The sequence below is a fragment of the Ranitomeya variabilis genome, chromosome 4 (genome assembly GCF_051348905.1).
Source record: "Ranitomeya variabilis isolate aRanVar5 chromosome 4, aRanVar5.hap1, whole genome shotgun sequence".
Lineage (NCBI taxonomy): Eukaryota > Metazoa > Chordata > Amphibia > Anura > Dendrobatidae > Ranitomeya > Ranitomeya variabilis.
Window position 1 is genome coordinate 202,310,428 of NC_135235.1, and position 144,179 is coordinate 202,454,606.

Sequence of the window (144,179 nt, forward strand, 5' to 3'; positions counted from 1 at the left end):
GACATTCTGATAAGATCTGTAAAAATCTCTAAAAGTGATGACTAATATGGAAATACAGACAAAACTGGTCCTCTGGTCTTCCTTTAAGGTTCAAACATTTACTTGACTATTGAAGGTTCCTTTAGTTAGGTCACGCTATCATAGGCAGGAGTCTGTAGGAGGAGGATGGAATAGTAAGTGGTTACAATTTAAAATGAGTGGATTAAAATTTATCGTACTGATAATATTAAGCACTTTGACAATTACAAAATCAATCTTACAATAATTAGAATTTTATACAAACAACATGTACACACACATGGCACGAAGAAATACAAAACAAGGGGTAATGGACAGAAAAAAGTAGTAAAAATGTGTATATAACAATATTTTTATATACTTACAGCTCTGGCAAAAATTAAGAGACCACTGCAAAATTTTCAGTTTGTCTGATTTTTCTCTTCATAGGTATATTTTTGAGTATAATGTAAATTGCTCTTTTTTATACACTTCTGACAACATGTCTCCGAAGTTCCAAGCAATACATTTTGTATTTAGTTTCTGAAAATGAGAAATGGTCAAAAAAACAAAAAACTGCATTGCTTCCAGACTTCAACTAATGCAAAAAAAACAAGTTCCTAATCATTTAGAAACAACAATACTAATGTTTTAACTCAGGAAGAGTTCGGAAATCAATATTTTGTGGAATAACCATGATTTTTATTCACAGCTTTCATGCGTCTTGGCATGCTTTCCACCAGTCTTTTTAGTAGAGAAAAGTAGGAGACAAAAAAGTGCAAATAGGGTCTTATCCCCAGGATTATTTCCAATAAATTGTAAGAGAACTGCTCACCTGGTGGTGCAGAGTAAAAGCGTGTAGATGTCAGCTGCTGCAGATCCACAGGTCGGCACTGCGATCTTTCAGAACCGTTATAATAGATGAATGTGGATAAAATCCGCGCTGCTGCGACAAATGATGGATCCAGATATGGTTATAAAATACTCTGGTGGTTTATTCAACGCGTTTCAAAGCTCATGGCTTCTTCTTCAGGAAATTACCACAGAAAGACATCAACACCCCAGCAACACAGCAAACTAGAAGAAAAACTGCTTCCCTGGTGGTGTGAAGCCGCTGAATCACCAGTTTGTGGCCACTCAGAAATCGGCACCAGGCACAACACGCAAGTTGTAAGCAACTTTCTGCCCAACTTCCTAGGTCCATAGTAAAAAACAAAGTCCCCGATAACCCCTTTAAGACCAATAACTTTTCTGACAGAAATAATCATTTAGAAATAGCTCTCTTATTTTTTTTAAAAATGAATCATAAAAGTGTCAATATCCTCCTAAATAGATTCTAGGCAACCTTTGTATTTTATTGCTAAAATTTAATTTTTTTAAGTTTAAAGTTTCAGGACTGAAAATAGGAACAAATCCATAGCATGCGGGTGTTCATAAGACTTGGAGACTATATTGGAATTTTAGACAATATTATCAACCATTGCTTTTCAGTTTATTCCCCCTCATTCCATTCTAATTCTGCCATTCCCACTATCCCATATTTCAACCCCACAGATAAAAAAAAATCCAGGACAATAGCCCTTTATTTCTCTTTTGACTTTTAAAAACAGAAAGAGTGACACTGTACTAATAATTCTAATCATTTTCTACATTTATATATAGAAGGTGCTGTCTGAGTTGAAACTATCTGCAAATGTTAAAAAATTTATTTTATGCCAATTCTTCATCTTAAGAGTTATTTTCTTCTATGATTTACTGCAATCTACAGTGGGGGAAATAAGCATTTGATCCCTTGCTGATTATATAAGTTTTCCCACTGACAAAGACATGAACATTCTATAATTTTAAGGGATAGGTTAATTTTAACATTGAGAGATAGAATATCAAAAATAAAATCCAGAAAATCACATTGGATAAATTATGTAAATTTATTTGCATTTTGCAGTGAGAAATAAGTATTTGATCCCCTACCAACCATTAAGAGTTCTGGCTCCTACAGACCAGTTAGATGCTCCAAATCAACACGTTAACTGCATTATAGACAGCTGTCTTACATAGTCACCTTTATAAAAGACTCCTGTACCGCTGCGGCCACACACAGCATTGGACTTTTGGCCATTGGTGGTGATGGAAGAGAGTAGCCCCCCTCACCATTATTGTTTTTGGGTTATTATACCTTTTTGGGTGTGCATACTGCATTTTGGGTGGTTCTTGTTTGACTCTGGCACCTTTTTTAATATTGATTACTTTCTCCGTTTTTTATGTTCGCATGACATCCGTGTCACATCTGTACGTGATCCATTTTGATCCATTATTATACAAGTACAGTAAAACATGTATATGATCACACACAGTTCTCTAGGTATATAATAGAAATCTTTTTCTTGCACCCATAGACTTAAATGGGTGAGCTTATCCGAGATTCAAACGAAAGTAGGGCATGCTCTGATTTTTAATTAAGAGCATCCAATAGATGATGTGCGCTTTGCAACAAACAGGGGCGTAAGGACAGTGGTTGCGACCACGACCGGGCCCATGTGGATGAGAGACCCGCCAACATCAACGCAAACCTCAACTGGATGTGCGTCTTTAGCCGGGATGAGGGATATATATACCAGGATGGAGGACATATATTCAGTATATATATATACCAGGATGAGTAGAGGTCAAATCTTTCACCGGGGCCATTGGCCACAAAGTAAGATTTCTGGCATAAGGAATTCCGCAACTCATCATGGCTTAGACGAGCTGTGGCGTAAAGCACCCATCCCATCTCTGGTCCATCCACCTCAAGTTGTGCAAAGCTTTTGAAACTTATCAAAGTGTTTTATGCCAGATTTCTAGTAAAAAGCACTTTGATGAATCAGAGTTATGCCTATATAGTGATATACTTTTTTTCTAGAATTAAGCAAAACTCAAACATGATGGGAACAAGTGCTACTTTGACCATCACTGCTCTAGCAGCCATGACCAAGTCTCATTCATAGCTCATTATACAGTACAAGTGCTACAGTCAAATAATGAAGATTGATTTGGATGTTGCTCCTGTTCTTGGTATTAGAAAAACAGCTTGACTTGGTTTGGTATCTCAGGGCGCTCCCAGCTTGCTCTAAAATGCAGTCAGACAACATCTGGATTAAGGGATCTAAGATAATATGCAAACAATCCATTGAACTTTTTTATTATCTCTTACATGCCAAAGGCAATGAATATTCTTGTCAATTATATTAACCCTCCGTCAGGGGCAATATGTTTCATAACGAGTTTAGGGGCATTGCGCCTGTCCGGCACAGGCTAGAAAATTGGCTATACAACTGTGTTCCAAATTATTATGCAAATTGGATTTCAGTGTCGTAAAGATTTAATTGTTTTGTTTTTCAAATAAACTCGTGGATGGTATTGTGTCTCAGGGCTCAATGGATCACTGAAATCAATCTGAAACACATGTGATAATTAGTTTTCCAGGTGATTCTAATTAAAGGAAAACTACTTAAAAATCATGTTCCACATTATTAAGCAGGTCACAGGTTTCAAGCAATATCGGAAATAAAAAGGATCTCTCTCTTCCTGAAAAGCATCAAATAGTGCAATGCCTTGGTCAAGGGATGAAAACAATAGATATTTCCCGAAAACTTAACCGTGATCATCATACTGTGAAGAGATTTGTGGCTGAATCTGAGCACAGACGTGTTCGTGCTGATAAAGGCAGAATGAGGAAGGTTTTTGCCAGTCAAGTTAATCAGATTAAGAGAGCAGCTGTTAAAAAGCCATTACAAACCAGCAAACAGATATTTGAAGCTGCTGGTGCCTCTGGAGTCCCTCGAACTTCAAGGTGTAGGATCCTTCAAAGGCTTGCTGTGGTGCATAAACCTACTATTCGGCCACCGCTAAACAGTTTTCACAAGCAGAAACGGTTGTAGTGGGACCAGACATACATGAAGACTAATTTTCCAACAGTCTTGTTTACTGATGAGTGTCGATCAACTGTGGATGGTCCAGATGGATGGAGTAGTGGATGGCCACCATGTCCCAACAAGGCTGTGACGTCAGCAAGGAGTGGAGGAGTCATGTTTTGGGCCGGAATCATGGGGAAACAGCTGGTAGGGCCCTTTAAGGTTCCTAAAGGTGTGAAATTGACCTCTGCAAAGTACATAAAGTTTCTGACTGACAACTTTCTTCCATGGTATAAAAAGGAGAAACATGCCTTCAGGAGCAAAATCTTCTTCATGCATGACAACGCACCATCTGAAGCTGCAAAGAAAACCTCTGAGTCATTGGCTGCTATGGGCATAAAAGGAGATAAACTCATGGTGTGGCCACCATCTTCCCCTGACCTGAACCCTATAGAGAACCTTTGGAGTATCATCAAGCAAAAGATCTATGAGGGTGGGAGGCAGTTCACACCAAAACAGCAGCTCTGGGAGGCAATTCTGACTTCATGCAAAGAAATACAAGCGGAAACTCTCCAAAAATTCACAAGTTTAATAGATCCAAGAATTGTGAAGGTGATATCAAAGAAGGGTTCCTATGTTAACATGTAACTTGGCCTGTTAGGATGTTTTGGAGTTAAATAGCTTTTTTGTTCAGTGAATGTGACCGCCTAATGCTGCAAATTCCACAATTGAGCATTTTTAGTTCTTTAAAACATATCAAATGTTTAGAAATTCTACTGTGCATAATAATTTTTAACAGTGCATTTTGAGTTTTTATTCATTTTGGAGATTATACTGTTATCATTGGGAGGTTTCTCAATAAAATTCAATGTATAATCTAACGGGTGATGACTTTTATTAGACTGACTGTCATTTGCCCCGACCTTTTAGGAAAATCTGAGAAAAATGTAATTTGCATAATAATTTGGAACATAGTGTATTTTCCTTTTTTAAAAATTTCAATGCTCTAAAAGTGATCAGTTACCTTAATAGGAATGTAATAAATGAGAATACATATAATCAGGTGTAAAAAAAAATGTTTAATAACCAGAAAAGTAATATGTTTCTATGTCTTGAGCATCCTCCTCACTCTCTCCATCTTGACCTGTATCAGACACATCTGGACATTCTTCCACATCATTTTCTGAAGCAATGTCACTTTCTTCCCCTAAATCTTCTAGCTGTAAGGGGTCTGTCTCATCATCAATCAGTATATTTTGCACTTGCTCAACATGAAGGGCATTGGACAAGTCAAATATTCTCCTCGCCATTTCAGAAGAAAAGCTGAAGCAAGAGAGAGAATATGTGTTAGGGCGCAATGTGCCTGAGAAGCACACTCTTATTTCTAACAAAACCTTTTATGACAAATCCACAAATTTAGCACTAGCTATTCATAAAACAAGCTAAAAAAACAATTGGGATGAATAAAAACAGCAAATTCTAATCGTCAAATGTGTGACGCGTTCAGGGGCAATGAGCCGGAGAAGCCAAAACACTGATATCTGATCTCCTGCAGCTCTGCAGCACAAGAGGCTTCTCAGGTTTCACACAGCCTTTAAAGTTAGGAAGGTACTGGGAGGAGGGTGTTTCCCAGACAAACCACTGAAAATAGAGAAATGAAACTAAGTGAGCTGCGCCTGTCAGATCAGTTGCCCCTGACGCAGGGTTAACATTCTGAGAAAAGGTAAAAAATAAAATGTCAATATAGTTTTCTTGATCCACAAGTCAGGGGCATACCTAGGGGCGTGGGCAAGACATTTGCCACAGGCGTAACCAACAAGGTGCACCATTGGGTTGCCTAATGTGGTGATTAAAGGTCTCTTTCAGGGGCGATATATCACAGTGCCTCCATAAGTCTGATGCAGATGTTTTCCAAGCTATATGTCAAACTAAGAGCCAGCTCAGAGAACATGTTAAAGGCCGATTCCCTACACTCAATTGCACTCATACCTTTTAGTGATGAGTACAATTGAAGCTCTAGCTTCTAGCACTTCCAAAACAAGGCAACTTCATTAGCGTGATCAGGTCAGCTGATGACACTGTTGACAACACTCCTGCTGCAACTAGGAGGAGGTATTGCTGTAATGTTGGTGGTTTGGGTGATGTATTCATGTACTGAGGGTCATTCTGGTGATGTATTCATGTACTGATTGGAGTCCTGGTGATGTATTCATGCAGTGTTGGTGGATCTAGTTATATATTAATGTGCTGATGAAGGTTTTGGTGATGGATGCCTGTACTGAAGTTGGTTTTGATGCTGTGTTTTTGTAATGTTAATGATTTTGGTGCTATATTCCTGTACTCATCTGGGTTCTGATGATGTATTTCTGTACTAATGATGGGTTTTATATTGTATTTCTGTTCTGTTAGTAATTCTGGTGCATCTTTCTGTACTGTTAGTGGTTCTGGTGATGTATTCATGTACTGTTGGTGGTTTTGGCACTGTATTCCTACACGGTTCTTGGCTCTGATCCTATACACATGTAGCAATCTACTGTATAACTTGTCAGATATCTTAATATGTGGCTTTGTTAGTAAAGTATTGTGACTTCTGAAAAGTTAAGGATTATTAAATCTGAGATAATGCACGGATGAGTCATGTTCAAATTAAGCACTGTAGCATGCCAAATCCTAACAGAGTGTAATATACTCATTGTCAGGATTCATTTCTGCTTGCAGGTTCCAGCAATCATGACATGACCATTTATAGGCATTTTTCAGACTTACAGTCATGTGCCAACTAGCTTCTTTTCCTGCTTCTCCCAATTAATCAGGGGTTTTAGTTTTTTCACTGAGCATTGAGAGAATTAGGAAAAACAGCTAGCTTGTATGTGACTAAGTATGCAAATCACATATGAGTGGTCTCATTACCACTATTCAAACCCCATAAGATGTGTATAGAAGGGGGCACCAAACAGAAATTTTGCCACAGCTGCAAGAAAACCTAGATTCACTTCTGCTCAAGAACATCTCTTAATACATCCAACCCAGTTTGTCACTGATTACATCTAAATAAACATGTATTCTATCTCTAGGTCCAAATTGCACCCACTTAGGGACTCTGAATTCATGAAGAATATCCACCATTGGCAATGTTATATTGTTTTTCCCAGGGCTGTGGAGTCAGAGTCATGGAGTTAGTGTCCATTTTGGTGTAGTCAGAGTTGGTATAAAATGGACCATCTCCGGCTCCTAAAATATATAATAAATTGGGTACAGTATTTAAATACTGTATGTGCTGAGTATTTTTTCGGAATAATTTGGGAAAGCTATGAAACATTCTATAAATGTCTGTTCTATTCCTGATCTAAGGATCTTGGCTTTTAGTTGAGATGAATCTATGCTGCACTTCATGTACATGCTCAGTAGTAAAGCTCCTCCTCTACTGATCAGAGCAAAGAGGCACTGATAAGGAATGCCTGCAACCCTGCACTCATCCATAAACAGGAAAACAGGATTAAGGCAAGTACTTCCTAACCCCTTCCCGACCTTTGACGCCACGTAGGCGTCATGAAAGTCGGTGCCAATCCGACCTGTGACGCCTATGTGGTGTCATGGAATGATCGTGTCCCTGCAGATCGGGTGAAAGGGTTAACTCCAATTTCACCCGATCTGCAGGGACAGGGGGAGTGGTACTTCAGCCCAGGGGGGGTGGCTTCACCCCCCGTGGCTACGATCGCTCTGATTGGCTGTTGAAAGTGAAACAGCCAATCAGAGCGATTTGTAATATTTCACCTATGAAAATGGTGAAATATTACAATCCAGCCAAGGCCGATGCTGCAATATCATCGGCCATGGCTGGAAAACCTAATCTGTCCCCCCTCACCTCCACCGATCGCCTCCCCAGTCCTCTTTTCTGCCCCATACTGTGGTTCGCTCCCCTCCGTCCTCCTGTCCGCTCCCCCATCCTCCTGACTGCTCCCCCTGTGCTTCGATCCACCCCCCCGTGCTCCGATCCCTCCCGTGCTCCGATCTCCCCCCCTCATACTTAACGAGCCTCGCGGTGTCCATCCGTCTTCTTCATGGGCGCCGCCATCTTCCAAAATGGCGGACGCATGCACAGTGCGCCCGCCGAATCTGCCGGCTGGCAGATTCATTCCAGGTACATTTTGATCACTGTGATAAAACCTATCACAGTGATCAAAATAAAAAAATAGTAAATGAACCCTCCCTTTATCACCCCCATAGGTAGGGACAATAATAAAAATAAAGAAAATATATATTTTTTTTCTTCCCGCACTAGGGTTAGGGTTAGGGCTAGGGTTAGGGTTAGGGTTAGAATTAGGGTTAGAACTAGAGTTAGGGGTAGATTAGACTATGTGCACACATCGTGCGGATTTGGCTGTGGATCCGCAGCGGACTGGCCGCTGCGGATTCGTAGCAGTTTTCCATCAGGTTTACAGTACCATGTAAACCTACTGAAAACCAAATCCGCTGTGCCCATGGTGCGGAAAATACCACGCGGAAACGCTGTGTTGTATTTTTCGCAGCATGTCAATTCTTTGTGCGGATTCCGTTTTACACCTGCTCCTCAATAGGAATCCGCAGGTGAAATCCGCACAAAAAACACTGGAAATCCGCGGTAAATGCACAGGTAAAACGCAGTGCCTTTTACCTGCGGATTTTTCAAAAATGGTTCGGAAAAATCTCACACGAATCCGCAATGTGGGCACATAGCCTTAGGGTTAGGGTTGGAATTAGAGTTAGGGTTGGAATTAGGGCTTGGGTTGGAAATAGGGTTAAGATTAGGCTTGTGGTTAGAGTTAGGGGTGTGTTGGGGTTAGAATTGTGGTTAGGGTTGGGATTAGGGTTAGGGTTGGGATTAAGGTTAGGGGTGTGTTGGGTTAGGGTTGTGGTTAGGGGTGTGTTGGGGTTAGGGTTATATCTAGAGTTGGGATTAGGGTTTGGGGTGTGTTGGGGTTAGTGTTGGAGTTAGAATTGAGGGCTTTCCACTGTTTAGGCACATCAGGGGTCTCCAAACGCAACATGGCGCCACCATTGATTCCAGGGAAATCTTGCGTTCAAAAAGTCAAATGGTGCTCCCTCCCGAGCCCCGCCGTGCACACAAACAGTGGTTTACCCCCACATATGGGGTACCAGCATACTTAGGACAAACTGGGCAACAATTATTGGGGTCCAATTTCTCCTGTTACCCTTGCAAAAATAAAAAATTGCTTGCTAAAACATAATTTTAGAGGAATGAAAAATTATTTTTTATTTTCACGGCTCTGCGTTATAAACTTCTGTGAAGCACTTGGGGGTTCAAAGTGCTCACCACACATCTAGATAAGTTCCTTGGGGGGGGTCTAGTTTCCAAAATGGGGTCACTTGTGGGGGGTTTCCACTCTTTAGGCACATCAGGGGCTCTGCAAATGCAACGTGACACCCGCAGACCATTCCATCAAAATCTGCATTTCAAAACGTCACTGCTTCCCTTCCGAGCCCCGACGTGTGCCAAACAGTGGTTTAACCCCACATATGGGATACCAGTGTACTCAGGACAAACTGGACAACATTATTGGGGGCTAATTTCTCCTGTGACTCTTGTGAAAATAAAAAATTGCTTGCTAAAACATAATTTTTGAGGAATGAAAAATTATTTTTTATTTTCACGGCTCTGCGTTGTAAACTTCTATGAAGCACTTGGGGGTTTTAAGTGCTCACCACACATCTAGATAAGTTCATTGGGGGGTCTAGTTTCCAAAATGGGGTCACTTGTGGGGGGTTTCTACTGTTTAGGCACATCAGGGGCTCTGCAAACGTAACATGATGCCCGCAGACCATTCCATCAAAGTCTGCATTCCAAAACGTCACTACTTCCCTTCCGAGCCCCGGCATGTGCCCAAACAGTGGTTTACCCCCACATACAGGGTATCTGTGTACTCAGGAGAAAATGGACAACAACGCTTGGGGTCAAATTTCTCCTGTTACCCTTGGGAAAATTAAAAAATTCTGGGCTAAAAAAATATTTTTGAGGAAAGAAAACACATTTATTATTTTCACAGCTCTGCATTATAAACTTCTGTGAAGCACTTGGGGGTTCAAAGTGCCCACCACACATCTAGATAAGTTCCCATGGGGGTCTAGTTTCCAAAATGGGGTCACTTATTGGGAGTTTCTACTGTTTATGCACATCAGGGGCTCTGCAAACGCAACGTGATGCCCGCAGAGCATTCCATCAAAGTCTGCATTTCAAAACGTCACTACTTCCCTTACGAACCCCGACGTGTGCCCAAACAGTAGTTTACCCCCACAAATGGGGTATCAGCGTACTCAGGAGAAAATGTACAACAACTTTTGGGGTTCAATTTCTCCTGTTACTCTTGGGAAAATAAAAAATTGTGGGCTAAAAAATCATTTTTGAGAAAAGAAAAATTATTTTTTATTTTCATGGCTCTGCGTTATAAACTTCTGTGAAGCACTTGGGGGTTCAAAGTGCTCACCACACATCTAGATTAGTTCCTTGGGAGGTCTAGTTTCCAAAATGGGGTCACTTGTGGGGGAGCTCCAATGTTTAGGCACACAGGGGCTCTCCAAACGCGACATGGTGTCCGCTAATGATTGGAGCTAATTTTCCATTCAAAAAGCCAAATGGCGTGCCTTCCCTTCCGAGCCCTGCCGTGCGCCCAAACAGTGGTTTACCCCCACATATGGGGTATCATCATACTCAGGACAAACTGGACAACAACATTTGGGGTCCAATTTCTCCTCTTACCCTTGGGAAAATAAAAAATTCCGGGCTAAAAATCATTTTTGAGGAAAGAAAAATTATTTTTTATTTTCACGGCTCTGCGTTATAAACTTCTGTGAAGCACCTGGGGGTTTAAAGTGCTCACTATGCATCTAGATAAGTTCCTTGGGGGGTCTAGTTTCCAAAATGAGGTCAATTGTAGGGGAGCTCCAATGTTTAGGCACACAGAAGCTTTCCAAACGCGACATGGTGTCCGCTAACGATTGGAGCTAATTTTCCATTCAAAAAGTCAAATGGCGCGCCTTCCCTTCCGAGCCTTGCCGTGCACCCAAACAGTGGTTTACACCCACATATGAGGTATCTGCGTATTCAGGAGAAATTGCCCAACAATGTTTAGGATCCATTTCATCCTGTTGCCCATGTGAAAATGAAAAAATTGAGGCTAAAAGAAATTTTGTGTGAAAAAAAAAGTACTTTTTCATTTTTACGGATCAATTTGTGAAGCACCTGAGGGTTTAAAGTGCTCACTATGCTTTTAGATAAGTTCCTTGGGGGGTCTAGTTTCCAAAATGTGGTCACTTGTTGGGGAGCTCCAATGTTTACGCACACAGGGGCTTTCCAAACGCGATATGGTGTCCGCTAACGATGGAGATAATTTTTCATTGAAAAAGTCAAATGGCGCTCCTTCCCTTCCGAGCCTTACCATGTGCCCAAACAGTGGTTTACCCCCACATGTAAGGTATCGGTGTACTTAGGAAAAATTGCCCAACAAATTTTAGGATCCATTTTATCCTGTTGCCCATGTGAAAATGAAAAAATTGAGGCTAAAATAATTTTTTTGTGAAAAAAAAGTACTTTTTCATTTTTACGGATCAATTTGTGAAGCACCTGGGGCTTTAAAGTGCTCACTATGCTTCTAGATAAGTTCCTTGGGGGGTCTAGTTTCCAAAATGGGGTCACTTGTGGGGGAGCTCCAATGTTTAGGCACAAGGGGGCTCTCCAAACACAACATGGTGTCCGCTAAAGATTGGAGCCAATTTTTCATTCAAAAAGTCAAATGGCACTCCTTCCCTTCCGAGCTCTGCCCTGCGCCCAAACAGTGGTTTACCCCCACATATGAGGTATCAGTGTACTCAGGACAAATTGGACAACAACGTTCGTGGTCCAGTTTCTCCTTTTACCCTTGGGAAAATAAAAAAATTGTTGCAAAAAGATCATTTTTGTGACTAAAAAGTTAAATGTTCATTTTTCCTTCCATGTTGCTTCTGCTGCTGTGAAACACCTGAAGGGTTAATAAACTTCTTGAATGTTGTTTTGAGCACCTTGAGGGGTGCAGTTTTTAGAATGGTGTCACTTTTGGGTATTTTCAGCCATATAGAACCCTCAAACTGACTTCAAATGTGAGGTGGTCCCTAAAAAAAATGGTTTTGTAAATTTTGTTGCAAAAATGAGAAATCACTGGTCAAATTTTAACCCTTATAACTTCCTAGCAAAAAAAAAATGTTGTTTCCAAAATTGTGCTGATGTAAAGTAGACATGTGGGAAATGTTATTTATTAACTATTTTGTGTCACATAACTCTGGTTTAACAGAATAAAAATTCAAAATGTGAAAATTGCAAAATTTTCGCCAAATTTCCGTTTTTTTCACAAATAAACTCAGAAATTATCGACCTAAATTTACCACTAACATGAAGCCCAATATGTCACGAAAAAACATTCTCAGAACCGCTAGGATCCGTTGAAGCGTTCCTGAGTTATTACCTCATAAAGGGACACTGGTCAGAATTGCAAAAAATGGCCAGGTCATTAAGGTCAAAATAGGCTGGGTCATGAAGGGGTTAAAGCATATCTACACTTTCAATAAACTGTGCGTAAGTCAATAGTCCAGTGTATGTTTTTTTGTATGCTTCATGTTTTCATTTGCTTTTCTCTAAGCTCATGTTTGGAGAGGTTACCGTATGTTTCAGACCATAAGACGCCCAAGACCATAAGACGCCCCTAGGTTTTAGAGGAGAAAATTAGAAAAAAATTGTAAGCAAAAAAAATGTGGTCGATTCTGTACTAATATCCCCCTATCCTTGTATGCATGGCCCCCTCATCCCTATCCTGGTATGAATTCCCCCCTCATCCCTATCCTGGTGTGCATGGCCCCCTCAACCCTATCCTGGTGTGCATGGCCCCCTTATCCCTATCCTGGTATGCGTGGCCCCCTCATCCCTATCCTGGTATGCATGGCCCCCTCATCCCTATCCTGGTATGCATGGCCCCCTCAATCCTATCCTGGTTTGCATGGCTTCCTCATCCCTATCCTGGCATACATGGCCCCCTCATCCCTATCCTGTTATGTAAGGCCCCCTCATCCCTATTCTGTTATGCAAGGCCCCCATCTCCGTCCTGATATGCATGGCCCTTATCAGAAAAACATTTAAAAAAATAAACCATTATACTTACCTTCCTGCGCTCCCTCACATCATCTTGTTCCGATGCCCGCAGCTGATTTATGCTTTTAAGCAGCACATGCCAGGGACGTCATGCGCTGCTTCCAGGCAGAGGAGAGCTTCCAGAATATTCACTGCTCTCCAAGTCGGGACAGTTATGATTATGACGATAGCCTTGAGTTTTTTAGTTCATTCCTGGAGTGGATAGTGCAACATGAGACTGGCTATATCTCCATTATAAACTAACCAGGACAAATGTCTATTTGTTGCTCCTCTGTGTTCTGTTTTGGTAAGCACTCACTAGGCAATTACCATTTTTTTAATGCAGTTTTGGACATCACATATGTTAGGAATAAACTACTGGCTGGTGCAACACTATAATTCCTGGGGTTTTAAATTGACACTAAGGCCAAAGGTTTTTTTTTGTCTTCGGGGAGAATATAAGTTAATTTTCTACTCGCAGCCGTGCTTTCAATAACGAGACCGGTTAGCATTGTAAAGGTAGTTACCTGTATACTAATACTATACCTGCAGGTATATAATATTTCCTGAGATGACAGATTCATTTTAAACAATTTTAGTAATATCATATGGCGTGTCAAAGGGATCAAATTTAATCAACGAAAGTGAGTAGAATATCATCAGGTAAATATAATGCTAGAAGGGTTGGTCACCCTCTCTCAACAGCAAAGACCCCTCTACCACTAAACGAACAGCAATCCTTACCACAAAATTACTGCCAATGGAAGAGCTCGCGACCAGACAAGCTCACCAGCCCCCTCTCCCCTGACTACAAAACACCTCACATAGGAAAGCTGCCTTCCCATTGGGAAGGTTGAGGGGCTGGCCCAACCACAACCTCCACCATCAGCAGCCACCCCAAGGACAAAAATGCCAGAAAGCCCAACATGAATGCTGCATCAACTAGAGCCAATCGGACAACCTTCTATCACAGAATTTAGCTGCTTGAGTCGCCATCTGTGTTTTCCATTGTCTGTTGACGGCACTGATGCCAAGACATCATCTTTAGCTAGTTTTGTAGAGAGGTCCCCTCAGACTGGATTTGACTATGTCCAGTAGATCCCTCCAGGGAGTCAGCTGTCAGAAGTGTGTCACTTGTAGTGGTCTGTTTAGTGTCATCTGTAAACACTTCAAGTTGTGCTTTTGAAATATTGTTCAAAGCCATGAAAGCCAAGGGATCAAAGAGGAGCGGAGATGGACGTCAGTGTATTCCAGCACCTACAACATCAAGGTCATCACTGAACTTGAGAGGCAAGTTTACAGTGTTCTGTAACTCATCTATGTTTAAGTATAGCTCCACAGGAACCACGTCCATTGGGTCTGGCACAGGAAGCACTAGTGCAGACTTGTACATTGGTCATAGTAAATTTTAGTGAAGATGGCAGCAGGTCTAGTCAGATAATTTCACTGGGAGAGGTTTATGGGAAGGAACTTCTTCAACATCTTGAAAATAACTTGGTTACTGGAGTGTTGATACTGGTGCTAAAGCTGAGCCACATGGGAAGGCAGAAAGAGTGAAAGAATCTAGTCTGTAGACAAAGATTAGCTCTGTGCAGTCAGTGGGTAAATATACAGCTGAAATTTTTTTGTGGAGGCTGAAAAAATTTAATATATTTTGATCCATTGAGTATTACATGCTTTGAGGTCCTTTATTGTGTTATATAATACACCCAAAAATCGTTGAAACATTTTCCTGGGATACATTTCTCAGCCATACACTATTCAATAGTGTGGAGTAAATTTCTCTGGTATCTAAAACTGAGGAAAAAAAACTTTTTGTAGGCTTATATTTCTCAGCCATTACATTGTTACCTGGACTGTGAACATTTTGGTGATCTCTAAAAGTGAATAAAAGCCTTTCACAATTTTATAGGCTTCCATTTCTCAGACATACAGTGTTACATGGTTTGTGAACATTTCTGTAATCTCTAACAGTGAGACACAAAAGAGCATAGTAAAACCAAAAACACTCAGTTTCAAAAAAATCACAGTAATCTGCAAGTGCTAGTAAAAAGATGTAAAACAAACAGGGTATTTGGTTGATACATTTTTTGCAAAAAATGTATACTAAGCTGCTCCACCAAACGTCAAGGTATACCCATATAGAGCAGTCCTAACTGATGTATGCAATCCCTATCTGATATATTTAAAAACCTGATCATCTGTATATTACCTGTATGAACAGGGTTCAGAGAGGAAATGTCCATGTGGACACACTGAGTGGAACAGCTTTTGTGCAGATAGCCCACAAGGAGTGGTGGGTAACTCCCCAGTCTTTTTTTACATCTTTTTACTAGCACTTGCAGATTACTGTGATTTTTTTTTTAAACTGAGTGTTTTTGGTTTTACTATGCTCTTTTGTGTCTCAAGTTTCTTGGTGGTGTGTGAACATGTTCCTACAGACTTGTTCACTGTGCAAGTAGCCCATGTGTTCCTGTTTCCATAATTGTTCTCTTGTGTCTACAAGACTAGGGAGTTACCCACCACTCCTTGTTGGCCATTTGCACAAAAGCTGTTCCACTCAGCGTGTCCACATGGACATTTGCTCTCTGAACCCTGTTCACACAGGTAATATACAGATAATCAGGTTTTAAATACATCAGATAGGGATTGCATACATCAGTTAGAGCTCTATATGGGTATATCTTGACGTTTGGTGGAGCAGCTTAGTATACATTTTTTGCAAAAAATGAATCAACCAAATACCCTGTTTTTTACATCTTTTTTACTAGCACTTGCAGATTACTGTGATTTTTTTGAAACTGAGTGTTTTTGGTTTTACTATGCTCTTTTGTGTCTCAAGTTTCTTGGTGGTGTGTGAACATGATGTTCCTACAGACTTGTTCACTGTGCAAGTAACCCATGTGTTCCTGTTTCCACAATCTCTAAGGCCGGCGTCACACTAGTGAATTTTATGGACGTATGAGCACAGAATATACGTCCAGAAAATACACATTGCACACGGCCCAATGATTCTCTATGGGGCAGCTCCTATCTGCCGTATATTACGCATCCGTAATATACGACATGTTACGGGCGTAGAAAATCACAGCATGCTGCGTTTGTCAGTGTATTGCGCAAAAAATCCGCCAATGAAAGTCTATGGGGGCGAGAAAATTACGGATTACACATGGACCATGCGTGTGACTTGCGAGAAATACGCAGCGGTGTTCTATAGAAAATCCGGCAATTCAGTGCGGTGTACAGTAAAATCACACTGACAGAATAGAATAGGTAGAATAAATGTGTACACATAAAATAGGTATATATATACATATATATGTCAGTGAGACACATATATATATATATATTTATATTTAATTCAGCGCTGGATAGCAGAAAAGCCGGTAATTCAATTGCCGGCTTTTGCTATCTCCTTCACAAACCCGACATGATATGAGACATGGTTTACATACAGTAAACCATCTCATATCCCTTCTTTTATTACATATTCCTCTTTACTAATGTAAGAAGTGTCTGTGGGTCAAATTTGGGGTCTCTAGCTACTAAATTAAAGGGTTAAATCCCAGAAAAAATTGGCATGGGCTCCCGCGCAATTTTCTCAACCAGAGTGGGAAAGCTAGTGACTGAGGGCAGATATTAATAGCCTAGAGAGGGACCATGGCTGTAGGACCCCCCCCCCCCCCCGGCTAAAAACATCTGCCCCCAGCCACCCCAGAAAAGGCACATCTGTAAGATGCGCCTATTCTGGCACTTAGCCTCTCTCTTCCCACTCCCCTGTAGCGGTGGGATAAGGGTTAATGTCACCTTGCTATTGTAAGGTGACATTAAGCTAGGTTAATAATGGAGAGGCGTCAATTATGACACCTATCCATTATTAATCCAATAGTACGAAATGGTTAATAAAACACACACACATTATTAAAAAGTATTTTAATGAAATAAAGACACATGGTGTTTTAATATTTTATTATACTCTCAATCCACCTGAAGACCCTTGTCACCTGAAATAAAGTTTAAAAACAAACAACAATATTCCATACCTTCCGTCATTCAGTCTTGTCCCACACTGTAAATCCATCTGAAGGGGTTAAATCATTTTACACCCGGGAGCTCTACTAATGCTGCTGTGCTCTTGCCTGTAAAACTTGGTGAATGAATGGAATGCAGGGGAATGTATTTTAGTTACCTCGAGTTGCGGTGATGCACCCCCTGCTGGATGAACTCATATGAACTCGAGCCTGGGAACTTTTCAGAATATTTTCATTGGCAAGAGAGAGGCTAAGTGCCAGAATAGGCGCATCTTCTAGATGTGCCTTTTCTGGGGTGGCTGGGGGCAGATGTTTTTAGCCAGGGGGAGTCCTATAACCATGGACCCTCTCTAGGCTATTAATATCTGCCCTCAGTCACTGGCTTTACCACTCTGGCAGAGAAAATTGCGCGGGAGACCACGTCAATTTTTTCTGGGATTTAACCCTTTAATTTAATAGCTAGAGACCCCAAATTTGACACACAGACACTTCTTACAATAGTAAAGAGGAATATGTAATAAAAGAAGGGATATGAGATGGTTTACTGTATGTAAACCATGTCTCATATCATGTCGGGTTTGTGAAGGAGATAGCAAAAGCCGGCTATTGAATTACCGGCTTTTCTGCTATCTAGTGCTGAATTAAATATAAATATATATATATATGTGTCTCACTGACATATATATATATATATATATACTGTATATATATAGACTGTATATATGTTTTTAAGAATATTTGAGCCGATGGATCCATGATATGTCCATTTTGCAAGCCTGCGCAAAAAAATCGCTGTACGGAAGCCATACGGATGCCATACGGATAACACACGGATAAATCCTCGCATTGAATACGGAACAGTGTTTTGGGGCAATTACTGCGTATTACGGCCGTAAAAAACGGACCGTATTTTCATACGCCTAGTGTGACGCCGGTCTAAAAATGAACAAAATCTTCTAAACATTTTGTAGGCTTCCATTTCTCAGACATACATTGTTATATGGTCTCAACTTGGTAGGGAAGACGTCCAGCAACAGATCCGGAGATGCAAGTGTTAAAACCAGCTATTTATTTAAAAAAATAATATATATATATTTTTCTCCTTTAAAAAATGTTTTGTCTCATGTTAGTAAAGCTGGTAATGCACCAGACTGACGTGTTTTGAACTACTTGATCTTAATCATGGTATGTTGTGCGTCCTAGACCTAGGGTGTTTTATAAGTGTTTAAACAGGAAATTACATTGACACATCTCCATATTATATATCAGTGTTTTATACCAGTTTTTTTATTTTATTTATTTGGTGATATTGCATTTGTATTTAATAAATATACATAAGATCCGTTCTGATATTCATGCCATTTGGTACTCTTGTATTTAATTTAAAAATAGTCGATGCGTCTTTATATTTTACAAGTCCTAACCTGTAACGAGGAACCCTTTTAACTGCAGTAACCTTAAGGGTACTACCATCACCCTTGTGGCAACTTAAAAAAATATTGAGAAGCACCTTACAAACTGCAGGTGGTTTTGTTTTGCACATTGCAAATGTGTTCAGATAAGCGATTTCTCAATGTCCTTGTGGTCCAGCCAACATATTGCATTTTACATGTTTCATATGTTATAAAATATAAACCACATATGTCCTTTTACAAGTTGTGAAGGCCTTTATAATGTACTAGATGGTGGCCTAATTCTAACGCATCGGGTATTCTAGAATATGTATGTATGTATGTACGTCGCGCTGTGAGTGGGGGTTAAATTCCGCACCAATATCCCTGATTGGTCGCGCCCGGCTGGCCTATCAGCGAAGCGTGGCTCAAATCTGGCACCAATTCGTAGCTGGACTACGCCTGTCGCTGATTGGTCACGGCCGGCCGGGCACGACTAATGACCGAAGCAGTGTTTAAATCCGGCGCCAATATCGCTGATTGGTCACGGCCGGCATTTTTTTTGTATTATACATATGTGGACATAAGCCACATAATTTTTGTCCACATTTGTATTCGTAGTCTGAACATCGTAACATAGTGTTTGACAAGTGTGACCAACTTTTTACTATTGATGCTGCCTATGCAGCATCAATAGTAAAAAAAAGATCTAATGTTAAAAATAATTAAAAAATAATAAATCGTGATATTCTCACCTTACCGCGTCCCCGGCAGCGTTCCCGCTCCTCGCAATGCTGCCGTTCCCAATAATGCCTAGCGGCAATGACCTCAGAAGATGTAGCGTCTCGCGAGACCGCTACGTTATCACAGGTCATTGCCGCAAAGCATCACTGGGAACGGGAGCATCGTGAGGAGCGGAAAGACTGCCGGGGACGCCGGAATGTGAGAATATCACGATTTATTATTTTAATTATTTTTTTTTTTTACAATTATATGGTTCCCAGGGCCTGGAGGAGAATCTCCTCTCCTCCACCCTGTGTACCAACCGCACATGATCTGCTTACTTCCCGCTTTGTGGGCATAGCCTCATGCGGGAAGTAAGCGGATCAATGCATTCCTATGTGTGCAGAATCCCCGCGATTCCGCACAAAGAATGAACATGTTGCGTTTTTTTTCCGCGGTGGAATTGCATTCCGGAAAAAAACATGTGCACAAAAATTGCGGATTGCATTATAATAATAGGATGCTTAATGTATGTGTTTTTTTGCGTTTTTTCCGCAGTTTTATAGTGAAAAAAACAAAAAAAATCCTGAAAGTATGCACACAGCCTAAATTTCTCAGAAATACAGTGTTACATCGTCTGTGGACATTTCTGTGATCTCTAAAACAGCTAAAAAGATTTTTAAACTTTTTTCTGGATTGAATTTGATTGTCATCCATACACTTTTTGTTCTTTCCTTTTCATTAGGGTAGAGAAAACTCACAAAAATCACCTTAATTGCTGCAGGTGGCTATTTTTTTCTTTTCTTAAAAAAAAAACTTGATTTCAAGAACCCTAGCAATTACAAAATTAGTAAGGTGTGCGTTAAGGCAGGGGTCCCCAACCACCCGTCCACGGACCAGGCCTGGGCCGTTGGGGTTATTTTGCTGGTTCGTCGTGCCACTGCAGACCAGCACTGAACCCAGAGTGTGCTCTGCTGCGGCCTCCGGCCCCTTTAATTTTCCAGGTGCCTACCGTGGTGGTTCATTATCACCGGGGCGGGGCGCACGTATGCACGCAGCGTTCATCATCTGAACACTGCAACGCACATATTGCTGCAGCTGGGAACACGCTGATGCTGTTGAGTCAGCGCTGTCTGTGGGCAGAGAGCATGCACGCTGCTCTCCCACCCATGGCCCTAGTAATGCAGCAGCTGCAGCCAGACTGGAGCAGCAGGGAATGAAGAGAGGAAGAGAGGTAAGTATTTATTTATTTTCGTTATATATACACTGTGTTCCAAATTATTATGCAAATAATATTTCCTCCTATTTTCTCTAAATTACCTATCTGAATTGCAGTCATTGTTATTTTCCAGTCATCTACTATTCTAGTATAATTGCAATGTTTTGGAAAAAACTGCCTATGAAAACAGTATCTTTTTAAAAAAAAAAAAATAAACACTCAAAATGCATGTTCCAAATTATTATGCACAGCAGAGTTTTCAACCTTTTTTTTTTATTTTGAACAAAAAAATGGTCAATTGTGAAGTTATAAGCATTATCAGCTTATTACAAAATGAAATCAAACAGTTTTCAAGTGAAAACTTTATTCTAGGTGATGTTACATTTGCACATAGGACCCCTTGTTCGAAAGAAGCTTCTGAACTCTCTCGTCCATTGAATTTGTCAGTTTTTGGATGGTTTCTGCTTCAATTGTTTTGCATGTGGACAGAATACCCTCCCAGAGCTGTTGCTTAGATGTGAACTGCCTCCCGCCATCATAGACACTCCTTTTGATGATGCTCCAGAGGTTCTCAGTGGGGTTGAGGTCAGGGGAAGATGGTGGCCACACCATAAGTTTGTCCTCTTTTATGCCCATAGCAGCCAGAGATGCAGATGTGTTTTTTGCAGCATGAGACGGTGCATTATCATGCATGAAAATGATCTTGCTGCGGAAAGCATGGTTCTTCCTCTTGAACCATGGCAGGAAGTGTTGTTTTAGAAACTCCACATAGATTATGGAGTTCAACTTATCAATCAGTACTTTATGGGGCCATCATACTATATATGGGGGATTACAGGTGTGGGGCCATCATACTATGTAAGGAGCATTACAGTTGGAACCGTATTGTTGCAGGAAAACAAGCCCAGTGCTCCCACTCATTCTGAACCTATGGTGAGTTGAGTCACATTCACATTATAAATGTCATAATTAAATGATAAGTATGCACTAAACTCCAACCCTCTCCACAACCCTGACCCCATATAACCAAAGCCCCACCCCTGCCAGGCCATGGAAAAATGGTCTTGCTTGAAGCCAGTCCCTGGTGCAAAAAAGATTTTGGATCACTGCGTTAAGGGACGGGGAAGTGAAAGTGCTGATTATGGTGCACGCAGATGCCAAGGACATGGAGCAGGTGTGACTGAAGCACAACAAACACACCCATTCATAACACATAGGTTTCTGTCCCACTTTGCAAGGAGGGATGGTACACCACTTCTGAAGCCAGAGCAGTGTGAACAGGTGGTCAGTTGGATAGCAGGCTTGGCAGCACCACACAGTCTTCCACATGGTTCAGTCTCACCAGCCTATTGTCTGGATCACAAAGAAGTTGTCCACTACTATAACTTTTTTTTTTTTCATAAATCTTGCTATTATGTGCCACTGAAAACATCTACTGTGTTTATTTTAGCAATGTTACCTTTTATCATGCTGTAGCAACACATCTTTAGTGCTGGATCCAGCTCTCATGGGGTTAATTGACAACTTCCTTTCTCCTGACTTATTGTGCTCTAATACTACAAGTTCCATGATGCATTGCACTCGCCTGTAACTCTGCACCTGGCACACCCACTCCAAAAAACACCCCAACCCCTCCCTCCTCTCCCCCCTCTATCTTCAAAAAGATTTGTGATGTCATTTCTGTCCAACCTCCTCTTTTACATTTCTCCAACCACACTCCATTACACATAGATAGATGGATAGATAGATAGATAGATAGATATGGGATGGATAGATAGATACATACAGATATATCTATATATCTATGTCTATTTCTATATATATGTCCATATCCATGTTTCTAAACCCCTTCACCCCTGGAGCTTTTTTGTTTTCATTTATCGCTCCCCTTCTTTCCAGAGCCATAATTTTTCCGTCAATATGGCCATGTGAGGGCTTATTTTTTGCGGGACAAGTTCTACTTTTGAACGACACCATTGGTTTTACCATGTCGTGTAACAGAAAATGTGAAAAAAATTCAAAGTGAGATGAAATTGCAAAAAAAGTGCAATCCCACACTTGTTTTTTGCTTGGCTTTTTTGCTAGGTTCACTAAATGCTAAGGCTGTGTGCACACGTTGCGGATTTGATTGCAGATCCGCAGGGTTTTTTGCCGCACAGAATTGCATCAAATCTGCAGTGCAGTACACAACCAATGTAAGTCTATGGGAGCCGCAGACTTGTTGTGCACATGCTGGGGAAAAGGCCGCACCGAAAGGCAGCTTTTTTTTCTCACAGCGTGTCACTTCTTTTGTGCGGAACTGTAGCGTTTCTGCACCCATAGACTTGCATTGAGTCGGGCACATCCGCAGCAAAACTGCAGATGTAGGAAAGATCTGCAGTTTTGCTACGGATGTGGGTCCGAGAAACGCTGCAGTTCGGGAGGAGGGAAGTGTGTGGGCGGAATGTGGGCGGTGACTGTGTGCTTGTATGTGTGTGCTGGGTCTGCGGGCTGTTCGGATGTGTGCGGGACTGTTCGGGTGTGTGCGGGACTGTTCTTGTGTATGCGGGACTGTTCGGGTGTGTGCGGGGCTTTTCGGGTGGGTACCTGGCTGTTCGAGTGTGTGCGGGGCTGTGAGGGGGGTCTTTTGGGGTGTGTGTGCAGGCATCATCCGATGGGACTACAAGTACGCAGCATCCAATCTGCAGGTCATTCGGATGTAATCTGGACAGTGGACACACACCCTATGCTATCCATACACCTATCAATAGATATATCTATCCAGATATATCTATAGATAGATATAGGAATAGATAGATGTATGCATCTATAGATCTATCTATATGTAGATCTGTCTATCAATTGCATCTATCATCTATCTGTCTATCTGTGTGTGTAATGGAGTGTGGGTTGGACAAATATAAAAGAGGAGGTTGGACAATAATGACATCACAAATCCTTTTTTTTGTTCAATAATACATCTTTATTTACCTTTCAAAAACGCACCAAAACGCATAAAAACCGCGCAAAAACCGCACCAAAAGTGAATAAAAAAATTCATCAAAACTGTGCAAAAAACTGCATAAAAAAAGCATCAAAACTGCACCAAAAACTGCATCAAAACCGCACCAAAAACTGCATCAAAACCGCACTAAAATTGCATCAACACTGCACCAAAACTGCACCAAAAACTGCATCAAAACCGCGCAAAAACCACACCAAAAACTGCATCAAAAACGCATCAAAACTGCACCAAAAACGGCATCAAAACCGCTCCAAAAACTGCATCAAAACCGCACCAAAATTGCATCAACACTGCACCAAAACCGCACCAAAAACTGCATCAAAACTGCACCAAAAACTGCATCAAAACCACGCAAAAACCACACCAAAAACTGCATCAAAAACGCATCAAAACTGCACCAAAAAGGCATCAAAACCGCACCAAAAACTGCATCAAAACCGCACCAAAACTGCAAAACTGCGCTAGGTTTTGATGCAGTTTTTGGTGCAGTTTTGATAAAAAATTTTGGTGGTTTTGATGCTGTTTTTGGTGCGGTTTTTGCATGGTTTTGATGCAGTTTTGGGAAATAAATAAACGGAAAATGTGCATGATTTGAATGGAAACATGCATGAAAAAACGGATTCAGAGGCCGGATTCATTATTTCACATCTCAGTTTCATACGTTTTTTGCCGGATCCGTCGCTGTGCGTTTTTTTGCCGGACAGAAAAAAACGTTCCTCTGTATGTGTTTTCCGTCCGGCGGAAACAGCTTTTTTGACTGATCCGGCAAAAAACGGATGAAACGTGTGGCCATCAGGCGCAAACCGGCGCTAATACAACTCTATGAGAAAAAAACGGATCCAGCAGAAAAAAATGGATCAGTTTTTTACAAAACTCGCCGGATTGTGCCTGACGGCAAAAACCTGACGAGTGAAAGCAGCCAGATATATGGATAGATACATCTATGTATCTATAGATATATCTATCTATAAATATATCTATAGATAGATGTATCCATAGATATATAATAGAAAGGCCGATGTTTCTAAGGCTACTTTCACACTTGCGTTTTTAGCAATCCGTCGCAATCCGTCTTTTTGGGAAAAAAACCGATCCTGTAAATGTGCTCGCAGGATGCGTTTTTTACCCATAGACTTGTACTAGCGACAGATCGCGAAGGATGGCCACACGTCGCGTCCGTCGTGCAACGGATCCGTCGTGTTTTGGCTGACCGTTGGCACGAAAAAACGTTCAAGTGAACATTTTTTTGTCTGTCGCGTTCGCCATTTTCTACCGCGCATGCGCGGCAAAAACTCCGCCCTCTCCTCCTCGGACTTCAGAATGGGTAGCGGATGCGTTGAAAAACTGCATCCGCTGCCCATGTCGTGCACAAATTTCACAATGTGCGTCGGTACGTCGGCCCGATGCATAGCGACGGACCCGTACCGACGCAAGTATGAAAGAGGCCTTAATGAGCGTTGAATTTAATGCAAAAATGGAAAAAAACGGCGTGGGCTCCCGCGCAATTTTCTGTGCCAGAGGGGGAAAGCCGACGGCCGGGGGCCAATATTTGTAGCCTGCTATGAATATCAGCCCGCAGGTGTCTGCGTAGCCTTTACTGGCTATTAGAATAGTGTCCCCCTATATTTTATAGCCAGAAAGGCTACGCAGACAGCTGTAGGCTGATATTCATAACCTAGGGAGGGGCCATGGATATTGGTCCCCCCCGGCTACAAATACCAGTCCCAGAAATGGTGCATCTATAAGATGCGCCAAATCCAGCACTTAGCCCCTCTCTTCCCACTCCCGTGTAGCGGTGGGATATGGGGTAATAAGGGGTTAATGTCACCTTGCTATTGTAAGGTGACATTAAGCTGGGTTAATAACGGAGAGGCGTCAATGAGACGCCTATCCATTATTAATCCAATACTAATAAAGGGTTAATAAAACACACACACATTAGGAAAAAAGTATTTTAATATTCTTCATTTAACCATACTTACCATACTTCAGCGCCTGCAAAAAATGCAAAATAATAAACTGTATACTACCTGTCCATCGTAGTCCAATTAATAACGAGTGTCCCACGACGATCTCCCCTATAGAACAGTGAAATCAGGTGATGTCACTGCTCTATAGGACCCTCAGTGACACACTGACAGGAGACAATGGCTCCTGCAGTGCATCACTGAGAGGTTACCTTAGGACAAAGTCTCACTTTATGGCAATTCATGCCTGGGAAAATTTCTCAAACAGCAATGCCATAAAGTGAGACTAGAGACTATTTTCTCACAGGGGCGTAGGAATACATTGTGAGGAATACATTGTGGAAGGATACCTTCCATCATTGTATTCCTGGAGCCCCTGGAGAGCGGTCGCATCAGCTGATGCTCCTGCTCTCCACGGGAGATCGTCGAGGGACACTTGTTTTAATTGGATTTCTGCGGATCAGGAAGTATAGTGTTTGTTTATTATTTTAATATTTTTTACAGATGATACTGGCTTCGGGGATCAAAGGGATAAGTGATGGTGAGTAGGTACTCTATGTTATATGTACTGTATGTCTGTATGTATGTTGTATGTATGTACGTACTGTGTGTGACATGTTGCATGTCACATGTTGCATGTCGTTGCATGTTGCATGTCGCATGTCATTGCATGTCGCATGCTGCATGCCATCGCATGTTGCATGTCATTGAATGTTGCATGTTGCCGCATGTCGCATGTCACATGTTGCATGTCATCGCATGTCATTGCATGCTGCATGTCGCATGTCATTGCATGTTATATGTTGCATGTCGTCGCATGGTGCATGTCATCGCATGGTCATGTCATCGCATGGTCATGTCATCGCATGGTGTATGTTGCATGTCGTCGCATGGTGCATGTCGTCGCATGGTGCATGGTGCATGTCGTCGCATGGTGCATGTTGTCACATGTTGCATGTCATCGCATGGTGCATGTCGCATGGTGCATGTTGCATGTCGTTGCATGTCATCGCATGTCATTGCATGCTGCATGTCATCGCATGTTGCATGTCATATGTTGCATGTCCTCGCATGGTGCATGTCGCATGGGGCATGTCATTGCATGGTGCATGTCGTCACATGGTGCATGTTGCATGTCGTCGCATGGTGCATGTCGTCACATGGTGCATGTCACCGCATGTCATTGCATGGTGCATGGTGCATGTCGTCGCATGGTGCACGTCATCGCATGGTGCATGTTGTCACATGTCGCATGTCATCGCATGGTGCATATCATCGCATGTTGTCACATGTCGCATGTCATTGCATGTCGTATGTTGTCGCATGTTGTCACATGTTACATGTCACATGGTGTGTGTTGTATGTATGCATGTAGTGTATATGTGTGTATGTGTTTTGGTTTTTTTTACATTCAACACATTAGCCGGATGATGGGACTACTACTGTCCCATCATTGGCTAATTTATCTCTTGCTGTCACTGTAGCAGGCAGAGCCCGATGGGACTTGTAGTCCCATAAGACGAAGCCTGCACACAGAAACACCCCCGCCGCCACCACCACCGCACCGCCCCGCAGCAGACCCCAGCACGGCCAGCAGACCCCAGCACCGCCCGCACATACCGGTGCCGGCCCGCACATACCGACGCCGGCCCGCACACCCCCGCACATACCGGCGCCGGCCCGCACAATCATCCCTGCCTAGCCCCACCCGCACATCCCTGCCTAGCCCCGCCCGCCCCCCAGCACAGCCCCGCAGGCAGCCCTCGGCACCGCCCACAGCCCAGTCACTCTTGATGAGTGACTGCTGACTGTGAGCCTGGGGTCACACCTCCTCTCGACGTCACATCAATTTCCAGAGTCTGGAAATTAACGTGACGTCGGCAGAAATAAGCGGTGGCTGCAGCCTGGGGGTCACGTGACCCGGTCTCAGCCGCCAGCATAGCGCCGCTCACAGGTGTGCAACGGAAGGTATTTACACAATTCATCAGGGGCCCCGGGGGGATACATTGGGGGGGTTAACTGAAAGTAGTGGACAACCCCTTTAATCCTCACACTGATCCTCCTTTCTCCCACCATGTTGAGTCCCAGGAGACTAGTGATCCCACACTAGGACACTCCGAGGAGTTTCTTACAACATGATTTCTTTATTGTGGACTCTCATCCTGCATGATCCAAGATGAACAGGAGGACATGCTGTTTAGTGATGCACAAACCTTAGAGCAGCCAGGACTACAAGATCATGATGGTGGAGAACAGCAAATTTGCGATAAGGATGAACATGATGATGAGATACAATTGTTGACAAGTCTTGTTGTTGCTAAATCACAAAGTCAGGAGGACAAGGGTGCGGCAGTGGAAGATGAGGTGATGAACAAAGTCATCAACCCAACCTGGGAAGCTGGTATGCAGAGCGAGGCCAGCAGTTCTGAGGAGGGGTGATTGGCACTGCCGAAAAAGACAGGAAAAAGGCAGTGGGGTGACCAAAGGGAAAAGGTGGGCAACTGTTCTTTAGAGCACTGACACTACTGAATCTCTCAGACAAAGAGTCCCATTCTGGGGCTTTTTTAAAGAGAGTTCTGAGACAAACAAAATGGCCATTTACAATCTGTACCATGCAGCAAGCAGCAGGGGCCTGACCACTAAGAATCTAACCACCGTCGGCAGGATCAGGCATTACTTAAAGGAATAACAGAATAGACAGATCTGTGGTTTTTGCCACAACCTCCAATCAGGTATGGTCATGTGTGATAATGTGCATAATCTGGTGGTGGCTGTGAAGCTTGGCAAGCTCACACAAGTACCATGTTTGGCACATGTGCTCAACTTGGCAGTTCAGCGGTTTCTTAAAACATACCCAGATTTGCCAGAACTTCTGGTCAAGGTACACCCTTTTCCACAAGTCATTTACAGCTGCAGCTGCCACCACTCTAGCCGTGCAGCAGCAGCATACGCAATTGCCAGCTCACTGATTGGTGTGGGATATCACCAAATGCTGGAACTCCACACTGCACATGCAGGCAAGGTTTTGTAAGCAGTGTAACAGGTTGGGTGGTGGAACCACTGTGCCAAAGCCCAAGGAAGACCTGGAGGGGAATGACTAGGAGCCTCACCCAATCTGACTATGGACATGCAGCAGCTAATGACACCGCAGTCCATGGAGAGACAAGGGAGGTGATCCAAGTGCTACTCCAGGACTGACCGTGCATAGATGGCAGCTGACCCCTAGGAACGGGTAGCTGGGATAACCCGGGGAAATGTCCAACAGATGCAGGCAGAGAAGATGACAGGAACCGCAGGTGCAGACAGAGCGGTCTGATGGAGAGGTGAGCACTTGCGGGTGCAGCTGGCTCAGCTGCCTTTGAGGTGAGCACTGGCGGGTGCAGCTGGCTTGGCTGCCATTGAGGAAAGCACTGGCGGCTGCAGCTGGCTCGGCTGCCATTGAAGGAAGCATTGGCAGCTGCAACAGACTTGGCTGCTGTTGAAGGAAGCACTGGCGGGTGCAGCAGGCTGAGATGCAAGTACTGGGACCTGAGAACTGACAAGCAGGTTAGGAACAAACTCACAGCATTGCACAGGCACCTCCATGTTGGAGGAGGCGCTTTAAATCGTAAGAGATCTCCAGCTATTGACTGGGCACACTTTAGTGGAACACGCGTGGTCCCTTTAAGAAAGAGGAAGTGTGTGCATGCGTGCGCTAAAAAACAGTGCCTGGAGACCTTCTAGGAGTGCACACACCCCGGGCAGCAGCAGACCTGGAAGGAACAGGACGGGAGCCTTGGCAGTGAGTATGCTGGTGTCTCTGCAGGGAGAGAGTGACTGCAGGCAGAGATGCGGGCGCTACAAGCAGAAGAGGCCAGTTGTAGAGCTCCAGCTCCAACACACCCATCGGTATTCTGGTCAGCCTCCGTACATAACTGAAGAGTGGACATGGATGTCTGACATTTGTTTGGTTCTCCAAGACTTCGAAAACTTCACAAAGATGGTGAGTGGCAATGATACCATAATCAGTGCAACTATCCCGCTTCTGTGCCTACTTAAATAGTCACTGTTCACAATTGAAAATGAAGCTTGGCATGCAGACCAGGTGGGGATGGAGGAATACACAACAGAGAGATTATAGCCAGACCAACCTCTTCTCTTCTGCTAAGCATGGATTGGATAGCAATGAGGAGGTAGACACTGAGGAGGAGGAAGAAGAGGAACAAACAGGTAGTGGTGGCTAGCGCAACATAGGCTACTAGCCACACAAGCTTCATCCCATCTCTCCTACGTGGATGCGCTGAGGATAGGAATGAGGAGGAAGAAAGGGAGGAAGAGGAGAAGGAGATGGAGAGTCATCATGGTGGAGACAGGAAAGTGTTGGCTGTATGGAGCTTGGCACATGAGGCCGACTTTATGTACCGCTGACATTCCTGTGACCCTCACGTTACCGTCATCTTGTACTAAAAAAAAAAAAGAGTACTGTTTGTTCACTCTGCTATACCCACTCTACAAGGAGAACTTTGCATCTCTGGTTCCTGAGGTGGACAGGTGTTCTAAAGTGGTACTATACCAGAAGGCCATCTTCAAAAATATGTCGAAAAAATTCCCATCAGAAAAAACTACCATCAGGGGCCAAGCTTCCTTGCCCAACCAAGGAGGAGAGGCAAGGGAGGTACACAGCAGAGGCATACTGGTATACTGTCAAAGGCATTTGCCAATGTCATGACACCAGCCCAGTGCCCAGGACCTGATGACCGGGTATTTTTGACAAGGAGGGAAAAGTTTTTAAGCATGGTCAAGCAATACCTGGCAGACCAAACAAGCGTACTCTCTAATTCCACTGCGACTTTCAACTATTGGGTCTTAAAGCTGGACACCTGGCATGAACTGTCCGTCTATGTCTTGGAGGTGTTTTGCTGTCCTGCCTAGCATCATTTCTGAGAGGGATTTTAGTGCCGACGTGGGGGTCATAAATAATAGACAATCGCTTTCGCCTGTTAACAGAGAATACAGGCAGGCTCACTCTCATAAAAATGAACATAGCCTGGATTAGCCCACACTTTTCCACACCACTAGATGACAGCAGCACATAAAGTGTTTGTGAAATTCAATATTTTAATTAAGCCCAACAGTTGCTGCCTTTCAAGGGTCTATGGGTGACCCTAATTATAATTTCTGTCTGGCTTTGCAGACAGTATATTTGACTGTATAAGTACATCAACTACACTTTCAAAATATTTTCATTAAAAAAAATGTTATGGATTCAAAAGCTCATCCATAAAGTTTGTGAAGGAACAGATGATTGGCCTCGGGGAGACCAAAACATCCAACACCGTGGAGACACCATCACGTGTTTCTCAACGCAGTGATCCAGAACACTGCCCCCATCCCTTATGGGAAATATGCAAATGCATGTAGGATAGCTGCGGAGACACCATCACATGTTTCTCGACGCAAGCAGTGAATAGCCAGACCTTTCCCCGGGAGGGAACAACCACGGGAAGGGCAGCATCCAATAAAGGAAAACATCCAATACAGGAAAACCACCTATGCCAAGCATGGTATCCATCCACAGACAGCTGTTTCGGGGTGTTTGCCCCTCATCAGTGTGGAGTAGGAATCTGGCTATTAGGAGCAGTGCCTAGTAAAAGGCTGTGAAGGAACAGATGATTGGCCTCGGGGAGACCAAAACATCCAACACCGCGGAGACACCATCACGTGTTTCTCAACGCAGTGATCCAGAACACTGCCCCCATCCCTTATGGAAGATATGCAAATGCATGTAGGATAGCTGCGGAGACACCATCACGTGTTTCTCGACGCAAGCAGTGAATAGCCAGACCTTTCCCCGGGAGGGAACAACCACGGAAAGGGCAGCATCCAATAAAGGAAAACATCCAATACAGGAAAACCACCTATGCCAAGCATGGTATCCATCCACAGACAGCTGTTTCGGGGTGTTACTGCTTGCTGTTCCTTCACAGCCTTTTACTAGGCACTGCTCCTAATAGCCAGATTCCTACTCCACACTGATGAGGGGCAAACACCCCGAAACAGCTGTCTGTGGATGGATACCATGCTTGGCATAGGTGGTTTTCCTGTATTGGATGTTTTCCTTTATTGGATGCTGCCCTTCCCGTGGTTGTTCCCTCCCGGGGAAAGGTCTGGCTATTCACTGCTTGCGTCGAGAAACACGTGATGGTGTCTCCGCAGCTATCCTACATGCATCCATAAAGTTTAACACTGTTATTGTTGCATTACAGGGGTATGTAAACCTTACAAAAAGGGTAGAAAAATAGTTCAGGATTAGATTACTTATCCATACAGTATTACATGCTTTGTCACATTTTGGTAGTATTAACAGTAGAAAAAAAGTGTTTGAAAATTTTGCTTGCTTCTTCACATTTGTTACTTATACACTATTTCATGTTCTGGGGTATAATTTAGTGATATATAACACTAAAAAAAAACATTTCTGCTGGGTTACATTTCTCAGCCATACAGTATTACATGTTCTTAGGTACATGTCCTTGGTATATAACCCTCAAAAAACTTGTTCCAAATTTAGTCATTATTATACTGACCACCCATAGACTATTCTGTGGTCTAGAGTACATTTCCTTGATATATAACCCTCAAAAAACTTCAAAATTTATTGGTATTATATTGCTCATCCATAGGGTATTACATCTTGTTGTTTAAGTTTTGTTGGTGTTTAAGCCTCCAAAAACTTGTTCCAAATATATCAGTAACATATTGCTCACCCATAGGGTATTACATCTTCTTGGGTACATTTCATTGCTATATAAGGCTCAAAAAACTTGTTTAAAATTTATCAGTATTATAATGCTCACATATAGACTTTTCCGTGGTCTGGAGTACATTTCGTTGCTATATAAGCCTCTCAGAAACTTGTTCCAAATTTATCGGTATCATATTTCTCACCCATAGGGTATTACATATTCTTGGGTACATTTGGTTGGTATATGACCTTCAAAAACTTGTTAAAAATGTAAATGTAGTCGTCTGTGTGCACACATTGCAGATTTGGTGTGTTTTTGTAGCGTTTTTCCTGCCAAGAGATACAGAAATTTGATTCCACGAGTGCACATACCCTTATCGGCATTATATTTCTCACCAATAGACTATTCCGTGGTCTGGAGGACATTTCCTTGGCCACTATGGGTCTCAGAGACCAATACATGACAATGTGAACAGAATCAGTATGAGGCCCTCCTTTACTGTATGTCTCATACAGGGTGGATCTGAGTCCCTTATTTGTGGCAGTTCTTGCTTCCTTCATAAATGAAACTAAAATTTCCAATTTTTATTAGAAAAAAATTATTACTTAAATTATATATTTTTTAAATATACCGTAAGTCATTATACAGGAAAAAATCTTTCTTAACATTTTTTTTCCTGTAAAATGCAATTTCTCGTTTGTTTGGAATGTTTTATTGTCAGTCCTTAAAGTGGAGTAATGGCTCATACTCATCTTTGAGAAAAACGGATGACTGCAATCAGATAAAAAATTGGACTGCCCTCGGACCAGTGTTAATCTGTGAGTTCCTATTCATCTGTGATTTTTTTCTCAGCTGAAATCGGACTGAAAAAACAATTCTAGCATGCTGTGATTGCCCTTGTATATCGGATGAGACTCACCAATGCAAGTCAATAGGTACCATTGTTCTCAGCAGTAATCTGGGAGTCAGTGATGCTTCGAGGAGTCTACCCCATGCTGTTCTCCTTCCAATCAGCACTTGTCCCCTCCATTTGAACATTTTCACTGCTCCCCAGACCTTTTTGTAGGGTCTTCTGAAAAAAAGCTCGGCTTTCCCATTGACTCCAATTATGCTCATTACGCGAAACGAGCATGTGAGTATTAAGAATTGCTTGGTGAGAGCAACGAACACTCAATAATTTCAGCGCTCGATCATTCTAGCCTTTACCTGTGCTGTTCACCAACTTTCTTGTTTGGTTAAGGGCTGTCCCACACGTCCAGATAATTCCGGTACCGGAAACAATTGGTACCGGAATTATCCATGTCCGTGTGCCCATACGTTTCTTGTGTACATCAGTGTGGCACACGTGTGCCGCCCGTGTGCCCACTGGGTACCACACGCACCGTGCTGGGTACCACACGTACCAGCATCTGGTGCTGAAGCTGCGATTCATATCTTCTCTCCAGCAGCGTTTGCTGCAGAGAAGATATGAATAATAGTGTTTAAAATAAAGATCTATGTGTCCGCCGCCCTCCCACCCCCTGTGCGCCCCTCCGCTGGTCAGAAAATACTTACCCGCCTCCCTCGCTGCTTCCTGGTCTGGCCGCGGCTTCTAGTGTATGCGGTCACGTGGGGCCGCTCATTTACACTCATGAATAGGCGGCTCCACCCCTATTGGAGGTGGAGCCACATATTCATGAGTGTAATCGGCGGCCCCACGTGACCGCATACAGTAGAGAAGCCGCGGCCAGACCAGGAAGAAGCTACAGCCAACGAGGGAGCGGGTGAGTATTTTCAGGACAGCGGGGGGGCGCACAGGGGGTGGGGGGCGGCAGACACATAGATCTGTCTATTAAACACTATTATTCATATCTTCTCTGCAGCAAACGCTGCTGGAGAGAAGATATGAATTGCGGCTTCAGCACCATGTGGGGGGGACAGCGCTTACTGTAGCGCTGTCTCCTGCACGCAAACGGACTGCAGACGGAGAACGTCCGTGTGCGGTCCGTGTTTTACACGGACCCATTGACTTTAATGGGTCCGTGTAATACGTGCGCTCCCACGAACACTGACATGTCTCCGTGTTTGGCACACGGAGACACGGTCCGCAAAAAATCAATGATATCTGCACAGATGCATTGATTTTAATGGGTCTACGTGTGTCAGTGTCTCCGGTACGTGAGGAAACTGTCACCTCACGTACTGGAGACACTGACGTGTGAAACCGGCCTAAGGTGGTAAAGTAAATGTGTAAAACTTTTGCATTTTTGTCTTTAGGTATTTCTTTTTTTTTCATGACTGCTTTTCTGAGTCAAAGTAAATGATCCATTTTACGTTTTATAATAGTTTTGTATGATCATCCTTTCGGCGGAAAAAAAAAGCCAGTTGGCCAGGTTTTTCATGTTTCCCTTAGATGAGATAAAAGTATTATTGACAAAGGGAGTTTTCTTCTGGTCTCTGGGTCTACAAGTGTCGCACCGTTCCTTTCAAGACACCCCAGTTTTATTTTTTTTTAAAAAACATTATTGCCTTTTAAAAGAAAATAAAGTAAATATGTGGCTATGATAAAGGCTATAAATACTTTGGCAATTAATGACTTTGGGTTGCTAAGGACAGCAACAATTCACGTTACAGAATGATCAGATACTTGGATAAAAGATCATGCAAAAAAAAAGAAATGCATACAGTAGTATACAATACTAACAGAAATGATATATTTTGCATTATTTTAGGAAATGGTGATAGCAAGATAAATTCTTGAATTAGTGCATGAGAAAGGGTTTACAACATTATCGGTGGATACGTTGAATAATTTAGTTGGATACTCTACTTTAACCCCTTAATGACAGGAGCTTTTTTCAGCTTTGAGTCTTCGTTTTTTTTCTCCCCTCCTTCCCAGAGCCATAACTTTTTTATTTTTGCATCAATATGGCCACATGAGGGCTTATTTTTTGGCGGGATGCATTGTACTTTTGACCGACATCATTGGTTTTATCATGTCGTGTACTAGAAAATGGGAAACAAAATCCAAGTGGGGAGAAATTGCAAAAAAAACGTGCAAACCCACACTGGTTTTTTGTTTGGCATTTTTGCTAGGTTCACTAAATGCTAAAACTGACCTGCTACTATTCTCCAGGTCATTACGAGTTCATAGACACCAAACATGTCTAGGTTATTTTTTGTGTATGTGGTGAAAAAAAATTACAAACTTTTCTAAAAAAAAAAAAAAAACAATTGCGCCATTTTCCGATACCCCCCCCCCCCCCCCCGTAGTGTCTCCATTTTTTGTGATCTCAGGTCGGGTGAGGGCTTATTTTTTGTGTGCTGAGCTGGTGTTTTTCATGATACCATTTTGGTGCAGATACGTTCTTTTGATCACCCGTTATTGCATTTTAATGCAATGTCGCATCGAACAAAAAATTTAATTCTGGCATTTGGAATTTTTTCTCGCTATGCTGTTTAGCGATCAGGTTAATTTTTTTATTGATAGAGCGGGCAATTCTGAATGCGGCAATACCAAATATGTGTAGGTTTGATTTTTTTATTGTTTTATTTTGAATGGTGCGAAAGGGGGGCGATTTGAACTTTTATATTTTTTTATATTTTTTAAAACTTTTTTTTACTTTTGCCATGCTTCAAAAGCCTCCATAGCCTGATCGGCTCTGCTACATAGGAGCGATGCTCAGATCGCTCCTATGCAGCTGAATTACAGCATTGCTATGAGTGCCGGCCACAGGGTGGCACTCACAGCAATCTGGCATCAAAAAGTTCCCATGTTCGAGTTCATATGAGGACATCCAGCAGAGGGCGCATCACTGCGACTCAAGGTAACTACAGGACATTCCCCTGCATTACATTCATTCACAACATTTTACAGACAGGAGCGACTGCATTAGCAGAGCTCCTGGCTGTAAAATGATTTAACCCCTTCAGATGGATTTACATCGTGGGACTGACTGAACGACGGAAGGTATGGGATATTGTTGATTTTTTATTTTACCTTTTTTACAGGACGAGGGTCTTCAGGTGGATTACCAGTATAATAAAATATTAAAACACCCTGTGTTTTTATTTCATTAAAATACTTTTTAATAATGTGTGTGTGTTTTATTAACCATTTCGTACTATTGGATTAATAATGGATAGGTGTCATAATTGACGCCTCTCCATTATTAATCTGGCTTAATGTCACCTTACAATAGCAAGGTGACATTAACCCTTCGTTACCCCATATCCCACCGCTACAGGGAGTGGGAAGAGAGTGGCCAAGTGCCAGAATAGGCGCATCTTCCAGATGTGCCTTTTCTGGGGTGGCTGGGGGCATGTTTTTAGCTGGGGGGGGGCAATAACCATGGACCCTCTCTAGGCTATTAATATCTGCCCTCAGTTACTGGCTTTACCACTCTGGCGGAGAAAATTGCGCGGGAGCCCACGCCAATTTTTTACGCGATTTAACCCTTTATTTTACAAGCTACAGCGCCCAAATTTTGCACATACACACTACTAACATTAGTAGTGTGGAATATGCAAAAAAAAAAAAGGGATATGAGATGGTTTACTGTATGTAAACCATGTCTCATATCCTGTCGGGTTTGTGAAGGAGAAATGAAAAGCCGGCAATTGAATTACCGGCTTTTCTGCAATCTAGCGCTGAATTAAATATAAATACAGTATATATATATATATATAATATATAATATATATATATGTGTGTCTCAATGACATATATATATACTGTATATATATATACTTTATATATGTTTTAACGAACATTTGAGCCCATAAATCCATTAGATGTCGGTTTTGCAAGCCTGCGAGAAAATATCGCAGTACGGATGCCATACGGATTACATACGGAGGATGCCATGCGCAAAATACGCTGCCACACCCTGCCTACGGATGACATACGGATCACTATTGTGGGAACATTTCTGCATTTTACGGGCGTAAAAAATGGACCGTATTTTCAGTCGCTGAGTGTGACGCCGGCCTTAGACACAAGGAGCAGTTTGTTCTTAAGGTATTGACCAACATAGCTGTGGACAGGTGCAGAAGTCTCATTGAGAGTTACAGAAATAATTTGTTTGCAGTGGTTGCATCAAAAGGCTGTGAAACAAAATATTAAGTTAAGGGTACCAGGCAATTTTCATTAGTTTTTTTTTTGTTGTTTTTTTACATTTTTCTTTTCAACCACAATTCAAAAAAGCAAAAATAGTTTCAAGTTCTTTCAGTGACCTTTGTGGGTTTTTCTAAGGCTACTCTCACATTAGCATCATGCACTGCACGTCGCAATGCGACGTTGCGGTGCACCGACGCATACTGTGGAAGCGCCGCACAACGGGGGCAGCGGATGCTGTTTTTCAACGCATCCGCTGCCCCATTGTGAGGTGCGGGGAGGAGGGGGCGGAGTTCCGGCCGCGCATGCGCTGTCGGAAATGCTGGACACGACGCACCAAAAAACGTTACATGCAACGTTTTTTGGTGGCGACGGTCCGACGTAATACGACGCAACCGTCGCACGACGGTTGCGACGTGTGGCAATGCGTCGCACTGCGTCGCTAATGCAAGTCAATGGAGAAAAAACGCATCCTGCAAGCACTTTTGCAGGATGCGTTTTTTCTACAAAAAGACGCATAGCGACGTGCAGTGCACGACGCTAGTGTGAAAGTAGCCTTATTAAACAGAAGGACATCGACAATTTTGCAAATTTTTCTGGTGATTCTGATTATAATTTATTATCAGTTCTTGGGTAAAAGCTTAAAACAGACCTTGCGTTTTTTAATAGTTATAGTTTTTTTTAAGTCTTCTCCTGTTTTGAGTTGTGGCTTTGAAACTACTGGAAAGGGACAGGTTGGACACCACTTATCTGAAGAAAACATAACAAGAGAATTTCGAGTTTTCCGGTCATAGTTTGGTGCTTGGATATTTGATCACATAATTTAAAGACTTCTTAGAGCTGATTTATATCCATACACAGCATACTTGACTTCAAAAAGATTACTCAAATGATACTGAGGGGTTGTAGAAAAGGTTATTGGGAGGAGATGAGTCCCCACCTGAAAAGAACACACCGAGCTTTCACTGATAAACTGGGGTCTGGACAAATCTTCTGATGGCATTACAAAATGGGGAAAAAATGGTTCATGCTGCTATGGTCAATAAAAAAAAGCCTAAGACAAAATACAATAAAATACCCTGGAAAGACCTTAAAAGATAATAGCTCTGTTATACTAACACACTGTGAAATTGGACGTAAATCTGTTATCTGCACATTGACTCAGTGACCTGGGACTGTGTAGGCGAAATTCTCAGCAATTGTTTCCTTCAAAGAGTCACATTTATATTGTTTATTCAAGAAGTTCTCCACCTATCCAGTATCTATATTTAGCAAAACCTGATTAATAACGCAAAGTAAGATGAGAATATGGCTGCTGCCGAGCAGATTTTCTTTTCTTCTTCCTTCTTATACCCTATGGGAATAAACATACTAGAAATAGGAGGAAACCAATATGGCTAAATAGAGCTGTAAGGGGCGCAATAAGTGACACAAAGAAAGCATTTAGAGAATTAAAGGAAGTAGGTAGTGAGGAGGCATTAAATAAATACAGACATTTAAATAAATTCTGTAAAAAGCAAATCAAGCTAGCAAAGATTGAGACAGAGAGACTCACTACCAGAGAGAGTAAAAATAATCCCAAAATATTCTTTAACTACGTAAATAGTAAGAAACTAAATAATGATGGTGTTGGCCCCCTTAAAAATAGTCTGGGTGAAATGGTGGATGAGGATGAGGAAAAAGCCAATATGCTAAATGACTTTTTTTCATTAGTATTTACACAAGAAAATCCCATGGCAGACAATATGATCAGTGATAACAAAAATTCCCCATTAAATGTCACCTGCTTAACCCAGCAGGAAGTACGGCGGCGTCTAAAAATCACTAAAATTGACAAATCTCCGGGCCCAGATGGGATACACCCCCGAGTACTGCACGAATTAAGTACAGTCATTGATAGACCATTATTTTTAATCTTTAAAGACTCCATAATAACAGGGTCTGTACCACAGGACTGGCGTATAGCAGATGTGGTGCCAATATTCAAAAAGGGGACAAAAACTGAACTCGGTAATTATAGGCCAGTAAGCTTAACCTCTACTGTGGGTAAAATCCTGGAGGGCATTCTAAGGGATGCTATACTGGAGTATCTGAGGAGGAATAACCTCATGACCCAGTATCAGCACGGGTTTACTAGGGACCGTTCATGTCTGACTAATCTCATAAGCTTCTAAGAGGTGAGTTCCGGACTGGACCAAGGGAACCCAGTAGATGTACTGTATATGGACTTTTCAAAAGCTTTTGATATGGTGCCACACAAAAGGTTGATACATAAAATGAGAATAATGGGGATAGGGGAAAATATGTGTAAGTGGGTTAAGAGCTGGCTCAGGGATAGGAAACAAAGGGTGGTTATTAATGGAGCACACTCGGACTGGGTCACGGTTAGCAGTGGGGTACCACAGGGGTCAGTATTGGGCCCTCTTCTTTTTAACATATTTATTAATGACCTTGTAGGGGGCATACAGAGCAGAATTTCAATATGTGCAGATGACACTAAACTCTGCAGGGTAATCAATACAGAGGAGGACAATTTTATATTACAGGATGACTTATGTAAACTAGAAGCTTGGGCTGACAAATGGCAATGAGCTTTAATGGGGATAAATGTAAGGTCATGCACTTGGGTAGAAGTAATAAGATGTATAACTATTTGGTTAATTGTAAAACACTGGGCAAAGCCGTCAATGAAAAAGACCTGGGAGTATGGGTGGATGACAAACTCACATTTAGTGGCCAGTGTCAGGCAGCTACTACAAAGGCAAGTAAAATAATGGGATGCATTAAAAGAGGCATAGATGCTCATGAGGAGAACATAATTTTACCTCTATACAAGTCACTAGTGCGACCACACTTAGAATACTGTGCACAGTTCTGGTCTCCGGTGTATAAGAAAGACATAGCTGAACTAGAGCGGGTGCAGAGAAGAGCGACCAAGGTCATTAGAGGATTGGGGGGGTCTGCAATACCAAGATAGGTTATTACACTTGGGGCTATTTAGTTTGGAAAAACGAAGGCTAAGGGGTGATCTTATTTTAATGTATAAATATATGAGGGGACAGTACAAAGACCTTTCTGATAATCTTTTTACTAAGACCTGAGACTGGGACACGGGGGCATCCTCTACGTCTGGAGGAAAGAAGGTGTTAGCATAATAACAGACGCGGATTCTTTACTGTAAGAGCAGTGAGACTATGGAACTCTCTGCTGTATGATGTTGTAATGAGTGATTCATTACTAAAATTTAAGAGGAGACTGGATGCTTTTCTTGAAAAGTACAATGTTACACGTTATACATATTAGACTCCCTGATATGGCGTTGATCCAGGGAACTAGTCTGATTACCGTATGTGGAGTCGGGAAGGATTTTTTTTCCCCAATGTGGAGCTTACTCTTTGCCACATGGGTTTTTTTTTTCCTTCCTCTGGATCAACATGTTAGGGCATGTTAGGTTAGGCTATGGGTTGAACTAGATGGACTTAAAGTCTTCCTTCAACCTTAAGAACTATGTTACTATGTTCTTTGTTGTTTAAGCTGAAAATTGGGTTAAGTAGACCCTGCACAATGGAATATGCCCATACGTTATCTAAGGTGGATTCAGCCTAGAACTGAAAAAGGGCTATAAAAATGTGAAAAATATTGAACATATGCACAGCAATGTCAAAACGACTTGCTGTGCCAATGTTCCTTCTTTTGTCACTTCTTTGAACGGATTCAGGATTCAAAAGCTTCTAAAAGAAGTAACTGGTCCATTCTTCTGGTGGATTCCAATCTTCCATTATATATAATGGAAAAAAATGCCAGAAGGAAAGTCACTGCGAAGGACATCCAAAAATATGTCAGAAAGGATGCTTCACAGAATAGAGTGGTGGCACTTTCCTGAAGAGTCTTCTTCAAAAATGATGTGGGTACACCAGCGTCTAGGGCTGTAGTTAAATAAAATATAACTTTTAATTTAATCTATTAAAACGAGCCATATTGTCTCATAAAATCCATATTAACCAAAAACACACAACAGACAACATACAAATACTCACAGGCGCTTCAATCATGCGCCATTAGACTTCAGCATAATACACCTTTTTCATGGGATAACATACCACAAAAAGTGTTTCTCAAGTGGCCTATATATCAAACTATTCAAAATGTGCCACTTATATTAGCCGCTAGAATGCAGGAACAATCTCACCCAATTACAGGTCCCTTGCTTCGCAGCTTAAGACAAGATGAGTTGTGATGCTTTTACACATGAGGGGGCTCTCCACGTGCCCTTTCAAGACCTCATTGCTCTGAATTTCATCCAACCATCATTACGTCCTCCTTCATAATAGGTTCTCCCAACGCGTTTCTTGTTTCCCAATCATCAGGGGAGAGGCCGCTTAGTACAGTCAAATGTGTGCCATTAACCATGCACACTTAGGAGAGTGGGTCACCGCGCGTGTGATACCTTCATTATATATAGAAATGCTAATCTCTCTGCGTGTGTGACTCGCCGGAGCTCTGTTTCCGGTTCTCGAGCGGTCACATGACCTATAACTCAGAACGCCCCATAAGGAAGTACATCCTCGTGAGGCGAATGGTGACACGCAAGCGTCTCCATGTATTTTCTGTGACTCATAAAGTGCACAGTGACACGCAAACGTCACTACCGGTCGTGGCGAAAACACTTCATTAGGGAGGATAAACGTACAAGCATGGAGATGAATGTTCCAGACACGCTATTACCAGATATAAGACTTCTTTATGGGTTGTCAGATCCTCTACCGGAACACACTGGGGAGGGCCCATTTACTGATTGTAAATTAAAAAGCTGTAAAATGCCCCCAACTTAGGTGACCAGTCTACATTGGATGTGTTTCTGGAATTAGTAAGTAGGGATCTGGAGAGTCTGGCCACGAAAAGAAATAGGGGGACCAATTTTAATTTGTCCAAGCAAGAAATGGAGGCATTGTTGAATCTAGAGCAGGATAGGAGTATAGTATGCAAGCCCTCGGACAAGGGTGGGAATACAGTAGTAATGGACTTCATGAAGTACCAACTTATGTGTGAGAATATATTGAATAGTCGTGAGTCCTATGAACAGCTATCAAGTAACCCTACTCCCACCTTTGTCAGAACTCTAAAAGAAATCTTGGATAGAGGTTTTACTAAATCACTCATTGATAAAAATGAGTATAATTTTTTATACCCAAAACATCCAACAATGCCAACATTCTATTGCCTCCCGAAGGTGCATAAGGGTCTATCGCCCTTAAAGGGAAGACCAATAGTGTCTGGAATTGAGAGCATCAGCCATCATGCTGGGATATATCTTGACAAGATCTTAAAGCCTTTTGCTTTAGCTCTCAATTCCTACACTAGAGACTCAACAGATCTCTTGAGAAAACTGGATGGTTTGATCTTGGATCCACAATCCATACTATGTAGTATAGACGTTGAGGCCCTATATTCATCCATTAATCACGTTGACGGAATAAGGGCAGTTGAATATTTTCTTAAAGGGAGAGGTCAACAATGTCAAGATCATAACAGGTTTACTCTTGAACTACTTGAATTTTGTTTGACAAAGAATATCTTTACATTCAATGGCAAAATCTTCCACCAGCTCAGGGGCACTGCGATGGGCATTTCTTGTGCACCGTCGTATGCAAATTTGCTCCTGGGCTGGTGGGAGGAGACAATTGTCTTTGGGGACCAATACAGTGATGAATGTTCAAAAGATATTGTTATCTGGACGATGTCCTATTAGTCTGGAATGGGGAAGTATCGGAATTGGTGGATTTTGTTTCCAAGCTAAATGTGAACCCTTTGGGTCTGAGATTTGAGTATCATAGAGACAAACTTCCTTTTTTGGACATCTGTATTCAAAAGACATCTGAAGGACAGGTCCATACAAAAACATACCGCAAACCTACCTCTACAAATGCCCTTTTAAGGTGGGAGAGTCATCACCCCTCCCCCTTGAAAAAGGGCATCCCTAAAGGGCAATACATGAGGATTCGCCATAACTGCTCCTCAGAAGTTGATTACAGGGAGCAGGCAACGGAACTACGTCAGCGTTTCCAAAAAAGAGGATACCCGGACGGGATCCTCCGGAAGGCCTATAGGGAAACGAAAAATATGAATAGAACTGGACTGTTGAATCCATCAAGTCGAGAAGAGGGAGACTTGAAGAGTCGATTTATTACGACTTATAGTTCAGGAGCGGATCAAGTGAGATCGATCCTTATGAAACATTGGTCGATTCTGAGGATGGATGACGACATTGGAGACCTAGTGGGTCCCTATCCCCTGATCACCTACAAGAAAGGGAGATCAATAGGTGATAGGATTGTACAGAGTCATTTTTCCCCCCAAAAAAAGTGAAATGTGGTTGACTAATAAAATGAGAGGATGCTACCGATGTAGTGGCTGTGTAGGTTGTCCTGTAATGAAGACGGGTCAATATTTTAACAGTAATGTCACCAATCAGGAATACAAAATCCGCCACTTTATAAACTGTCGGTCTAGAGGAGTTGTGTGCAAGGCGTACAAGTACAAGTAGCGTCCCCTGCGCCCTGTCTTGTGCGTCTATATGACGCATGCGTCGTAAAACGCAGTACAACGCATACCGGCGCATGTCCATGCGCCCCCCATGTTAAAGATAGGGGCACATGACGCATGCGTCGACGACGCTGCGCCCAACAACGCAAATGTGAACGTAGCCTTAGCAGCTCAGGCAATCAAGTAGGGCAGAGCTGCTGAGCTAACTGATTGCTCTTGATGGGACAATTGTCACTTTTCTCCGGGTTCTTTGCAATATTTGTTACATTGATGTGTTTGTAGTCTGGGAGATAAATTCTAAATAAAATTGAGAAAAATAATACTATTTAATTAAATTGATTAATCAAAAACACAATCCCTAATATCTTCAAAATCCTTTGAACCTTAAACTCAAGGTGAAGAACGAACCTCGACAGAATGTACTGGTGACAGATAGACTTTCAGAGATTTATGAAAAATTAGAACCGTGTATTAGGGGTCGACATCCCACCTCTGCACAGGGGGAATCTCGAGTCATCTCCGCTGCGGTCTCCCATTCTTCTCCAGCCGCAGTGGAGCCTGCTCGGCAGAGACATCGGTCCCAGCGTCTTGCTCAGTCTGACTCTGTCCAAAGGGTTACTGCTGCTTTTCCAGCTTCTGCCATTAAAGCCAGTACTGGGCAGCGGCGAGCAGACGCTTCTGGGACTAAGTCCTGCTTTTCTCGTTCTGAACATGCCCAGAGTAAGATCTCTCAGTGGAGATCGAGGGTCACATGTTCAGATACTGCAGCTAAATCCATTGGTCCTCCAGGAAGGTCCTAAAGGTGCTCAGGCTCTGTAGCAGCCTCTCATTGGTCCTTCTAGGAAGGTCCTGTTCTTGCTGCAGCTATTTAAGGTTCTCATGACCGCACGGCCATGCGCTAGTATTGAATCAGTTTTGTGCATGCGCCTGTGTGGTCACATTTATGTGTGTGTTCAGGGACTCGGCTGAAATAAGCCCCTAGAATGCCGGCACCTCCGGCGAGGAGATTGTGTGTGAGGATCTAGGGCCCCGGCTGAAATAAGCCCCTAGAATACCGGCTTCTCCAGTGAGGAGATTGTATGTGTGCGTGACCACAGACTGCCTTCAGCTCGGCAGTTAGCTGTGTACTCCTGTGGGGTTACAGGGCACAGCGTCTTGTTTCCGTGTGACTCTGTGAAGTAACAGAGTTCGCTTAAACCGCCATATAGTGCCATCATTTGCTAGCAGCAGGTTCCTCCTGCACGGTGGACCCCGGACTGCAAACGCACCAATAATAACATCTATATTTACTCGGTGCATTCCGCTAGCCCTAACACAATACTAGCGCCAGGGTCTGGCTAGCAATGGCGGAAAAACAGCAATCTTTGCGGTACATCCAGCAGCTGGAGGGTAGGTTGGCGGCTCTCGAGCGCACAACCTCAGCTGTGGATGTTACCGCAGTAGCTGATCAGGCTGCTAGCGTGGCTGCAGCAACTTTGTCCACTGCCACTCCTGTTCCGACCCTATCTCGCCTCCCGCTGCCAGAAAAATTCTCTGGTGATGGCAAATCTTGTAGGGGTTTCGTGAGTCAGTGCTCAATACACCTCGAGCTTCTGGCTGCACGTTTCCCTACAGAGCGGGCAAAGGTGGGATTCATTATGTCCCTCCTGTCGGACAGGGCGTTGGAGTGGGCTACGCCACTGTGGGAGCTTGGCGATCATGTGGTGCAGAGTGCTCCGCTGTTTCTGAGCACTCTGAAACAGGTCTTTTTAGGACCTCGAGTCACCCATGATACGGCTCTCCAACTGTTGGCATTGACTCAGGGCTCGTCCTTGGTCAGCCATTTTGCCGTCCACTTCCGTACCATGGCATCGGAGCTGGAGTGGACGGATAAAGCCCTCATCCCTATATTTTGGAGGGGGCTGGCTGACCATGTTAAGGACTCTCTGGCCACTAGGGAGATTCCCGCCACACTGGAGGAGTTAATATCTGTATCTACTCGTATTGACCTCCGTTTTCACGAGCGGAGGTTAGAGCAAGCCCAGTGTAGGCAGAGGTTTCGGCTGGCTCCCACCTTCGCCAAACCTTTGGAATCTCCGGTTCAGACAACCGAGTCACATGAGGCCATGGAGTTGCCACGAGCGGGACCTAAGTCCCGGACCGCTCGTGCACTTAGGGTCTGTCATGTTTGCCGGCAGTCAGGACATTTTGCCACCAGATGTCCTCAGCGGTCGGGGAAACGTCAGCGTCTAGTGGTAGTGGGTGGAGGTTCACTAGACACGGCGACGTTTGCCTCCAAATTGTCCTTTAAGGGGACAATTACCATTGGCCCATCCACTCATTCGGTAGAACTTTGTGTGGACTCCGGGGCGGAGGGCAATTTTATGTCTTCTGCTTTCGCCCAACGACACGCAATACCTCTGGTGATGCTCGCCCAACCTGTGACCGTACGAGTGGTGAATGGGTCGACACTGCCCTCACAGATTACACACCAGACCATCCCATTTACGCTATCCATGTCGCCATCTCATCAGGAGATAATATCTCTGCTCGTCATTCCAGAGGGAATTGATGAGGTCCTGTTAGGGATACTGTCATGGTTCCCAATGGCAAGGGAACGTCAGAGAACTTAAGTAACAGACTAGCTCTTGGGTGATGGAATCTCGAGCTGACCGTGAGCTAAACCTATCACACAACTAACAGTGGCCGGGTGACGTACCTACGTTTTATCCCTAGACGCCCAGCGCCAGCCGGAGAACTAACTAACCCTATTAGAGGAAAAAACAGACCTGGCTTACCTCTAGGGAAATTCCCCCAAAAAGGAGACAGAAGCCCCCCACATATATTGACGGTGAGTTCAGAGGAAAAGACATACGCAGTATGAAGGTAGGTTCAGCAAAGCGAGGTCCGCTTACTAGATAGTAAGAAGATACAATAGGGAACTTCACGGTCAGCTGAAAACCCTATTAAAATACCATCCAGGAATTACTTTAAGACTCATGTGTCAACTCATGACACCGGAGTGGTAATTTCGGCCCACAAGAGCTTCCAGCTACAGAAACATAACATAACTGTGAACTGGAACAAAAATGCAAACAAACTTAGGACTAAGAGTCCAACTTAGCTGATAGTAGTCTAGAAGCAGGAACATGCAACAGAAAGGCTCTGGTTACATTGATGGCCGGCACTAGAATAACTGAGCAGCAAGGCTAAATAGGATACTCCCATATCCTGATGGAAACAGGTGAACAGAGAAAGTGAAGCACACAAGTCCAGTACCACCAGTGACCACCGGGGGAGCCCAAAAACCAAATTCACAACAGTACCCCCCCCCTCAAGGAGGGGGCACCGAACCCTCACAAGAACCACCAGGGCGATCAGGATGAGCCCTATGAAAGGCACGGACCAAATCAGAGGCATGAACATCAGAGGCTGTCACCCAAGAATTATCCTCCTGACCGTAGCCCTTCCACTTGACCAGATACTGAAGTTTCCGTCTGGAAACACGGGAGTCCAAGATCTTCTCCACAACGTACTCCAATTCACCCTCAACCAACACCGGAGCGGGAGGCTCAACGGAAGGCACAACCGGTACCTCATACCTGCGCAATAATGACCGATGGAAGACATTATGGATAGAAAAAGATGCCGGGAGGTCCAGTCGAAAGGACACAGGGTTAAGAATCTCCAAAATCTTATACGGGCCGATGAACCGAGGCTTAAACTTAGGAGAAGAAACCCTCATAGGGACAAAACGAGAAGACAACCACACCAAGTCCCCAACACGAAGACGAGGACCAACGCGACGACGGCGGTTAGCAAAATGCCGAGTCTTCTCCTGGGACAACTCCAAATTGTCCACCACCTGTCCCCAAATCCGATGCAACCTATCCACCACGGTATCCACTCCAGGACAATCCGAAGACTCCACCTGACCAGAAGAAAAGCGAGGATGAAACCCCGAATTGCAAAGGAAAGGAGAAACCAAAGTGGCAGAACTAGCCCGATTATTGAGGGCAAACTCCGCCAACGGCAAAAAGGCAACCCAGTCATCCTGATCCGCAGACACAAAACACCTCAAATAAGTCTCCAAGGTCTGATTAGTTCGCTCAGTCTGGCCATTAGTCTGAGGATGGAACGCAGACGAAAAAGACAAATCAATGCCCATCCTAGCACAGAACGCCCGCCAAAATCTAGACACGAACTGGGTCCCCCTGTTAGAAACGATATTCTCCGGAATACCATGCAAGTGAACCACATTTTGAAAAAACAGAGGAACCAACTCGGAAGAGGACGGCAACTTAGGCAAGGGCACCAAATGAACCATCTTTGAAAAACGGTCACACACCACCCAGATGACAGACATTTTCTGAGAAACAGGGAGATCAGAAATAAAATCCATAGAGATGTGAGTCCAAGGCCTCTTTGGGATAGGCAAAGATAACAACAATCCGCTAGCCCGAGAACAACAAGGTTTGGCCCGAGCACAAACATCACAAGACTGCACAAAAACTCGTACATCTCGAGACAGAGAAGGCCACCAGAAGGACCTAGCCACCAAATCCCTGGTACCAAAGATCCCGGCATGACCTGCCAACGCAGAAGAATGAACCTCCGAGATGACTCTACTGCTCCAATCATCAGGAACAAACATTCTACCAGGCGGGCAACGATCAGGTCTATCCGCCTGAAACTCCTGCAAAGCCCGTCGCAGGTCTGGGGAAACAGCAGATAATATCACCCCATCCTTAAGGATACCTGTAGGTTCAGAATCACCAGGGAAATCAGGCTCAAAACTCCTAGAAAGGGCATCCGCCTTCACATTTTTAGAACCTGGTAAGTATGAGACCACAAAATTAAACCGAGAGAAAAACAACGACCAGCGCGCCTGTCTAGGATTCAGGCGCCTGGCAGACTCAAGATAAATCAAATTCTTGTGATCGGTCAATACCACCACCTGATGTCTAGCCCCCTCAAGCCAATGACGCGACTCCTCAAAAGCCCACTTCATAGCCAAAAGCTCCCGATTACCAATATCATAATTTCGCTCGGCGGGCGAAAATTTTCGAGAAAAGAACGCACAAGGTCTCATCACGGAGCAATCGGAACTTTTCTGCGACAAGACCGCCCCAGCTCCGATCTCGGAAGCATCGACCTCAACCTGAAAAGGAAGAGTAACATCAGGCTGACGCAACACAGGGGTGGAAGAAAAGCGGCGCTTAAGCTCCCGAAAGGCCTCCACAGCAGCAGGGGACCAATCAGCAACATCAGCACCCTTTTTGGTCAAATCAGTCAAAGGTTTAGCAACATCAGAAAAACCAGTTATAAATCGACGATAAAAATTAGCAAAGCCCAAAAATTTCTGAAGGCTCTTAAGCGAAGAAGGTTGCGTCCAATCACAAATAGCCCGAACCTTGACAGGATCCATCTCAATGGAAGAGGGGGAAAAAATGTACCCCAAAAAAGAAATCTTTTGAACCCCAAAAATACACTTAGAACCCTTCACACACAAGGAATTAGCCCGCAAAACCTGAAAAACCCTCCTGACCTGTTGGACATGAGAATCCCAGTCATCCGAAAAAATCAAAATATCATCCAGATACACGATCATGAATTTATCCAAATATTCCCGGAAAATGTCATGCATAAAGGACTGAAAGACTGAAGGGGCATTTGAAAGACCAAAAGGCATTACTAAATACTCAAAATGGCCCTCGGGCGTATTAAATGCGGTTTTCCACTTATCCCCCTGCTTAATTCGCACCAAATTATACGCCCCACGGAGATCAATCTTAGAGAACCACTTAGCCCCCTTTATTCGAGCAAACAAATCAGTCAGCAGTGGCAAAGGATACTGATATCTGACTGTAATTTTATTCAAGAGTCGATAATCAATACACGGCCTCAAAGAGCCATCTTTTTTAGATTCAAAGAAAAAACCGGCTCCTAAGGGAGATGAAGAAGGATGAATATGTCCCTTTTCCAGGGACTCCTTAATATATTCTCGCATAGCAGCATGTTCAGGTACAGATAGATTAAATAAACGACCCTTTGGAAATTTACTGCCCGGAATCAGATCTATGGTACAATCGCAATCTCTGTGAGGAGGTAGTGAACCAAGCTTAGGCTCCTCAAAAACATCACGATAATCAGATAAAAATTCCGGAATCTCAGAGGGAATAGATGACGAAATGGAAACCAAAGGTACGTCCCCATGAGCCCCCTGACATCCCCAGCTTAACACAGACATTGCTTTCCAGTCAAGAACTGGATTATGAGATTGTAACCATGGCAATCCGAGCACCAAAACATCATGTAGATTGTACAACACAAGGAAGCGAATCGTCTCCTGATGGTCTGGATTCATACGCATAGTCACTTGTGTCCAGTATTGTGGTTTATTACTAGCCAATGGTGTAGAGTCAATACCCTTCAGAGGTATAGGAACTTCCAGAGGCTCTAGATCAAACCCACAGCGCCTGGCAAAGGACCAATCCATGAGACTCAAAGCGGCGCCAGAGTCGACATAGGCATCCGCGGTAATTGACGATAATGAACAAATCAAGGTCACAGACAAAATAAACTTAGACTGTAAAGTGCCAATTGAAATAGACTTATCAACCTTTTTTGTACGTTTAGAGCATGCTGATATAACATGAGTTGAATCACCACAATAGAAGCACAACCCATTTTTTCGCCTAAAATTCTGCCGTTCTCTTCTGGACAGAATTCTATCACATTGCATATTTTCTGGAGCCTTCTCAGAAGACACCGCCAAATGGTGCACAGGTTTGCGCTCCCGCAAACGCCGATCAATCTGAATAGCCATTGTCATGGACTCATTCAGACCTGTAGGTGTAGGGAACCCCACCATAACATCTTTAATGGCATCAGAGAGACCCTCTCTGAAATTCGCCGCCAGGGCGCACTCATTCCACTGAGTAAGCACAGACCATTTACGAAATTTTTGGCAGTATATTTCAGCTTCATCTTGCCCTTGAGATAGGGCCATCAAGGCTTTTTCAGCCTGAATCTCTAAGTTAGGTTCCTCATAAAGCAACCCCAAAGCCAGAAAAAACGCATCCACATTGAGCAACGCAGGATCCCCGGGTGCCAATGCAAATGCCCAGTCTTGAGGGTCACCCCGCAGCAAGGAAATTACTATCCTAACCTGCTGTGCGGGATCTCCAGCGGAGCGAGATCTCAGGGAAAGAAATAATTTACAATTATTTTTGAAATTCAGGAAACGAGATCTATCCTCGGAGAAAAATTCTGGTATAGGAATTCTAGGTTCAGATATAGGAGCATGAATAACAAAATCCTGTAAATTTTGAACCTTCGTAGCAAGATTATTCAAACCTATAGCCGAACTCTGAGGATCCATTTTACTCAGGTGAGATCAGAGCCATTCAAGGATTAGAAGGAGAGAGAGAGGCAAAGGCTGCAATTAGAGCAGAAATGCAACTGAGTAAACTATAGAGCAAGCTCAGAAGAAAAAAAAAATCAAAAAAAAAAATCTGCAGACTTCTTTTTCTCTCCTTTCTTCTGCCAACGGTTTTAACCCTTGGCCGGCCATACTGTCATGGTTCCCAATGGCAAGGGAACGTCAGAGAACTTAAGTAACAGACTAGCTCTTGGGTGATGGAATCTCGAGCTGACCGTGAGCTAAACCTATCACACAACTAACAGTGGCCGGGTGACGTACCTACGTTTTATCCCTAGACGCCCAGCGCCAGCCGGAGAACTAACTAACCCTATTAGAGGAAAAAACAGACCTGGCTTACCTCTAGGGAAATTCCCCCAAAAAGGAGACAGAAGCCCCCCACATATATTGACGGTGAGTTCAGAGGAAAAGACATACGCAGTATGAAGGTAGGTTCAGCAAAGCGAGGTCCGCTTACTAGATAGTAAGAAGATACAATAGGGAACTTCACGGTCAGCTGAAAACCCTATTAAAATACCATCCAGGAATTACTTTAAGACTCATGTGTCAACTCATGACACCGGAGTGGTAATTTCGGCCCACAAGAGCTTCCAGCTACAGAAACATAACATAACTGTGAACTGGAACAAAAATGCAAACAAACTTAGGACTAAGAGTCCAACTTAGCTGATAGTAGTCTAGAAGCAGGAACATGCAACAGAAAGGCTCTGGTTACATTGATGGCCGGCACTAGAATAACTGAGCAGCAAGGCTAAATAGGATACTCCCATATCCTGATGGAAACAGGTGAACAGAGAAAGTGAAGCACACAAGTCCAGTACCACCAGTGACCACCGGGGGAGCCCAAAAACCAAATTCACAACAGGATACCTTGGCTACGGTACCACTCTCCTCATATTCAGTGGTCCACTGGCAGGATTTTGGGATGGAGTAAATCTTGTGGGGGTAGATGTGAGAGGGAATGCGTTCAGGTTGCTACAACTGAGGTACCCGCAGATCTCTCCTCTCTCCCCAAGCAATATTGGCCCTATGCGGACGTGTTCTCCAAAAGGGCTGCGGAGACTCTTCCGCCTCACCGGCCATATGACTGTCCTATTGACCTCTTGCCTGTTGCGGAGCCTCCCCGGGGTCGAGTCTACCCATTGTCTCTCCCAGAGACGGAGGCTATGTCTCAGTACAACCAGGAGAATTTGGCAAGGGGATTCATTAGGAAGTCTGTGTCACCTGCAGGGGCTGGGTTCTTCTTTGTGCAGAAGAAGAACGGAGAATTACATCCATGCATTGATTACAGGGGTCTTAACTCCATCACCGTTAAGAACAAGTACCCTCTGCCCCTGATATCTGAGCTTTTTGACAGGCTTCGGGGAGCAAGAGTGTTTACTAAACTAGATCTGTGGGGTGCTTACAACCTGATTCGCATCCATGAGGGGGACGAATGGAAGACGGCTTTTAACACCAGGGTTGGCCACTATGAGTATCTGGTGATGCCCTTTGGGCTCTGTAATGCCCCAGCCATTTTCCAAGACTTTGTAAACGATATCTTCCAGGATATGCTCTCCACCTCGGTGGTAGTCTACCTGGATGATATTCTCATCTACTCTCCAGATATAGACTCCCACCGGAGAGATGTGTGCAAAGTCTTCAACCTCCTACAGGCAAATTCCCTCTATGCCAAGTTGGAGAAGTGTGTGTTTGAGCAGGAGTCTTTGCCTTTCCTGGGCTATATCATCTCGGCCCAAGGATTGGCTATGGATCCTGCCAAGCTACAGGCTGTGATGGACTGGCAGGAACCCCATTCTCTCAAAGCGGTGCAGCGCTTTATGGGGTTCATTAATTACTATCGCCAGTTCATTCCTCACTTCTCAACTTTGGTAGCTCCTTTGGTTGCCCTCACCAAAAAGGGAGCAAATCCCAAATTGTGGTCAGAAGAGGTCTCCAAGGCCTTCCTCTCTATTAAGTCCCACTTTGCTAGCGCTCCCATTCTACATCGCCCCGATGTAGATAAACCTTTCATAATGGAGGTGGATGCCTCATCTGTCGGTGCAGGTGCAGTCCTATTCCAAAAGGATGCTCAAGGTCGGAAGCATCCCTGCTTCTTTTTCTCTAAGACCTTCACACCGGCAGAGAGGAATTATTCCATCGGTGACAGGGAGTTGCTAGCTATGAAGTTGGCCTTCTCGGAGTGGAGACATCTCTTGGAGGGGGCTCGTTTTCCCTTCCAAGTTTTCACCGACCACAAGAATTTGGTCTATATTCAGACTGCCCAGCGGCTAAATTCCACCCAGGCCAGATGGTCCCTGTTCTTCTCCCGGTTCCATTTCACCCTCCATTTTCTCTCTGGGGAGAAGAACATTCATGCCGATGCTCTCTCCCGCTCCGTAGTGTCATCAGCGGAGGAGGAGGAGGAAGAACCTCGGCTTATTGTCCCTTCTGAGAGTCTGAGGACCGTGGCTCCAGTTTCGCTTGAGTCTGTGCCCCCGGGTAGGACTTTCGTGCCAGCAAATTTGCGACCGGAGGTTCTCGCTTGGGCTCATTCGTCCAGAGTGCGTGGGCACTTTGGGACTAAAAGGACATCTGAGCTGCTGGCGAGAACGTACTGGTGGCCACATATGGTCCGTGACGTCGGAGACTATATTCGGGCGTGTGTCTCCTGCGCCAAAATAAGTCTTCTCGACAACGGCCAGCTGGGTTATTATATCCCCTGCCGGTGGCAGACAGGCCCTGGGAGATGGTCAGGATGGACTTTGTGGTGGTTTGCCCAAGTCTCGTGGCTGTACCATCATTTGGGTTGTCACCAATCATTTTCCTAAGATGGTGCACTTGGTGCCGCTTCCCCGGCTACCTTCTGCACAGGCCTTGGCAGCGTTGTTTATTAAACACATCTTCCATCTACACGGTATGCCGGACAAAATTGTCAGTGACCGGGGTCCCCAGTTTGCTTCTCGGTTCTGGAGAGAGCTTTTTCATCTTCTCAGCATTGAGTTGAATCTCTCTTCTGCCCATCATCCCGAGACGAATGGGTTGCTAGAGAGGGCCTACCAGACCTTGGTCACATATCTGCGACATTTTGTCTCAGCCAGGCAGGATGACTGGGCATCTTTGCTATAGTGGGTAGAGTTTGCACTGAACAACGCTGTAGCTGACTCCACTGGACAGACTCCATTCCTCCTTAATTATGGTCAGCACCCGCGGGTACCTGTGCCCATGCCCGTGTCTTCCTCCGACTCCAGGGTGGCAGACTGGGCTGTGGAGGCACGGGACATTTGGGACTGCACTCAGGATGCCATTCGGGCCTCCAAGGAGAGAATGAGGTCCTCCGCCGATACACATTGGCGCCCCGCTCCAACCTTTGCTCCTGGCGATTTAGTGTGGCTCTCCGCCCGTAACATCAGGCTGCGAGTTGAGTCCACTAAGTTTGCACCTCGCTACTTGGGTCCTTTCAAGGTCCTCAAACAGGTTAACCCTGTGGTTTACCATTTAGCCCTTCCGCCACGCCTGGGTATCACCGATACCTTTCATGTGTCCCTCTTGAAGCCCGTATTCATGTCCCGGTTTTCCGAGTCATCTGCCGGGACATCGGGTTCATCTTCGGATGATTACGAGGTGAACACTATCTTGGGGAGCAAGGTGGTACGTGGCAAAAAAATTTATTTGGTGGATTGGAGGGGTTATGGCCCAGAGGACAGGTCCTGGGAGCCTGCTGAGCATATTCGAGCTCCGCAGCTCATTGCTGCCTTCGAACGTAGCGAGGTCCAAGGAGGGGTGTAATGTTAGGGGTCGAGATCCCGCCACTGCACAGGGGGAATCTCGAGCCATCTCCGCTGTGGTCTCCCATCCTTCTCCTGCCGCAGTGGAGCCTGCTCGGCAGAGACGTCGGTCCCAGCATCTTGCTCAGTCTGACTCTGTCCAAAGGGTTACTGCTGCTTTTCCAGCTTCTGCCATTAAAGCCAGTACTGGGCAGTGGCAAGCAGACGCTTCTGGGACTAAGTCCTGCTTTTCTCGTTCTGAGCATGCCCAGAGTAAGATCTCTCAGTGGAGATCGAGGGTCACATGTTCAGATACTGCAGCTAAATCCATTGGTCCTCCAGGAAGGTCCTAAAGGTGCTCAGGCTCTGTAGCAGCCTCTCATTGGTCCTTCTAGGAAGGTCCTGTTCTTGCTGCAGCTATTTAAGGTTCTCATGACCGCACGGCCATGCGCTAGTATTGAATCAGTTTTGTGCATGCGCCTGTGTGGTCACATTTATGTGTGTGTTCAGGGACTCGGCTGAAATAAGCCCCTAGAATGCCGGCACCTCCGGCGAGGAGCTTGTGTGTGAGGATCTAGGGCCCCAACTGAAATAAGCCCCTAGAATACCGGCTTCTCCGGTGAGGAGATTGTATGTGTGCGTGACCACAGACTGCCTTCAGCTCGGCAGTTAGTTGTGTACTCCTGTGGGGTTAACAGGGCACAGCATCTTGTTTCCGTGTGACTCTGTGAAGTAACAGAGTTCACTTAAACCGCCATATAGTGCTGTCATTTGCTAGCAGCAGGTTCCTCCTGCACGGTGGACCCCGGGCTGCGAACGCACCAATAATAACATCTATATTTACTTGGTGCGTTCCGCTAGCCCTAACACCATGAGAATAGTATAAAGCTGTAAGTCTAAAGCTTTTATTACTTCAACTATTTCATAAGAGCCAATCAACCTGTGGCCTATTTTAGGCAATGGCGCTTTAGGTTTTATGTGTTTGATTAAAAGCCACACCTTTTAACTCACTTAGAAAGAGGTTTAAGCAAATTGTCTCTTGTCCACAGAAGTTTCTTTATGCCCTGAAATTGAGATGAGATTCTGACGAATTTGAGACTAAAAGATATTTCATTTGTAAGTAAAGTTCTCAGTTTCAAATGGTTTACTTGGGCGAAAAGGCCAAATCAAGAATATAAAACATAATTAGAGAACAACAGAGATGTTTTAAGAGATTATTGCTACGTAGCTGTCTTGCTTCTCGGTGGGCTCCTCTTCCGTCGCCTATTACCCTATGATTGTAGCCCTTTGTAGTGCATCATGTTAGGGTTCACAAGTTTCCCAATGACAGCATCACCCGAGACCTTGTAAAGGTCAACTTTAGACACAGTTCTGTGTATGAATATTCAGTAAGTAATGTGATCAGTTTCTGTTTGCTTTGAATTTTGCCACAAGCAAAGGAAGAATGGGGCCAGGTTTACAAATTTCCACCTGAATCAGAACTGAAATATCAAGAATTTTAAACCAAAATGTCAACGATGCCTTTTGATATGATAATTTTTGGACACTGGCTAAAAATAATACATTAAAACTAGAGAAAAACAAGGTCCACCTAGTCTAGACTGTTTAATATTGAATCTAAGAGAAAAAAATATCAGTAACGGCAGCAAAAGGCAACTTAAGAAAAAATTGTCAATCTTCAAGATCCCACCAAGCTATGGACTACTCTCCAATGCAATGACTGGTTTTCTCAGTGGGAGAGAATTCACTAGAGAAATAAATGCAGTGCAAAACTGAACCAAAGGCCACATTCGTACGTTCAGTATTTGGACAGTATTTTACATCAGTATGTGTAAGCCAAAACCAGTAGTTGAACAATCAGAGGAAAAGTATAATAGAAACATGTGCACCACTTCTGCATTTTTCACCTACTCCTGGTTTTGGATTATAAATGCCAATGTAAATACTGATCAAATACTGAACATGCAAATGTGGTCAAAGAGTAATAGTTGGCAAAGCTAAGAAATTGTTCCATATGCTAAAGTCTATTGTCACTATACACTATACTACACTGCATAACTGCTCCAATGACCGAATAGCTACAATGGTTAGGGAGTGACGTCTAGGTATAGTTGTGGGATTATTATCTAATATGGAGAAGTACTCCCATATAGGTACGTCATTGCTGGGGTGCCCATGTGTGGGGGATTTCAGATGCTCAGGTCTGTCCACATGCGGTACATGTCATCTACATTGCATAGCCGGCATGTGTGTCTAACAGCAGTGGTCAGAGCTAATGTTTGATTGCTGCTGTTACCCATTTAGATGCTACTATTAATCTCTAACTGAGGCATATAAATGGTGTGGTTGGCATGCCAGCTCCAATTGGATCAAGGGCGCTGATGGCTTACCATGGCAGCCAGGGACTACTGAAGGCCTGTCCCAAGCTGAGTTCCAGAGAAGACCTCCATTCATAATACACTGCTCAAAAAAATAAAGGGAACACTAAATACCACATCCTAGATATCTCTAAATGAAATATTCCAGTTGTAAATCTTTATTCATTGCATAGTGGAATGTGTTCAGAACAAAAAAATTAATAAAAATAAAATATAACAATTATCAATGTAAATCAAAATGAATATCCCATGGAGGTCTGCATTTGGAATGATGCTCAAAATCAAAGTGGAAAATCAAATTACAGGCTGATCCAACTTCAGTGGAAATGCCTTATGACATGGATAAGATGATCAGTATTGTGTGGCCTCCACATGTCTGTATGACCTCCATACTGTACAATGCCTGGGCATGCTTCTGATAATGGCGGCGGATGGTCTCCTGAGGGATCTCCTCCCAGACCTGGACTAAAGCATCCACCAACTCCTGGACAGGCTGTGGTGCAAAGTGACGTTGGTGGATGGAGTGAGACATGATGTCCCAGATGTGCTCAATTGGATTCAGGTCTGGGGAATGGGCGGGCCAGTCCATAGCTTCAATGCCTTCATCTTGCAGGAACTGCTGACACACTCCAGCCACATGAGGTCTGGCATTGTCCTGCATTAGGAGGAACCCAGGTCCAACTGCACCAGCATATGGTCTCACAAGGGGTCTGAGGATCTCATCTCGGTACCTAATGGCAGTCAGGCTACCTCTGATGGGCTGTGTAGCCCTCCAAAGAAATGCCACTCCACACCATTACTGACCCACTGCCAAACAGGTCATGTTGAAAGATGTTGCAGGCAGCAGATCGCTCTCCACGGCGTCTCCAGACTCTGTCATGTTTCTCACATGTGCTCAGTGTGAACCTGTTTTCATCTGTGAAGAGCACATGGCACCAGTGGCGAATTTGTCAATTCTGGTGTTCTGCGGCAAATGCCAAGCGTCCTGCACAGTGATGGGCTGTGAGCACAACCCCCATCTTTGGATATCGGGCACTCAGACCATCCTCATGGAGTCGGTTTCTAACCGTTTGTGCAGACACATACAATTTGTGGCCTGCTGGAGGTCATTTTGCAGGGCTCTGGCAGTGCTCCTCCTGTTCCTCCTTGCACAAAGGCAGAGGTAGCGGTCCTGCTGCTGGGTTGTTGCCCTCCTATGGCACCCTCCACGTCTCTTGGTGTAATGGCCTGTCTCCTCGTAGCACCTCCAGCCTCTGGACACTACGCTGACAGACACAGCAAACCTTTTTGCCACAGCTCGCATTGATGTGCCATCCTGGCTGAGCTGCACTACCTGAGCCACTTGTGTGGGTTGTAGAGTCCGTGTCATGCTACCATGAGTGTGAAAGCTCAACCAACATTCAAAAGTGACCAAAACATCACCAGAAAGCATTGGTACTGAGATGTGGTCTGTTGTCCCCACCTGCAGAACCACTCCTTTATTGAGTGTGTCTTGATAATTGCCAATAATTTCCATCTGTTGTCAATTCCATTTGCACAACAGCATGTGAAACTGATTGTCAATCAGTGTTGCTTCCTAAGTGGACAGTTTGATTTCACAGAAGTTCGATTTACATAGAGTTATATTCCAGTACCGTGGAATTGCAGCACATAGTATAAGCAGTTGAAATATTGCAGGTTTAAGTCGTTAAGAGGACAAATAAAGCAAAAAAAATATAAAGTTTTTATAAATGTACACCATAAAAACAAAACTTAAAAATCAAATACCAAAATTTGCCTTTAACTTCCTTGTTGTTTTTTTACATAGTATATTAAGGAATAGCGTAAAAATAATACTTCTGCACTATGACTTCACCCTGCAAACAAAAGCATGAAGAAATATACAATCTACAAGGAAATACCTCACCTGGAGACCATGCAATTCTATAAAAGCCTTGTATAACTTATTTAAATCATTGGGGAAGTAATTTTTTCTTAAAGTGTAACTATTATTTCAGGTGAGTGTTCAGAATAATCTGTCATGGGTATGTGCATGAGGAGTAAAATGATTTCTGGCTTTTACTTGCCTTGTATCCTGCGTTAGTCAATGGGTTATATTTCTAATTTTCTATTCTCGCTAAGCTAGTGGGTTAAGACTAGTTACTAGTGATGATCGAATAGTGAAATATTCGGATTCGGGAAAATGGGCACGAACAGATTCTAATATCGGTATTCGTACCGAATAACGAGTCCAATGCAAATCAATGGGAAAGCCGAATACTTTTCTGATGGACCCAACAAACAGATCTGGGAGCCTGAGAAAAAAGCTGAAATTGATGGGAAAGAGCTAAAACTAAATGGAAACAGCATGGAGAAGATGCCTGCATGCCTTTCTGACTCACATATGGTATCTGATAATAATGTTATCAGACTATTGTGCTAGTTTTACGGATTTTTAAAAAGACCTTCCAAACCAAAAACATTTTTTAAGGGGAAAAATGCTAAGAAACATTATTTCCTTCATAATTACTTGTACAGTGGGTATGGAAAGTATTCAGACCCCTTTAAATGTTTCACTCTTTGTTTCATTGCAGCCATTTGGTAAACTAAAAAAAGTTCATTTTTTTTCTCACTAATGTACACTCTGCACACCATCTTGACTGAAAAAAACAAAAATGTATCAATTTTTGCAAATTTATTAAAAGACAAAAACTGAAATATCACATGGTCATAAGTATTCAGACTAGAGTTGAGCGACTTTTACTTTATTAGGATCGAGTCGGGTTTCGCGAAACCCGACTTTGTCAAAAGTCGGCTCGGGTGAAATCGGCCGATTATTGCGAAAAGTCGGGGGCTGACCGAAACACGAAACCCAATGCAAGTCAATGGGGAATCAAAGTCGGCAGTAGGTGGAGGACAGGAAAACACCTACAGTGCCCATTTTAATGCCAAAAACATCAATTCTTGTTACTTAAGCTTGTCAATCTTAATTTACCTTATAATAATAGTTAGGCATTGAAAATTGGGGGTCATTTGGCTAAAGTTGTGGGGGGGTAGGGCTGGCTCAAGTTTTTCGGGGGCCCAGGAAACGCGGACTATGTCACGGCGGTTGAGCAGGGAGAGGTAAGTATTTAAACTTTGCAAGTGCTGTGATCCTGAGCAAGCAGGGGGGGCCCACTCATTCACATTGGCACTGGGCCCCTCAAAGTACGGCGGTGTGTTTGACGGCGGTGGTGCCTCCCACCAGCAGAGACACTTTTGCATACTATGAGGGGCCCTGTGCCAGTGACGTCGCCAACGAGTATGCCCCCCACCTGATGAAGGAACCTGCACTTTCATCTGCACCTTCCTCTTTGTCCCCGTGTAAGGTGATATAGTATGTGGGAAGGGGAACCTGACTTTCAGCAGGGTCAGATTCTGGCTGTGTAGAGTGCAAGGGGAATGTAGTGGTCTGGGTCAATGTACCAGCAGACTCATCTAGCAGTGGCTGGGCAATGGGCAGGATGAGGAGGAAATACAGATATAGGCCCAAATAATAAAGTAGGCTAAATACAGTTCAAAATTGGTAACAGGACTAAACAGGCGGCATTGCTTTGTTCAGCTAAGGAAAACTGTAATGAGTGGCAGACACAGTTAGTAGGCCCAAGTAATAAAGTGGGCCAAATGCAATTCAAAATTGGTAACAGGAGTAAACAGGCGGCACTGCTTTGTTCAGCTAAGGAAAACTGTAATGAGTGGCAGACACAGTTAGTAGGCCCAAGTAATAAAGTGGGCCAAATGCAATTCAAAATTGGTAACAGGAGTAAACAGGCGGCACTGCTTTGTTCAGTGGAGGAGAACAGCAAGGAGCGGCAGACACCGTTAGTAGGCCCAACCAAACAAGTAGGCCAAATGCAGTTTAATATTCGAAACAGGAGTAAACTGGCAGCTCAGCTTTGTTCAGTGGAGGAGAAAAGCAAGGAGCGGCAGACACCGTTAGTAGGCCCAACCAAACAGGTAGGCCAAATGCAGTTTAATATTCGAAACAGGAGTAAACTGGCGGCTCAGCTTTGTTCAGTGGAGGAGAAAAGCAAGGAGCGGCAGACACCATTAGTAGGCCGAACCAAACAAGTAGGCCAAATGCAGTTTAATATTCGAAACAGGAGTAAACTGGTGGCTCAGCTTTGTTCAGTGGAGGAGAAAAGCAAGGAGCGGCAGACACCATTAGTAGGCCCAACCAAACAAGTAGGCCAAATGCAGTTTAATATTCGAAACAGGAGTAAAGTGGTGGCTCAGCTTTGTTCAGTGGAGGAGAAAAGCAAGGAGCGGCAGACACCATTAGTAGGCCGAACCAAACAAGTAGGCCAAATGCAGTTTAATATTCGAAACAGGAGTAAACTGGTGGCTCAGCTTTGTTCAGTGGAGGAGAACAACAATCAGCGGCAAATACCGTTAATAGGCCCAACCAAACAAGTAGGCCAAATGCAGTTTAATATTCGAAACAGGAGTAAAGTGGCGGCTCAGCTTTGTTCAGTGGAGGAGAAAAGCTAGGAGCGGCAGACACCGTTAGTAGGCCCAACCAAACAAGTAGGCCAAATGCAGTTTAATATTCGAAACAGGAGTAAACTGGTGGCATAGCTTTGTTCAGTGAAGGAGAAAAGCAAGGAGCAGCAGACACCGTTAGTAGGCCCAACCAAACAAGTAGGCCAAATGTAGTTTAATATTCGAAACAGGAGTAAACTGGCGGCTCAGCTTTGTTCAGTGGAGGAGAAAAGCAAGGAGCGGCAGACACCGTTAGTAGGCCGAACCAAACAAGTAGGCCAAATGCAGTTTAATATTCGAAACAGGAGTAAACTGGCGGCATAGCTTTGTTCAGCGGAGGACAACTGTAATGGGAGGCAGACACAGTTAGTAGGCCTAAATAAGTAGGCTTAATGCAGTTCAAAATTGGTAACAGGAGTAATCAGGCGGCATAGCTTTGTGCAGCAAAGGACAATTGTTGGGAGTAGCAGACTAAGTTAGTAGGCCCAAATAATAAAGTGGGCTACATGTCAGCCAAAAAATTGGTCATAAGTAAACAGGTGGCATACCTAGGTACAGGGGTGGGCTCCTCTGCTGAGTAGCAGACAGTGGTAGTAGGCGCAAAGTATTAAATGGTCTAAATGGAGGCCAGGGCCCCTGTATATTTTAACTATCATCTATCTTTTCAACAAATTTGTATTGGCAGTGCCATTGAAGGATTTATCAGCACAGACTACACTGTGGTGGAGTAGGGAGAGGTAAGTATTGCAAGTGGTAGAGCACTGTTCGACCAGGGGCGGACACTCTCTCGTGGGCGGCGGTACTGGCACAGGACCCTCATATTACGATGGTGTGTCTGACGTTGGTTGTGCACCACCACCGTCAGAGACACTTCATTGTACTATGAGGGACCCTGTGCCAGTGCCGTCGCCCAAGAGTGGGCACACCCATCTGTCCAGGCAAACGGCACTTGCATGGGTGCTTGCGCCATTGGTGACCACGGCCCTGTGGGGGGAGTCAGCCCAATTAGGGAGGTATAAAAATGGCCTATGGTGGACATTCAGCAGCTGCAAATGGAGGAATTAGGCAGTCAGTAAGAGGAGGCCAAAAGCAAGAAATTTTTCAGGCAAGCTACGTGTCAGCAGGGGAATGTGGGGCCAAATAATTGGAAATCCATGATTGGTTAATTTTAATGAAGGTTAGATCATCGACATTTCGGGTAGCCAGACGTGTCCTTTTTTCGGTCAGTATTGAACCAGCCGCACTGAAGACTCTTTCGGATAGCACACTACCAGCAGGGCAAGCGATCTCCTGTAATGCATATTCTGCCAATTCAGGCCAGGTGTCTATTTTAGATGCCCAGTAATCAAAGGGGAATGACCTGTGAGGGACAACATCGATAAGGGCGGAACAGTAGTTTGTAACCATACTGGACAAATGCTGTCTCCTGTCACTTTGAATCGATGCAGCAGTACCTGTCGTGTCAGCGGTCATTGCGAAATCACTCCACAACCTGGTCATAAAACCCCTCTGTCTAATGCCACTTCGGATTTGTGCACCTCTAACACCTTTGCCATGTTGCCCACTACGCCTCATGTTAGAACCATCTCCGCCGCTTTATGCTGGGAATGCCTAAACCAAACGGTCTACAAGAGTTGCTTGTTTGGTAGCCAATATTTGCTCAAGGTTCTCATGTGGCATGATATTTTGTAATTTCCCTTTATAGCGTGGATCCAGGAGGCAGGCCAACCAGTAATCGTCATCGGTCATCATTTTGATAATGCGGGGGTCCCTTTTTAGGATACGCAAGGCATACTCAGCCATGTGGGCCAATGTTCCAGGTGTCAATTCACTGCTTGTGCTGGGTTGAGGAGCACTTTCTTGCAAATCAACATCACTTGTGTCCCGCAAAAACCCTGTACCTGACCTTGCAACGCCACCAGTTTCTATTGCCCCCTGAGAAGCATCCTCCTCCCATAAATATTCATCCCCATCATCCTCCTCCTCCTCCTCTTCATCCGCCAACTCGTCCAGGAGAGTTCCCTGAGCAGACAATGGCTGACTGTCATCAAGGCCTGCTCCTTAATGTGCGTCAAACTTTGCATCAGCAGACGCATTAGTGGGATGCTCATGCTTATGATGGCGTCATCTGCACTTACCAGCCGTGTGCATTCCTCAAAACACTGAAGGACTTGACAGAGGTCTTGTAGCTTCGACCACTGCACACCAGACAACTCCATGTCTGCCATCCAAGTGCCTGTCCGTGTATGTGTATCCTCCCACAAATAGATTACAGCACACCTCTGTTCGCACAGCCTCTGAAGCATGTGCAGTGTGGAGTTCCACCTTTTTGCAACATTGATTATTAGGCGGTGCTGGGGAAGATTCAGCGATCTTTGATTGTTCAGCATACGGCTGGAGTGTACGGGCGATTGGTGGATGTGCGAGCAAAGTCTTCGCACCTTGAGGAGCAGGGCTGGTAACCCCGGATAATTTTTCAGGAAGCACTGCACCACCAGGTTCAAGGTGTGAGCCAGGCAAGGTATGTGTTTCAGTTCTGAAAGGGCTATGGCAGCCATAAAATTCCTTCCGTTATCACTGACTACCTTGCCCGCCTCAAGATGTACACTGCCCAGCCATGACTGAGTTTCTTGCTGCAAGTACTAGGCCAGTACTTCCGTGGTGTGTCTTGCCCAAACACTTCATTTGCAACACAGCCTGCTGCCACTTACCACTAGCTGTTCAATAATGGGATACCTCGTGTGCAACACTGGCAGCTGCGGATGGAGTGGTCATGCGACTGCGCTCTGTGGACGAGCTTTGGCTTCGGGAGGTGGAGAGGGAGGAGGAGGAGGTGTGGCGAACACCTACAGCTAACTGTTTCCTAGACCGTGGGCTAGGCAGAACTGTCACACTATGGCTGTCCCCTGTGGACCCTGCATCCACCACATTAACCCAGTGCGCCGTGATGGACACGTAATGTCCCTGGCCATGCCTACTGGTCCATGCATCTGTTGTGGGGTACACCTTTCCACTGACTGATTGCCTCAGTGCATGGACAATGCGGTCTTTGACATGCTGGTGGAGGGCTGGGATGGCTGTTCTCGCAAAGAAGTGCTGACTGGGTAGGTTATAGTGTGGTACTGCGCAGGCCATCAGGTCTTTGAAAGCTTCGTTTTCAACCAACCGGTAGGGCATCATCTCTAACGAGATTAGTCTAGCAATGTGGGCGTTCAAACCCTGTGTACGCGGATGAGAGGATGAGTACTTTCTTGTCCTAATGAGAGTCTCTTGTAGGGTGAGCTGGACTGGAGAGCTGCATATGGTGGAACAAACGGTGGTAGTGGTGGTGGACATGGCGGATTGAGAGAGGGTTGGTGATGGTATTCTTGATGTTGACCTACATACAGTGTTTCCTACCAAAAACCTTGTGATTCCCTGACTGCTTTGGCCTTGCAACGATACCTCCACATTTGCTGCTGGTGGTGTCCTAACCGGTGGGCTTACAGTGAGGGAAGCAATGTAGCGTTGCTGACTACCTTCATTCTGAGCAGGTGCACCAACGGTACGGGACGTTTGGTAGTTAATCCAGGCTTGCAAGTGCATGCTGGTTAAATGTCTACGCATGCACGTTGTATTTAAAGTTTTGACATTCTGCCCTCTGCTAAAGGTCTTTGAGCATTTCTTACAGATAACTTTGCACTAGTGTTGAGCGATACCGTCCGATACTTGAAAGTATCGGTATCGGAAAGTATCGGCCGATACCGGCAAAGTATCGGATCTAATCCGATACCGATACCCGATACCAATACAAGTCAATGGGACTCAAGTATCGGACGGTATCTCTGATGGTTCCCAGGGTCTGAAGGAGAGGAAACTCTCCTTCAGGCCCTGGGAACCATATTAATGTGTAAAATAAAGAATTAAAATAAAAAATATTGATATACTCACCTCTCCGACGCAGCCTGGACTTTACCGCCGTAACCGGGAGCCTTCTTTGCTTAAAATGCGCGCGTTTAATGGTTTCCGTGACGTCACGGCTTCTGATTGGTCGCGTGCCGCCCATGTGACCGCGACGCGACCAATCACAACAAGCCGTGACGTAATTTTCAGGTCCTGAATGCCTAGAATTAGGCATCAGGACCTGAAAATTACGTCACGGCTTGTGATTGGTCGCGTCGCGGTCACATGGGCGACGTGACCAATCACAAGCCATGACGTCACGGGAGGCAGTAAACGCGCGCATTTTAAAATTACGTCACGGCTTCTGATTGGTTGCGTGCCGCCAATGTGACCGCGACGCGACCAATCACAAGCCGTGACGTAATTTTCAAATCCTGAATGCCTAGAATTAGGCATCAGGACCTGAAAATTACGTCACGGCTTGTTGTGATTGGTCGCGTCGCGGTCACATGGGCGGCACGCGACCAATCAGAAGCCGCGACGTCACGGAAACCATTAAACGCGCGCATTTTAAGCAAAGAAGGCTCCCGGTTACGGCGGTAAAGTCCAGGGGCCTCCGGACAGGTGAGTATATCAATATTTTTTATTTTAATTCTTTATTTTACACATTTATATGGATCCCAGGGCCTGAAGGAGAGTCTCCTCTTCCGATTCCCGATACCACGAAAGTATCGGATCTCGGTATCGGAATTCCGATACCCGCAAGTATCGGCCGATACCCGATACTTGCGGTATCGGAATGCTCAACACTACTTTGCACTGATCATTCGGATCTTGGTTAAAAAATTGCCACACTCCACTATTCCTACTATAGAATACCTTTTCAGGCATTGCACGCTGTGCTACTTTCACCGGATGGCCACGCTGTCCTAAAACTGTTTTTTTTGTTGACAAACGTTTTTGGCCTGAGACGGGCCTGCCAGATGAAAGCTGTTGCGATGTAGATAGCTGCTGCGGATCATCCTCCTCCGCTTCTGAGCTACTGTCAGCGGCACCCTCTTCCCCCTATTGGCTGCCAATCTGGGTCAACAACTGGGTCATCTATCACCTCCTCTTCAATGTCATGTGCACCTTTCTCTGTGTCACTGTGTAAGGTGCTATAGCGTTCGGGACGGGACACCATAGTCTCATCAGGGTAAGTTTCTGGCTCAGTACACTGCGAGGGCAATGTTGTGATCTGAGTCAATGGAACAGCATAATAATCTAGCTGTGGCTGTGCATCAGTGCACTCCATGTCCGATTCATCTTGTAATGGGTTGTTAACAATTTCCCTTTCTAACCCAGGCACAGTATGTGTAAAGAGCTCCATGGAGTAACCTGTTGTGTCGCCTGACGCATCCTTCACTGTTGGTTTGTGTGAAGGACACAAGGAAGTGACTTGTTCCTGACCAGGAGCATCCACTGACGACTCGCTGCTTTTAAATTTGGAACTTTCTGAAGAGGAGGCGAAAGAGCTAGAGGCTGAGTCAGCAAGGAAAGACAAAACTTTTTCCTGCTGCTCCGGCTTTAAAAGCGGTTTTCCTACTCCCAGATAAGGGAGCCTTCGAGGCCTTGTGTTGCCAGACGATGATGCTGGCTTAACACCTCCAGCCTTAGCTGCTATTTTGCTTTTCCCACTACCACCAGATGCTCCACCACCACCACCACCATTAGTACCAGCTGGCAACGACCGCCCATGGCTTCTTCCACCAGACTTCCTCATTTTTGGGAAAATCTAACCAAAATAACAACTGTTATATGGTACTGTAAAAACAAGGTAGAAGGTGTATAGAAACTTCTTGAGAATTTTATTCTCCATTTTTTGGGGGGGAGACTGCACCACAACTCAGGCCCAGTGTATAACACAACACAATGTAAGTGGCAGCAAGTGGCTGGCTGATACACCACAAACTAAGAGGACTGAGGTATATCCACTTTGTGAGAATTTCAATCTCACTTTTTTTTTTTGGACACAGAACCCAAACTCAGGCCAAGTGTATTTTACAACGCAATGTAAGTGGCAGAACGTGGCTGGCTGATATACGACAAACTAACAGAACTGACGTATATCCACTTTGTGACAATTTGAATCTCCCTTTTTTTTTTGGGGGGGAGACAACACCACAACTCAGGCCCAGTGTGTAACAACGCAATGTGAGTGGCAGCAAGTGGCTGGCTGATACACCACAAACTAAGAGGACTGAGGAATATCCACTTTGTGGGAATTTCAATCTCACTTTTTTTGGGGGGACACAGAACCCAAACTCAGGCCAAGTGTATTTTACAATTCAATGTGAGTGGCAGCAAGTGGCTGGCTGATACACCACAAACTAAGAGGACTGAGGTATATCCACTTTGTGAGAATTTGAATCTCACTTTTTTTTTTTGGACACAGAACCCAAGCTCAGGCCCAGTGTATTTTACAACGCAATGTAAGTGGCAGAATGTGGCTGGCTGATATACGACAAACTAACAGAACTGACGTATATCCACTTTGTGACAATTTGAATCTCCCTTTTTTGGGGGGAGACCGCACCACAACTCAGGCCCGGTGTGTAACACAACGCAGTGAGTGTTAGGGCTAGTGGAATGCACCAAATAATTAGAGAAAAGGAATAAGGTGCATTCGCAGCCCGGGGACCACCGTGGTCCACCGTGCAGAGATGGAACCTGCTGCTAAGCAATGACTGACTATATGGCGGAACAATGAGGATACACACGAGTTAGCTTCACCCTGTGTGAAATAGGCGAACCCTGTTGCATCACAGGGCCGCAGTACCGCATGTTATGGAAATAATAAAGTAGCACAAGAGTGCATGTGGTGCCGCACTGACGGACGCCACTAACCACCCAGACTTGGGTTTGGAAAGCACGGTGATAGGAAACGCACTGGCGGTCACAGCAATAGACACTGTTTGTGTACCAGTGTTGGATACAAGTCGGGCGCTAGATTACAATCATCCTCCTTACGCGAGCATTCAAACACAAGGGAGCGGATGATTAATGAGCGACTTTCACTCACAACACACACATAAACAAGAGTATACTAGCGCATGGCCGTGCGGCCATGCAAACCTTTTATAGCTGCAGCATGTACAGGACCTTCCCAGAAGGACCAATGGGAGGCTGCCACAGAAGTTGAGCACCTTCAGGACCTTCCTGGAGGACCAATGGGATCTGCTGCAGTATCTGAGCATGTGACCCTCGATCTCCAATGGGAGTTCTTTCCCTGGGCATGCTCAGAAGGGGAAAAGCAGGACTTAGTCCCAAAAGCATCTGCTCGCCGCTGCCCAGCACTGGCTTCAATGGCAGAAGCAGCAGTAACCCTTTGCACAGAGTGAGACTGAGCAAGACGCTGGGACCGACGTCTCCGCTGAGCAGGCTCCACTGCAGCTGATGCAGAATGAGAGACCGCAGCAGACATGGCTCGAGATTCCCCCTGTGCAGCAGCAGGAACTCGACTCCTAACATGGCCCTCCCCCCCCTTGACCCCACTACGCCCAAAGGCTGCAATGAGCAGCGGAGCCCGAATGTGCTCTACAGGTTCCCAGGTTCTGTCCTCAGGGCCATGGCCCTTCCAGTCCACCAGATAGTATTTTTTGCCACGTACTACCTTGCACCCCACGATAGCATTCACCTCGTACTCATCCGTGGACGAACCCGATGTCCCGGCAGATGACTCAGAAAACCGGGACATATAGACGGGCTTTAAGAGGGAAACGTGGAAGGTGTCGGTGATACCAAGGCGCGGAGGAATAGCCAAATGGTAGACCACAGGGTTAACCTGTTCCAGAACCTTGAAAGGACCAATGTAGCGAGGCGCAAACTTAGTGGACTCAACTCGCAGCCTGATGTTACGGGCGGAGAGATAAGTCGCCAGGAGCGAAGGTCGGAGCGGGGCACCGGTGAGCATCGGCAGAAACCCTCGTTCTCTCCTTGGAAGCCCGAATGGCATCCTTTGTGTGGTCCCAAGTATCACGTGCCTCCACTGCCCAGTCTGCCACCCTGGAATCAGTGGATGACACGGGCATGGGCACAGGGACATGCGGATGCTGGCCGTAATTAAGGAGAAAAGTAGTCTGCCCAGTGGAATCGGCTACGGCGTTGTTCAGAGCAAATTCTGCCCAAGGTAGCAAAGATGCCCAGTCATCCTGCCTAGCAGAGACAAAATGTCGCAAATATGTCACCAGAGTCTGGTTGACCCTCTCTACCAACCCATTCGTCTCGGGATGATATGCAGAGGAGAGATTTAGTTCTATGCTGAGTAAACGACAGAGCTCTCTCCAAAATCGAGACGTGAACTGGGGACCCCGGTCACTGACAATTTTATCAGGCATGCCATGTAAACAGAAAATATGTTAAATGAACAACGCCGCCAAGGCCCGTGCAGAAGGTAACCGTTGAAGCGGCACCAAGTGCACTATCTTAGAGAAATGATTGGTGACAACCCAGATAATGGTGCAGTTACGAGACTTGGGTAAGACCACTATGAAGTCCATACCGACCATCTCACAGGGCCTGTCTGCCACCGGCAGGGGGTAAAGTTGCCCAGCAGGCCGTTGCCGAGGAGACCGATTCTTGGTGCAGGAGACACACGCCCAAATATAGTCCCCGACGTCACGGGCCATATGCGGCCACCAGTACGTCCTCGCCAAAAGCTCAGATGTCCTCTTGGACCCAAAATGTCCACCCACCCTGGATGAGTGAGCCCAAGAGAGAACCTCCGGTCGCACAGACTCTAGCGAAGCCGGAGCCACAGTTCTCAAGCTCTCAGAAGGGACAATAAGCCGAGGCTCCTCCTCCTCAGATGACACTACGGAGCGAGAGAGAGCATCGGCACGAATGTTCTTCTCCCCGGAGAGAAAATGGAGAGTAAAATGGAACCGGGAGAAGAACAGGGACCATCTAGCCTGGCGAGAATTCAGCCGCTGGGCCATCTGTAAGTACACCAAGTTCTTGTGGTCTGTGAACACTTGGAAGGGAAAGCGAGCTCCCTCCAAGAGGTGTCTCCACTCTGAGAAAGCCAACTTCATGGCTAGCAACTCCCTGTCCCCGATGGACTAACACCAATGGATGAGGCATCCACCTCCATAATAAATGGCTTATCTACATCGGGGCGATGTAGGATGGGAGCGCTAGCGAAGTTTGACTTAATCAAGAGAAAGGCCTTGGAGACCTCCTCCGACCACAACTTGGGATTTGCTCCCTTCTTGGTGAGGGCAACCAAGGGAGCTACCAAAGTTGAGAAGTGTGGGATGAACTGGCGATAGTAATTAATGAACCCCATAAAGCGCTGCACCTCTTTAAGAGAATGGGGTTCTTGCCAGTCCATCACAGCCTGTAGCTTGGCAGGATCCATAGCCAATCCCTGGGCAGAGATGATATAGCCAAGGAAAGGCAAGGACTCCTGCTCAAACACACACTTCTCCAACTTGGCGTAGAGGGAGTTTTCCCGTAAGAGGTCAAAAACTTTGCGAACATCTCTCCGATGGGAGTCAATATCTGGAGAGTAGATGAGAATATCATCCAGATAGACTACGACCGAGGTGGTGAGCATCTCCCGGAAGATGTCGTTCACAAAGTCTTGGAAAACGGCTGGGGCATTACAGAGCCCGAAGGGCATCACCAGATATTCATAGTGCCCATCCCTGGTGTTAAAAGCAGTCTTCCATTCGTCCCCCTCACGGATGCGAATCAGGTTGTAAGCACCCCGCAGATCTAGTTTAGTAAACACTCTTGCTCCCCGAAGCCTGTCAAAAAGCTCAGATATCAGGGGTAGTGGGTATTTATTCTTAATGGTGATGGCGTTAAGACCCCTGTAGTCTATGCATGGACGTATTTCTCCATTCTTCTTCTGCACGAAGAACCAAGCCCCTGCAGGTGACACTGACTTCCTAATGAATCCTCTTGCCTGCTCCTAGGCACCATAATATCCTTAATGGCCTCAGAAAGACCATCTCTGAAGTTTGCAGCCAGGGCGCACTCATTCCACTGAGTAAGCACCGACCATTTCCGAAATTTTTGACAATATACTTCCGCTTCATCATGCCCCTGAGAGAGGGCTAATAAAGCCTTTTCAGCCTGAATCTCCAGGTTAGGTTCCTCATAGAGCAATCCCAGTGCCAGAAAAAACGCATCCACACTGAGCAATGCAGGATCCCCTGGTGCCAATGCAAATGCCCAATTCTGAGGGTCGCCCCGCAGGAAAGATATTACAATCTTGACCTGCTGAGCAGGGTCTCCAGAGGAGCGAGATTTCAAAGAAAGAAACAATTTGCAATTGTTCCTGAAATTCAGGAAGGTAGATCTATCTCCAGAAAAAAACTCTGGAATAGGAATTCTAGGTTCAGACATAGGAGTGTGAACAACAAAATCCTGTATGTTTTGAACTTTTGCAGCAAGATTATTCAGGCTGGAAGCCAAACTCTGGACATCCATGTTAAACAGCTAAGGTCAGAGCCATTCAAGGGTTAAGAGGAGGTAAGAAGCAGCTAGACAGCAATTAAGGGCTAGGCAGCAAAACTCTGAGGGAAAAAAAAAAAAAATTTCCCTTCAACACTTCTTTTTCTCCTACTTCAGCCCAAACAATTAACACTTTGTGGGCCGGCTATACTGTCATGTTCCCAATGGCAGGGAATTAAACACATAACACAGGCAAAAACAGGACGAGCTCTAGGGTGATGGAACCTGAGCTGACCGCGATCCTGAACCTCAACACTCAACTAACAGCAGCCGGGGAACGTTCCTGGGGGGACTCTAGACGTCTCGCGCCAGCCGGAGATCTAGCTACCCCTATCAGAAGAATCACAGACCTATCTTGCCTCCAGAGAAATATTCCCACAGAAATAGCAGCCCCCCACATATAATGACGGTGAAATGAGAGGAAGGCACAAACGTAGTTATGAAAACAGATTCAGCAAAATGAGGCCCGCTTAAGCTAGATAGCAGAGGATACAAAAGGTGAACTGCGCGGTCAGCTTAAAACCCTTCAAAATACCATCCTGAAATTACTTGAACTCATGTGCCAACTCATGGTACATGAGTGGTAATTTCAGCCCACTAGAGCAACCAGCAGCAGAGAATTACATATCTGCAAGCTGGACTAAAAACATGAAAGCAAACATGAAACAGGGAAATCCAGACTTAGCTTGTCTTGAAGGCCTAGGAGCAGGTAGCAAAGGTAACAGAGACACACTGATACATTGATAGCCGGCAAGGGAATGACAGGAAAGCCAGGTTAAATAGGAAACACCCAGGCCTCTGATGGACAGGTGGAAACCAGAGACCGCAACCCACCAAAGTCACCCAGTACCAGTTGTAACCACCAGAGGGAGCCCAAAAACAGAATCCACAACAAACATCTACCCTCACATGATTTACTCCATCCCCAAATTTTCCCTGAGGACCACTCTATATGAGGAGAATGATAGCGAAGCCATGGTATCCCCAACAGGACCTCATGAATTCCCTCAGGAATGACTAATAGGGAGATAATCTCCTGATGTGATGGAGATGTATAAAGAGTGAATGGAATAGTCTGAAATGTAATCTGTGAGGGTAGTGTCGACCCATTTACCACTCGAACGGTCACAGGTTTGGCGAGCATCACCAGGGGTATTGCGTGAAGCTGGGCAAAAGCAGATGACATGAAATTGCCTTCCGCCCCAGAGTCCAGGCAAAGCTCTACCGTAAGAGTGGATGGGCCTATGGTTATTGTCCCCTTGAAGGACAATTTAGAGGGAAAAGTTTCCGTGTCTAGTGTACCTCCTCCAACTAACACTAGACGCCGACATTCCCCCGACCGCTGAGAACACTTGGAGGCAAGATGTCCTGACTGCCGGCAAACATGACAGACCACAGGTGCACGAGCGGACCGGGACTTAGATCCCGCACGCAATGCCTCTATGGCCTCATGTGACTCGGATGCCTGGACCGGAGATTCCTGAGGTTTGGGGAATGTGGGAGCCAGCCGAAACCTCTGCCTACACTGGGCTCGCTCCAACCTTCGCTCGTGAAAACGAAGGTCGATGCGGATTGATATAGTTATGAGCTCCTCCAGTGTGTCGGGAATCTCCCTAGTGGCCAAAGCGTCCTTCACACGGTCAGCCAGCCCTCTCCAAAATACCGGGATAAGGGCCTTATCTGACCATTCCAGCTCAGATGCTAATGTCCGGAAGTGGACGGCAAAATGGCTGACCATGGACGAACCCTGAGTCAATGCCAGCAGCTGGAGCGCCGTATCATGGGTGACTTGGGGTCCTAAAAAGACCTGTTTCAGAGTGCTCAAAAATCGAGGAGCACTCTGCACCACATGATCGTCGCGCTCCCACAGCGGCGTAGCCCACTCCAATGCCCTGTCCAACAGCAGAGAAATTATGAATCCCTCCTTTGCCCGCTCTGTGGGAAAACGTGCAGCCAGGAGCTCGAGGTGTATACCGCATTGGCTCACGAAACCCCTTACAGGATTTACTGTCACCAGAGTATTTCTCTGGCAGCGGGAGGTGAGATAAGGTCGGAACAGAGATGGCAGTGGGTAAAGCTGCCGCAGCCACGCTAGCAGCCTGAACAGCTATTGCGGTAACATCCACCGCTGAGGTTGCACGCTCGAGAGCCGCCAACCTGCCCTCCAGCAGCTGGATGTACCCCTGCAATAGCTGTTCGTCCGTCTTTACTTAGCCAGACCCTGGCGCTAGTATAATGCTAGGGCTAGCGGAATGCACCAAATAATTAGAGAAAAGGAATAAGGTGCATTCGCAGCCCGGGATCCACAGTGCAGAGATGGAACCTGCTGCTAAGCAATGACGGACTATATGGCGGTACAATGAGGATACACACGAGTTAGCTTCACCCTGTGTGAAATAGTTACATAGTTACATAGTTATTAAGGTTGAAGGAAGACTTTAAGTCCATCTAGTTCAACCCATAGACTAGCATGCCCTAACATGTTGATCCAGGGGAAGGCAAAAGAAATATGGCGAACCCTGTTGCGTCATAGGGTCGCAGTACCGCATGTTATGGAAATAATAAAGTAGCATGAGAGTGCATGTGGTGCCGCACTGATGAACGCCACTAACCACCCAGACTTGGGTTTGGAAAGCGCGGTGATAGCGCACGGCGCCGCACTGGCGGTCACAGCAATAGACACTGTTTGTGTACCAGTGTTGGTTACAAGTCGAGCGCTAGATTACAATCATCCTCCTTACGCGAGCATTCAAACACAAGGGAGGGGATGATTAATGAGCGACTTTCACTCACAACACACACACATAAACAAGAGTATACTAGCGCATGGCCGTGCGGCCATGCAAACCTTTTATAGCAGCATGTACAGGACCTTCCCAGAAGAACCAATGGGAGGCTGCCACAGAAGTTGAACACCTTCAGGACCTTCCTGGAGGACCAATGGGATCTGCTGCAGTATCTGAGCATGTGACTCTCAATCTCCAATGGGAGATCTTGCCCTGGGCATGCTCAGAAGGGGAAAAGCAGGACTTAGTCCCAAAAGCATCTGCTCGCCGCTGCCCAGCACTGGCTTCAATGGCAGAAGCTGGAAAAGCAGCAGTAACCCTTTGCAGAGAGTGAGACTGAGCAAGACGCTGGGACTGATGTCTCCGCTGAGCCTGCTCCACTGCAGCTGATGCCGAATGAGAGACCGCAGCAGACATGGCTCGAGATTCCCCCTGTGCAGCAGTGGGAATTCGACTCCTAACAGTGAGTGGCAGCAAGTGGCTGGCTGATACACCACAAACTAAGAGGACTGAGGTATATCCACTTTGTGAGAATTTCAATCTCACTTTTTTTTTTTTGGACACAGAACCCAAACTCAGGCTCAGTGTATTTTACAACGCAATGTAAGTGGCAGAATGTGGCTGGCTGATATACGACAAACTAACAGAACTGACGTATATCCACTTTGTGACAATTTGAATCTCCCTTTTTTGGGGGGGAGACAGCACCACAACTCAGGTCCAGTGTGTAACACAATGCAATGTAAGTGCCAGCATGTGGCTGGAAGATATCTGAAAAAATCCAAGGACTGTAGTACAATTTCAATCTCCCTACAATGATCTCAGGACAAGTATGGCAGCAATAAAAAGGACTGCTGCACACAAAAGTGTGGACAAATAAACAAGATAACTGTGCAGAAAGGAGCAACAGGATTTTTGCTTTTAAAAAAGCAGTTGGTTTGCACAGCACCGTGCAAACAGCAATGCAGCTATCAGGGAGCCTTATAAGGCAGAAAAAAAGCAAGATTCTATATATCGACTGTAAATCACATAGAAAAAAACACTATATAAATGATATCTAACAAAGCAAAAGTGGAAATATAAAACGTAACTTTTATTATAACTAAAGCCACACAAAAAAACCAAACACCCAAGTGAATAAAAAAGGGGAAAAAATCTCAACCTAATGGTATGGTAACCACAGAGACTGATTAACCCCTAACAGGATTATATGATTCCACCTATATATTAGTGAAATCAAAAGACTAGGTTATGACCAGTAGACAGACAGTTATCACATAAATAAAACATGAAATGAGTCACAACTAATGGTACTACTACAATGGGGTGCAACAAAGAAACATGCACTTCTTAAAGCCGGCCTGCCACAAGGTCAAAACTGGTTAGAGTTTGCTCTTATTTTATTCCCACTCTGCTGAATGTCTTTTTTTAATTTCTGCAATACTGTTCTAGAGATAAGGATCTTTTTAACCCCTTCCCGACATGTGACGGTATAGTACGTCACATGTCGGGACCCCCGCTTTGATGTGCGCTCCGGTGGTGAGCGCACATCAAAGTCGCGACATGTCAGCTGTTTTTTACAGCTGACATGTGCGCGCAATAGCGGCGGGTGAAATCGCGATCACCCGCCGCTATTAACTAGTTAAATGCCGCTGTCAAACTCAGACAGCGGCATTTAACTACCGCATCCGGCCGTGCGGCCGGATATGAGCGCATCGCCGACCCCCGTCACATGATCGGGGGTCGGCGATGTGTCAGGAAGGTAACCATAGAGGTCCTTGAGACCTCTATGGTTACTGATTGCCGGTGGCTGTGAGCGCCCCCCTGTGGTCGGCGCTCACAGCACACCTGCAAATCTGCTGTGTAGCAGCGATCTTATGATCACTGCTGCATAGCAGAGCCGATCGGGTTGTGCCTGCTTCTAGCCTCCCATGGAGGCTATAGAAGCATGGCAAAAGTAAAAAAAAAAAGTTTTTAAAAATGTGAAAAAAATAAAAAAAATATAAAAGTTTAAATCACCCCCCTTTCGCCCCAATCAAAATAAATCAATAAAAAAAAAACCCAACCTACACATATTTGGTATCGCCGCGTTCAGAATCGCCCGATCTATCAATAAAAAAAAGCATTAACCTGATCGCTAAATGGCGTAATGAGAAAAAAATTCGAAACGCCAGATTTACGTTTTTTTGGTCGCCACGACATTGCATTAAAATGCAATAACGGGCGATCAAAAGAACGTATCTACACCAAAATGCTATCATTAAAAACTCCAGCTCGGCACGCAAAAAATAAGCCCTCACCTGACCCCAGATCACGAAAAATGGAGACGCTACGAGTATCGGAAAATGGCGCAATTTTGTTTTGTTTTGTTTTTTGCAAAGTTTGGAATTTTTTTTCACCACTTAGGTGAAAAATAACCTAGTCATGTTAGGTGTCTATAAACTCGTAGTGACCTGGAGAATCATAATGGCAGGTCAGTTTTAGCATTTAGTGAACCTAGCAAAATAGGCAAGCAAAAAACAAGTGTGGGATTGCACTTTTTTTGCAATTTCACTGCACTTGGAATTTTTTTCCCGTTTTCTAGTACACGACATGCTAAAACCAATGATGTCGTTCAAAAGTACAACTCGTCCCGCAAAAAATAAGCCCTCACATGGCCAAATTGACGGAAAAATAAAAAAGTTATGGCTCTGGGAAGGAGGGTAGCGAAAAACGAAAATGGAAAAACGGAAAAAGCTCCGGGGGTGAAGGGGTTAATGCTACTTTTGATGGTCTTCATCAAAGAGGTGTGTAACGCTATCGCCGGCGCCCCCTGCATGGTTCTCCTTCCTCCTCCATACAGGGACGCCAGCATACTCACCACCCCGGCTGCGTGGTGTGGTCCCATTTAACACATACCACTATACATGATGTACAGATAAGAAATATAGGTATAGTGCAATGCCAAAGATTTAACTTACTTCTTAAATTACATGAGTGATATCTATTGTAAGTTCTACAATAGCTCAGAAATCGGTGAACACATCATATATGGAGTGATTGCAGACTTATCATTTTAGACCGGATAATATAGTCTTCCAAGCAGAATTATGGGCACTACATAGTCCTCCATACAGTATTACGGGCCCCATATACTGCTCCATACAACATAACGGGCCTTATATATTGATCCATACAGTAAAATGGGCCCCATATATTGTTCCATTGTTCTATGCCGATCTGAGCATAGGGAGAGGTTGCTGCAGCTTCATCAGAAGAAGGGATATAGTTAGGGAGGGAAGATTAACCCACAAACCGCTTGTGCGGTTTCCACTGTCCAACACCACCTTTTTTTGCAGGGACAGTGGAGGCTATTTTTTTGTGCATCAGCTCTGTAGCTTATTAGGCTGCCTTATAAGGCTAAAGCCACACAAAAAAACCAAACACCCAAGTGAATAAAAAAGGGGAAAAAATCTCAACCTAATGGTATGGTAACCACAGAGACTGATTAACCCCTAACAGGATTATATGATTCCACCTATATATTAGTGAAATCAAAAGACTAGGTTATGACCAGTAGACAGGCTGAAATGGAAAAACATACAGCACCATATACCTAGTTACATGTAAAAACAACAATTAACCAGCAGTGGAAGCATATCATATGGTCAATACCACTGGTGGCTACATACATAGTAAAAAAGGAACAATCTCACCAGTTCCAATGTATGGGCACAAGGAGCACCGGATGTCCTCTGGTCAGGGGATGATCCGGAAAAAGAGGGACGACAAACCCTATGTCAGTCCCTATGGGGCTATCAATCAGCTATCCCCAAAGCTCCTGCCCTTACAAGGGCAGTCCACAGCTACCCCTATGTACACATGCCCTGCACTCTCCCTATATTGTTCGTCCCGACGCGTTTCATCCAAGCCGATTCTTCAGGGGACTTGCTTATGCATGGAGATAAAGTGCCTATGTGCTAGTAAGGAGGGACACAAGGTGTCCTGCCACCCTCTATGCTGTCCTGCAGAGAGTGGCAACAGAGTAGGGCTTGTATTTAAATAATAGAGCAGGAAGTAGAAAAAAGTGCTTAATTAACCGCTTCCCATTGGGTACTAATGTGGCAGCTGAAGGTAACCATGACAATGTATAAGACACAATAAACAAAACCATGTGAGAGACCTACTGATTCATGGCGTCCTGCTACACCGAAAATCCACATGGCTATGATGTGCCCAGTAAACTGGCGATATCGGTGACGTCACACGCCGAGGGCCAGAAGGACTAGCCAACCCCCAGCTGAGAAATAGGAGGCACTTCCTGTCTTGCGTGCAAGTACCAGCACTGGACACACGCTAGTGATAGAGATGCCGCGCTGTGAATTCATGGCGCCCCTGATACTTCCTGTAAGGTGCGCTCGCACCGGAAGTGAGTGTTGCCAAGCAACGCTGGATAACATAACTGTCCTACGCACATGTGCCGACACTGAGCGTTACCAAATGATTGAAACGCCGCGCTAAAAGCTAATAGCGCTACCAATACTGCCTGTTAAGTGCAATCGCACCGGAAGTAAATGTAGCTAAATAGCAAAAGACGCTAGGTAGTATGCCCAGAGTGTAACCCTGGATAGACAGAGGCGCCGCAAATGACAAACCTAATATTAACTATTAAGTGCACTCGCAATAAAAGTGAGTGACGCCAGGCAGAGGTATCCATAACTGAACGAAGACCCCACCAAGGGCTAAATAAAGAACTACAGGACGCGTGCAATGTTGCAATTAAAGACAGCAGGAACACGTATGGCTAAGAGGTCACATGTATATAATGGTTACCAAGGCTAGAAAAATAAAATCAATTAGCCCATAAATGAAGCCACATAATGAAAAAGAAAACCCAAACCAAATAAATCTATGGTATAAAAAAGAATGAATTGTTAATCATGAGAATCCCATAGCATAATTGGGTGGAGAAAATAAGGATTTAGGCATGATGAGATAACACTGGCTGTGTCACACCAAAAGAAGGACTGAACTCGTAGGCAAAGAGGGGCACTCAGATAAAGCAGCTATAATTGATTAATTGATTTGATCATTAAGGCCTTGTGGGCTCACTGTGTTCAAATAAAAAGTCCACTTGGCCTCACGTTGTAACAGCATTTGATCCCAGTCACCTCCCCGTGCCGGTTTATTTACCTTTTCAATGGCCATAAAATTAAGATGTCTAACCTGGCCATTATGCATGGTATTAACATGCCGAGAGACAGAAGTATCTCTACCATGCTCCACGTCACCAATGTGCTCCAGAACTCTTCTTTTAAACTCCCTGATGGTCTTACCAACATATTCAATGCCACAGGCACAGGATATCTTGTAAACCACCCCCTTGGTGCTACAGTTCATAAACTGATTGATTTTATAGCTTTTGCCCGTGACATTGCTGACAAATTGCTTGCCCGTACCGATATATTGACAGGCCGTACAGTGACCACATTTGTAACAGCCTTTTACATCGCTTCTGAGCCAAGTCTCATTAACAGGACTAACAAAATGACTACGAACAAGTCTATCATTAAGTGAGCGGGCCTTTCTATAAGTAATAGCGGGGGTGTCACTGAGATAATTGGAGATGTCCGAGTCCATTTGTAAAATGGACCAATGTTTTTTAATAATCTCCCTTACATACGTAGCCCCATTGTCAAAGGTAGTGATAAAGCGTATTGCTTCATTATCCTGTGTCTTAGTAGTAGGGTTCAAAAGTGCTGTTCTATCTCTAGTCCTCGCTTCATGATAAGCTTTCTTTAGAATTGTGGATGGATACCCTCTTTCTTGAAAATTGTTCCTCAATTCCTTTGCATGGACCTCGAAGGTTGCAACATCCGAGCAGTTCCTCCAGACCCTGAGGTACTGCCCCTTAGGGATCCCTCTTTTTAAATGATCTGGATGATGACTATTCCAGTGAAGTAGGGCATTTGTAGCTGTAGGCTTTTTGTAATTAGATGTATCTAAACTACCATCGGCCCCCTTAGTGATTAGGATGTCCAGAAAGGGTAATGAAGAGGACTCAATCACTGACGTAAAAAACAAACCAATATCATTGTGGTTAAGTCTGTCTACAAAGCTCTCAAAATCACTAATAGAGCTCGTCCAAATCAAAAAAACGTCATCTATGTATCGTGTCCAAATATCCGGGACACGACACATAGAAGAGTCACCCCCCAGATCATCACTCCAGACTACCGTCTCCTCCCACCAGCCGAGGAAGAGGTTGGCGTAGGCCGGGGCACAGGGACTGCCCATAGCCGTCCCCTTCAGCTGGTGGAAGATCTTGCGGTCAAAAGTGAAGACATTGTGTGTCAAACAAAACCTAAAAAGTTTTAAAATAAAATGGTTGTGGTCCCGAAACTGGCGTCCTGTAGTTCTTTATTTAGCCCTTGGTGGGGTCTTCATTCAGTTATGGATACCTCTGCCTGGCGTCACTCACTTTTATTGCAAGTGCACTTAATAGTTAATATTAGGTTTGTCATTTGCGGCGCCTCTGTCTATCCAGGGTTACACTCTGGGCATACTACCTAGCGTCTTTTGCTATTTAGCTACATTTACTTCCGGTGCGATTGCACTTAACAGACAGTATTGGTAGCGCTATTAGCTTTTAGCGCGGCGTTTCAATCATTTGGTAACGCTCAGTGTCGGCACATGTGCGTAGGACAGTTATGTTATCCAGCGTTGCTTGGCAACACTCACTTCCGGTGCGAGCGCACCTTACAGGAAGTATCAGGGGCGCCATGAATTCACAGCGCGGCGTCTCTATCACTAGCGTGTGTCCAGTGCTGGTACTTGCATGCAAGACAGGAAGTGCCTTCTATTTCTCAGCTGGGGGTTGGCTAGTCCTTCTGGCCCTCGGCGTGTGACGTCACCGATATCGCCAGTTTACTGGGCACATCATAGCCATGTGGATTTTCGGTGTAGCAGGACGCCATGAATCAGTAGGTCTCTCACATGGTTTTGTTTATTGTGTCTTATACATTGTCATGGTTACCTTCAGCTGCCACATTAGTACCCAATGGGAAGCGGTTAATTAAGCACTTTTTTCTACTTCCTGCTCTATTATTTAAATACAAGCCCTACTCTGTTGCCACTCTCTGCAGGACAGCATAGAGGGTGGCAGGACACCTTGTGTCCCTCCTTACTAGCACATAGGCACTTTATCTCCATGCATAAGCAAGTCCCCTGAAGAATCGGCTTGGATGAAACACGTCGGGACGAACAATATAGGGAGAGTGCAGGGCATGTGTACATAGGGGTAGATGTGGACTGCCCTTGTAAGGGCAGGAGCTTTGGGGATAGCTGATTGATAGCCCCATAGGGACTGACATAGGGTTTGTCGTCCCTCTTTTTCCGGATCATCCCCTGACCAGAGGACATCCGGTGCTCCTTGTGCCCATACATTGGAACTGGTGAGATTGTTCCTTTTTTACTATGTATGTAGCCACCAGTGGTATTGACCATATGATATGCTTCCACTGCTGGTTAATTGTTGTTTTTACATGTAACTAGGTATATGGTGCTGTATGTTTTTCCATTTCAGCCTGTCTACTGGTCATAACCTAGTCTTTTGATTTCACTAATATATATGTGGAATCATATAATCCTGTTAGGGGTTAATCAGTCTCTGTGGTTACCATACCATTAGGTTGAGATTTTTTCCCCTTTTTTATTCACTTGGGTGTTTGGTTTTTTTGTGTGGCTTTAGCCTTATAAGGCAGCCTAATAAGCTACAGAGCTGATGCACAAAAAAATAGCCTCCACTGTCCCTGCAAAAAAAGGTGGTGTTGGACAGTGGAAATCGCTACAGCACAAGCGGTTTGTGGGTTAATCTTCCCTCCCTAACTATATCCCTTCTTCTGATGAAGCTGCAGCAACCTCTCCCTATGCTCAGATCGGCATAGAACAATGGAACAATATATGGGGCCCATTTTACTGTATGGATCAATATATAAGGCCCGTTATGTTGTATGGAGCAGTATATGGGGCCCGTAATACTGTATGGAGGACTATGTGGTGCCCATAATTCTGCTTGGAAGACTATATTATCCGGTCTAAAATGATAAGTCTGCAATCACTCCATATATGATGCGTTCACCGATTTCTGAGCTATTGTAGAACTTACAATAGATATCACTCATGTAATTTAAGAAGTAAGTTAAATCTTTGGCATTGCACTATACCTATATTTCTTATCTGTACATCATGTATAGTGGTATGTGTTAAATGGGACCACACCACGCAGCCGGGGTGGTGAGTATGCTGGCGTCCCTGTATGGAGGAGGAAGGAGAACCATGCAGGGGGCGCCGGCGATAGCGTTACACACCTCTTTGATGAAGACCATCAAAAGTAGCATTAAAAAGATCCTTATCTCTAGAACAGTATTGCAGAAATTAAAAAAAGACATTCAGCAGAGTGGGAATAAAATAAGAGCAAAGTCTCACCAGTTTTGACCTTGTGGCAGGCCGGCTTTAAGAAGTGCATGTTTCTTTGTTGCACCCCATTGTAGTAGTACCATTAGTTGTGACTCATTTCATGTTTTATTTATGTGATAACTGTTTGTCAGGCAAGATCAATTAACCATTCCTAACCAACGTGGCTCTTGAGAGCACCAGATCCTGTTGCCCTGATTGGTAGTAAACTACCCAATGATCGGTCGGTGGTAACTGAAAGGGCTCCTCACATGGAGCAATGGAGAGGGTTTATGATTACATAAGGTTGACCTTCCCTGCCAAAAGGGGAGTTAGACTGGTTAGTATACTAGGAATGAGTTGCCACTCTCAAATTGAAAAGGAGCGGTGTTTTGTGAAAAATGAGGAACTGTAAAATTGGCCACCACAAATAACCCTGCATTAGAAGAGGCAAAGTCAAGCCTAAGTAAATTGTTCAGACTGTTTGATATAGAGATTGCATTTGCACCTTTTTTGCAACCACACCATACAATTGTGGTGCTTTATACACCACATATGTAGTTACCCTACATGGCTGTAGAGGAGCCATACAGAAAAATACACACCCTACTGTCTATTAGACCGTGTATAGGGGACAACACTAATGATTCCCATCTATTCATAACAAAATCAAGGTTAGCAATTTAGGGAAACTTTAGTTTAGCCTCCAATCCCAACCCAATCCCATCTAGAAATGCCCATTTGAGGGTGGTGTTTATGCAAACTGAGCCCTTTTTGGCTCTTCACAGCGCAATTTTTCTGAGACTTTTTCTAAAAAATCAAGACACTCCCAGTAATTTCAGGACAGTTGGCATTGATGTTCAATGTGTAAGGAGGTGGACAAAAAGAAAGATTCCCACAGTTTGAGACCTAGTGGGGCATCTGCCAGCAAGCACTGCCATCTTCTAGTTAAATATTGAAGAACGAGAGAAACTAGCGAGAGCAGCATCAGCAGGAACTTTAAGACAACATACATACGGTAGTTCCTGAGAGGAAAAGGTGGAAGGAGACACTAGGTCAGATGGTCGCTGTGACGCAGTTAATAATTATAAAAGGATATGGAGGGCAGTGTAGAGGTGGAGTCAACACCAGGATAGACATGTCAGTCTGCAAAGTTGGCTTATAGCCACCATTACTAGAGACCAGTCCAGAGTGAAGGAACCGAGAGACCATATCCGAGTGAAGGAATGAAGAGACCAGATCCAAGTGTAGAAACTGAGACATCAGACCCTGGTGACCAGGCCCAGAGATGAGAGATCAAAGATGGGAGACCCAAATCGAGTGAGCAGCGCCAGGGCAGAAAGTTAGTCCACCAGGTAATACATGTGAGCTGTAACCTCCAAAGACGTATGATACAAAAACAAGGGACTGGAGCCTTGGTTCAGGGGACTTAGACGGCCAGTCTGAGGCGTGCAAAGTGACTTTTGATCAGGGACTTACAGCCTAAGGGCAGAGTATCGTAGACTCCCATTAGGACCTATATCACGTTTCATATTGCCTAGAGAGTGACGATGGCCACGGGCCCAATAGAGTTGGTGACGCACTTTGGGTTAAGACAGCAGGACTAAGATGCCTTTGCCGATACTAGTGTTTAGTTGTAATAATAGGTACTGCTGGAGAAAATAGCGCAAATAGGGTCTTATCCAAGACACAAATGGTTCGATATGATTAAATTGTACTCACCAAATGGAGCTATGATTGAGCGTATATGAATATTAGCTGCAGCAGGTCCACCATGTGGCCAGCCGTAGGAAAAAATGGGATAAACAAATGTGGTATTTCCTGATGAAGAAGTCTCAGTACTTTGAAACGCGTTGAATAAAACCACAGTTCATTTTCACACGCTCAGATTTTCAGTTATTCAGCAGCGCAGAATAAATCCACATTTATTCCATTTTTTTTCCTAGTTGTAATAATAGGAATAGGAGTGTGCGGTTAGAATTGTTTAAATATTCTGCATAGTCAAATTTACTGTAGTTTCATTGAATTTTTAAATGAATTGATATTGTTCCATAGGCACCCTTTTAATTGTGTTATTCAAATAAGTGTTGGTTAAATTGCCACTGTCTTTTCATTCTCTGCGCTGTTGCATCCATGCTCCTTCTTACAGATAGGTCACAATTATTGGCGGGACCGGTTAGGTATCTTTTGAAGAATCACAAAATTTCATCTGAATAACGCCAAGCAAAAAAAAAAAAGTATTGGTCCAGCAGCACTTTTTCTCCTTCTATTGTATAACTCACGGTCATTTAAGTGTTCGAATCTTGAAACCGCTAAGGCGGGTAATTTACAAGCTTCACTCCGGTGCCTGTATTTATACCCTCTGGTAACATAAATTGTACATTAATTGTGTCTGCTTATGTTTAATCCTCTAATTAATATATATGACTGTACTAATGTGCACTTGCCATGGCGTTAGTCATACTCTCTTCGAGCAAGGCATCTATATCTGATCAACAGGTTGGGCGGGTCACTTTCCCTGAGTCATTGCATTGTTATGTGTCGCTTACATTTAATCCCCTGTAACATTAGGAAAACAAAAGTTAAGATTGAGTAAGGGGCAGCAAAGAAAAAATAACAAATTCTTTGTCTCAAACTGGGAGCGTCCTGTCTTCTGTACCTGTTTCAGAGGATCATTTCTAAGCCACATAAGATCCTACAAGGGTGACCTTGACAAAGCTGTAATTTATGGCCTGGAAACGTCAAAGATCATTCGTCCAAAATTAAAGCAATATTTGGAAGTGTCATGTGCCACCTTTCTTGACCCACTTGACCAAGTTCTCAGAAATGTTCCGTATCACCCCATAGACAAGGGCGAAAGAAATTCTAGGAGCCCGGTGACAAATGAGCTTAAACATTTGCAAAACTATATCGACATGTCAAAAATTGCTTATGTATTTAGACCCCCACTGATTGCAGAAATTATTGGGTAGAAGCACTCAGGTGTTCACCAAGCTCCTTTGGCTCTGATCATGTTTTCACAACATTCCTTGGAAAGAAAGTCCAACAGAGAAGCTTCAAAATCTATGAGCCAGTATACTGCTAACCAGTCGAGAAGAGATGATCACAATTGAAGGCTCACAGTGCTCTGCTGGGTACTTCTGCCCTTTTATTTCATTAATTGGTAGGGGTACCATACAATAAACTACTTAAATACTACTATATATTAATATGTACTCAACCCAGGCCAGTCAAGTCTTGTCTATTGTACAACCAGGCCACAGCTTAAGCCTACAGGGCAGCCAGATCTCAATACAGCTATATGGCATCCCACAGGGATTCTCCTCAAACCCCAACAGGATGAAACTCCACTCTCCTGGGTCTGAATGCGCCAACCAAATCGATCATTGGTTCTCTAACTGGGCGAACAACTACCATCAACCTACAAGACTCCCCAGAGCTAGTCACTTATCGGAGACATTATACAAGGCAGGGGTCCATGAAGGAGGACATGGAAGGGACAGGAAGGGGCTCAGGATGGGTGACATTGTGATAGGATGGGGAACCTTATTACAGCAAAAGGCCCAGGATTGGGAAAATTAATTCAGGAAGGGGCATTACTACTGGAAGGAGCCTAGATAGGGGACATTATTACATGAAGGGGTGAATATGCATGGCCCATTCGACTCTAGTTACGTTACTGTGTGTATAGAAAATTGTTGTCACAAGAGACAGTATTGGAAACAGAGAAGAGGAAGAAATTGAGACTGCACTCCAACCCGGTAAATAAAATATTAAAAGTTTTATTTAAGGCATGTCAGCCAGGATTCAAAAACATGAAAAACAGCTGACGCGTTTCAGGTGCGTTAACTGCGCGCTTATTCATAGGATATGGCAGTCTATGACTAAGGGCGCAGTTAACGTGCCTGAAACGTGTCAGATGTTTTTCATGTTTTTAATCATGGCTGACATGCCTTGAATAAAACTTTTGATATTTTATTTACTGGGTTGGAGTGCAGACTCCATTCCTTCCTTTTCTCTGTGCGGCTGTGCTCACCAGCGGAATTGGCACCCACCTGTGTTTGTCGATTGGACTCAGCCTCATTTGGTCAAAATTTGTGGAACATGCCAACAGCTCCCACACCTCCCTCTTCTGCACCTCGCAGTATTGAAAACACCCAAGTGGCACTGATAAATGTAGCAATTTCATGATAAATTTTAAAGTCTGGTGTCTAGAAATATCATCTACAAGTAGTGTGGTTTTCTAAACGGAATATAGGGTGAAGACGAAGAGTAAAACTTCTAAACTATGTGGCCTTTGTTAAACCCTTCCAGTTCTTTTATTTGCGTCAAATGTGGAAACAAAACCTGTCTATCCTGCTTGATTTGCCCTTTGGTAGAGCTGTCCACATATGATAGAAAACATTAAGATAAATGACAACCTAAGGCACAAAATGAATGTATCTTCTACGCGAAGGTGAGATGTTCCAATTCCTCCCCATGCCATCAATCTATTTTTCTTTAACATAACCTAAAGAGGCCCCTATGGCTCTTTGAGAACAAGCAAGCTACTGTTCAGACTTGACCACTTGACATGCTCCACAGGAGCCACAAGGGAGAAGGGCATGTGATAACTATGCTTCTGTGAGCACCGCAGCATGCAGTATCGAGATGGGCTAGGTCCAGGGTCTGAATGCTACTAAGGTGAAATCTGCATGAACTTAATGTGCACTCTCTGGGGATTCCATCACTTTTCTATTAAACTGACCTCAGTGTGCTTTTATGAAATAGGGTAAAAATATTTTTGAGTTCCATCATATTTTTCCAGTATCAAGTCAAATTAGATTAAGAAAAAGCCCATACTTCATTGTAGAGATACTGTAAGGCAGGTTAAAAAGAACTTTCCCACCAAGAAGCGAGCAAATTTCAGTGCTACACTATGTAATGGAAGAGGGTGCAAAATGTCGATGGGCAACTGGGCTCTCCTATACCACTCCTGTGAATTTCCTTACTTTTTCAGCTCTACTACTTTGACAAATCTACTGTCACATAGTGACTAGGGACAGTGGACAACTACCTGATCCCTCAAACTAGGGAGCACCCTAGTCTATCCGTTTCCCAGACTACCCCAGAAGGTGGAGATGCCAGAGTCACATACATTGCTATGCTCCTATCTTAAATCTTATCTGTTCCCTCCCCCACCCAGGGAGGTGTGAGGCTGAAGGGTATAGGATTATAATAACCAGACAGGCAAGGATAGACAGACAGGGATGAAAGGGAAATACAATTGTACAACTATACTCACAAAACAGAGTGGAACAAAGGGGAGGGATAGGAAGGAGAAACCAAATAGGAGAGGATGAGGAAAAGCATGCAAGCCAACTCCAAGCAGAAATCTCCTGAACAACTCTCCATCTGCTTACTTCAAACTCTGAATTTCTCCAACACTTAATCAGAAAGTAAAACTATTACTTGCAATTCCCAAGTGCCATTGATAAGCATATACAAGAGGGAAGTGGCCAACACAGAACAGCTGTCGCAATTCAGGATGGAGAGCTCCATGAGATCAACTGAATGGATTAACCCTTGCCATGACACAGCAAGGGAAATTCCTGCATTGTTTAACAGGATGGTGAAGCAGTTCTAATCAGTGCAAAATTTTGTGTGACCAGACTTTTTGATCTTCTGGCCCCTTTCTGTCACGATATCCCTGTTACATCTACTTTACTGTGTCATAATCTTACCTCTGTTTCATCTGCCTCCTTTTGCTATGCCTTTGGCTTCATGGTGGTCTACTACTCTACTTCTCCAGTTGCCATTCAGGCATTACTGACACCTTGCTCCTTCAAGTCCTTTTCGCTGCACCAATGCCTTCTATACGTGCTACACAACTTTTTATCAGGACTGAGTCTTTGAGAATTTACTTCAGGAAGTGAGACATAGCAATCATGATGTATGAACATAGTCTAATAGGAGCTGAAAAGTGGGAAATGTGGAAATGTACACATGGATAATACATTCTGTTTTCTTTTTGTAGGTTATAGGCTTTTTAGTAGTAGTGGGTTTTCAGATTGCCTGTGTAGGTTTCATAGGTGGGGGAGAATGTGACTGGCTGGGAAAGCAAGTTTCAGATACAGTATCTTGGAGATAGTTTTGTGAGAAGCAGACAAGACTAGAGGAAAGAGTGAGGTCTTGTGAGGTTCGAAGAATAAGCATGGGCAAGTAGTAAGAGATTATTAGAGAGTAGTAGCCCAAACAATTTGATTATGAAATGTGGACTGGTGCCTGCACCAGAGAATTAGCCCAAACAATTGGATTATGGAGTGTGGACTGGTGCCTGAACCAGAGTATTAGCCCAAATGATTTTGATTATGAAATGTGGCCTGGTGCCTTCACCAGAGTATTAGCCCAGACAATGTTGATTATGAAATGTGGCCTGGTGCATGAGCAACAATATTACCACAAACAATTTTGTTTAGGAAATGTGGTCTCTTGTTTGCACCACACTATTAGCACTAACGAGTTAAATGTTGGAAGGTCGATTTTACACAGGATCCTATCCAGCTGAACTAACTGACAATAAACTACTTAACTATCTGAGTACTTGTAGCAGCAAGAGCAGCCTCTCTGCACTTACACTGACAAAATGGCACAAAAACAACATGTCTGCTTTTAATATGGAGAGTGACATATGACTTCGGCAGCCAATGACAGAAGCCCTTGTGTCTGGACGTAGTGGATGGTTTCTGAAACCTGATTGGCTACCGTAATCTCCACAAATTAAGTTAATTAGAAAAAAAGGAATAACAGTCCGTCGTACCTTTGACCTCTCCCCATCACCTCCTCTCAAAAACATGTCCCCCTCACTCATCATACAGCACCACTATCCTAGCCAAAGTCCTAACAATAGAATAAATGGAAATGTGATCATTTACCGAATTGTAACCAAATTTTGCTGACTTTGAGGGAAAATGCTTGAGAATCCGAACACGAATCCAAATGAGCTAAGTTTGTGCCGAACTTGTAGTTGGTGAACTTTTTCCGAACAAGTTGTCTCATCTCCAGTGTTGACCTTCACCACTTTGCTCCAGGGATTAACTGCGGCCATCACTTTAAAAGTGTGCCTTCTCTGAAATGCCACAAATGTCCATGGGTGGGCAGCATGAATCAGCTGACAAGTTACATTTAAAGTTGCAAACTGTCCAGGGTTCATGGAACTATGGTGAAAAACATCTAGGAAACAACCACGGCTTAATAACAATATCACTGACCGTAGACGTAGACATCCTAACAATAAGACGTTAACTTGAACATCTGCTGGGGAATTGTCTCTGTTTTATTTCCATACAGAATCTGTCATTTACTTGGAATGTAAATTGAAATACTTCCAGTTATTTTATTTGCGTCAAATGTGGAAACAAAAGCTGTCTATCCTGCTTCATTTGCCCTTTGGTGGAGCTGTCCACATATGATAGAAAACATTAAGATAAATGACAACCTGAAGCACAAAATGAATGTATCTTCTATACGAAGGTGAGATGTTCCAATTCCTCCCCATGCCATCAATCTATTTTTCTTTAACATAACCTAAAGAGGCCCCTATGGCTCTTTGAAGAACAAGCAAGCTACTGTTCAGACTTGACCACTTGACATGCTCCACAGGAGCCACAAGGGAGAAGGGTATGTGATAACTATGCTTCTGTGAGCACCGCAGCATGCAGTATTGAGATGGGCTAGGTCCAGGGTCTGAATGCTACTAAGGTGAAATCTGCATGAACTTAATGTGCACTCTCTGGGAATTCCATCACTTTTCTATTAAACTGACCTTAGTGTGCTTTTATGAAATAGGGTAAAAATGTTTTTGAGTTCCATCATATTTTTCCAGTATCAAGTCAAAATAGATTAAGAAAAAGCCCATACTTCATTGTAGAGTTGCTGTAAGGCAGGTTAAAAAGAACTTTCCCACCAAGAAGCGAGCAAATTTCAGTGCTACACTATGTAATGGAAGAGGGTGCAAAATGTCGATGGGCAACCATTTACATGGAACAATAATATAGTAATGGTAATATAATTGCACTCAGAAGAGAATGTTGTAGGCATTTATCTTCTTTTCCGTAGCTACATTGTTGGGCATTGCTACATTGTTACCTTCAGCTACCTGACATACCTAGTCCTGCTATATCACTGGGCTCTCCTATACCACTCCTGTGAATTTCCTTGCTTTTTCAGCTCTACTACTTTGACAAATCTACTGTCACATAGTGACTAGGGACAGTGGGCAACTACCTGATCCCTCAAACTAGGGAGCACCCTAGTCTATCCGTTTCCCAGACTACCCCAGACGGTGGAGATGCCAGAGTCACATACATTGCTATGCTCCTATCTTAAATCTTATCTGTTCCCTCCCCCACCCAGGGAGGTGTGAGGCTGAAGGGTATAGGATTATAATAACCAGACAGGCAAGGATAGACAGACAGGGATGAAAGGGAAATACAATTGTACAACTATACTCACAAAACAGAGTGGAACAAAGGGGAGGGATAGGAAGGAGAAACCAAATAGGAGAGGATGAGGAAAAGCATGCAAGCCAACTCCAAGCAGAAATCTCCTGAACAACTCTCCATCTGCTTACTTCAAACTCTGAATTTCTCCAACACTTAACCAGAAAGTAAAACTATTACTTGCAATTCCCAAGTGCCATTGACAAGCATATACAAGAGGGAAGTGACCAACACAGAACAGCTGTCGCAATTCAGGATGGAGAGCTCCATGAGATCAACTGAATGGATTAACCCTTGCCATGACACAGCAAGGGAAATTCCTGCATTGTTTAACAGGATGGTGAATCAGTTCTAATCAGTGCAAAATTTTATGTGACCAGGCTTTTTGATCTTCTGGCCCCTTTCTGTCACGGTATCCCTGTTACATCTACTTTACTGTGTCATAATCTTACCTCTGTTTCATCTGCCTCCTTTTGCTATGCCTTTGGCTTCATGGTGGTCTACTACTCTACTTCTCCAGTTGCCATTCAGGCATTACTGACACCTTGCTCCTTCAAGTCCTTTTCGCTGCACCAATGCCTTCTATACGTGCTACACAACTTTTTATCAGGACTGAGTCTTTGAGAATTTACTTCAGGAAGTGAGACATAGCAATCATGATGTATGAACATAGTCTAATAGGAGCTGAAAAGTGGGAAATGTGGAAATGTACACATGGATAATACATTCTGTTTTCTTTTTGTTGGTTATAGGCTTTTTAGTAGTAGTGGGTTTTCAGATTGCCTGTGTAGGTTTCATAGGTGGGGGAGAATGTGACTGGCTGGGAAAGCAAGTTTCAGATACAGTATCTTGGAGATAGTTTTGTGAGAAGCAGACAAGACTAGAGGAAAGAGTGAGGTCTTGTGAGGTTCGAAGAATAAGCATGGGCAAGTAGTAAGAGATTATTAGAGAGTAGTAGCCCAAACAATTTGATTATGAAATGTGGACTGGTGCCTGCACCAGAGAATTAGCCCAAACAATTGGATTATGGAATGTGGACTGGTGCCTGAACCAGAGTATTAGCCCAAATGATTTTGATTATGAAATGTGGCCTGGTGCCTTCACCAGAGTATTAGCCCAAACAATGTTGATTATGAAATGTGGCCTGGTGCATGAGCAACAATATTACCACAAACAATTTTGTTTAGGAAATGTGGTCTCTTGTTTGCACCACACTATTAGCACTAACGAGTTAGATGTTGGAAGGTCGATTTTACACAGGATCCTATCCAGCTGAACTAACTGAAAATAAACTACTTAACTATCTGAGTACTTGTAGCAGCAAGAGCAGCCTCTCTGCACTTACACTGACAAAATGGCACAAAAACAACATGTCTGCTTTTAATATGGAGAGTGACCTATGACTTTGGCAGCCAATGACAGAAGCCCTTGTGTCTGGATGTAGTGGATGGTTTCTGAAACCTGATTGGCTACCGTAATCTCCACAAATTAAGTTAATTAGAAGAAAAGGAATAACAGTCCGTCGTACCTTTGACCTCTCCCCATCACCTCCTCTCAAAAACATGTCCCCCTCACTCATCATACAGCACCACTATCCTAGCCAAAGTCCTAACAAAAGAATAAATGGAAATGTGATCATTTACCGAATTGTAACCAAATTTTGCTGACTTTGAGAGAAAATGCTTGAGAATCCGAACACGAATCCAAATGAGCTAAGTTTGTGCCGAACTTGTAGTTGGTGAACTTTTTCCAAACAAGTTGTCTCATCTCCTGTGTTGACCTTCACCACTTTGCTCCAGGGATTAACTGCGGCCATCACTTTAAAAGTGTGCCTTCTCTGAAATGCCACAAATGTCCATGGGTGGGCAGCATGAATCAGCTTACAAGTTACCTTTAAAGTTGCAAACTGTCCAGGGTTCATGGAGCTATGGTGAAAAACATCTAGGAAACAACCACGGCTTAATAACAATATCACTGACCGTAGACGTAGACATCCTAACAATAAGACGTTAACTTGAACATCTGCTGGGGAATTGTCTCGGTTTTATTTCCGTACAGAATCTGTCATTTACTTGGAATGTAAATTGAAATACTTCAAACTTGTTTATTGCATAACAACCTTAACCCCTTTCTGACATTGGACGTACTATCCCGTCGAGGTGGGGTGGGCCCGTATGACCACCGATGGGATAGTACGTCCAGCTCGATCGGCGGCGCTCACGGGGGGAGCGCGGCCGATCGCAGCCGGGTGTCAGCTGACTATCGCAGCTGACATCCGGCACTATGTGCCAGGAGCGGTCACGGACCGCCCCCGGCACACCGCGATCAAACATGATCGCGGTGTGCCGGCGGTACAGGGAAGCATCGCGCAGGGAGGGGGCTCCCTGCGGGCTTCCCTGAGACCCCCGGAGCAACGCGATGTGATCGCGTTGCTGCGAGGGTCTCTTACCTCCTCCTCGCTGCAGGTGCCCGGATCCAAGATGGCCGCGGCATCCGGGTCCTGCAGGGAGGGAGGTGGCTTACCGAGTGCCTGCTCAGAGCAGGCGCTTGGTAAGCCTGCAGTGCTGTAAGTGAGATCGGTGATCTGACAGAGTGCTGTGCACACTGTCAGATCACCGATCTGTGATGTCCCCCCCTGGGACAAAGTAAAAAAGAAAAAAAAAATTTCCACATGTGTAAAAAAAAAAAAAAAATTCCTAAATAAAGAAAAAAATATATATTATTCCCATAAATGCATTTCTTTATCTAAATAATTAAAAAAACAATAAAAGTACACATATTTAGTATCGCCACGTCCGTAACGACCCCACCTATAAAACTATATCACTAGTTAACCCCTTCAGTGAACACCGTAGAAAAAAAAAAAAAGAGGCAAAAAACAACGCTTTATTCTCATACCGCCGAACGCCGACGAAAGTGGAATAACACGCGATCAAAAGACGGATATAAATAACCATGGTACCGCTGAAAACATCATCTTGTCCCGCAAAAAACAAGCCGCCATACAGCGTCATCAAAGAAAAAAGAAAAAAGTTATAGTCCTCAGAATAAAGCGATGCCAAAATAATTATTTATTCTATAAAATAGTTTTTATCGTATAAAAGCGCCAAAACATAAAAAAAGATATGAAAGAGGTATCGCTGTAATCGTACTGACCCGAAGAATAAAACTGCTTTATCAATTTTACCAAACGTGGAACGGTATAAACGCCTCCCCTAAAAGAAATTCATGAATAGCTGTTTTTTTGTCATTCTGCTTCACAAAAATCGGAATAAAAAGCGATCAAAAACTGTCACGTGTCCGAAAATGTTACCAATAAAAACGTCAACTCATCCCGCAAAAAACAAGATCTCACATGACTCTGTGGACCAAAATATGGAAAAATTCTAGGTCTCAAAATGTGGAGACGCAAAAACTTTTTTGCCATAAAAAGCGTCTTTTAGTGTGTGACGGCTGCCAATCATAAAAATCCGCTATAAAATATGCTATAAAAGTAAATCAAACCCCCCTTCATCACCCCCTTAGTTAGGGAAAAATAATAACATTAAAAAAATGTATTTATTTCCATTTTCCCATTAGGGTTAGGGTTAGTGCTAAGGTTAGGGCTAGGGTTAGGGTTGGGGCTAGAGTTGGAGCTAAAGTTAGAGTTAGGGTTGGGGCTAGGGCTAGGGTTAGGGTTAGGGCTAGGGTTAGGGCTAAGGTTAGGGATAGGGCTAGGGTTGGAGCTAAAGTTAGGGTTAGGGATGGGGCTAAAGTTAGGGTTAGGGTTGGGGCTAAAGTTAGGGTTAGGGTTTGGATTACATTTACAGTTGGGATTAGGGTTGGGATTAGAGTGAGGGGTGTGTCAGGGTAAGGGGTGTGGTTAGGGTTACCATTGGGATTAGGGTTAGGGGTGTGTTTGGATTAGGGTTTCAGTTAGAATTGGGGAGTATCCACTGTTTAGGCACATCAGGGTTTCTCCAAACACGACATGGCGTCCGATCTCAATTCCAGCCAATTCTGCATTGAAAAAGTAAAACAGTGCTCCTTCCCTTCCAAGCTTTCCTGTGCACCCAAACAGGGGTTTACCCCAACACATGGAGCATCAGCGTACTCGGGACAAATTGGACAACAACTTTTGCGGTCCAAGTTCTCTTGCTACCCTTGGGAAAATATAAATTTGGGGGGCTAAAAATCATTTTTGTGGGAAAAAAAAAGATTTTTTATTTTCACGGCTCTGCGTTGTAAACTGTAGTGAAACACTTGGGGGTTCAAAGTTCTCACAACACATCTAGATAAGTTCCTTGGGAGGTCTAGTTTCCAATATGCGGTCACTTGTGGGGGGTTTCTACTGTTTGGGTACATCAGGGGCTCTGCAAATGCAATGTGACGCCTGCAAACCAATCCATCTAAGTCTGCATTCCAAATGGCGCTCCATCCCTCCCGAGCTCTGCCATGTGCCCAAACAGTGGTTCCCCCCCCACATATGGGGTAACAGCGTACTCAAGACAAATTGGACAACAACTTTTGGGGTCCAATTTCTCCTGGTACCCTTGGGAAAATACAAAACTGGGGGCTAAAAAATCATTTTTGTGGAAAAAAATATTTTTTATTTTCACGGCTCTGCGTTATAAACTATAGTGAAACACTTGGGGGTTCAAAGTTCTCAAAACACATCTAGATAAGTTCCTTGGGAGGTCTAGTTTCCAATATCGGGTCACTTGTGGGGGGTTTCTACTGTTTGAGTACATCAGGGGCTCTGCAAATGCAATGTGACGCCTGCAAACCAATCCATCTAAGTCTGCATTCCAAATGGCGCTCCTTCCCTCCCGAGCTCTGCCATGCACCAAACAGTGGTACCCCCCACATATGGGGTAACAGCATACTCAGAACAAATTGGAAAACAACTTTTGGGGTCCAATTTCTCTTGGTACCCTTGGGTAAATACAAAACTGGGGGCTAAAAATCAATTTTGTGGAAAAAAATATTTTTTATTTTCACGGCTCTGCGTTATAAACTATAGTGAAACACTTGGTGGTTCAAAGTTCTCACAACACATCTAGATTAGTTCCTTGGGAGGTCTAGTTTCCAATATGGGGTCACTTGTGAGGGGTTTCTACTGTTTGGGTACATCAGGGGCTCTGCAAAGGCAAAGTGACGCCTGCAAACCAATCCATCTAAGTCTGCATTCCAAATGGCGCTCCTTCCCTCCCGAGCTCTGCCATGCGCCCAAACAGTGGTTCCCCCCCACATATGGGGTATCAGCGTACTCAGGATAAATTGGACAACAACTTTTGGGGTCCAATTTATCCTGTTACCCTTGTGAAAATACAAAACTGGGGGCTAAAAATTCATTTTTGTGAAAAAAAAAAATAATTTTTATTTTCACGGCTCTGCGTTATAAACTGTAGTGAAACACGTGGGGATCAAAGCTCTCAAAACACATCTAGATACGTTCCTTAGGGGGTCTACTTTCCAAAATGGTGTCACTTGTGGGGGGTTTAATGTTTAGGCACATCAGGGGCTCTCCAAACGCGACATGGCGTCCCATCTTAATTCCAGTCAATTTTGCATTGAAAAATCAAATGGCGCTCCTTCCCTTCCGAGCTCTGCCATGTGCCCAAACAGTGGTTTACCCCCACATATGGGGTATCAGCGTACTCAGGACAAATTGCACAACAACTTTTGGGGTCCAATTTCTTCTCTTACCCTTGGGAAAATAAAAAATTGGGGGCGAAAATATAATTTTTGTGAAAAAATATGATTTTTTATTTTTACGGCTCTGCATTATAAACTTCTGTGAAGCACTTGGTGGGTCAAAGTTCTCACTACACATCTAGATAAGTTCCTTAGGGGGTCTACTTTCCAAAATGGTGTCACTTGTGGGGGGTTTCAATGTTTAGGCACATCAGGGGCTCTCCAAACGCGACATGGCGTCCCATCTCAATTCCAGTCAATATTGCATTGAAAAGTCAAATGGCGCTCCTTCCTGTTATGACCCCAATGGCAGAGGGTCTCAGAAATAAATACCAAGTCTGCAAACACAAAAAACCAGCTCATAGGGCAGTGGTAACTGGGCTGACCGTATATCTAATCCTAGCACCACAAATAGCAGCAGCCGGGGAACGTGCCTACGTTGGTTCTAGACGTCTCGCGCCAGCCGGAGAACTAACTAACCCTAGAAGGGAAAAGATAGACCTTTCTTGCCTCCAGAGAAAAGACCCCAAAAGTTGGATACAAGCCCCCAACAAATAATAACGGTGAGGTAAGAAGAAAAGACAAATGTAAGAATGAACTAGGTATTAAGCAAAGAGAGGCCCACTGACTAATAGCAGAATATAGTAAGATGACTTATACGGTCAGCAAAAACCCTATCAAAAATATCCACGCTGTATATTCAAGAACCCCCGAACCGTCTAACGGCCCGGGGGGAGAATACCAGCCCCCTAGAGCTTCCAGCAAAATCAGAAATCACATTTAGTACAAGCTGGACAAAAAATAAGAGCAATACAAATAACCAAAAAACAAGGAAGCAGGACTTAGCTTAATTTTGCAAGAACCAGGGCCAGCAGACAGGAGCAAACAGAAAGGACTGATTACAACGATGCCAGGCACCAGACTGAGAATTCAGGAAGTTCATATAGCAACACCCCTGGACTAACGACCCAGGTAGGTGCCAAACTGAGGAAAGACAATCCCAGAGTCATATCACTAGTGACCACAAGAGGGAGCCAAAAAAGTCTAATTCACAACAGTACCCCCCCTTTAAGGAGGGGTCACCGAACCCTCACCAAGACCACCAGGGCGATCAGGATGAGCAGCGTGAAAGGCACGAACTAAATCGGCCGCATGCACATCAGAGGCAACCACCCAGGAATTATCCTCCTGACCATAGCCCTTCCACTTGACCAGATACTGAAGCCTCCGCCTGGAGAGACGAGAATCCAAGATCTTCTCCACCACGTACTCCAACTCACCCTCAACCAACACCAGAGCAGGAGGCTCAACAGAAGGAACCACAGGTACAACGTACCGCCGCAACAAAGACCTATGGAACACGTTGTGAATGGCAAACGACACCGGAAGATCCAAGCGAAAGGACACAGGATTAAGGATTTCCAATATCTTGTAAGGACCGATGAAGCGAGGCTTAAATTTAGGAGAGGAAACCTTCATAGGAACAAATCGAGAAGACAGCCATACCAAATCCCCAACACGAAGTCGGGGACCCACACCGCGGCGGCGGTTGGCAAAACGCTGAGCCTTCTCCTGTGACAACTTTAAGTTGTCCACCACATGATTCCAAATCTGCTGCAACCTATCCACCACAGAATCTACCCCAGGACAGTCAGAAGGCTCCACATGTCCCAAGGAAAAACGAGGATGGAAACCAGAGTTGCAGAAAAATGGCGAAACCAAAGTAGCGGAACTAGCCCGATTATTAAGGGCAAACTCAGCCAATGGCAAGAAGGTCACCCAATCATCCTGATCTGCAGAAACAAAACACCTCAAATAAGCCTCCAGAGTCTGATTAGTTCACTCCGTTTGTCCATTAGTCTGAGGATGAAAGGCAGACGAAAACGACAAATCAATGCCCATCTTAGCACAAAAGGATCGCCAGAACCTGGAAACAAACTGGGATCCTCTGTCAGACACGATATTCTCAGGAATGCCGTGCAAACGAACCACATTCTGAAAGAACAAAGGAACCAGATCAGAAGAGGAAGGCAGCTTAGGCAAAGATACCAAATGGACCATCTTGGAAAAGCGATCACATACCACCCAGATGACAGACATGCCCTGAGACACCGGAAGATCTGAAATGAAATCCATGGAAATGTGTGTCCAAGGCCTCTTCGGGACAGGCAAGGGCAAGAGTAACCCGCTGGCACGAGAACAGCAAGGCTTAGCTCGAGCACAAGTCCCACAGGACTGCACAAATGACCGCACATCCCGTGACAAGGAAGGCCACCAAAAGGACCTAGCCACCAAATCTCTGGTGCCAAAAATTCCCGGATGCCCTGCCAACACCGAGGAATGAACCTCGGAAATGACTCTGCTGGTCCACTTATCAGGAACAAACAGTCTGTCAGGTGGACAAGAGTCAGGTCTACCAGCCTGAAATCTCGGCAACACACGTCGCAAATCCGGAGAAATGGCTGACAAGATTACTCCCTCTTTAAGAATACCAACTGGTTCTGCGACTCCAGGAGAGTCAGGCACAAAGCTCCTTGAAAGAGCATCAGCCTTCACATTCTTTGAACCTGGTAAATACGAGACCACAAAGTCAAAACGGGAGAAAAACAATGACCAACGGGCCTGTCTAGGATTCAGGCGTTTAGCAGACTCGAGATACATCAGATTTTTGTGATCAGTCAAGACCACCACACGATGCTTAGCACCCTCGAGCCAATGACGCCACTCCTCAAATGCCCACTTCATGGCCAGCAACTCCCGATTGCCAACATCATAATTCCGCTCAGCAGGCGAAAACTTCCTAGAGAAAAAAGCACATGGTCTCATTACAGAGCAACCAGGGCCTCTCTGCGACAAAACGGCCCCTGCCCCAATCTCAGAAGCATCCACTTCAACCTGAAAGGGAAGTGAGACATCAGGCTGGCACAAAACAGGCGCTGAAGTAAACCGGCGCTTCAACTCTTGGAAAGCCTCCACGGCTGCAGGAGCCCAGTTAGCAACATCAGAACCTTTCTTGGTCATATCCGTCAAAGGTTTAACAACGCTAGAAAAATTAGCGATAAAACGACGGTAGAAGTTAGCAAAGCCCAAGAACTTCTGAAGACTCTTAACTGACGTGGGTTGAGTCCAATCATGAATAGCTCGGACCTTGACTGGGTCCATCTCCACCGCAGAAGGGGAAAAAATAAAACCCAAAAAGGAAACCTTCTGTACTCCAAAGAGACACTTTGAGCCCTTAACAAATAAAGCATTCTCACGCAAAACCTGAAACACCATCCTGACCTGCTCTACATGCGAGTCCCAATCATCAGAAAAAAACAGAATATCATCCAGATAAACAATCATAAATCTATCCAGATACTTCCGGAAAATATCATGCATAAAGGACTGAAACACTGAAGGAGCATTAGAGAGCCCAAAAGGCATCACCAAGTACTCAAAATGACCTTCGGGCGTATTAAATGCAGTTTTCCATTCATCTCCTTGCTTAATGCGCACAAGGTTGTACGCACCACGAAGATCTATCTTGGTGAACCACTTGGCACCTTTAATCCGGGCAAACAAGTCCGACAACAGAGGCAAAGGATACTGAAATTTAACAGTAATTTTATTCAGAAGCCGATAGTCAATACAAGGTCTCAAAGATCCGTCCTTCTTGGCCACAAAAAAGAATCCCGCACCAAGAGGGGAAGAGGATGGACGGATATGCCCCTTCTCCAGAGATTCCTTGATATACGAACGCATTGCGGTATGCTCAGGTACAGACAGATTAAATAGTCTTCCCTTAGGAAATTTACTACCTGGAATCAAATCTATAGCGCAGTCACAGTCCCTATGAGGAGGCAGAGCACTGGACCTGGACTCGCTGAATACATCCTGAAAATCAGACAAATACTCAGGAACTTCCGAAGGAATAGAGGAAGCAATAGACACCGGCGGGGAATCACCATGAATTCCCTGACAGCCCCAACTTGACACAGACATTGCCTTCCAATCCAAGACTGGATTATGGGTCTGTAACCATGGCAGACCCAAAACGACCAAATCATGCATTTTATGCAGAACAAGAAAACGAATCACCTCCCGATGTTCAGGAGTCATGCACATGGTTACCTGTGTCCAAAACTGCGGTTTATTTGCCGCCAATGGCGTAGCATCAATACCTCTAAGAGGGATAGGATTTACCAACGGCTCAAGAACAAAACCACAGCGCTTGGCAAATGACAGATCCATAAGACTCAGGGCAGCACCTGAATCCACAAACGCCATAACAGGGTAGGAAGACAATGAGCAAATTAAAGTCACAGACAAAATAAATTTAGGTTGCAAATTACCAATGGCGACAGGACTAACAACCCTTGTTAGGCGTTTAGAGCATGCTGATATAACATGTGTAGAATCACCACAGTAAAAACACAACCCATTCTGACGTCTATGATTTTTCCGTTCATTTCTAGTCTGAATTCTACCACATTGCATTAAATCACGTGTTTGTTCAGACAACACCACAAGAGGATTAGCGGCTTTGCGCTCCCGCAAACGCCGGTCAATTTGAATAGCCAGCGCCATGGAATCATTCAGACTTGTAGGAATGGAGAAACCCACCATCACATTCTTAATGGCTTCAGAAAGGCCATTTCTGAAATTTGCGGCCAGAGCACACTCATTCCACTGAGTAAGCACGGACCATTTCCGAAATTTTTGGCAATACACTTCAGCTTCATCCTGGCCCTGAGAAATAGCCAGCAAGGCTTTTTCTGCCTGAATTTCAAGATTGGGTTCCTCGTAAAGCAATCCGAGCGCCAGAAAAAACGCATCAATATTTGCTAATGCCGGATCTCCTGGCGCTAGCGAGAAGGCCCAATCCTGAGGGTCGCCCCGTAAGAAAGAGATAACAATTTTAACTTGCTGAGCTGAGTCTCCAGACGAACGGGGTCTCAGAGATAGAAACAATTTACAATTATTCCTGAAATTCCTAAACTTAAATCGGTCTCCAGAGAACAGTTCAGGAATAGGTATTTTAGGTTCAGACATAGGACTACTGGTAACAAAATCTTGTATGCCCTGCACACGAGCAGCAAGCTGGTCCACACTTGTAATCAAGGTCTGGACATTCATGTCTGCAGCAAGCTCAAGCCACTCAGAGGTAAAGGGGAGGAAGAAAGAGAGGAAAAAAAAAAAAAACTCAGAATTTCCTTTCTTATTATCCCACTTCTGCAATGCATTAAACATTCAACTTTGGCCTGGCATACTGTTATGACCCCAATGGCAGAGGGTCTCAGAAATAAATACCAAGTCTGCAAACACAAAAAACCAGCTCATAGGGCAGTGGTAACTGGGCTGACCGTATATCTAATCCTAGCACCACAAATAGCAGCAGCCGGGGAACGTGCCTACGTTGGTTCTAGACGTCTCGCGCCAGCCGGAGAACTAACTAACCCTAGAAGGGAAAAGATAGACCTTTCTTGCCTCCAGAGAAAAGACCCCAAAAGTTGGATACAAGCCCCCAACAAATAATAACGGTGAGGTAAGAAGAAAAGACAAACGTAAGAATGAACTAGGTATTAAGCAAAGAGAAAAGAGAGGCCCACTGACTAATAGCAGAATATAGTAAGATGAAGACAAAAAGAGAAATGATCCAGCTGGAGGTGGAGGCAGTTCAAACTTTGTGAGACTTTATTAGACAACTAAACCGATAGATAGTTCTTCAAAATGAAAAATCTTTACATAGCAAACACCTGGCACACCAGTGAGGAGGATCACTGATCCTCCTCACTGGTGTGCCAGGTGTTTGCTATGTAAAGATTTTTCATTTTGAAGAACTATCTATGGTTTAGTTGTCTAATAAAGTCTCACAAAGTTTGAACTGCCTCCACCTCCAGCTGGATCATTTCTCTTTTTGTCTTCATTTGCTGTGGGCGCTCACCCTGAACCGTGCTGGGCGTTGGCAGGTCTGGGGATTTCGTCCAAGACCGGTAAGCTGACTATATTCCTTTTTTCTTTTAATATAGTAAGATGACTTATACGGTCAGCAAAAACCCTATCAAAAATATCCACGCTGGATATTCAAGAACCCCCGAACCGTCTAACGGCCCGGGGGAAGAATACCAGCCCCCTAGAGCTTCCAGCAAAATCAGAAATCACATTTAGTACAAGCTGGACAAAAAATAAGAGCAATACAAATAACCAAAAAAACAAGGAAGCAGGACTTAGCTTAATTTTGCAAGAACCAGGGCCAGCAGACAGGAGCAAACAGAAAGGACTGATTACAACGATGCCAGGCACCAGACTGAGAATTCAGGAAGTTCATATAGCAACACCCCTGGACTAACGACCCAGGTGGGTGCCAAACTGAGGAAAGACAATCCCAGAGTCATATCACTAGTGACCACAAGAGGGAGCCAAAAAAGTCTGATTCACAACACCTTCCCTTCCGAGCTCTGTGGTGCGCCCAAACAGTAGTTTACCCCCACATATGGGGTATCGGCGTACTCAGGACAAATTGTACAACAACTTTTGGGGTCCATTTTCTCCTGCTACCCTTGGTAAAATAAAACAAATTGGAGCTGAAATAAATTTTGTGTAAAAAAATTTTAAATGTTAATTTTTATTTAAACATTCCAAAAATTCCTGTGAAACACCTGAAGGGTTAATACATTTCTTGAATGTGGTTTTGAGCACCTTGAGGGGTGCAGTTTTTAGAATGGTGTCACACTTGGGTATTTTCTATCATATAGACCCTTCAAAATGACGTCAAATGAGATGTGGTCCCTAAAAAAAATGGTGTTGTAAAAATGAGAAATTGCTGGTCAAATTTTAACCCTTATAACTCCCTAACAAAAAAAATTTTGGTTCCTAAATTGTGCTAATGTAAAGTAGACATGTGGGAAATGTTACTTATTAAGTATTTTGTGTGACATATCTCTGTGATTTAAGGGCATAAAAATTCAAAGTTGGAAAATTGTGAAATTTTCAAAATTTTCGCCAAATTTCTGGTTTTTTCACAAATAAATGCAAGTTATATCGAAGAAATTTTACCACTATCACGAAGTACAATATGTCACGAGAAAACAGTGTCAGAATTGCCAAGATCCGTTGAAGCGTTCCAGAGTTATAACCTCATAAAGGGACAGTGATCAGAATTGTAAAAATTGGCCCGGTCATTAACGTGCAAACAACTCTTGGGGGTAAAGTGGTTAATAAGTGATGATAAATTTTGCAGCAAATTATTTTCCAACCAACAAGAAGAAGACAAATATTTTTATATCAGGCGCATAAACCTGGAGATTTTCAGGAGTTGCACTTACCGACAACTGGTGGATCTTCATGTCAAGGAATTTCCTTGGGCATGCCAAAAACTGTAGACATGTAAAGACTTTATAAATCACTATGGTGGATCATTAGTTATCATGAAGGGTCTGGTTCTGTCCTTGACTCCTTACATAGGAGTTTTTAGGTATTGCTACTGTATTTAGGTACTTTTCAGTAACTGTATGACTTCATTATTTATTCACTGTATATAGGTATAATTTGATCACCGTATAAAGGTATTTTTCAGGCGATGAATGACAATACTCATAAACTGAATGGAGGTATTATTTGGTCACTGTGTAGAGGTATTAATCACTGTGTGGAGGTATTTGTCCCAGGATAGAGTTAATTTTCAGTCACTGCACAGCAGTTTTATTCATTTATTGTATGGCCAATTATTTAGTTACTGTATGGAGGTATTATTCACTCACAGTATCAATGACTCTATGAAGGTACTTTTCAGTTAATGTACTGCAGCATTGTGTATGAAGGTATAATTTGGTCACTGTATGGAGGTTTTCTTTACTGTTTAGAGGTCAATGAATGAGGATATTACTCAAACTTTATGGAGGTATCTTGTTACTGTATGTATTAATTCACTGTTTGGTGTTATTAGTCACTTTATAGAGGTGTCAGAATCTGTAGGAAGTTATTTTTCAGACATTGTATGACAGTATTATTTATTTATAGAGATATTATTCAGCATCTGCATGAAGGGATTATTTGGTCACTATATTAAGGTTTTATTAATTCAGTTCTTGGAGGTATTAAACATTCTATGGAAGTATAGAATTATTTTGCAGGCACTGCACAACAGTATAATTAATTAAATTGGCCATAGGCCATATACAAAAATCTACTTTTTCAGCAGTGTCATATAAGTGGAAAATGCACTTCTCGTGCTTGAAGCCTATAATTGTTGAAATGCCACTAAGACGGGACTTAAACAATGACTTTAAACTGAACTATTCCAAATGGTAAGAATTGAGAAGAAAAAAACCATTCAGTTAACCTGCAGCCTAAAGCAAAGATACTGTACTGTATACACAGAACTCCATGGGACTGATTTATAGAAAAAAAATGTTAAAATTGTCAGGATTTACACAATGGTATCTGTATGTCCATCGATGGATGAGCCTTGCTCATAGAAATCTATGCCCATAAACCCAAATGTGTGTATGTGGCTAAAATCCTACCTTATTTTTACCTCTTTTTAAGGCTGCCGTCACACTAGCAGTATTTGGTCAGTATTTTACATCAGTATTTGTAAGCCAAAACCAGGAGTGGGTGATAAATGCTGAAGTGGTGCATATATTTCTATTATACTTTTCCTCTATTTGTTCCACTCCTGGTTTTGGCTTACAAATACTGATGTAAAATACTGACCAAATATTGCTAGTGTGACGGAAGCCTAAGTACCGTACATTTTTCCAATTCTTTTTAATTGGGCTTTTATTGAGTTTGACCAATATATAACACTAGATGGTGGCCTGATTCTAACACATCGGATATTCTAGAATATGTAGGTAGTTTATTTATGAAGATTTAAGAATAATGCAATGAATACACAGGATTTTCCGGGTAAAATATGTACATTATCAGTGAAGCGGTGTTTAAATCCCACGCCAATATCACTGATTGGTCGCGGCCGGCCGGGCACGACCAATCAGCGCAGCGGGGTTTAAATCACAAGCCAATATCGATGATTGGTCGTGGCCAGCCGGGCACGACCAATCAGTGAAGCGTGGTTCAAATCCCGTGCCAATTTGTAGCTGGAGAGCGCCTGTCACTGATTGGTCCCGGGCAGCTGGCGAGACCAACCAGTGACGCGGGATTTCCAATACAGACAAACAGACAGACTAAGACGATTATATAGTAGATACCCGATGCATTAGAATCGGGCCACCATCTAGTATTCATATAAACATTGGTGCTTACATTTATGTTTTAATCCATTGGACACACTGCCATTGTTTTTCTCCTGTCTTTAATTAAAGAGTCAAAACTTTATTATTCATCTATCGCTGTATGACAGCTTGTTTTCTACAGGATGACTTATAGTTTTCAAAGACACCATTTATTTTACCATATGATAAACTTAAAAACGGGGAAAATTTTTATTCTCTCCCTGACAGACTGTCCTCCATGTTGTTCTCTCCCTCACAGACTGTCCTCCATGTTATTCTCTCCCTGACAGACTGTCCTCCATGTTGTTCTCTCCCTCACAGACTGTCGTCCATGTTATTCTCTCCCTCACACACTGTTCTCCATGTTATTGTCTCTCTCAAAGACTGTCCTCCATGTTATTCTCTCCCTCACAGACTGTCCTCCATGTTATTCTCTCCTTCACAGACTGTCCTCCATGTTATTCTCTCCCTCACAGACTGTCCTCCATGTTATTCTCTCCCTCAGACTGTCCTCCATGTTATTCTCTCCCTCACAGACTGTCCTCCATGTTATTTTCTCCCTTACAGACTGTCCTCCATGTTATTTTCTCCCTCACAGTCTGTCCTCCATGTTATTCTCTCCCTCACAGACTGTCCTCCATGTTATTTTCTCCCTTACAGACTGTCCTCCATGTTATTCTCGCCCTCACAGACTGTCCTCCATGTTATTCTCTCCCTGATACACTGTTGTCTATGTTATTATCTCCCTCACAGACTGTCCGTCATGTTATTCTTTCCCTCACAGACTGTCCTCCATGTTATTCTCTCCCTCACAGACTATCCTCCATGTTATTCTCTCCCTCACAAACGGTCCTCCATGTTATTCTCTCCCTCACAGACTTTCTTCCATGTTATTCTCTCCCTCATAGACTGTCCGTCATGTTATTCTCGCCCTCACAGACTGTCCTCCATGTTATTCTCTCCCTCACAGACTGTCCTCCATGTTATTCTCTCCCTCACACACTGTCCTCCATGCTATTCTCTCCCTCACACACTGTACTCCATGTTATTTTCTCCCTCACACACTGTCCTCCATGTTATTCTCTCCTTCACAGACTGTCCTCCATGTTATTTTCTCCCTCACAAACTGTCCTCCATGTTATTCTCTCCCTCACAGATTGTCCTCCATGTTATTTTCTCCCTCACACACTGTCCTCCATGTTATTCTCTCCCTCACACACTGTCCTCCATGTTATTCTCTCCCTCACAGACTGTCCTCCATGTTATTCTCTCCCTCACAGACTGTCCTCCATGTTATTCTCTTTCTCACAGACTGTCCTTCATGTTATTCTCGTTCTAGTATATGTATGTAGTTTATTTATGAACGCTGAATGGTCGAGGCTGGCCGGGCATGACCAATCATCGACGGGGGATTTCGGTTACAAACAGACCCTTAGACAATTATATATATATAGGTGCTTTACTTAGTGTCACTTTGCCAGGAGCAGAGCTTCACTCATGATTGGTGGAATGTCTAATTTCAGTTGATGTACAGAATGGATTGCTTTTAGCAGGGCCAGCTCCAGGTTTTCGTGAGCCCCAAGCAAAATAGTCTCAGTGCGCCCCTTTAACCCATATCACGATTCATGATGCACAGATTCGGCAGAGAAATATAGGTATTGTGACGATCCATTTTTTGATTCGTGGCAGCTCTGGTTCCACTATAATTTAAATGTAGCTTTTTTCCTTTCAGGCCAGCAGGGGTTAAAGTCAGTTTTCCTAGCTGGCAGCATGCTGCAGGTGCAGAGTTGCTAGGTCAGCTGATGTACGTGGTGACCACTCCCACCATCCTTTAATTAGTTACCTGATGCATCACCTGTCTGTTGGTGATAGAGTTATTCTATGGAGACCAGCCTTGCAGTTGCAGTTCTCTGGTGTCAGTGCTGTATCAGCTATTACTGGAGTTCGGGGTCCTGTTTCCATGTCTACTGCGGTGTGGAGCTTGGCAGTGGTGCTTGGAGCTAAGTTTTCTGTTTTTACCTTGTCTGTCTCGTGCTTGTCACAACCCCGTGTTTGTATCATATGTAGTGGTGAGGCTAGCGCCCTTGCCGGCCAGTGCACTAGCCAGGGCAGTGTGAGGTGACAGTGAGGGAGGAGGTTCGTAACGGCGGCGGGGGGGACCCGCTTGGGGCATTAGGGGAGTGCAGGGACAGGCCTAGGCTGGAGCTCAGGAGGTGTCCCATACCTCATTCCCTATTTTTAGGGCCTTCCTCTCCCCCTTACCATCTCGTTGAGTGTGTGTTGTGCCATCCACTGACCGACCCCCAGTGGGATCGTAACAGGTATGGTACAATGCCAAAGATTTCACTTACTTCTTATATTAAATGAGTGATATAAATTGTACACTCTACAATAGGTCAGAAACCGGACATTATAGTCCTCTATACAGTATTATGGGCATCACATAGTGCTCCAAACAGAATAATGAGCCCCATATATTGCTGCATACAGTATTATGGACACCACATAGTGCACCATACAGAATAATGATCCCATATATTGCGCTACATAGTAGTAAGAGCACCATATATAGCTCCATACATAATGAGCCCCATATAATGCTCCATGCAGTATATGCTGTGCCCCATATATTGCTCAATACTGAATAGGCCCCATATAAAGCTCCATAGAGTATATGATGGGCCACATATAATGCTACATATATAATGGACCCCATAAAATGCTCCAATATATGATGGGCCCCATATAATGCTCCAGTATATGATGAGCCCCATATTTTGCTCCAGTGTTTGATGGGTTCCATATCTTGCTCCAGTATATGATGGGCCCCATATAGTGTTCCAGCATATAATGGACCCCATATAGTGTTCCAAACATTAAAAAAATGAAATACTGACCTCTCCTCGCTGGCTGCTGCTCTGCACTGGACTCCTCAGCGTCGCCGGTTCTTTGCACTGTGACTGCTCAGAGCAGAGGGCGCACACTATCCATGTCATTGCGCCCTCTGTATTACAAATACTGAGGCCCTAAGCAAGCAGGGGGCCCATTCACAGGTGCTGGCACAGGCACTAGGCGACGATAGTGCTCTGATGTCCCTGAGGGCGAGTGGCCCCCCCGCTCAGGGTCCCGGTACTTTCCTGGGTGCACCAGGTGCTGACGCCGGCTTGTCTTCGAGCCATTCTTCTAATCTGACGATCCTTCAGTGTAGAGGTTTGCCTCTGTATACCTCTTGCTGTCATTCCACAATATACAACTGAAATATAGTATGTTACTCTGTATAAGGACTCATTACCCCAGATAGGATACCACTCCAAACATTCAAATAAACAACAGAATCGGTCACTCTTAATTTGCAAGGAATATTTTAGATTTAATGAGAATCGCAATCCAACAAATAAAATTTGTGTCGTTTAGGTCAACAAGACCTTTTCAGACTGAAAGCAGCACTTTGACAAGGCTAGGCGCAGCATGGATCACTACTGACGGCCCGCAGCCCCTCCTACAGCATTGCATGCCTTGTGCGATCTGTCGGACATCACTTGTGAAAGTGTCCAGCTTACAGGAAGTGATGTCATCACCCAGCATGATCCTACGGCAAATTACAACCAATCGTTGGTAACTCATCTCATTTGTTGGATTGCGATTCTCATTAAAACTACAATATTCCTTGCAACTTTAATAGTCCCGTATTGCATTTCTTATTTGTTTTCATTCCAGTTTGTCATTGTTCTCTTGATCACTAGTACTCACAGCATTGAGCGGTGCGGACATCTCGACCTACATGTGCTATTATCTGCCGGAGTGATAAGCAAAAGTTTCTCAGTACTAGGATTCCGTCTCTCCCTGTTTGCAAAAAGTGTCAATAAATGGCACAGCGAAGAACAGCAAACGTCAAAAAATCATTCCGCAAGATGATCCAACTTTTGAGGTTTCATGTTTTTTAACCCCTTTACGGGCTATGATGTATAGGTACATCATAGTTCACCTCCCCCTCTTCAACGCGAGCTCTGGTGCCGAGTCCGTATCTTTTCAGGCACGACAGCTGATTTAATCAGCTGTCATGTGCCCCTAACAGCCGTGGATGGAATCACAATCCACCTGCGGCTGTTAACATGTTAATTGACAGAGGCATTTAACACGTACGCACAAGGAGCATGTCACTAACCCCTAGCCTCCTTCCTCTGCTCAGTCTGCTATTGGATGAAAAGATTGTTAAGCCTTATGTCGCATTTATGAATTTTTGTGTCTAATACAAGACAAGAAACCAGAGCAGGTGTTAGGGGCAGGCAGACTAGGCAGCTGCCTAGGACCAACGCTGCTCCAGGTGCCCCCAGCCAGTGGCGTGCTGCTAACAGCGGCACAAAATGCAACAGCAATGGTATAGAGAAGGTATTGGGTGCCAATGCCTGGAGCATCCTCCTGATAATAATGCAAAAGCCACTATGACCCCTTACATAAATGTAGATAATGACATGACTGGATTAGAGTTGACTTTACCTCTATAAACAAATTCCTTCTAGACGTGTCACTGAATCAACAATAAAATACACCTTACTGATGACTCTTATGAAGCGTTTTGTAAGTGACTACTCACGCCTATGACATCTGCAGTAAATCACTTTCGGTCTATGAATTCTTTATGTCACCAAAGATTTTAACTTAACCCAACAATATCCTGGAGCTGTCTGAAATATGTTACATTAAAAACCAGATAAGTGAGTTTTTTCACCTTTTTCCCTTGCATTTGTACATTTTCCACCTTCTGCGTACTTATTAAAACTACTTAACTATTCAGCAGTGGTAAAGGGCACAGATAACCTGCAGCCAAAGAAATCGTCTGACAAGGGATCACATATCTTTTCAGGACACTGCCTGTATTTATAGAATATGGCCAAAGATGATAGTTGCACGTGGGCACGACACGGTGTATGCTCGTGGGGCATCTGCCATTTTTCATAAATATACATTTTGGCATCCCATTGTAGGAGGAGATCCAGTACATAACATCCCAAGCACCTGTGCAGCACAGAGGTTGTAATAAACCTTTAGTATGGGATTGACTCTCCCAACTATGTAGCTGTTCCTGTGCACTTGTTCCTCTGATTGCTGGTCAACAGGTGAATAACATTACATTTCCTTTTTTAATGATGTTTTCTGCATTCCATGTCGAATGTGTGGCTGAGGATGACATCATATGACTTTGCGTTAGACACTTTGCCATTTTATTGCTTAAGACAACATGGAAATTATTCACTTTTATACAATAAATTCATACTTGCTACCAGTCTTGTTCTTACTGGGAAAATCATACCAACAAGTCCACCAAAGGAATGTGGCGTATGCAGACCCTGCCCTAAATTTGGCAGCCATATGCATTTAGAGGGCAATTACAGGAGTTCCTAAGGCTTGAATGTCCACGTTTGCAATATTGGTAAGTATGTAACTACACTGCTCAAAAAAATAAAGGGAACACTTAAACAACATAATATTACTCCAAGTAAATCAAACTTCTGTGAAAGCAAACTGTCCACTTAGGAAGCAACACTGATTGACAATCAATTTCACATGCTGTTGTGCAAATGGAATAGACAACAGATGGAAATTATTGGCAATTATCAAGCCACCCTCAATAAAGGAGTGGTTCTGCAGGTGGGGACAACAGACCACATCTCAGTACTAATGCTTTCTGGCTGATGTTTTGGTCACTTTTGAATGTTGGTTGTGCTTTCACACTCGTGGTAGCATGAGACGGATTCTACAACCCACACAAGTGGCTCAGGTAGTGCAGCTCATCCAGGATAACACATCAATGCAAGCTGTGGCAAGAAGGTTTGCTGTGTCTGTCAGCGTAGTGTTCAGAGGCTGGAGGTGATACCAGGAGACAGGCCAGTACACCAGGAGATGTGGAGGGGGGCCGTAGGAGGGCAACAACCCAGCAGCAGGACAGCTACCTCAGCCTTTTTGCAAGGAGGAACAGGAGGAGCACTGCCAGAGCCCTGCAAAATGACCTCCAGCAGGCCACAAATGTGCATGTGTCTGCACAAATGGTTAGAAACCGACTCCATGAGGATGGTCTGAGTGCCCGACGACCACAGATGGGGTTGTGCTCACAGGACAACACCGTGCAGGACGCTTGGCATTTGCCACAGAACACCAGGATTGGCAAATTTGCCACTGGCATCCTTGGCGCTTCACAGATGAAAGCAAGTTCACACTGAGCACATGTGACAGACGTAACAGAGTCTGGTGACACTGTGAAAAGTGATCTGCTACCTGCAACATCCTTCAGCATGACCAGTTTGGCAGTGGATCAGTAATGGTGTTGGGTGGCATTTCTTTGGAGGGCCGCACAGCCCTCCATGTGCTCGCCAGAGGTAGCACGACTGCCATTAGGTAGAGATGAGATCCTCAGACCCCTTGTGAGACCATATGCTGGTGGCCCTGGGTTTCTCCTAATGCAGGACAATGCCAGACCTCATGTGGCTGGAGTGTGTCAGCAGTTCCTGCAAGATGAAGGCATTGAAGCTATGGACTGGCCCGCCCATTCCCCAGACCTGAATCCGATTGAACACATCTAGGACATCATGCCTCGCACCATCCACCAACGTCACGTTGCACCACAGACTGTCCAGGAGTTGGCGGATGCTTTAGTCCAGGTCTGGGAGGAGATCCCTCAGGAGACCATCCGTCGCCTCATCAGGAGCATACCCAGGCATTGTAGAGAGATCATACAGGCACGTGGAAGCAGCACACACTCTGCTGAGCATCATTTCCTTGTTTTGGGGCATTTCCACTGAAGTTGGGTCAGCCTGTAACTTAATTTTTCATTTTCATTTTGAGCATCATTCCAACTCCAGACCTCCGTGGGATATTAGTTGTGATTTATGTCGATAATTTTTAGATTTTATTGTTCTCAACACATTCTACTATGTAATGAATAAAGATTTACAACTTCATTCAGTGATATCTAGGATGTGGGATTTTAGTGTTCCCTTTATTTTTTGGAGCAGTGTATATAGTGAAGCCAGGGAACCAGTCTGATTGCCGTATGTGGAGCAGAGAAGGACTTTTTAGACTAATATGTAGCTATTAGTGTCTGTCCATGGGGTTTTTGCCTTCCTTTGGATCAATATGTAAGACTATAGGTTGAATTCAATGGACTTACTGTAAGTCTACTTTCAACCTTAAAAACTGTGAAAATATAATTGCTTTTCAAAACTACTTTTAGGGAACATGATTGACATTTTGAGCTTATTCTTCATTTTTAAGATGAAGGTAGATGATGTTAAATTTGTGCTGAAACAAAAACCTATCATCCATGGTCTATGAAGGGGCATTCGCATTTCTCTTTCTCGTCCCACCTCTTCATCTGTTACCCCGTAATCATAATATATCTAGATCTTGACCTCAATAATATGTTCATTATCTTTGTCATTATTTGTTCTGCCAAGACATATTAAAAAAAAAACAGGAAGCTACATTACATAGCATTACATAAGATTACAAGCACCTGTGCAGTAGAGAGGTTGTAATGAATCATATTCCCTTTAGATACCAGAAGCTGTTTCAATCATTGGCTTGGCTAGGCCATCAATGTGTCCTTCCAGGGTTCTCTCATAGGGACTCAACAACAGATGTCAAGAAATTGAGTAGTTACATTGGGTCTTATAAACCTCCTTGATCCAGTCCACAGGGTCTAGTCTCTCTATATACCACCACTGACCGTTTCATAACAATAATCTCCCTGGTGTGTCAATCCAGTGTTTCTCGTCGAACAAGATTAACTTATTTTTAAAGTCTTTACAATTTCTGTATCTGGCAGTTTCTCATTTGTCTCAGACTCCTTACATTACATAACTATGCGATGTGTCATTTTCTGTCCCAAGTCTCATAGTTATAATTTAGATCTTAATATGTGGGAGACCTATTAATTCTAAAAAATATTTTTGGGGTACAAAGCATAATAAACTTACAGTGGGTACAGGAAGTATTCAGACCCCTTTAACTTTTTCACTCTGAAGCCATTTGGTAAATTCAAAAAAGTTCATTTTTTACATTAATGTATACTCTGCACCACATCTTGATTGAAAAAAACAGAAATGTAGATATTTTTGAAAATTTAATAAAAAAGAAAAAACTGAAATCTCACATGGTCAGAAGTATTCAGACCTTTGCTCAGACACTCATATCACATGCTGTCCATTTCCTCCCTGAGATGGTTCTACTCCTTCATTGGAATCCAGCTGTGTGTAATTAAACTGATAGGACTTGATTTGGGAAGGCACACACCTGTCCATACAAGACCTCACAGCTCACAGTGCATGTCAGATGGAATGAGATTCATGAGGTCAAAGGAACTGGCCAAGGAGCTCAGAGACAGAATTGTGGCAAGGCACAGATCTGGCCAAAGTTAGAACAGAATTTCTGCAGTACTCAAGGTTCCTAAGAGCACAGTGGCCTCCATAATCCTTAAATGGAAGAAGTTTGGGACCACCAGAAATCTTCCTAGACCTGGCCATCCAGCCAAACTGAGCAATAATGGGAGAAGAGCCTTGGTGAGAGAGGTAAAGAAAAACCCCAATATTGCTGTGGCTGCACTCCAGAGATGCAGTAGGAAGATAGGAGAAAGTTCCACAAAGTCAACTATCACTGCAGCCCTCCTCCAGTCGGGCCTTTATGGCAGAGTGGCCAGACGGAAGCCTCTCCTCAGTGCAAGACATATGAAAGCCTGCACAGAGTTTGCTAAAAAAACACATGAAGGAATCCCAGACTATGAGAAATAGGATTCTCTGGTCTGATGAGTTGAAGATAGACCCTTTTGATGATAATTCTAAGCGGTATGTGTGGAGAAAACCAGACACTGCTCATCACCTGCCCAATACAATCCCAACAGTGAAACATGGTGGTGGCAGCATCATGCTATGGGGGTGTTTTTCAGCTGCAGGGACTGGACAACTGGTTGTCATTGAAGGAAACATGAATGCGGCCAAGTACAAAGATATCCTGGATTAAGACCTGTTCCAGAGTGCTCTGGACCTCACACTTGGCCAAAGGTTCACCTTCCAACAAGACAATGACCCTAAGCACACAGCTAAAATAACCAAGGAGTGGCTTCAGATTAACTCTGTGACCATTCTTGACTGGCCCAGCCTGAGCCCTGACCTAAACCCAACTGAGCATCTCTGAAGAGACCTGAAAATGGCCGTCCACCAGCGTTCACCATCCAACCTGATGGAACTGGAGAGGATCTCCAAGGAAAAGTTGCAGAGGATCCCCAAATCCAGGTGTAAAAAAATTGTTGCATCATTTTCAAGAAGAATTATGGCTGTACTAGCGCAAAAGGTACTTCTACTCAATACTGAGCAAAGGGTCTGAATACTTATGACCATGTGAGACTTCAGTTTTTCTTTTTTAATAAATTTGCAAAAATGTCTACATTTCTGGGTTTTTTTCAGTCAAGATGGGGTACGTGCAGAGTGTATATTAATGAGAAAAAAAAAACTTTTCAACTTATCAAATGGCTTCAATGAAACAAAGTGAAAAATTTGAAGGGATCTGAATACTTTTTGTACCCAGTGTACTCTAAAAAAAAAACTAATAATAATTGTCACTTCTCCACTAATCTATACAGTCTTTGCTACCTACCATTCGGTCTGGTACACACTCAAGCCACATGATTCTAAAGTCCCAATCCTCCTTAGCCTTCTTCACTCGACACTGCCACTTCCACCCCAAAAAGCCTCTCATGTGTATGTTGTGAAGTTGCAATGTGTATCATGACATCACTAGTGTTGAGCGATACCGTCCGATACTTGAAAGCATCGGTATCGGATAGTATCGGCCGATACCCGAAAAGTATCGGATATCGCCGATACCGATACCCGATACCACTACAAGTCAATGGGACACCAAGTATCGGAAGGTATCCTGTGTGGTTCCCAGGGTCTGAAGGAGAGGAAACTCTCCTTCAGACCCTGGGATCGATATTAATGTGTAAAATAAAGAATAAAAATAAAAAATATTGATATACTCACCTCTCCGACGCAGCCTGGACCTTACCGAGGTAACCGGCAGCTTCCGTTCCTAAGAATGAGCGCTTGAAAGACCTTAGATGACATCGCGGCTTGTGATTGGTCGCGTGAGCGGTCATGTGACCGCCACGCGACCAATCACAAGCCGCGACGTGACCGCCACGCGACCAATCACAAGCCGCGACGTCATCTAAGGTCTTTCAAGCGCTCATTCTTAGGAACGGAAGCTGCCAGTTACCTCAGTAAGGTCCAGGCTGCGTCGGAGAGGTGAGTATATCAATATTTTTTATTTTTATTCTTTATTTTACACATTAATATCGATCCCGATACCGATTCCCGATATCACAAAAGTATCGGATCTCGGTATCGGAATTCCGATACAGCAAATACCGGCCGATACCCAATACTTGCGGTATCGGAATGCTCAACACTAGACATCACCCAATGTGTGCAGTGACATCACATGTGTCATCTGAGCCAAGTTGGTGTGGCAAGCGTCGTGTTTACTGAAGAAGACATGTTGGAAAGAAGAGGCCAGACCGTGCCGAAGACCAGGCTATGGGTCATGGTGGAACAACTGTGCGGTGAGGTGAATATTACAATTTTTTTAAACCTTTTCCCATCCAGCTGCAATTGCTGGTGGCCACCACTTTGCTGAATACAAGTAAAGCAAAATTGAAAAAATTTTGCATTCAGAAAAGTCCAAAGTTTTTGTAAAAATGGAGAATTCTGTTCTCCTTGAATAAATTTGCTTATTTCTAATGTGCATACTTCAAAGGAGCAAACAGTCCACAATACTATAAGTAATTTTAGGGCTGTCTTAGGTCCTCCAGGAAGAGATAGACTCTTTACTGCCACTCTTTGATGGAGAGTCAGTAAGGAAACCCATTAATTGAATTGAGAGTTCTCCAACATCTTTAATGGGAATCTGTCATCAGGTATTTAAATTAATCTGAAAGCAGCATATAATAAAGGCAAAGACCATGATTCCAGCGATATGTCACTTAACCCCTTTACCCCCAAGGGTTGTTTGCACGTTAATGACCGGGCCAATTTTTACAATTCTGACCACTGTCCCTTTATGAGGTTATAACTCTGGAACGCTTCAACGGATCTTGGCGATTCTGACATTGTTTTCTTGTGACATATTGTACTTCATGATAGTTGTAAAATTTCTTCGATATAACTTGCATTTATTTGTAAAAAAAAAAATGGAAATCTTGCGAAAATTTTGAAAATTTTGCAATTTTCCAACTTTGAATTTTTATGCTCTTAAATCACAGAGATATGTCACACAAAATACTTAATAGGTAACATTTCCCACATGTTTACTTTACATCAGCACAATTTTGGAACCAAAATTTTTTTTTGTTAGGGAGTTATAAGGGTTAAAAGTTGACCAGCAATTTCTAATTTGTACACCATTTTTTTTAGGGACTACATCTCATTTGAAGTCACTTTGAGGGGTCTATATGACAGAAAATACCCAAGTGTGACACCATTCTAAAAACTGTACCCATCAAGGTGCTCAAAACCACATTCAAGAAATTTATTAACCCTTCAGGTGTTTCACAGGAATTTTTGGAATATTTAAATAAAAATTAACATTTAAATTTTTTTTGGAGAGCCCCTGATGTACCTAAACATTGAAACCCCCCACAAGTGACACCATTTTGGAAAGTAGACCCCCTAAGGAACTTATCTAGATGTGTGGTGACTGGTGAGCACTTTGACCCACCAAGTGCTTCACAGAAGTTTATAATGCAGAGCCGTAAAAATAAAAAATCATATTTTTTCACAAAAATTATCTTTTTGCCCCCAATTATTTATTTTTCCAAGGGTAAGAGAAGAAATTGGACCCCAAAAGTTGTTGTGCAATTTGTCCTGAGTACGCCGATACCCCATATGTGGGGGTAAACCACTGTTTGGGCGCATAGCAGAGCTCGGAAGGGAAGGAGCGCCATTTGACTTTTCAATGCAAAATTGACTGGAATTAAGATGGGACGCCATGTCGTGTTTGGAGAGCCCCTGATGTGCCTAAACATTAAACCTCCCCACAAGTGACACCATTTTGGAAAGTAGACCCCCTAAGGAACTTATCTAGATGTGTTTTGAGAGCTTTGATCCCCCAAGTTGTTGTCCAATTTGTCCTGAGTACGCTGATACCCCATATGTGGTGGGGAACCACTGTTTTGGCGCATGGCAGAGCTCAGGAGGGAAGGAGCGCCATTTGGAATGCAGACTTAGATGGATTGGTTTGCAGGCGTCCCGTTGCATTTGCAGTGCCCCTGATGTACCCAAACAGTAGAAATCCCCCACAAGTGACCCCATATTGGAAACTAGACCTCCCAAGGAACTTATCTAGATGTGTTGTGAAAACTTTGAACCCCCAAGTGTTTCACTACAGTTTATAACACAGAGCCGTGAAAATAAAAAATATTTTTTTCCACAAAAATGATATTTTAGCCCCCAGTTTTGTATTTTCCCAAGGGTAACAGGAGAAATTGGACCCCAAAAGTTGTTGTGCAATTTGTCCTGAGTATGCTGATACCACATATGTGGGAGGGAACCACTGTTTGGGCGCATAGCAGAGCTCGGAAAGGAAGGAGCGCCATTTGGAATGCAGACTTAGATGGATTGGTCTGCAGGCATCACGTTGCATTTGCAGAGCCCCTGATGTACCCAAACAGTAGAAACACCCCACAAGTGACCCCATATTGGAAACTAGACCTCCCAAGGAACTTATCTAGATGTGTTGTGAGAACTTTGAACCCCCAAGTGTTTCACTACAGTTTATAACGCAGAGCCGTGAAAATAAAAAATATTTTTTTTTTCCACAAAAATTATTTTTTAGCCCCCAGTTTTGTATTTTCCCAAGGGTAAAAGGAGAAATTGGACCCCAAAAGTTGTTGTCCAATTTGTCCTGAGTATGCTGATACTCCATATGTGGGGGGGAACCACTGTTTGGGCACATGGCAGAGCTCGGAAGGGAAGGAGTGCCATTTGGAATGCAGACTTAGCTGGATTGGTCTGCTGGCGTCATGTTGCATTTGCAGAGCCCCTGATGTACCTAAACAATAGAAACACCCCACAAGTGACCCCATATTGGAAACCAGACCCCCCAAGGAACTTATCTAGATGTGTTGTGAGAACTTTGAACCCCCAAGTGTTTCACTACAGTTTACAACGCAGAGCCGTGAAAATAAAAAAATCCTTTTTTTTCCCACAGAAATGATTTTTAGCCCCCCAAATTTATATTTTCCCAAGGGTAACAAGAGAACTTGAACCCTAAAAGTTGTTGTACAATTTGTCCCGATTACGCTGATGCCCCATATGTTGGGGTAAACCCCTGTTTGGGTGCACGGGAAAGCTCAGAAGGGAAGGAGCACTGTTTTACTTTTTCAATGCAGAAATGGCTGGAATTGAGATCGGATGCCATGTCGCGTTTGGAGAGCCCCTGATGTGCCTAAACAGTGGAAACTCCCCAATTCTAACTGAAACCCTAATCCAAACACACCCCTTACCCTAATCCCAACGGTAACCCTAACCACACCCCTAACCCTGACACACCCCTAACTCTAATCCCAACCCTAATCCCAACCGTAAATGTAATCCAAACCCTAACCCTAACATTAGCCCCAACCTTAACACTAACTTTAGCTCCAACCCTAGCCCCAACCATAACCCTAGCCCTAACCCTAGCCCTAACCCTAGCCCTAACCCTAGCCCTAACCCTAGCCCTAACCCTAACCCTAACCCTAGCCCTAACCCTAGCCCTAACCCTAGCCCTAATGGGAAAATGGAAATAAATACATTTTTTTAATTTTATTATTTTTCCCTAACTAAGGGGGTGATGAAGGGGGGTTTGATTTACTTTTATAGCATTTTTTATAGCGGATTTTTATGATTGGCAGCCATCACACACTAAAAGACGCTTTTTATAGCAAAAAAGTTTTTGCGACTCCACATTTTGAGACCTATAATTTTTCAATATTTTGGTCCACAGAGTCATGTAAGATCTTGTTTATTGCGCGACGAGTTGACGTTTTTATTGGTAACATTTTCGGACACGTGACAGTTTTTGATCGCTTTTTATTCCGATTTTTGTGAGGCAGAATGACAAAAAAACAGCTATTCATGAATTTCTTTTGGGGGAGGCGTTTATACTGTTCCATGTTTGGTAAAATTGATAAAGCAGTTTTATTCTTCGGGTCAGTACGATTACAGCGATATCTCATTTATATCATTTTTTTATGTTTTGGTGCTTTTATACGATAAAAACTATTTTATAGAATAAATAATTATTTTGGCATCGCTTTATTCTGAGCACTATAACTTTTTTATTTTTTCTTTGATGAGGCTGTATTGCGGCTCGTTTTTTGCGGGACAAGATGTCGTTTTTAGCGGTACCATGGTTATTGATATCCGTCTTTTTGATCGCGTGTTATTCCACTTTTTGTTTGGCGGTATGATAATAAAGCGTTGTTTTTTGCTTTGTTTTTTTATTTTTTTTCCTACGGTGTTCACTGAAGGGGTTAACTAGTGATATAGTTTTATAGGTCGGTCGTTACGGACGCAGCGATACTAAATATGTGTACTTTTATTGTTTTTTTTTATTTAGATAAAGAAATGTATTTATGGGAATTATATATATATATTTTTTCATTATTTAGGAATTTTTTAAAAAATTTTTTTACACATGTGGAAATTTTTTTTTTTAGTTTTTTACTTTGTCCCGGGGGGGGGGGGGGGGACATCACAGATCGCTGATCTCACAGTTTGCACAGCACTCTGTCAGATCACCGATCTGACTTACAGCACTGCAGACTTACCAAGCGCCTGCTCTGAGCAGGCACTTTGTAAGCCACCTCCCTCCCTGCAGGACCCGGATGCCGCGGCCATCTTGGATCCGGGCACCTGTAGCGAGGAGGAGGTAAGAGAGCCTCGCAGCAACGCGATCACATCGCGTTGCTCCGGGGGTCTCAGGGAAGCCCGCAGGGAGCCCCCTCCCTGCGCGATGCTTCCCTGTACCGCCGGCACACCGCGATCATGTTTAATCGCAGTGTGCTGGGGTTAATGTGCCGGGGGCGGTCCGTGACCGCTCCTGGCACATAGTGCCGGATGTCAGCTGCGATAGTCAGCTGACACCCGGCCGCGATCGGCCGCGCTCCCCCCGTGAGCGCTGCCGATCGCGCTGGATGTACTATCCCGTCGGTGGTCATACGGGCCCACCCCACCTCGACGGGATAGTACGTCCAATGTCAGAAAGGGGTTAATGGGTTCCTTGCTGTAGTTTTGATAAAATCAGTTTTATCAGCACGAGATTATCACTAGAGGACTAGAAAACCTGCTGGCATGTAATCTAACCACACCCCCATCAGTGATTGGCAGCTGTCTGCCTATGCACAGTGTACACAGAAAGTGTCCAATCAGTGTGTGGGTGGGGTAATATAGAGCTCAGCATTTAGTGAACTGCTAGAACTGCAATAGGTAATAGAAGAATTTTGTCTGATATCTAACCAAATCCCTATGTCCTCAGCCAAGATAATGGGGTTTATTAATCTTTCATCTTACTGCAGACAGGGTAAAGGGGGGGAGGCTTCTGCTATAGCCAGTTGTCCTATAGCAAAACAATAAGGATGAGCAGCTGGACATGGCTAAGCTTTTGAGACTGATCACACAGAGATGATTTCTTTAGATAACTCTGTAATATGAGACAAAATAGCTTTTGTTAAACCATTTATTTAATCCTTTCCTGACGCCAATTGCCATTTTTGCATATTCCTTTTTTTTCCTCACCTTCTTCCAAGAGCCATAACTTTTTTATTTTTCTGTCAACATAGACATACTGTTGTTCTTGGGTTTAGTAGAGTCACCGGCCAGTCCGACTGCCCTAAGAATAAATGAAGCAAAGGTGCGCATGCTCGACCTATTCTCCGTTAAGACCGGGCTCTTTATTGCTTGGAACCCAAGCGATCTGGAACTTTATTGTATGGATTGGAGATGTCTTCACATTTTGGTAGAAGTATTTTAAGATCGTTGCCTTTCAGAGGTCATACTACAATTCTTTACTCACCGTCCTTGATGCCAGAGCAGTGCTTCTCCCTCCGCCCCGGCGCTAATGTCACATTGACATCGCTGCAGACAATCACTGAGATTAGCAGCTTGTAATGTCTATGGGTAGAGTTGGTGAGCTCAGTGACTGGCTTCAACGATGCAGCCAAACAACAAAGACCAGGACAATGGAGGAGACACAGAATTTGACCTGAGAAGGGTAAGTAAAGTTTGTTTTTTTACCATGAACTGTGCAAGTAGGGAACATTTTTATGGAAGGGGACAACTCCACTAACTATTCCTGTTGTAAGTTATAGCAATTTCAAATTAAGAAGTACCAACCAGCACAAGAAGGATGTGCAATGACCACGTCAGGACAGATTTTCTTTTTTTTCTGTACTGAAATTTGGCTTGATCTCAAGCCATGGTGACTTGATGGATGAACGATCTGTTTGAAGATCAATCTTGTGCAGGCCTAGATAGGTCCACCAGGGTCTTCTCCGCTGTTATTTTGATTGTTTCAAGCCATCGGGTTGCTGGTCTTCCTCTTCACCATGTTCCTTCTATTCTTCCGACCATGATGTCCTTCTCCAGTGATTGCCTACTTTGGACACATCATACGAAGAGAGCAAGTCATAGCTTAGTGATCCTCGTTTCGAGTCACATGTCTGACTTGATTTGTTCCAAAATTACCATTATTTAAAAAGAGTTCAGTATCCGGCCATTGTAGAATGGTTATGAAACTGGTTTGTACAAAGCTAGTAATTCCGGCCGCACGTTCATTGTGGTCTATAGTCACTGACAGACATATAGTGGTAGCCTAGAAAACTGCAGCACATAAGTAACGAGCAATTCAATGTTTAATACAGAAACATACATAACCTCCGACATAACCTCATGAACGTTTTGTAAAGTAATTTGTTGTTTTCTGTATAATTGGTCTTTGTATACCTCTTTAACTCCTTCTCACAGCTGTCAATTACTTTTTGAACTTTAGTATTTTTTTATCCTCCCCTTCTTCAAAGAGTCCCCAAAAAATTATTTTTCCATATACATAGCCAAGGGAAAGCTTATTTTTTCAGAGATGAGTTTTAGATTTGAAAAACAATATTCACTTTACCATATAAAGTACTTGAAATGGGGATAAATATGATTCTTCAGGTCTGTAAGTTTCTGGTAATACCAAACATAAGGTTTTATTTATTTTTTGTAATTAAGTTGCAGGAAAAAAATTGTATACCTTTTAAAAGCAAAAAATTGAATGGTGTCACTAATTTCTGAGATTCAGAATGTTTCCATTTTTTCTTCAATGGAGATGTGAGCTGTTGTATTTGTCATGTGACGATCTTTCGTTTTTATTATTAGGGTATACATGTTGTTTTGATCACTCATGATTATATATATACAGTATATATATATATATATATATATATATATATATATATATATATATATATATATATACACACACACTCACACACACACACATACTGCTCAAAAATTTAAAGGGAACACTAAAATCCCACATCCAGTCCATAGCTTCAATGCCTTCATCTTGCAGGAACTGCTGACACACTCCAGCCACATGTGGCCTGGCATTGTCCTGCATTAGGAGGGACCCAGGGCCAACCGCACCATCATATGGTCTCACAAGGGGTCTGAGGATCTCATCTCGGTAAATAATGGCAGTCAGGCTACCTCTGGCGTGCACATGGAGGGCTGTGCGGCCCTCCAAAGAAATGCCACCCCACACCATTACTGACCCACTGCCAAACTGGTCATGCTGAAGGATGTTGCAGGCAACAGATCACTCTCCACGGCATCCCCAGACTCTGTCACGTCTGTCACGTGCTCAGTGTGAACCTGCTTTCATCTGTGAAGAGCACAGGGTGCCAGTGCCGAATTTGCGAATCCTGGTGTTCTGTGGCAAATGCCAAGCATCCTGCACGGTGTTGGGCTGTGAGCACAACCCCCATCTGTGGACGTCGGGCACTCAGACCATCCTCATGGAGTTGATTTCTAACCGTTTGTGCAGACACATGCACATTTGTGGCCAGCTGGAGGTCATTTTGCAGGGCTCTGGCAGGGCTCCTGTTCCTCCTTGCACAAAGGCTGAGGTAGCGGTCCTGCTGCTGGGTTGTTGCCCTCCTACGGCCCCCTCCACCTCTCCTAGTGTACTGGCCTGTCTCCTGGTAGCGCCTCCAGCCTCTGGATACTACACTGACAGACACAGCAAACATTCTTGCCACAGCTTGCATTGATGTGCCATCCTGGATGAGCTGCACTACTTGAGCCACTTGTGTGGGATGTAGAGTCTGTCTCATGCTACCACGAGTGTGAAAGCACAACCAACATTCAAAAGTGACCAAAACATCAGCCAGAAAGCATTGGTACTGAGATGTGGTCTGTGGTCCCCACCTGCAGAACCACTCCTTTACTGAGTGTGTCTTGATAATTGCCAATAATTTCCATCTGTTGTCTATTCCTTTTATACAATAGCATGTGAAATTGATTGTCAAACAGTGTTGCTTCCTAAGTGGGCAGTTTGATTTCACAGAAGTTTGATTTACTTGAGTTATATTCTGTTGTTTAAGTGTTACCTTTATTTTTTTTGAGCAGTATATATATTTTAGACACACTTGTCTCCGGAAACAATTCAGGCACTGCCAATGCGGTTTAAGGGCAAGGACACCGCCTAAGTGGACACAGGAACAAAGATTAATTATACTGGAATAACAGGATACATTAACAGACTGGGGATGTGGGACCTGGCAGCAAACAGTTGCACACACTAAACCACCTAACAGTAACTGTAGGGGTTGTTCAGGCACCTCCCAATTTTGGAGGGTGCCTTATATACAAGATGCCTCCCAGCAATTGGCTGGGAGATGTCTAGCAGATGTTCACATTAGCTAAATATCATCCATGGCCTGAGTAAACTATTACACCTAGAAGTGGCGCACGTGGCTCATGGACCCACTGTGCCACCAACTGGACTTACCCTGGAGGGGCATGATCAAGCAGCTACCTTGGTGTTCACTGGAGCCTCTAGTGGTGAGGTCAGGCTTGTGCACCAGGTAGTTGCCAGGTGACACTCTAGGATGCATCCAGCAGTAGCAGCTGACCCCAAAGGTCTAAGCCATTTACTCAGAATCCTAGAAAGGGCAGGAAGGCCACTAGGACAGGTTCAGGCTGTGAGGACATGATAGCCACTTGGGAAAGGTTCAGACTGGTCAGTGACTGGATAGCAGACAGGACTGCCAAACGTACAGGTTCCGACTGTGGAGCATCCATATAGCATATGGGAAAGCAATAGGGAAAGGTTCAGACTGTCGACAGGACCTGTCAACATACAGTTGCACACACTAAACCACCTAACAGTAACTATAGGGTTTGCTCAGGCATCTCCCAATTGGGAGCCTTATATACAAGATGCCCCCCATGGCCACATTAACTCCCAGCTATTGGCTGGGAGACATCTAGCAGATGTTCACATTAACTAAATGCCTCCAAACTGTTAGCTGGGAGCATTTTACCATGTGTGCGCTGCCTTTTTAAAAGCAGTGGAGCACGCGCAGGTATGAACTAGGTCAGGTAGGAGGACCACACTAGGGCCAGGGCGGTGAGTGTTATGAACTGGTGGCCTAGGAGCAGCATGGACGAGCTCTGGAGTAGGTGGCCTCTATACTGACCGCAGACCCTGAACTTAACACATCAACTAGAAGTAGCCGTGGGATGTTCCTGTTACTCCCTAGACACCTCGTCATGGCCGGAGGACTAATTACACCTAAAGAAAGAAACAGGAATACTATCTTGCCTCAGAGAAAATTCCCAAAGGAAAGGCAGCCCCCCACAAATATTGACTGTGAGAGGAGAGGGAAATTACAAACGCAGACTGAAAACAGAATTTAGCAAAGGAGGCCACGCTACCTAGAAAGAAAAGACAGGAAAGAGTACTGTGCGGTCAGTATAAAAAATACTACAAAATCCACCACAGAGAATACAAAAATCTCCACACCTAACTAAAGGCATGGAGGGTAACTCTGTGACTCCAGAGCTTCCAACTTGGCTGAGTAAATCTTAACACAGACAAAGCTGGACAAGAAAAAACATAGCAATTCACAGAACTATTAAGTCCACCGCATGTGGACTGCAAAAACAGAGCCAGGACTTATCTTTGATGATTTGGACAATCCAGAAGGAGAAACCAAGCAGAGATGTGGATCCCTAGAAAACAATGGACAACTGGCACTCACTAAAGGAAAGAGCCAGACTAAATAGCCCCGTCCAAAGTGGAAGCAGCTGATGACTGTTGTGAAGGACAAACAGCAGCACTACCACTTATAACCACCGGAGGGAGCCTAAGAGCAGAACCCACAACAGAATTCACAACAGTACCCCCCCCTTGAGGAGGGGTCACCGAACCCTCACCAGAGCCCCCAGGCCGATCCGGACGAGCCAAATGGAAGGCACGAACCAAATCATCAGCATGAACATCGGAGGCAACAACCCAAGAATTATCCTCCTGGCCATAACCCTTCCACTTGACAAGATACTGAAGTCTCCGTCTAGAAAAACGAGAATCCAAGATCTTCTCCACAACATACTCCAACTCCCCATCAATCAACACCGGGGCAGGAGGATCAACAGAGGGAACCACGGGCACCACATATTTCCGCAACAAAGATCTATGAAAAACATTATGGATGGAAAATGAGGCTGGAAGGGCCAAACGAAAAGACACTGGATTGATAATCTCAGAAATCCTATAAGGACCAATAAACCGAGGCTTGAACTTCGGGGAAGAAACCTTCATAGGAACATGACGAGAAGACAACCAGACCAAATCCCCAACCCGAAGCCGGGAACCCACACGCCGACGACGGTTGGCAAAACGCTGAGCCTCCTCCTGAGACAACACCAAATTGTCCACAACATGAGCCCAAATCTGCTGCAACCTGTCAACCACAGAGTCCACCCCAGGACAATCAGAAGACTCAACCTGCCCTGAAGAAAAACGAGGATGAAACCCAGAATTACAAAAGAATGGTGACACCAAGGTAGCAGAACTAGCCCGATTATTAAGGGCAAACTTGGCCAATGGCAAGAAAGCCACCCAATCATCCTGATCGGCAGACACAAAGCATCTCAAATAAGTTTCCAAAGTCTGGTTAGTTCGCTCGGTTTGGCCGTTTGTCTGAGGATGAAATGCGGAAGAAAAAGACAAATCAATGCCCAGCTTAGCACAAAAGGACCGCCAAAACCTAGAAACAAACTGTGAACCTCTATCGGACACAATATTCTCCGGAATGCCATGCAAATGAACCACATGCTGAAAAAACAACGGAACCAACTCAGAAGAGGAAGGCGACTTAGGCAAAGGTACCAAATGAACCATCTTAGAAAACCAGTCACAGACCACCCAGATAACAGACATCCTCTGGGAAACAGGAAGATCCGAAATAAAATCCATAGAAATATGCGTCCAAGGCCTCTCAGGGACCGGCAAAGGCAAAAGCAACCCACTGGCGCGGGAGCAGCAAGGTTTGGCCCGCGCACAAGTCCCACAGGACTGCACAAAAGAACGCACATCCCGTGACAAAGAAGGCCACCAAAAGGACATACTAACCAAATCTCTGGTACCAAAAATCCCAGGATGGCCAGCCAACACAGAACAGTGAACCTCAGAAATCACTTTACTAGTCCATCTGTCAGGAACAAACAGTTTCCCCGCTGGACAGCGATCAGGTTTATCAGCCTGAAACTCCTGAAGAGCCCGTCGCAAATCAGGGGAGATGGCAGAAAGAATCACCCCCTCCTTAAGAATACCAACCGGCTCAAGAATCCCAGGGGAATCAGGCAAGAAACTCCTAGAGAGGGCATCAGCCTTAACATTCTTAGAACCTGGAAGATACGAGACAACAAAATCAAAACAGGCGAAAAGCAGGGACCATCGAGCCTGTCTAGGATTCAGCCGTTTGGCAGACTCGAGGTAAATCAGATTCTTATGATCGGTCAAGACCACAATACGGTGCTTGGCCCCCTCAAGCCAATGTCGCCACTCCTCAAATGCCCACTTCATAGCCAACAACTCACAATTGCCGACATCATAATTGCGTTCCGCAGGCGAAAACTTTCGAGAAAAGAAGGCACACGGTTTCATCAAGGAACCATCAGAATTCCTCTGAGACAAAACGGCCCCTGCCCCAATCTCAGAAGCGTCAACCTCAACCTGAAAAGGAAGAGAAACATCCGGCTGACGCAACACAGGGGCAGAAGTAAATCGGCGCTTAAGCTCCTGAAAGGCAGAAACGGCCTCAGAGGACCAATTAGCTACATCAGCGCCCTTCCTCGTCAAATCGGTCAGGGGTTTAACCACACTGGAGAAGTTGGCAATGAAACGGCGATAAAAATTAGCAAAGCCTAAAAATTTCTGAAGGCTCTTCACGGATGTGGGCTGGATCCAATCATGAATGGCCTGAACCTTAGCCGGATCCATTTCTATAGATGATGGAGAAAAAATGAAGCCCAAAAAAGAAACCTTCTGTACTCCAAAGAGGCACTTAGACCCCTTCACAAACAAGGCATTGTCACGAAGGACCTGAAATACCATCCTAACTTGTTTCACATGAGACTCCCAATCATCTGAAAAAATCAAAATATCATCCAAATATACAATCATGAATTTATCAAGATAATTCCGAAAAATATCATGCATGAAGGACTGAAACACAGATGGGGCATTAGAGAGTCCGAATGGCATCACAAGATACTCAAAATGGCCCTCGGGCGTATTAAACGCAGTTTTCCATTCGTCACCCTGCTTAATACGAACCAGATTATATGCCCCTCGAAGGTCAATCTTAGTAAACCAACTAGCCCCCTTAATTCTGGCAAACAAATCAGAAAGCAAAGGCAAAGGGTATTGGAATTTGTCCATGATCTTATTCAAGAGGCGATAATCAATACAGGATCTCAAGGAGCCATCCTTCTTGGCAACAAAAAAAAACCTGCACCTAATGGAGAAGAAGATGGCCGAATATGCCCCTTCTCCAAAGACTCCCTTACATAGCTCCGCATGGCGGCATGTTCAGGCACAGACAAGTTGAAAAGTCGGCCCTTAGGAAACTTACAGCCTGGAATCAAATCAATAGCACAATCACAGCCCCTATGCGGTGGAAGGGAACTGGACTTGGGCTCATCGAAAACATCCTGGAAATCTGACAGAAACTCAGGAATTTCAGAAGAGGGGGAGGAGGAAATTGACATCAGAGGAACGTCATCGTGAACTCCCTGACAACCCCAACTAGTCACAGACATAGATTTCCAATCCAACACCGGATTATGTACCTGTAACCATGGAAACCCCAGCACAACAGCATCATGCAAATTATGTAACACCAGGAAGCGACAATCTTCCTGACGGGCTGGCGCCATGCACATGGTTAACTGTGTCCAAAACTGAGGTTTATTTTTAGCCAATGGTGTAGCATCAATCCCCCTCAAAGGGATAGGACTCCGCAAAGGCTGTAAGGAAAAACCACAACGTCTGGCAAATTCCAAGTCCATTAAATTTAAAGCGGCGCTTGAATCCACAAATGCCATGACAGAGAATGACGATAATGAGCAGATCAGGGTCACAGATAACAGAAATTTAGGTTGTACAGTACTGATAGTAACGGAATTAGCGATTCTCTTGGCACGCTTAGGGCAATCAGAAATAACATAAGCAGAATCGCCGCAGTAAAAGCACAACCTATTCTGACGTCTGAATCCTTGGCGTTCCGCTCTAGACACAATCCTATCACACTGCATAGGCTCAGGACTCCGCTCGGAAGACAACGCCATAGTGTGCACAACTCTGCGCTCACGCAAGCGCCGATCAATTTGAATGGCCAGAGACATAGAATCACTCAGACCTGCAGGCGTGGGGAACCCCACCATAACATCTCTAACAGATTCAGAAAGACCCTTTCTGAAAATTGCCGCCAAAGCATCCTCATTCCACTTAGTAAGCACAGACCATTTTCTGAATTTCTGGCAATATAACTCTGCCGCTTCTTGACCCTGACACAGGGCCAAAAGTGTTTTCTCAGCATGCTCTACAGAGTTAGGTTCATCATACAATAACCCAAGCGCCTGAAAAAAGGTGTCTACATTAAGCAAGGCCGGATTCCCAGATTCCAGGGAAAATGCCCAATCCTGCGGGTCACCACGCAACAGAGAAATTACAATTTTTACCTGCTGGGTGGGATCACCAGAGGAACGGGGCTTAAGAGCAAAAAACAGTTTACAGTTATTTTTAAAGCTCAAAAATTTGGACCTGTCCCTGAAGAACAGATCGGGGGTAGGAATTCTAGGCTCTAAAACAGGAGTCTGCACGATATAATCAGAAATACCCTGTACTCTAGCAGCAAGTTGATCCACCCGAGAAGCAAGTCCCTGAACATCCATGTCAACACCTAACTCCTGAGCCACCCAGAAGTGAAGAGGGAAAAAAAAACACAACAGAGTACAGAAAAAAAATGGCTCAGCACTTTCTTTCCCTTCTTTTGAGATGCGGTTAACTCATTGTTGGCCAGTTGTACTGTTATGAACTGGTGGCCTAGGACGAGCTCTGGAGTAGGTGGCCTCTATACTGACCGCAGACCCTGAACTTAACACATCCACTAGAAGTAGCCGTGGGATGTTCCTGTCACTCCCTAGACACCTCGTCACGGCCGGAGGACTAATTACACCTAAAGAAAGAAACAGGAATACTATCTTGCCTCAGAGAAAATTCCCAAAGGAAAGGCAGCCCCCCACAAATATTGACTGTGAGAGGAGAGGGAAATTACAAACGCAGACTGAAAACAGAATTTAGCAAAGGAGGCCACGCTACCTAGAAAGAAAAGACAGGAAAGAGTACTGTGCGGTCAGTATAAAAAATACTACAAAATCCACCACAGAGAATACAAAAATCTTCACACCTAACTAAAGGCATGGAGGGTAACTCTGTGACTCCAGAGCTTCCAAATTGGCTGAGTAAATCTTAACACAGACAAAGCTGGACAAGAAAAAACATAGCAATTCACAGAACTATTAAGTCCACCGCATGTGGACTGCAAAAACAGAGCCAGGACTTATCTTTGATGATTTGGACAATCCAGAAGGAGAAACCAAGCAGAGATGTGGATCCCTAGAAAACAATGGACAACTGGCACTCACTAAAGGAAAGAGCCAGACTAAATAGCCCCGTCCAAAGTGGAAGCAGCTGATGACTGTTGTGAAGGACAAACAGCAGCACTACCACTTATAACCACCGGAGGGAGCCTAAGAGCAGAACCCACAACAGAATTCACAACAGGTGAGTAAGACAGCATCCCTGCATAGTGGAAGGAGGGGAACCATACGGGCGTGCAAGCAGGCGCTTCAATTGGTAAGTGTAAATTAGATGGAATATTACCTTGGGACAAAACAAAAAGTACAGTTTGCAAACTCTAAACATTACCCTGCACTTTATTTGTGAACCTAAACTGTGCTGGACTGTGGCTGTATTGGAAGCTTAAAGGGGTTGTCTTAAGGTGGTAGAAGTAGTGTGATGATCTGGGCAATGTTTTTTGTTCTTGCCATTCATGTGGATGTTTCTTTGACACATTTCACCTACCCAACATTCATCTGACACTTGTTGTTTTTTTTTAACTGGAGAAAGGCGCCAAAACGCGTTGGTGTAAATAAACCTTGCTTATACTCTTCAGATCTCATCCTTTCTTTGAATGTAGCCTGCACATTGTGATAATCTCTGCTTTGCCAAACTGCTGTCTGCAAGATACTCTCCTCCAGCCCGGGGTCTGCAGCTAAGGCACATCAGGCTTCAACAGGTGTTATGTCCTTACACAACCCTTATAAGTGAGTGCTATCATCACCCTCAACCTCATCTTGTTCTTTACGGTACTGCCCTACTCGTGCACATTTGTCCCATCCACATTCATTTTCCCCATTTCGTCATCCTAAACATTTTACGGGCCAAGTATGCCCCTTTATGTCTGTAACACCCAAGACAATCTCCCTCTTTCCGGTTGATAATGTTTCCCGCCACATTCCAAATATTGCCCAGAAATAGTTTCAGGAACATGAGAAAAAGGTCATAGAGGTCCCACCTAGCAACTATCAGGACCTAAAAGGTTCTGCAGGAGTGATGGACAAAGAAAGTAAAGAGCCCCTGTGCAAGAACAGTATATGGGCCCCTCTTTGGGTCTGGGACAAAAGCTGCCTGGTGTGTTAGGATGTGCCATCAAGTCGAGATGGGTGGGATCTGTCTGTGCTTGTAGCAAATGCCTTTAAATTTAGTTTTGCTTCACTCAATCTAAAACCTAGGATATTATATTTACTACATCTACATGAGGAAGTGAAGATAATAAAACAGATAATAAAACTATTTATAATTTTCATTCTTGACTAAAAAAAAATAAAAAAAATCAGTTTCCAGGTTAGACGAGTTTATTGCATTCCTGGATTAATCATAAAATAAACATGGGTGTATTTTCCCCACAATGTATATTATTGCCTGACGTGGAAAACTATTAGGCCCCAAAAGACTGATCAGAAGAACAGAAAGAGGCGCAGAAGAGCTCAGCCCCATCACAAATGCATATACAAAGAAAATGGATCCGGTTCCTTAGCCAATAACCTCCTACCGGTATGTAAATAAACCCATGACTGCTTGCGAGTTGGGTAAAATGGCCACAGCAGCCTTTTAACAAATTATAACATAATAAAACCTGGAGTGGGCACAACTTTGGCGACTCCACAACAATAAACGTTTTTCCAACTACCTAAAGGTTAATAGGCAAAGGCCAGAGGCAAACCCCTCGTCCTAGAGAACTTTCCCCGACCGCACCACACCAACCCAGGTAGTAAGGTATTAACACAATATGGTCAACACCCCTAACCATGCAGGACCCATACCCGCCAGTTATATTGGGATGTAACTGGAGCGCCCCCAAGGGCAGTGGGGACTCGGTACCGGGCCCTTCTTCGGTTCTCAAGGGGGATGTCACGGTGGCTGACCCGGTCCGTGGCCCTCGGGAGGTCCGTATTAAAAGGGGGAAAGGTCTTTAAAGGGGAAATGTTCGTGACGCCACCTGTGGTATTCGGTCAGGGTGACCGACGCTGCTTTAAGGGGTCCGCTGGGGCGATGTTATGGCAGCTAGATGGTATACCTTCCCACAGGTGAAGTATGTCCCCAGGGCTTCCCAGTGTGTAAGATGTTGGATGGTGAGAGGCGCAGTGAAGAATGAGGACACAAGGTTGCAGTCTCTTTACCTTTTTACTGAAGGCTTCAGCATTCACAGTCCAGAGCACCAGATCACAGGGCAGACAGAGTCCGGCCGGTTTGGACGCAAATCCAGAGTCCCCTTATCCAGGTGGAAATCAGTAGCCTTCCCCTAGCGCCTGGATGTTGTAGCACCTTACTGCTGAGCCTCTCATAAGGTCCTCACAACTGTTGTAGATGTTCCAGATGTTATGTCTCTTTCTCTGCCCCCGGATGATAGGACAACCCGTATGACCGGTGGCCTGAGGCTTTTTACAGGGACTCTAGCATGCCCCGGCCTCTCGTGGGTGCCACCGCGATTCTTGGGTATGGGGCGGCTCAGTAACGTGAAATTAGCTGTCCTGCCGGTCTCTGGAGCAAATGCATGTAGAAAAGCCGCGGAGACACCATCACGTATTTCTCAACGCAAGCAATGAATAGCCAGGTCTTTCACCAGGAAGGAACAACCACGGGAAGGGCAATATCCAATAAAGGAAAACCACTTATGCCAAAACATGGTATCCATCCACAGACCGCTATTTCGGGGAATTTGCCCCTCATCAGTGTGGAGTAGGAAACTGGCTATTAGGAGCAGTGCCTAGTTAAAGGACTAAAAACAAAAGGATGAATGACCTCGGGGAGATGAAAACATCCAACACCGCGGAGACACCATCACGTGTTTCTCAACCCAGTGATCCAGAACACTGCCCCCATCGCTTAAGGGAAATATGCAAATGCATGTAGAAAAGCCACGGAGACACCATCACGTGTTTCTCAACGCAAGCAATGAATAGCCAGGACTTTCACCGGGAAGGAACAACCACAGGAAGGGCAGCATCCAATAAAGGAATACCACCTATGCCAAAACATGGTATCCATCCACGGACAGCTGTTTTGGGGTATTTGCCCCTCATCAGTGTGGAGTAGGAAACTGGCTATTAGGAGCAGTGCCTAGTTAAAGGACTAAAAACATAAGGATGAATGACCTCGGGGAGATCAAAACATCCAACACCACGGAGACACCATCACGTGTTTCTCAACGCAGTGATCCAGAACACTGCCCCCATCCCTTAAGGGAAATATGCAAATGCATGTAGAAAAGCCGCAGAGACACCATTACGTGTTTCTCAACGCAGTGATCCAGAACACTGCCCCCATCCCTTAAGGGAAATATGCAAATGCATGTAGAAAAGCCGCGGAGACACCATCACGTGTTTCTCAACGCAAGTGGATGGATACCATGTTTTGGCATAGGTGGTTTTCCTTTATTGGATGCTGCCCTTCCCGTGGTTGTTCCTTCCCGGTGAAAGACCTGGCTATTCATTGCTTGCGTTGAGAAACACGTGATGGTGTCTCCGCAGCTTTTCTACATGCATTTGCATATTTCCCTTAAGGGATGGGGGCAGTGTTCTGGATCACTGCGTTGAGAAACACGTGATGGTGTCTCTGCGGTGTTGGATGTTTTGATCTCCCCGAGGTCATTCATCCTATTGTTTTTAGTCCTTTCACTAGGCACTGCTCCTAATAGCCAGTTTCCTACTCCACACTGATGAGGGGCAAATACCCCGAATCAGCTGTCTGTGGGTGGGACTGCTTCTTGGCCTTTTGGCTGCTAGCTTTTGTCGCGGTCAGAGGGGGTGAGTATTTCTTGGCAGCATGCTGCTAATTTTCTTCTGCGGTATTTGTATCGGCAGTTAAGGCTGAAGATGTTCATCAAGAATACGATTCGTGTAGTAGTGGAAGGTGGTGCCAGAAACAACGTGGTGTATGTGGTTCATGACCTGCTGGAGGGAAAGGCTGGAGCTCATTGGACTGATATCTTCAGTGTGAACGAATTTCACAACCAGGGTACATATGATGTTACCTTTGTGAGTGAGCCTTGCTGTCTAACTGTTTTTGAGTGGTTCAGAAGCCATGATGGTAACCCATGCCTGGAGGGAGTGCGAGTGGAGCCTCTGTTTGGGCTCATTGAGAAAGTAGTAACTGTTACCGTGTACAATCCTTACACAGAAGTAAGTCTGCTGGAGCAGTTCTTGGCTTGGTACTGCGAATATGTGAAGGGTGGAGAGAAACAGAGAAATTGTTTGGGCATTTTTAATTGTAAATATGTGTTTCGTGTGAAACTGAGGAAAGACCCAAGTTGTTTGGGAGGTTTCACCCATCCCCCGGCGAACGTTTCAGTGGCGGGTCATAGGGGCTTTCTGTCGTATGCAGGGCAGTAGTGTTGAGCGATACCGTCCGATACTTGAAAGTATCGGTATCGGAAAGTATCGGCCGATACCGGCAAAGTATCGGATCTAATCCGATACCGATACCCGATACCAATACAAGTCAATGGGACTCATGTATCGGACGGTATCCCTGATGGTTCCCAGGGTCTGAAGGAGAGGAAACTCTCCTTCAGGCCCTGGGAACCATATTAATGTGTAAAATAAAGAATTAAAATAAAAAATATTGCTATACTCACCTCTCCGACGCAGCCTGCACCTTACCGAGGGAACCGGGAGCCTTCTTTGCGCGCTTTTCCTTCCTTCCGTGACGTCACGGCTTCTGATTGGTCGCGTGCCGCCCATGTGACCGCGACGCGACCAATCACAGCAAGCCGTGACGTAATTTTCAGGTCCTTCTAGGCATTCAGTATTTTAAAATTACGTTCCGGCGTTGTGATTGGTCGCGTCGCGGTCACATGGGCGATGCGACCAATCACAAGCCGTGACGTCACGGGAGGCTGCACACGCGCGCATTTTAAAATGCGCGCGTCTCCTGCCTCCCGTGACGTCACGGCTTGTGATTGGTCGCGTCGCCCATGTGACCGCGATGCGACCAATCACAACACCGGAACGTAATTTTAAAATACTGAATGCCTAGAAGGACCTGAAAATTACGTCACGGCTTGCTGCGATTGGTCGCGTCGCGGTCACATGGGCGGCACGCGACCAATCAGAAGCCGTGACGTCACGGAAGGAAGGAAAAGCGCGCATTTTAAGCAAAGAAGGCTCCCGGTTCCCTCGGTAAGGTGCAGGCTGCGTCGGAGAGGTGAGTATAGCAATATTTTTTATTTTAATTCTTTATTTTACACATTAATGTTGTTTCGATACCGATACCCGATACCACAAAAGTATCGGATCTCGGTATCGGAATTCCGATACAGCAAATATCGGCCGATACCCGATACTTGCGGTATCGGAATGCTCAACACTACAGGGCAGCCTCTATACTGCAGGAAGTGTTTCCAATTTGGGCACATACAGAACACGTGTGAGAAGAGCATGGTTTGTCGCAACTGTAAGCAAGAAGGCCATGCGGCGGCTCAGTGTCCGATGCCACGTGAATGTGACCAGTGTGGTAATACAGGGCACCTGTATAAGGACTGTCCATATGGTTGGCCAGGGAGGCCAACTAGAGAGAAGGAAAGGCGGGAGGAGGAAGAAAAGAAACGTGAGGAGGAGCGGAGGCAGGAGGAGAAAAAAAAGAGAGAGGAGGAGGTCAAGAAACGGGAGGAGGAGAGGAAGCGGGAGGAAAGCGAGGCATCTGCGCAGCAAAGTGCTGAGGTAAATCCGCCCTCTATGATTGAGAGACGGTGGGATAAACGGCAGGAGGACAAGGAGGCTGAAAGGAGGAAGGAGGAGCTGGAGGACAAGTTATTCTGGAGAGCCGCAAAGCGTGAAGAGCGTGCTATGGTTAAAAATAAAAAAAAAAGGAAGCCCCAGTTACCAAAGCTGAGGAGTTGGGTGTTTTGATGGATTTTGACACTTCTGGGGCAGAGGAGATGGCTGCGTTGTTGATTCTTGATTCTGATCCAGGAAGCATTGGCGTTTTTTCCTCAGAAGAGGAGCCTGGAGGTCGAAAGTGTCCCAGGGAGGGTGGTGGGGAAATCTGTGACTCTGAGGTTCATGAAGGTGGAGGGCCCCAGAGGAAGGCTGGGCAGAAGAAGACGCTTGTGGAGGAGTGTATGGAGGTCAGCGGCTCTGAAAGCTGCTCAGCGCAGATGGTGGAGGAGGACAGTGGCGGTGCTGTGTAGTTATGTGCTATTATTTCAGTAGCTAGGTGGTTTTGTATATAGCATTTGCCTTTAAAAATGTTTTTTGTTTTTTGTGTTTTTCATGTAAGTTGAGTAATGTCATGTTTGTAGGTTGTTTTTTTTAGTATTTTTTTGTGTATGTGATGGGTTTTGTAATCATATCACAAAATGTGAGGGTCTTTAAAAGCAGGTTGCGGCGGGCAGCCATTTTGGATTTTTTTGCAACCCAGAATGCAGGAATTTTTTGTCTGCAGGAGTGTGGGATTGTGGATGGTGTGAAGGGGAGTGAATGGCCTCATGGTGTGTCTGTGTGGTCAGGGAGTGCCTGTAATAAAAATGATGGTGTGGGTTTTTTGGTGAAGGGAAAAGATGTGAGTTTGTGTGACTATATGGTGATTGAGGTTGGAAGGTGTGTGTTGGCTAATTTTGAGTTTAGAAATGTTCGTTTTTGCGTTATTAATGTAGATGTGCCTGTGGGAAAACAGGAGCTTAGAGTTTTATTTGAAAAAATTAAGTTTTTTATTCCAGGAAGAGTGCCTGTTGTGATAGTGGGTGATATGAACTGTGATGTGGGAAGTGTGAATGTCGATGCGTCAGGGAAAGTGTTAATGGATATGGTGAGTGATTTTGGTTTAAAAGATATGCAGCGTGCATGCAAGATAACTCCATTGTTAAATACGTTTTTTTTCTGACAGTGGGAGGGTGGAGTCTAGATTGGACTATTGTTTTGTTTAAAAAAATGTGATTCCTGTTAGTTATGCACAGGAGAGGATGTTTTTTTCGGATCATGTGTGTATGAAGTGTGAATTGGATTTGCATGTTAATGAGGTGGCTAGGAAAGGTGTGTGGAAGTTGAATGTGAGTTTGCTGGAAGGAGGGGGGTGAGAGAGGAGTATGAAAGACATTATGCAGAGTGGTGTGGGTGCAGGAGTGATTTCAGAAATGTGTGTGAATGGTGGGATTGGGTTAAATGGAAAACCAAGAGTTTTTGTTTTTTTTTAAACTCGTATACAAGTGTGCGGCTGCAAAGAGAGAAAGGTTTGTTTTTTTAAATGCAAGACTGAGTGTGTTGTATAAGTTGAGGGCGGGAGGGATGGATGTGAGTGAAGATTTAGTGAAAGTGAATAAAGAAGTGAATGATTTTTTGTTAGAAAGAGGGAGGAGTATTGTGTATAGGGCCAAATTAGAGAATTTGGAGAAGAATGAGAAGTGTTCGCGTTTTTTCTTTAAAAAAAGTTTTTGGGAAGAGACAGAGTATGAGTGTTTTAAATGGGATGGATGGAAATGAAGTGAGTGGCGCGGACTTGTGTGAGGAAGTGGCAAAGTTTTATGATGATTTGTATGCTGTGAAATGGAGGGATGAAGGTTTGGAGGGTGAGGTATTGAGTGTTTTGGAAAATAGTTTGAATAGGATAGAAAGGGAAAGTTTGATGGGTGATGTGACGGGTGAAGAAGTATGGAAGGTGGTGTGTAGCATGGTGTTGAATAAAACACCGGGGGAGGATGGTCTACCGGTGGAATTTTATCGTGTGATGTGGGATGTGATTGGGAAGGATTTTGTGGATGTATGTAAGTATATGTGGGCGAATGCAGAGGTGGCAAATGGTATGCGTGCAGGGGTGGTTGTGTTATTGCCAAAAAAAAGGTGATTTGAAAAATCTAAAAAATTGGAGGCCGATCACATTGCTAAATTGTGATTATAAGATTTATGCGAAACTTTTGGCTAACAGGATGCGTGGCGTGGTTGGGAGTGTGGTGGGTGAGGAGCAATGTTGTGCGGTACCTGGAAGACGAATACATGGAAGTGTGTGTATGTTGAGAGTTTGTTTGTGGGACTGCATGAATCGTAAGAAAGGGGTGTATGTGTTGAGTTTGGATTTTGAGAAGACTGGCGCATGGTTTTTTGTTTAGTGTGTTGGTGAAGATGGGTTTTCCTTCTGAGTTTGTTGAGAGAGTGAGAAGTTTGTATAAGAATATTTATAGTTGTGTGTTGTTGAATGGAAATGTGGGGAGGAGAGTAAATGTATTTTCGGGTGTTCGGCAGGGGTGTCCTTTGTCCCCTATAGTTTTTATTTGCGCAAATGAGCCTTTGTTATGTCTGTTAAGAAAAGATAAGGTGATTCGGGGTGTGCAAGTACCCGGGGGTGGGGGAAGAGAGTGGAAGATGAGTGGTTATATGGATGATGTGTGTGTGCTGTGTGATTCAGAGTGTTCGGTACGGCGTGTGAAGTTGTTGGTTTCTATTTTTTGTGGAGCATCTGCTTTTAAAGTGAATTGGGAGAAGAGTGAGTGTAAGAATTTTGGGGGAAGGAGTCTGAGCGATGATGCTGGAGTGAATGTGGTGAGTGGATCGATAAAGGTTTTGGGTGTGAAATTTTCAGAGAAATTGGATGGAGAGGAAAGCTGGGTGGATGTGAAAGAGAGAGTGGAGCGTAAGTGAAATTTTTGGAGTTTGAGAGATCTTACGTTTTTTGGTAAAATTTTAGTTATTAAGAGTGTTGTGTTACCTATTTTTTTGTATGTTGTGATGGTTTTTCCACCAACCTACATGTGTATTAGAAGATTAAATAGGGTTTTGTTTGTCTTTTTTTGGGGTTCATGTATGGAGCGTGCGAGGAGAGAGATTGTTATGAAGAGTTTGGATAAGGGGGGACTGGGTTTCCCAAATTTGAATGTTTTTTTCGGCGTGAATATTATGGTGTTTGTATTAGGTGTGATTAGGATGGATGGGAAGTATGCATGTATGTGCAGGTTTTTGTTTGGAAATTTCTTGTTTCATTTGAAATGGCGTGAAAGAGATCTTGGGAGCCCAGTGGCTTTAGAGGTTCCTGTGTGGTATGTGTGGGTTTACAAATTTTTTGTGAAGTGTGAACTGTGTGATGTGGATGTGAGATTGTTAGAAAAGAAGAAAGCTGTATATAAGATGATTGAGTGTAGAGAGGTGGAATGTGACATTATTGTTGGACGAGCCCATAGGCTGTCCTTGCCAGATCTTAAATTGGTTAATGTATCTTGAGGTGTTTTTTGGTTGTAAATAAAAATTTTGTTGTGTTTTCCAATGATGATGGGAATAGCGGGTGCACTGAGTATGTGGCACGCTGTTTTGGGAGTTGAGTTCCTTATAGTTTTGGTTACCTGACTGTGGAACATCCCATCTGAGGGAAAAAAAAAAGCTGTCTGTGGATGGATACCATGTTTTGGAATAGGTGGTTTTCCTTTATTGGATGCTGCCCTTCCCGTGGTTGTTCCTTCCCGGTGAAAGACCTGGCTATTCATTGCTTGCGTTGAGAAACACGTGATGGTGTCTCCGCGGCTTTTCTACATGCATTTGCATATTTCCCATAAGGGATGGGGGCAGTGTTCTGGATCACTGCGTTGAGAAACACGTGATGGTGTCTCCGCGGTGTTGGATGTTTTGATCTCCCCGAGGTCATTCATCCTTATGTTCATAGCCTTTTCACCAGGCACTGCTCCTAATAGCCAGTTTCCTACTCCACACTGATGAGGGGCAAATACCCCGAAACAGCTGTCTGTGGATGGATACCATGTTTTGGAATAGGTGGTTTTCCTTTATTGGATGCTGCCCTTCCCGTGGTTGGCCCTTCCCGTGGTTGTTCCTTCCCGGTGAAAGACCTGGCTATTCATTGCTTGCGTTGAGAAACACGTGATGGTGTCTCCGCGGCTTTTCTACATGCATTTGCATATTTCCCTTAAGGGATGGGGGCAGTGTTCTGGATCACTGCGTTGAGAAACACGTGATGGTGTCTCCGCGGTGTTGGATGTTTTGATCTCCCCGAGGTCATTCATCCTTTTGTTTTTGGTCTCTGGAGCAAGGCATAAAGTACTGTTGCTCCCTCGGTGTTCCGGCTACCGGATCCTGCGCCTCAGAAGGAGGCAGCCTGTGCAGGGCAGAACTCCTTCTGGTTTCCACTCCTTTTGCTATGACTTCATTTCTCACCCTCTACAATACAGTTCTCTGTTTGTGCCCTTTCTTACGGGCTGCCGCACGTGGGGCAGGCGTAGCTCCGTGTCCTTCCGTCTAGGCCTTTGACAGGATCCCACCCCTGTCGGGGACCATCTACCTGAGCGGAGCTCAGCTAGCAGCTGCCTGAGTGAAGCTCAGCCAGCATCTGCCTAACTTCCTATCCAGGCCACCAGTTTTACCTAATTGTGAAGAGTGCCCTAATAAATAGGAGCATAGCTCCCCCTGGTGGACTGGAGTATGAAATGTGTTGCATGTTTGTGATACCTGGTAAAGAGGTCTCCTTGATTGCCTCCAAACGTAACATCACTCCCCCATAGAGGAGAATGATATTACTGCAACGACCAGGACCCTGGGGTGCTGCATAACCAAAGTCTCTATCCCCCAATAGCGCCCTACATGCAAAAGGACATGGCATTTAACGAGCCTTACCCAGACCTATCACCCGCTGCTTATGACAAAGTAATACATATCTGAAAACATCGCCTTCATCAACTGTTAATATGTCCATATATCCAGTTTCACTCATTTTTTTTACACTTTCATTTAAAACACTTACATACTGTATATGGAGCATTATATGGGCCCATTATACACTGGAGCATCATATATGGAGCCCATTTTATATGGATCATCATATGGGGCCCATTATATATGGATCATCATATGGGGCCCATTATATATGGATCATCATATGGGGCCCATTATATATGAAGTAGCATATGGGGCCCGCTATATATGGAGCATTATATGGGCCCATCATTCACTGGAGCATCATATACAGGGCCCATTATATATGGATCATCATATGGGGTCCATTATATATGAAGTAGCATATGGCACCCATTATATATGGAGCATTATATGGGGCCTGTTCTGTATGGAGAATTACATGGGGCCATTCTGTATGGAGCAATATATGGGACTCATACTGTATGGAGCAATAAATGGGGCTCATTATACACTATAGGGCCCATCCTATCCTGTATAGAACATTGTATGTGTCCCATTACACATGGAGCAATATTCTGGAGCCCATCATATACTGTATGGAACATTATATGGGATCCATTATGTATGGAGCAATATATGGGGCTCATTATACTGTATGGAACAATATATGAGGCCCATTATTCTGTATGGAGCAATATATGGGGATCATTATTCTGTATGGAGCACTATGCAGTGCCCATGATACTGTATGGAGCAATATACAGGGCTCATTATACTGTATGGAGCAATATATAGAGCTCATTATTCTGTATGGAGCACTATGTGATGCCATATTACTATATGGAGGGCTATACCGTCCGGTTTCTGAACTATTGATATCACTCATGTAATGTAAGTAGTAAGTGAAATCTTTGGCATTGTACTATACCTTTATTTCTCTGCTGTATCTGTGCATCATAAATCGTGGTATATATTAAATGGGCCCACTGAGACTCCTTCGCCGAGGCCCACGAAAATCTTGAGCCAGCCCTGGTCACTAGTCTTGCATCCATCATTGTGTACCTACAGGTAATGTGCCTAGTATACGGGTAAAACATACTTCCACATGACCACACAACATTGTGGTGAAAAATGGAGTGCTTGTCCCAGGAGAAAGAACTAATATACTCATAAGTGGTGAACTGCACAGCGTGGTCCAGAATCAGGGGTGGTAACCATTGGACATTTTTGACTGTGCTTCATGTTAAAGCAAAAATGGAATATTAGGTCAGATGTGTTCACGGTGATATTCATGAAACATAGCTCACAACCAGATAAACACGTGGGGTGGGATTCTTCTTTCTGCCGCCTCCGGGAACAAAACCATCAAGTGTACAGCTGATTCCCACAAGAGGAGGTCTAAGGTATGGCTAAGTGGCTTAGTCGTCCATAAGGTCATTTAGCGACAGTCAGACTGTGGCCTGAGGGCAGGAAAAGTATAATCCCCTTACGAAGTACAACAAATAATACCAGCATGTCAGTATTTATCCTATAAGTGGCAGGGATACAAAATAAATGCATTAAAGGGCCCGTAACAAACCCAA

The 144,179-nt window shown here is 44.2% G+C and overlaps 1 long non-coding RNA gene across 1 annotated transcript; it reads right to left on the reverse strand.

Annotated features, from left to right (window-relative positions):
- Nucleotides 1-4,876: 4,876 nt before the first annotated feature.
- LOC143768601 (uncharacterized) lies at nucleotides 4,877-87,535 on the reverse strand. Its single transcript, XR_013213962.1, has 2 exons — nucleotides 87,444-87,535; nucleotides 4,877-5,213 (listed from the first exon to the last, which is right to left on the reverse strand). It is a non-coding gene; the product is annotated as an uncharacterized LOC143768601 (long non-coding RNA).
- Nucleotides 87,536-144,179: the final 56,644 nt, after the last annotated feature.